This window comes from Xiphophorus hellerii, chromosome 21 (genome assembly GCF_003331165.1).
Source record: "Xiphophorus hellerii strain 12219 chromosome 21, Xiphophorus_hellerii-4.1, whole genome shotgun sequence".
Classification (NCBI taxonomy): Eukaryota; Metazoa; Chordata; class Actinopteri; order Cyprinodontiformes; family Poeciliidae; genus Xiphophorus; species Xiphophorus hellerii.
Genome location: NC_045692.1, coordinates 13,098,319 through 13,225,794, shown reverse-complemented (window position 1 = coordinate 13,225,794; position 127,476 = coordinate 13,098,319). Strand labels below are relative to the sequence as shown.

At 39.3% G+C, this 127,476-nt stretch overlaps 2 protein-coding genes across 6 annotated transcripts; one reads left to right on the top strand and one right to left on the bottom strand.

Moving 5' to 3' along the window:
- The first annotated feature begins 39,185 nt into the window (after window positions 1-39,185).
- sulf1 (sulfatase 1) lies at window positions 39,186-82,307 on the top strand. Of its 5 annotated transcripts, none has more exons than XM_032551041.1 (21): window positions 39,186-39,568; window positions 55,557-55,853; window positions 56,433-56,672; window positions 57,075-57,226; window positions 59,841-60,010; window positions 64,909-65,059; window positions 65,127-65,302; window positions 65,403-65,531; window positions 66,060-66,116; window positions 68,761-68,887; window positions 70,334-70,544; window positions 71,864-72,110; window positions 72,194-72,290; window positions 72,405-72,496; window positions 72,657-72,728; window positions 73,357-73,529; window positions 73,624-73,766; window positions 74,610-74,733; window positions 75,940-75,973; window positions 78,298-78,348; window positions 79,477-79,627. In XM_032551041.1, the coding sequence occupies exons 2-21, from the start codon at window positions 55,679-55,681 to the stop codon at window positions 79,508-79,510; spliced, it is 2,655 nt and encodes an 884-aa protein (XP_032406932.1). In that variant the 5' UTR covers window positions 39,186-39,568; window positions 55,557-55,678; the 3' UTR covers window positions 79,511-79,627. The 5 variants fall into 5 exon arrangements, with proteins under 5 accessions (XP_032406932.1, XP_032406934.1, XP_032406931.1 ...); XM_032551040.1 differs by having other exon boundaries at window positions 39,187-39,568; window positions 55,633-55,853; XM_032551042.1 differs by lacking the exon at window positions 78,298-78,348 and having other exon boundaries at window positions 39,188-39,568; window positions 55,633-55,853.
- Window positions 82,308-82,358: 51 nt separating this feature from the next.
- On the bottom strand, window positions 82,359-121,412 carry slco5a1 (solute carrier organic anion transporter family member 5A1). Its single transcript, XM_032551046.1, has 10 exons — window positions 121,300-121,412; window positions 119,428-120,863; window positions 97,518-97,650; window positions 97,189-97,406; window positions 93,570-93,734; window positions 90,705-90,903; window positions 87,550-87,709; window positions 87,158-87,399; window positions 87,019-87,083; window positions 82,359-85,373 (listed from the first exon to the last, which is right to left on the bottom strand). The coding sequence occupies exons 2-10, from the start codon at window positions 120,431-120,433 to the stop codon at window positions 84,916-84,918; spliced, it is 2,646 nt and encodes an 881-aa protein (XP_032406937.1). The 5' UTR covers window positions 120,434-120,863; window positions 121,300-121,412; the 3' UTR covers window positions 82,359-84,915.
- Between the last annotated feature and the right edge of the window lie 6,064 nt (window positions 121,413-127,476).

Below are 127,476 nucleotides of genomic sequence, written 5' to 3'. Positions count from 1 at the left end.
ATTTTAGCAGAAAAGGCTTTGGACTAAACTGTTACTCGTGTTAGCCACGTTAGCACCAAGTACAGCTAGTCAATCAACCATGGCTGTGTTCGGGGAAGCGCTGATTAATAATCGAGAAATAAATATCAAGCCTGGAAACTTGATATCGTAACGGACTGAATGTTTTGTTTTTAACGTAATCTTTGCTCGTCTTGCGGGGCGCAGGCGGTTGCCACGGTAACAGGTGTGCTTAAGCTACAAAGAGAGTAAAAAGGTAAGAGTGGTTTTGAGTTGATCACCTGTTGGGGTTATTTTACCTTTGTTTACCTTTGCTGTGGCGCATTACAGCCGCTGTAGTTTCTAAACGTTGGACTAATTACCTCGTTTGTGAGTTTACGTCATTCATAACAAACATCAAATAGAACAAATATATTTCATAAAATTTTAACAAACAAATGGCTTCTACCGCGATAATTATGTGAAATTAAATTAATTATATCCCAACTTCAGAAGATTTGCCTTTACCTTTACAGAGCTCTTTGGTTCCTCCTATCAGTCTGTAGCTTCTCATACTGAGGTCATCAAACCAAATTTCAGATCTACCATAACTGACTGACACCTGCTGGCCTCAGGTTTGCAACCAGCTTGTGACTGAGAAACCAGTAACCTCCTCCCAGATGATGACATGAACTTGTTAGTTCCTCTGTCCATTTAGTAGCTGATATATTGTGAAAATCCGCTAGAAATGATGCACTAATCGAGTCATGTTTACGTAGAAACAACGCGCTGCGAGGCTTTGCTTGTGAGACTTCCGGTCACGTGGGTCGGTTGTGGGCGGAGCTTGGTAAGGTCCATTGTGTTTGTTTGCATGCTAACTCTAACCTATTTTGAAGGTAAGCTAATCTACATCATGTTTGTTTTGTGGGTTCTGGCTTCTTCCCACAGTCCAAAAGCACAACTTTTAGGTTAATTGGTCTCTAGATTGCACTTCAGCATGATTGGGTGTATGCATAGCTGTTTGGTTTGTCCTGTGGTGGACTGGCAATCTGGTAGCTTACCTCTCACATAATGAGTGTTGGAGCTAGGCACCAGCCCCCCCAATGATCCTGCAAGGATAAGTGGGTCTACACCAGTGTTCCCCAACCCTGGTCCTCAAGGCACACTGCCCTGCATGTTTTAGGTATTTCCTTGCCTTGTCCAGCTGATTTCAACTGATGACTGATTAACAGGCGTTTGTTGAACTGCAATCAGTTGAATCAGGCACATTAAAGCAGGGAAACCTCTAAAACATGTAGGACAGTGTCCCTTGAGGAGCACGTTTGGGAAACACTGGTCTAGACAATGGATACACAGCTGGATGGATGTTGTTGTTTTCTGAAAATTAAGTTACTTATTGTCTCCAAAATAAAGAAATGTTGTGCTTAAAGCCAGAGATCACTTTTAACTCCTAGCCTTTCTGAAATGAAAACCAATTGTAAGAACATGACCTCTCCTGCTCTTTTTACGTGTGTATTTTATTTGCGCATTTGGAACACGTTAAAAAAACAGATTCATTATTCAACTTCACGCTGATACCTCAGGCAGTTTTTGGCCATCGCTACTCTGAACATTAACCAGAAGATATCCATCATTGTTCTGTGGAGAGTGGAGACTGCTGGGTTTGGACAGAAATCTGGAATGTTGTTGAGGGACATATTGTCTATATTAAACAAGTGCGTGGCTGGTTTGAGCTAAGCTGGTTTCCAAACACTGTAAAAGTTTTTTGTTGTAGCACTTTTGTGCACTTTGACATTAAGGACTTGGTTGACGTGTTTCCTTGATGATCAAGATGCATAAAGGCTAAGTTTCTATGACAAACAACAGGAGGAGGTGACTCATCTGCCTTAAATGTGTTGTTTGATCGAAACAATCACCACCAGAAGCAGAAAATTAATCTCAGAATCGCTGGAAGCTCAGCATTGTGTGGAATTCTGTTCCAGACAAAATCCAGCAGGACTGCCTTGTTGCTGGAACACAAATTCTGTTGTGATCAGTGCCTGATTGCGAGTTTTATTATGTCAGATTCTCCAGCAGAGAGTTGATAGTTCACATCGCTGTAAGGTTAAATTCAGAACTTCATTATGTGAGAACGTGAGTCTGAGCTGTCTTGTCTTGATCCCTCTTCCTTTCACAGAGACTAATTTATGCTTCTGTTGGCTGAATGTGACGCGGTCAGTATTCGAGACGCTTGGAGATCATTTCAAAGGCCGTGCTGTGTGTGTCAGTTTGCACGGAGTAAGGCCTTGTGGGGAGAATCCTAAGCCTGGATCAGGTAGCTCATCCAAACTGTCTGTCTTAGCAAAACGTTATATGCATATTTTGTTCATAATAATTCAAGTATAGTAACCTCATGATGGTTTGAGTGGTTTCGTCATGTGTTGGAAATATTTGAATTTAATTGAGTGGATTTTTCATGAGTCTGGAGTGAAACAAAATATTGTGGCAGGGACACAAAGAACTTGTTAACCTGATCATATTTATACCTATTGTCAAGCTGCTTTGTATTATGAATGTCCCTTTGGGTATTTTGGAACACCTACCCTGCTGTGGTTAACTTTAGGTTTATCTTACAATCCTTTTTTACTTCAAAAGCAGCAACAAGCTGTCTTGCTCTCTTGTGTTTCCATTTACTTTCAAAGTTGCTGGGTAATTTATAAAACCCACAAAACTGTGATTTATGACACATTCTCATGCTGCTTTATTCAGATTGGCTGAAGGCGTTCTTCTTTGTGTTGTCACCAATTTGTCACGCCTTTTGCCACAGGCTGCTGGTGCTTAGCTGGGAAAATAAAGTCGTCTCGAGCGTCTTATTTTGATTTTTAACAATAGTCTCCTAAATGCTTTGGTGTGGTGTATCCTTAGCAGTCAATAATGACGATCTCTTTCAGACATATTGTTCTCTTAATTTCTTTTTAAATTACAATCCAGGTGTTTATTTTTTCCAGTAATTATTTGGTTCTTCCAATCTGACATGATCAAAAACGGCTCTTTCATTTTTCTTTCAATCAAACACACCTTGTATTTCTGTCTTTTTGTTTGAACTGATTCATTTTCTTCTACAGTCAGATTAATTGCATCAAATGTGATGTAACCACACACCTTTTTAAGCGTGTAGTGGGATTTCATTTTTATTGTGGAGCGCATGAGGTGGAAGGAGTTTAATTTCACTCTAACTTAGAGAGTGACCAATTACCTATTTCTATTTTTTTAGATTATGATTTAGGATTTTTTTCTGAATCCATTGACACACTGTATAGCTAACCTGTTGTTTTTTTTTAAATATAGATTTATGTTATATCTTTTGAGGTCTGAGTGAAAATTAGCTCTGTGTAATATTCATAAAGATGAACTCACAAGGGATGTTAAAGCTGGCTTCATGGACTAGATTTTGAGATGTCTGCTTTTAGTCTTACTGCTCTGTAAATATCACTGTTGCCCACAACTTCCTACCATAGCCATTATTCATTTTAGCCACTGGTAAATGTTTTTAAAAAGCTGTAAAATAAGTTGGTCTTCTATTACAACAGCTGATGCAAGTGTAAATAGGTGAACAGCTACTTTTTTCATTTCCCATTGCATTGAAACACATCTTGCTCATTTGAATGGCATGTTCTCTTGTCTTTCTAATGTTGAAAGGCAGTTAATAGAAATTGGTCTCTGTGTCTCACAATACTTTTACCTCAGGGAAACAGGAAGTCAGCGATTACTATTTAAGTTTACATACACAGTTTTAAAAGTTACAGAATACTTCAATTAAAGTTAATTTTGTTTTTCCAAAATTGTGGCACAAGCGATCACCTTAGGATTTCCCAATGTTTTCAGGTTGAGATGAATTCATTTAACATTTTAACTCATTTTTACAATTTTCTATTGGCCTTTTTTTTGGGTAACCATTTTGTTATGAGCTTTCAGTAAGAGAATCCAATTTGGCTAGAAGTTTGGAAAATAAAAACAATAGCAAAAAACAGATATGGTAAGTCAATGTAATATAAAAATTGGAAACTGGAACTGGTAACAAAAATGCATTGAAGGCATTCAATGTTCCTCCATGCTCTTTTTGTAAACTCAAATTTCTTGATTTATTTCTTCTGCTTTTATTAAATTAATTCTGATCCAAAGTATTAACTTAAGCTTACTTGAGCAGTGGTCAGATCTCATTAGGTGCATGTTCCATAAAAAATGAGGCCACACAACTCATAAATTGACTTCAATATTTCACCACTATATGACATCTGGGCCACTTTAGATGAGCACGACTTCAAAACCTGTAACTCTCAGGCTTCTTGGATAAAGGATGGAATTGCAGATTTGATAAACGGTGTGTAAATTACATTTGTTTGTAAAATGTCTTTAAAAATAGTAGATTTAGTACTTTGTCATTTTAGACACAGTTTAAGAGTTTCCAAAATCACTCTGAATTTAAAGTTGTCTAGAGAGCTTAATGGTAATGGTTCCTTTAAGTTTTTGAATTGGAGTGCATTCAGTCAGTGGATTAAAAAACATAAATAAAGATGGTTAAAATCTTGTAATTTAGTATCTCAAAGATGGAACTTGTCAGATCAAGGTGAAAACCACTGCATTAAGCATTATTCAACTTTTGTCTTTTTATTTTAAGACAGGTTTTTATTACTTTTTTATTTCATACCTTCCCAGTACTGGAGAATGATGCGAGCTGATTCCATTCCTTTAAACAAAAAATGATTTAGATGGGGATTTTTGCTCTATGACGACAGGGGCGGAAAACATGTTCTTTTGGTTTTCTGATACGAGATCTTTAACCTTTCCAGCTTTGCAGACCTTTGTCTGAATACAAAGGGTCCAAATTACAGTGAATGCTCTGATTTGGTTTCTGTTGTTTTTTGTTTTTTTATCGGCTCTCCCAGGGACAGCATGCAGGAACAGGGTGGAGTAGGAATGAATGATGACGCTGTTACTGGCCTTATGGGAGGGGAAAGGCTGCCTGATCAGCCCTGTTGTAAAATCTCAACTGGATCTCTTACCGTTGGAGGCTAGATAATGTCTGTAGTGATGCCAGAAGAAAATCTGACAGATTTCAGCTGCTTCACACCTGCTGCCCCTTTTCTCTGTCTTCCTTTCTTCTGTTTTCTCAGACGGTATCATGTCCCTGTAGTTGGCAAATAGTGTGTGAGTAGCCTTTTCTCACAGCCATCCCCAGCTTCAGTCAGTTCCAGTTACGGGCGCCTGGGCTTTGAGGCTATGAAACTGTAAAAAGCGAAGGACAGATTAATTGTCACGGAATGAGTAACATTAGAACTGTTTAGTTCTCCTGCTTTCCGATCACAATGATGATGCCGTTTTCTCCTCATCGGAGCCTCTTGCTGCCAAGACTCTGATGTCAGTTTCCCAGCAATGTGATGCGAATTTGATTTTTGTTCTCCATTTCATAAAACATTTGTGATCGGTAGACTAAACAAGAACACAATGGAACTGTAACACAACACATTTGTTGTTATGGAGATTGTTGTTGTTTGCTTTGGATGTTAGGAGTAAAACAGACAGGACTGACTTGGGGTTTATGGCTGTGACTAATAGGACTCGTTCTGTGTAGCAGCACAGAATAGTTTTCATTTTTGTGGTTTTACAGTTTTGATTCAGAACAAGGAGTAAACTGTGACCTTGCATCTTTACAGATGTTTTTATTTCCTAACCCAGCATTAAAGACGTTAATTTTTTATTATGAGTCTGTACAATATTGGGTTATATTGATCAATACTCTAATGATGGAGAATGCAATTAAACCTTATTTTCCTTGCTAGTCTTAAATTCCCATCATCACAACATGACAATTAAGAACAATAGGATCTAAAGTGGGAACATAAGACAGTCAAATATCTTCCATATGACTAAAGACATAATTGGAAGACTGAATTATTGCGCAGCACCTTAAAATATTGTAGCCTACCGCCTACTACATCAAATAGGTCCTTTTATGATTGCTATATTGTACACATGGATATTGTCAGAATTATGATTCAATATGTCCTGCATCTTTACTCGTTGAAAACATCTTACCTGCAACTGTGGTTGAAGATTTTCCAACCAGAGTGACTTTGAAATGTCATTAAGAACCGTAATGACAGATTCAAACTAAATTCCGGTTTTTAAATATGGTTTTTAAACAGGTGCACTACCTTAAAGTTAGTGGCTTTGGAGTCCAAAAGCCTTCCTGGGAAGATTTAGAGCAGTGGGTGAATAAGGCTTTATGGTCTTGTGAAGTTATCATATTCATAAGTGTGATTTATGTGACAATAAACAGACTGCGTACTGCATGCCTTTACAAGATGCACAGCAGGGAGACGTCACTCTCTAAAGGATGCCATTGGTTGAAGAGCAACAGTAAGATGGATTTATTGGTTAGCACTTTTAACCCTCTTCTTTTAAACAAGAAAGCAAACTAATGAGAATAACCCATTGCCAAGAAGTTTTTGTGTTTCTGTCATGATGATGAGGGTGATAAGTTTTAGATCATAGTTGGATTTGAATGTAGCACACAGCTTCAGTCTTTCAGGCTGAGGTCAAACAATGAGGGGATTTGGGACAGACACCAGCTACTCTGATCAATTTCCATTACTCTGAGATGAGGAATTTGAAATGAAAGATAGACAAAACAGGGGATTAAAATCTTAAGTGGATCTTGCTAACGGCTGCTTTCATTGTTTTAAAATATCCAGTTGTAAGGAAGAGCTTTAATAAAAGGTGAAGTGTACCTTTCCCCCACAAGAGGGCACAAATGATGCAACAGAATGGTTGGCAAGGTTTCCGGTTATCTTTACCAGTGCCCTTCATGTTGCACTAGCTCAAGATGGCATTGTTTACTTGATCTTTATCACTGGCTGAAACAGAAACCGTTAAGGAAATAACTACTGTATCATCAGTAGGGGAAAAAGAGAACAGGGCTCCATATGCATGTCTTTGTTTTGCACATGCTGATATTAACTCAAGACATTGGTCCCTGGATTAGGGGCACCATATTTGCCTGCCTCACCAAACAGGCTCGTAAAGCAGCATTATGAAGCAACCATAATGCAGTCACCTTCTCTTCAGTGCTTGCTGTCAGGCACCCACACGAAAGAGCAGACAGGGTTTGATTTACAGGAACATGTGGTCTGGGCTGCTGTTTGTCCTTGGAGTTGGTGTGCTGTTACAGAGGCTTTGACTGTTGAGAGGGCCCCATATGGTGCAAAAGACATCTAAAGTTTTCACTTGGCTTGCTTTGGAATGATGAGTAGACTGAGTGGATGGGAATCAATTTTCCTCCTCTCCAACTAAAAACAGAACTTTGTTTTTTTTTTGTTGTTTTTTTTAACTTCTGAATCAGTTTTATACAGCAGTGTTTTAATTGTATGTCTTGTAAAACTGATCAGTTCTCTGCTAATTTGATTGTCTCGAAAGGGGCTTGGGGAATCCACTTTGATTAAGAAAAGGTTGTTAAAACTCTTAATCATGCCAGTGCTAAACCGTTTGCCCCATAAACCTAATTGAAACAAAATGTTATACTGGTGCCCTGCAAGCAGACTGGTTGTGAGAACACCACATATCTTAGGGCAGCCCGTCAGCTAGCCCATAATATAGCAAAGTTTGAATTGTCCAATACTCTTTCTGTGGCCGTCGGGGCCAGACTGAGGCGAGGATACAACCCAACAAAAGAAATATTTGTCCAATCTATCCAAGCAAACTCCCCAATTGAGGACTGAACTTTCCCATCACATCACTCTGCCTGTCTGACATGCAATGGAAAGAGTCAAATGGCTTTGAAATGAACAGGAGGGAGGCTGTGCATTTACAAGCAGGTCTGTAATGAACACTGATAAATTGAGCACATGCGCCAATAGACTTTAACTCTGGCAAACATTTACATGTGCAATGTATTTTGGTCTGTCTCATTAGAAAGCTGTTTATTACATGCCAAATTTGACAGCGTTTCAAGGATCCATTTTTCATAATTGAACATTCTTGAACATTCAGATGAACATAATTTAATTAATATTTATATTTAGATCTCAAATGCTTTTGTCTCAGTTCCTCACATGAAAGTATTTCTAATACTTTGTCTGGTCAATGATTACCATATGCAAAGATCCAATGTATCCTCTTGTGTTGACGTTGTAAGCCTTTTCATTTAAACAGAACAGTGTTTGAAGATCTGTGGTCCTTGCAGCTCAGAAATGCTTCTCTTCTCCTGTTTACATCTCCAGGCTTCTTAGCGTCACAAAGAGTCAGGAAGTCTCGATCAGTCCATGAGGGTGCCGGAGTCTGCTGTCACAAACTTTGATTTGTGTGCGTGTTTGCAGTTTGCCAGTGTAAAGTGAAAAAGGGTTGCCAGGGTGGTGAAAGCATGTTGTTTGCTCATGTCCAGACCTGCAGAATGGATGAGGACACAGATGGGATTTCTCTTTCGGTTGACTTTTCTTCAGGCCTAAGCCTTGCTGTGTTTAGAGAGACATGGAAACCTCCGCTAGAATGAGCAGGCATCTTATTGAATGAGGAAAGACTTAAGGCTTTCACCCAAGACGGCATGAATAGGATGTGAGAGACGGGCAGCGCAAGTGGGTGGATGAAGTCGGCCTAAAATGGATGGTCTGTTCTGTCGCTAAGTGTTTTCTGGTTAGTGGACAGTTTTAATGAACATTATTATAGTTATTGAGGGTGGAACCAAGGTCGAGTAGCTGGTATCAAAAGAGACATGTTTTAAACTGTTTAAGGACTGATGAAATCCTTCACCATACAGCTTGAAATCATTTTAATTAGATGATATTCAAAGTCTAAATTGTGGACAACTCTAGGTTGTAGTTCCCATTTTTAAACCTACCATTACTTGCTAAGTCTTTCTAAGAAATAAAATGATAATAAAAGGGTCCTTTTGTAATACATGCCAACATTACATTCAGCATGCGTTTGAAACTGATGTTTTGGACGTTGCATTATGGTCTCAAATGGCAGCGTGGGAATGATTTGGCAAAGGGATGAACTACCCTGTTGCAGTTGCATGTCTGCTGCTATTGACTACAATGGCATTTTTAAAGTTTTACATCAGTCTGTAGTTAGCAATGTAGCGCTTTGACACTATCAGTTCTGCATCTTGTCATTCTGCATGTGTACAAGTTTAAAACATCACTGCATTCATTCAGGATCTCTGAATGCAGAACCAAACAAATTGCTCCAGTAGAATACATGATTACAGCCCTTCTTGGCAATCTTACATGTAAAACATTGGAAGGTCGATAAGAAAAAGCTGGGATTTAAACTCGGGGCCTTAAGACAGCTAATGCACCATAAAACTTCAAAGCCTGGACTTCCAAATCATCTGGGTTTGCTTCTCGCCATGCCCAGTACTACTTTTCTCTGGAGAACTCTTAAGAGATTTGTTAAACAGCAGCACGTTTTCAAAGGGAAACAAAGAGCAGATCAAGCACTGCATCCAAGAATCACAGCATTTGGCTCTAAAACAGTGTGCAAACTTGTTATCACAAGTTAATAACAATATGTTGTAATAGGAATGAAGGTGGCGGAAACACATGTTCCGTGCTGCTCTGCTGATGCCTTTGAGCACATGGTTGTAACACCATACAGAGTAAAGTGCAAATTCTGAGCTTTCAGATTGTGTTAAAAAATAAAGCAGGTTAATGCTTCCAGAAAGCTTCTCCTTCTTTAAAGTACCTGCAGCACATTTGGCTCTTTCAGTCACGCATGAGGTGTTAGTCGCTGGCTTGATGTCTGGCCTTGTGTCTGAGAACAATTTGCTATTTGAAACCCTGCAAGAAGTTAAATGATCCAGACAGCACAGCTCCAAAGGTCTCCACACGCTTCTTTTTACCACAATAAGGTGTTTAGTGGTGAAGAGAGAAATCTGGAAATGTTTTGAAGAGGATATTACCATCTTTATTTCTTTCTCTTCTCAGCCATCTTCAGTTGTTATCAACCATAACTTAAAAGAAATTTGATTTCACAATGATGGATTGAAATTCGTCTCCGTCTCTTTAAGAAGCTCCTGCTCTTTCCAGCACCCCGGCTTCAGCATCACAATAAAGCTTTTCCATGTTGCCGTTTACAACCATTTTTAGGCTCAGCAGTTCCACCGGGTGTTTGCTAATTGCTACTGCCACTAGTCTGGAGGAGCTGCATGGGGCGGCGTGTGGGTGGAATGCTCTGAGGAGGAAGCTCAGCTGTAATGCACCAGTTCAACTCTTTGAAGCTCACCGGAAATTGCCTGCACTGTAAACAACCATCCTCCTCTTTGAAAAGAGAAGTCCTGAGCCGAAGGAGGCAGCTGTTGATGTACAATTCAATATTTGGAAGCGTGGCCAACATGGACTCATGGCTTTATTCACTTGCTCTGCTGCCATTGCTAAAACTACAGACACAATTATAAAACTGCACACAAAATTGACTTCATCATTCACCATGTCTTTCTGTTCGCCGATTGGTCCAGTTGAAATTCTACTGAAAAAAATCCACTGGAATGGGAGAAATCCCAGGCAGAGCACTGATGGGAGATGAGAATCAAGCAGAATTGCACAGGAAGGCAATGGTCAGGCTAGTTTAGAGTTCAGTCAAAACTTTTCTGGTATTTTATCTTTTAAAACACTTAATTACCAACATATGCATTATATGTTCATTAATATATTAATGTGGAGTTTACTTTCTTCTGTTTAATTACAAATGTTTCATTCAGAATTTATAATAAATTAACTTTTATTATTTGCCTGACTGAACTAAAGATGAATTTCAATTAAGGTTATTTCACCAGGAATGATATTTTCCCCCAAATTTCTGAGTATTTCTATTTCTAGTATTTCTTAAAAGACCACTATAGTAGTACTGACATATTCTGTTGCTTGCAGATTGCATGTCTGCCACTCACTCAAGGTTTTCCCCTGCTGTGACGAGCAATGGCATATGTGAATACAGATGTACAAATACTTTTTTTTCTTATTTAAGATGGTGCTACCTAAAAAGTACATTGAACAGCGGAGGTGACAGAGGCTAGACATATGTTGGACCGAGTGGAACAGAGCTTTGATTCAGAAGCCCAGAAGGGCCACATTAACATCAGGTTAAACCAACATTGGGAATGGGAGTGAGCCAAGATCATTACAGCGAGAGCGCGAGTGCTCAGCAGGGTCGGGTTACGCACTATCAGCTTCACCCTGAACATGTCTGTCAGAGGCAGAGAGGGGAAAGAGGAGGAGGAGGAGGAGAAAAACGAAGAAAAGATTGATGAGTGACAGGTTTTGACACACTAGCTTTGCTCAATAGCCCCAATTCAGGTTAGCTCTGTTGGCCGCTTTTGGGTTGCTGTGTAATCAAATGATTAACTAAATGTTTTGATACTTCAATGCTCTTAATTGGAATTTCCAATTAAAAATTAGAATTTCAATTCCACTTCATGGCAAAGCATATTACCATGAAGTGAAGGGTAAAATTAGTATTTTTAATATTTTTTTTATATATTGCACAAGAGAAAATCTGAAGTGAAATGTAATTTAACGCCATCGTTCTATTGTTCAAGTATGGCCAACTTCCCCTTCCATACTAAAGAAAAGCATCCTCACAGCATGATGCTGCCACCATTGTGTTTCACTGGGGGGCTGCGTGTAGAATGATGTACTAGCTTCTTGCAGAACACATGGCATGTTGCTTGTAGACCATAAAGATTATCTTTGCCCTTATCTGACCAGACCACCTTGTTCCTTGTATTTGATGTTTCTCCTATGGCTTGTGGCAAGCACAATTTTTAATTGCTTTACTTTGCCAATATTTTTTTATAACTTAACCCTGCTTTAAACTTACTCCATAACTTTACCTCAGATCTTTTTGCTGTCTTCTTTGGTCTTTATGATGATGTTTGCTCATTAATGTTCTGTAACAAACCTCCAAGATCTTCACAGGACAGCTGTATTTGTACTAAAAATAAATTGCACACAGATGAGTTCTATTTGCTAATTAGGCTGACTTCTGAAAGTAATTTATGGAACTGGATTTTTTGGGGGTATCGGCAAAGAGGGGATGTCACTTTTGTCCGATTTCTATTTTTTTGACAAAAAAAATCGTGCATCTTTTTCCTTCCACTTCAGCATAAAATATTAAAAACATCAATTGTATGGTGGTAACATGACAAAATTGGGAAAAGTTCAAGGGGTATGAGTACTTCTAAGAGGCGCCGCATACAGAATTCAGACAGCTAATGAATGGATGACAGATCTTGTCAGTAATTTGTTACACTGCTCTGTATTTAACATTGTGGTGTCTTTGGCCAGAGTGTGACATCATGCAGGGAGCTGAAAGCGAGCAGTGCCCGGGTCGGGTCAGACCCCAGTGAGACCCACAGCAGAATCATTCCAGTCAGCGGGAGAAAATTTGACTGTTGGGAGTCACAAAAACACGGGTGGAGCAGGAACCTCCACTCTTTTCCGTCCTCCGCTTCCACCAGCTGGCTAACAGATGGAAAGACCTGTAGGCCAAGAAAGCAAACGGGACGATGGAAATGAGGGTGGAAAATCTCACTCACAGATTTGTTAAATGATAAGAAAATTTGGCAGATGTTCCAGTGAGGCGTTGCGGTGCAGTTGCATAGTTTTCCTCACACTGTGTGACAAGTGTGTTTGTGTGGGCAGGGATGACATTTAGCAATAGCCGCCGCCTGTGTTATGCAATGTTAGCGTTTGGAGTGTTTGTTAATTAGGCTCGGAAAATAGAGGATGTCACACAGTGCGGGGGATGGTGATGAGAATGTCAGAGCATCAGGGAGAGTGTGGGCAGATACAAAACATGCGGGGCCAGTGCTCTCCTGAATGCCTGCATGTTTTGCATTTGCCGTGGGTGCACAGCAAAGTTATTTTTGTTCGTTTTTATCTTTTAACAGGTGAAGAGGTTGTTGGATCAGTATTAACTTGGCCTTCTACATTCACGCACATGTTGCTTGCTAATCTTTTAGCCAATGTGAGTTGGTCGATTTGCATATTAGCAAAGTGCAGAAATGTTAAGCTGCATATCCAGGTAGCACTGATGGAAGTAAAGGAACATATCAATTTAAGTGCAGTTTCTTGTTGCGGGTTTAATTTTTTTCAATATCTGGAGAGGTCTTTTAAAGCTGTCATAGGAGCATTGTGAAAACTGAAGAGGCAGTGGTGACCAGTAAATCATAATTAATCTGTTTTTGCACCTCTTCTAAATGTACAAGTCAGAAACGTTAGGAACAGCTGAAGAAACATTGTCTCACTTGTCTCAACAAAGCTGTGCTAAATGACTGTTTTCATCTGCCCTACTTTTCTGTTTAAATAAACCAGCTGCTGCTGATTAAGACGTCTGCCACATTTCTGGCATGTTTGTTTTTGTTTCATGCAAATCTCTTGTATCACTTTTTTTTTTTTTTTTCTTTTCCTACCTGCCATCCAACCGTGCATGATGGCGCTTATCCTGTTCCCTCATGCTGGGCTTATCAGAAGTCCAACCATGTAAGTAGAGATTCAGCATCATTTTTAAGGTTGTAACAAGACATGTTTTTGTTTTAATTTTTGGCTGTTGGGATTTGATACAATAACCTGGAATCACAGGCCATGTTGCACATTTATTTGTGGAATGAAGTATTCAGATTTTTCTGTATGTTTCAGCTCTTAAATTCCTACCTGCTTTATTTTTACTTCTGTTAGATGTTTTGCAACTTCAAAGTAGTGACTGTAGCTCACTAGTAGTTATTAATGAGAACAACATAGTACTCTTGTTCATTATACATATATAATAGCATGTGATGTAGAAGTGCAAATGGAAAACACAACAGGTCTCGTATATAAATATTTGGGGGGCTAATATTTTTCAAACTGCACCCTGAAAACAGATTTCCCAGATAGATGAATCACGAACTATCACAGAAACACATTTGTCTGAGTTTTAAAATAACAAAACATTTCTGACGTACTAAAGACACGTAAACTGGAAAAATACTTAATACAAGTGTGTAATTTTTGTTTCAGTGTAAATGTTGAGTAATTTTGAAACTGGTTCTGCCAATATCTCGTCTCCCTCATTCAAACATAACTTGATCTTGTTGTCAAGCATTCAATGAAATCCAGCTGTCCAGCACAATATTATGCAGAACAAGGACTCAAATAACATCATACAAAATAAAAATCAACATTATGGCTACTAATCACCTTAGAAGAATCTGTTGCATCCAAGAAACCGCAGTCTTGTAACTTATAATAAAATATCACCACAATTTTGGCACTGCCAAACATTATTTTCTCACTGGCTTGGAATAATAATACTCTGTCATAGTTTGTACACAATATCTGAGATCTGATATGCAATATGAGCATTTTGAACAACTTGATTGATAAATCCCAAAATGTGCATTGATTTAAAATGACTGAAGTTGTTTTAAAATGTACAAATTTTTCTGAATTTGTAGAAGTGTTTTTTCTATGTATTTGTGTGTCATTGACAAAAGTGTTGGAAATATTTTCCTCAAGTTGCTGTAGTTTTTGCTACCTGAGAAAGTTGAGATTAAGTGAATCCCATCTCCTTATCAGTACTGATTCTGAGACGTTTGACATCTTAAACCTTTCTTCAGGGTTTTCTTTGTTTCATGAGTTATCCTACTGAGAAACAAAACTATTTTCTGCACTTCTGCTACTTTCAGAACCCCCCCCCCCTTTTAGCAATAACAAAGGTCCTGCTGTTGTCTGCCTTTCGGAAAATTGTCCAAAATTCTAGACATCTCCTTCCCAATCTAAAATACCCCCTTTTTTTAAAAACGGGATTGAATGCAACTCTAGGTCTGAAGAGTCAGACTTTTGAATGTCTTTTTTTTTTTAACTGCTGTCTGGTCTACATAAACTTTGAAAAATGTGGCAAAGCATTTTCGTTGATGTTTTTAATATCTCATTAAAAGACCAGAAACGTTCAGGTGTGCATGTTTTAGCTCTTTGTAAAGTGGGGACGTAAAACTGGAAGGCATCCTGTTGGCCAGACCGACCCGATGATGTGAAGCGTGTACACACTTTTGCTGAATGTCTTATTTGTGTCTTACTTCGTGTATCAGACACCCAAAAACAGACTCTGCACACAGTTGGATTTATGTCTGTCTGAATATTTGGGTTTAAGCTATCCCAAGTGAATGTGCTAAATTTAACTGTTATTTATCCCTAGGGAGTACATATAAACACATATTCACCTACAAAAATGGTCCCTGTTGCTTGCAGTACATGTGTGGCTGGAGGAAAAACAGGACACACATTGTTTATTAAAGGTAAGAGTTACAGTTGTTGGGTGTTGAGTGTTTTACAGGTTGTGTCTGACTTGGATGATCTGTTGAAACAGTGGTTAGAAGTAGTGGCTAGTCCGACTTTTGAAGAAATGTTGAGCTAAATTATGCAAATCTTGTATGATAGAGCGTACCACCATGAGAGCTTGTGATCAAATACTTTTTGTTGGATTAAATGTTTAAAGATTTCTGATGGGTAAATTATTCCTGTACAATATGAAGACATCAAGGCAACATGCATTCCCGGTATGCCAACAATACATTTGGCAAGCTTGGTGATTTTATCAGCAGGTTCTTCATTAACAAAGCAGCTACTGCCAAATTGTTTTTATGTTTATGGAATTAATTCCAGTAAATAAAAAGCAGAAAGATATTGCCACTGTTAAAATGATTTGCTGCCGTCATCTTGAATCACAAAGTTGCAAACTTTGTTTTTTGCATGTCTTGCAATATCAAACAGCCTAAGACTGAATAGATATGAGAACTACACAAACCCAAAGATACTTGCATAAAATTTATCAGAATAAACAAGTTATTTTATCATACAGGAGAGTAGTTGAAAACATGTGGTTTACTTGATGTCATTTAACGGTGCACATGAAAGTAAAACTGCAACTGGCAATCTGTATATGAACTTCATACATTTTGGTAATTCATTCATCTTTGGATTTTGTTTACAAATATTACCTCACTGCATGGCTTGGATATGTTTTGGAAAGAACTTCTAGCACAAAACGATCCTGTAAATCAATTTAAAAATCTATAATTTTTAGCTTTGGACTCGCTACTATAATGTATTTTGACAGAGATACAATAATCAGGTCTTGGTGATGCTTTGTTGAGCACAGTAGATTTTTTTTTGTTTTTTAATGGCACTTTTTATTGTATCAATATTAAAATGAAATTTTACCTGTCTTAACAACTGTTTAGTCAATAATAAAGGGAGTTCTCAAAAACTGGTGGAGGGCTGCATCACTGAGAATTAACAAATATAATAAAATCCTCAAGGTTATGGGGAAAAAGAGCTTTATGAAAATAACCCCCAGCAAAATATGAAGTATTTATAAGATGGAATATTCTTAATAAACATTAGATGAGATACCAAAAGGTTTTTGCGGGTATCCTTTCAAATGTTACCTGAAACAAATCGACTACATCCTGTTCTAGTTGAATTTGCATTAAGTGTTTTTTTTTCCTTGTACCTGACTGTAGCATTGAATTTCAACCAAATAATAAATGGTACTCTGGGTTAAAAAAAAAAAATCAAATATTATATATCATTAATACAATGTTTGATACAACAGACTGGTAGTAGAAATTCCTTTTTATAATTGAATGAATAAGCAGACGCCTGCCATAAGATCAATATATTTTCCTTCAACATTTCAAGACAGCGATGTTCCTAAATGGTTCCTACAGACTTGGCCTGTCTGGTCTTTTCTCCCAGCTGTACTAATCAGGGATCCTTTTGTGTGCTTGTCTGGCTTTTTCACAGCCAGCCTGGAAAGTCTGGTAATTTATGAGTCATTTCCTAAGGAAAACACAAGTCCTCAGTGAGTCCTGATATACGGACACCACTGGGTGGGGCAAATAATGTGTAAAGTATGATTGCTAGGAGGATAGAGGGTGTTAAAAATTGGGTGGTAGAAAAAGGAAATGGGTGATGCCTGACCAAAGAATACAACATGAAAAAAAAAAAAAAATCAATTTTGACTTCAAAAAGCAGATGCATTAGTGTAAAAAAAACATCAGAAGAAGAAGAAAGCTTGAGGCAGGAAAAAAAGAATAAAAGCTAAAGCCATCGTAAAGCACAGTTGAGGTAATCACACTCTTGATTTGCAATAAATGAAACGAGCAAAAATAAAACCTATTAATATTCATCTTTATGGCTCGTTGGCTTTTCATCCAAATGGACCATGGATGGCTACACCAAATTTAATCAAATCTACTCCACAGTTCAAGATATTCTTGTCTAAATCCCAAGTTTAATCCTGTGCCAAACTGTGAGTAGAGCTTTGATTGCCTTTCAACTGTGGTTGTAGTGAGATGGAAAAGCCATTAAACCTAGAAATATTCCTACAGTTCAGATTATTAATAGTCATGCGGAGGGATCTGAAAAATGACTGATCTCCATCCACCTGTTGAAGATAAAACAGGCCTGTTATGAGAGGACACCATGACCTGGGAATGCAACAAGTGGGCTTTTTAAAGTCCTGTAAATATTTTCTTTGCACTGTAAATGGAGAATAAAGCAGTACAGATTTTATGACTTGTTAAATCTTCACAATGAAACTGGCATTCACTGGTAAAAGTTAGTTTAATTCAAAACATATATACTTGCTATTGTGTGAGTTGGCTGAAAAATGACAACAGACAAGCAAAACATTCACTTTCATGCTTAAGAGTTAATTACTATCCCTAGTGCATCAAGCCTGTCCTGCTTTCTCAGGACAGCTTACAAGTGTCACAATAAAACTTAAGATGGACTTGGACTTGTCCAAATCTTTCTTGCTTCAATGTCTGTCTTCTAAGGCCGACAGTTGTTCAGCCTTTTGCATCCAAAGGTAACATAAATAAACATTTCCAAGCGCAGATGCCAGCTTTACTTCTCTGTTCGCCAGGAATTATGCACAGTGTATTTGAGGCTGAGACACATTAACGGTCATGGGTAAAAGAGTCCATATTTCATCATCTTTTATATTGGTTTGTCAACTTAATGTGGTGTTCTTGGTTCCAACCAACTACAGGAACTGCCTGTAATGGTTCCCTGGGTTGTGGTGAATTAGTGGTAGAGTTTTTTTGTCATCTTGTTTGGAAATATTTAAGCTCCACCATCACAGTGGAGCAGTTTTAAAGTTAACTCTTGTTTACGCTGTGGGGTAATTTTGAACTATAACCTAAAATTTTTAATATTTTTGGGACAATATTGTTTTAATAATCTCTTATCATTATTATTATTATTTGTTTGCTCCATTCGGTATTGTTCTTTGTGTATTGGTTTAAATTCTTACTTTAGTGCTAGTTTTCAGCTTTTGGTTTAGTAGATCCCTTTGGATTCAGCTCCTCAGTTTTGTTCTTTGTCTAGCTGTACTGCATTTCAAAGATTTTTTTTATTTTTATTTTTTCTCTCACCCGGTTCTCATGTCACTCAATCACCTCCCCGGTAGTCAAAGCCAGCCAGTTTCTTTACCTCCTCATCTGTTTCTTCCAAGCCCCCGTTTCACTTTGCACATTTATTGCTCATTTCTGATGCTCACCAGTTCCTTACACGCAATTTTTCTTTGTCCTTTTATAAGTTCCTCTGCAAATCTTCACACGCAATTGGAGGCTGTTCTTCTCTTGTCTGCTTTTGGGTCAGACTGCTCAACAAAACATGACAAATGTATGTTGATATAAATTAAAATATTTGCAAACAGCATATCCTCAAACAAGTTAAAAGTACAACAAAGTTCTAAAGACAGTCTTGCATAAAAAGTTATACTTGCAAAAGTTATACTCTCTTTATATGGCAGCTTGTAACTGCTGACATAATGATTTTTATTACAGTTTCCTTTGCAGCAGCCACTTATTTGTATTTCATGCATCAGTCAGTCAGCTACGGGTCAACCAGTTCAACGTCAAAACATCCCAGTTCTGGGGACTGTCTGTACTTATAAGTACAGACTGGGCATGGACGGGTACAAGATTTTTTCTTTATGGCATTTAATAAAAGCACCACTGCATTACTGTATTTTAAAAATATAAAATAAAATGTAATGTCTAATTTATTTTAATTAAAAAAACAAATATTTATTTATATCATTGTTGTTTATAATCTTATTGGGTTTTCCAAGAATTCAAGCAGAATTTAACTAGTGGTTTACAGTTGTGCATTAAGCTGAACATTAGCCCTTTTTTTTATTCTAATAAAAAATAAATAAAAGTAACAAACCGCGATAAGCAGTGCTAATTAGGTAATTGGTGAGGCGCTCAACAATCAACATGTACCCAACTATAGTTTTTAAAGTATAAAGGCATTATATTCGGAGTTATGAGTGGCCTTGATTTACATTTGATAACATTAGAGCTGGTATTTAATTTTTTTCCTAGAGCATAAATACATCCAAGCATCAAAATCTGTCTTCTACCGAAACGATAGTAGGCTTTTATTCTGCTGACTGACTGGCAGTGCACAGTAACAATGCTGCACACAGATGAAGACATCTAAAAAATCTCCACTATCCTTATTAAATTATAAAATTATTATGTTGACACCAGCAGCCAACAGTTGCTTAATATGTATATATTGCCTATTTTCTACCTGTGAAAATGGGCAATGCCACTAACTTTATAAAGATACTGGCATGTTGCTAATATTTGTATGAATAGAGTCACTGATAATGATAGTTTGTATAAATTTGTCATATTTAAGTTGTTGTGTTTAAACAATACTACTCGAAATATCTTTTACTATAGTATTAATCTAGTAATCTCAACCACTCATCCAATTAAAGGGCTAATCTACTAAAAAGACTCATACAGACGGTTCCTTTTGTAAATCCTGTCATGGGCATATTTATATAGCAGAAACCCATCCACCGTTACACATAAGTTTTGGTGATAGTTGTCTGCAATGCATAAATTGTATCTCTTCTATCATGAGTAAATACTGAGCTGGAGTGGATCTGACAGGCAGTGAATCCAGATGTTTCTGCAAGGCTTATTAAACAGTGAGCACATTGTTGAAGAAGCAGTAAATTCTTAAATGGGAAGAAAAGGGAAGATGAATTTTTCAGATGGCAATAGAGTGGTTTTTAGTTAAACACTGCATTTCCGAGAAGCCCTCCTATTGCAGCACTTTGTTCTTTAGTCACAGCTCTGTTTTAAACCTGGAACAACAGGTGTTTTTCATTGACATAATTCTTAACACGGTCTTTTAGTTTACAACCTGCCTGCTACTGTCTTCCTGCTGGGAATTATTGCCTGGGATTTGTGGTTTTCTAGTCTCACCTCCTCACACTGGCCAACTTCGACTGCTTTTATACTGATTTGAAATAGCAAACGCTGTGCATCAGTTTACATGGCACAGGACAATAAAGTTAAGCAGTAGAACTTATCCCATATGCGCCAGTACTGCTTTCCTGACCCTGAAATAAAAGACGATGCCTAAAATGCACTTTTATTCATGTAGAATTGTCTCCAGACCTGTTTGCGGATTTACAGCAAAGTGATGTTCCCAGAGCAAAGTTTGAATTTTCTGTTAAAATATTTTGTTTGGCACATCAGAAATTAACTGATTAGAGATACAAAAGTTGTGTATATTAGGAGTCAGGCAGCCAGCTTGGAGGAAAACATGCAGATGAAGGGTTATTGAGTTTATCATCTAGGAACCTCTCATCACAGATGTTTGCTGTAATGGCACTTGACATCTTCTCAACTCCCCAACAAGTCAAAGACTAAGTCTTTTTCCATTTAGTTAATCCTTTTGTAATTAGTGCTGCTGTCTATAAAGAGTTTTTTGAATTTGAAAGAGTTGCTCAAAGAAATTGAACAGTACTGAAAACAGTTTGAAAACATTTTGTTTACCAGAGCATGCACAGAGCAACTTTATCCTTCTTAGGGATTTAGGTCTCAACTAATATGTTTTTGTACTGCTGTCTCAAAGATCAGTTGCCTGGCAAAATATCATTTTTAACTTTTTTTTTCTTCCTTTTTTGGTAAAGTACAAAATATCTTTGCTTGTTTGAGTTGGACAGAACAATATTAGGAATTAATGTTTGAGATTAATCTGATCATATTATGAATGATCCACCTTTTCTGTCTTATTTTTCTGGCATATTATGAAGATGCTTTCATTACTCTGCATGAGTTGTCTGGGGCAACTCCATGCAAGTCTGTTGTGCACATTTGCAGCAACAAGACTTGTGCCATGTTGCTGAGTTTTAATTTTTACTGTCCCTTAAAGTGTGAATCCATGACCCTATATTCATCTGTCAGCTTGTTGTCCCCTGTGGACACGACTGTAGACTCTAATTATGAATTTTATGGAATACAAATTGAAGACAGCTTTTGTTATATGTTGCCTTACAACCGACTCTGCTTTTTTTTTTTTTTTTAACATGAGAAGCTAAATGATTTAAATAGTCAGCTTTGGCTATTAAATGTCTTCAGCTGAACATTAATGAAGCTCTCTGCATTGGCTTTACAAAAAATTATCAAAACATAAGACATTCCTCTATTTTTATAAATGGTGAAAAATTAGAATATGTGCCCACATTTAAGGATCAAATAAAAAAACAAACAAAAAAACTGATGTGTTTGAATTTAATCGTCAAAAACTTTCTTTGGCACTAAAAGTTTTTGATGAAAGCCAAATGTATCATTATTGCAGTGGGATTACCACAGCCTCAAGGAGAACTGTATTGCAACCTGACAGCTAGCCTGAAATGTTGTCTGCATTCTATTTTAGATTATGTTTTAAACCTTATGTTTTTCTTCCTCTCTGTCTTATTTCTTTTTTTCTTCTGTTTTTTACGTTAAGAACCATAAAGCCTGCACCACCTGGCAAGTTGAGAAACGATAGAAATCAACTTCAGGTGAGATTGGGTGCATTTACATATGTGGTGTTTAAGATGTTCATGAATGAATGATCTTCTTAAGCAAATAAATAAATGCAAATACAAATTCTGGTAAATTTGCTCAAACCTGAGTAATTCTCAAAAACAATTTATTTATAGATGGATTTTAACATTATAAAACATATTCAACAACTACATCTTACATGTCATTCCATTTATGTTTCACTGCATTGTTAGAAGTGGTGGTGTTTGTTCGTAAGCTGTGATTTCATGCACTACCATTAAATTGCAAAAATACTGTTTTGCATTACTACCAATTTTTAGAAACTACAAAAAAATGTCATAAAAATAAAAAATAATTTCTGATTGGATTTTGAGTTTGGTAACATGTGTTCACTGCTTGGAAACTTTGTTATTGAAATAATCTCATTGTTTGATGAAATCATTGATGATGGATAGCTGAAGGTGTTTCAACTCTGAGTGAATGACATAATTTACAACCGGAGTCATTAGTTTTAAAGTCACAGCCTAAACGTGTTGTGCATTGATGGATTATAACTTGAAGTTGGACGTGTTTAAGTTCAGTTGCTAATGTGCAATGATGTCACACAGAACAGCATGGTTCCGTGTAAATCTCTAATGTGGTGAGAACAGGATCTTTGGAGTTTGATTAATGATGTGCAGGAGAAACGAGTAGCAGATGGGATGCTGATTTCTTGTTTTTGGTGAGCTGTTAAACTCACCAGCTGTAAAGTCTGTGCCTATCATAACGTGTGGAGGCTGCGTCTGTCATTAGAAGAGGGAAAAATGGACTGCTATCACTTCTGACTGTCTGGAGGAGACACACAAGCCACCAGATACGTACATGGACTCATCTCCAGAGACCTCAGGGTGAACTGTACTGTGGGCAAAAATATGTTTGTGATTTTTCAAGAGAACTCTGTCAATGCCAGAGCAATTTCATGTCTAATTTTTTAAACTGAGGAGAAATGTTTGGAAAGGCGCTCCGCACCAAATAACGTGGAATCAAAACATGTCTTTATGAATGGGACATGCCATGTGGCCTCATCCCTAATCCATCGTCTACAGACAATGGATTGTCCAAATAATGGGCCTTTTTAGTCATGTTTTTCTTGTCTTTTTAAGAGTAATTGATGTAAATCTATCCATCGGTGTGTGTTGTCTGTCAGGGCAGGGGTCCTGATGATGGCATTAGGAGTCATTCTTTATTTTCCCAGATGGAAACCAGATTCAGCTCTCAGACTAATTAGAAGCACCATCAAAGTGACTTAAAGACGCCTCTTAAGGCTCATTTGGAACCTGAAGAAAGGTTAATCATTTGACCTTTGAGATATGTTAGTGTGGAACCAACTCACTGTAGTAGTTGTAGTAGCATTAAACATGACAAAAGAATGGCAGCGAATAAGATCAAACTACAACACTCATTCTTTCATTTTCCATGGTTTCTGAAGCAAAACTGTTTTGCTAGAACATTTTATTATGGATCAAAGGCCAAATGCATGTTGTCCATGTCGGTTTGGTTAAAAAGAAGTCTGTGAAACCTTGCGTCTTGAGATTATTAAGATGTTTTAGCTGTCCCAGCAGTGAATTGCATGCATTGTCAAGGTTTAGTGGTCCAATGGGAAAATTAAAATGTGGAAATATGCAGTGGGTTGGTAACTGTTTGATGTGATGTATGTAGAGCTGAATCGTTCAACATCATTCCAATGTTGTACAATGTTAGTTTTGTGTTTCTATTTAAATATCACTTTCGTACATATTTAAAGTCTGTGAGTTTATTGGAACGTGACATTTGTCTTCTCTACCCAATTATAAAATTTAATTAATTTGATCAAGATCAAACTTATTCATTCTCCCTTTCTTAAAAAATGGTCATTGGCCTTGCTACATCAGATCTAAAAAAAAATGGTAGCTAAGATAATTGTGCTTTACTACAAATAATAACTTTTCTTTGAATTATCAGATGAAGACAAAGAGACTTAAAGAGTGATGTCTGTGTGTGTGCATATCACGCATCACTGTAAATAAGTAAAAATACTGTTCTGGCTAGGCCTCAATGTTTCTTCTCTCTCAGGCTCAGATATCAGCTCCCATATGGTTCCTTAATCTGCAGGTCCTGCTCAGGTCAGCTCAAGCAGAGCCAGGTAACACGAGCCAAACTCATAACTCAACCATCCTCCGAAGTGCATCCACAGAGACTGAGACGGATGACTTTAATGCATTCGCTTCTTCTGAAAACGAATTCGCTTGGAGCTATTATCGTGGGGTGGCCTATCTGAAAACTATTATCTGCAAGAACAGCTGCTGCGAAGCCAAATCTCTGTGGCAATTGCTTTAGATAAAATACCACCTCACTTAGTGGAAAAGAACTTGAATGTGATGGTGGCCGGCCTTCTTTTTAGGCCTTTGACCATGAGTTTCATAAAACCTTTGACTTGCTTACTTAGCACTCTCCAAGGCAGCTGGACATGGCTCGTCAAAGCAATTTCAAGAAATGAGAGTACTCTCCAGAGGGTTTGATCTTTGGCCAGATAAGGAGCCGTTTCATGAGGCTGCAGTCCTCCCCTCCCCAACTCTTCTAGAACAACCACAGCAGGACCCGAGTGTGATAAAATGCCTCTCTCTTGGAGTTCTCCCATCTTCTCTTGCGTGTGATCTCTAATAATTCCCATGCTTTTATATCAGTTGACATGACAGAGTTTGGATTTGTTACCGCAGCAAAGCTGCAGCTGGAAAGCTTTAGCGGCTTAACCTGAACGGTGAGGATAAGCAATTGACCTACAGTTCCGCCAGAATTAGTCATTTGAGTTACCTGGAATAAAACAACTTTATTTCTGTTGCATCTTTAACTGGTTTAAACTTTTTTTTTTTTACTCTTTGTTTATAATGAATAAAATTTTACCAGATTTTTTTTGTTTTATGGACTAAAATGGTGTGCACTTTTCATTTTTAGCTTTCATATATATGGGGAAAAAATTTATTAATTGACCTGCCAGTTACTGATCAGAGCAGAATAAGTTCGAGGGCAATTTGCAGATTGTAATATCTGATTAAGTGCATCACTAATCATAAAAGTACTCCTTAGAACCACACTTATAAAATTTGCTGCATGATTTGTACACGAGTTCACTGTGTGTACAAGAAACATGTCCTTAACTATTAGATTACTACTTATGGTAATTTGTTGCTCTTGATTTCATGCAGGGATGTCAGGGTAATGGAGCTGTACACAAACACGAACCACACTTTATAGACTTTCATTAAAAGAAAAAAAAGGCGAACTTGCTCTATTTTGTGTTGATCTATCATAATAAAACTCAGTAGAATAAATGCAAGTTTTTGGATTCTAAAGTGACGAGATGTAAGAAAATTAATGGTATAAAAAGGGTGAGACTACTTTTGCAAGGCACTGTTGATGGACTGTTTTTCTCTCAGTGCCCCTCTGAACATCTTAAAATACCTCTTCGAATAAAATTGTTGCATACAGGGTGCACTTTCATCAACACAAAAACCACAAATGCTAGCTCCTGACGTGAGAGCAGGCTCTTGTTCAAAAGACTGCTTCACTTTTTGAAAAAAAATATTTTCAGCATTTTCACAGCTGCTTTTTGAGTTAATGTCTAAATAAGTGGAGGGAACAAGGACCGAAAGTATCGTGAAAGTTATTAAAGTTGATGCTTATAGAAAAGTGCAGAGATTTTCCATTTTTCTACTAACCCTCAAAGGATTCCAGTAATCTTAATGAAACCAATTTTGAAATAAAGACGCCTTTTAGTCCTAGGATGCATGAAGGTAGGAGCATTTAGGATGTAGCCGCCGGGAGGAGACCTGGCCTTTGAAGTAGCCTCTGGTTATTTTTCTGCTTGACAGATCAGAGCAACTGTGCTGAAATCTAAAGGGAAGTACCCTGCCGTCTCAGGTAAATGGTAACTGAGGACAGAACTGTGACACTTGCAAAATGGCTACTGCTGAGTTGGGGCCATCTGGACATTTTGCCCTCCTTCCAAACCCTTCAATTTGTAATGTTTAATAGAGAGAGAGAGAGAGAGGAAGGGGTGCACTTGCAGGAAGATTTGTGCCAGTAGTTTAGTATCAATCATCAAATAATTCTGCTGTACTTCAGAGAATGTGTCACGGTTTGGTGCTGGTAAGGTGTTGACTGAAGCTATACAGTCTTCACCTCTGCCGTAGGAATGTGAGTGTGGAAGAAGTTAAGAGAAGTCTTTGGACTCTGTAAACCCCAAATGGCACCTGGTGGAGTTCATCTTCCCCATGGGAACAGTAGGTAGTGAGGGATGAGACACGGTCAATTTAGCTAAGTGAGATTCACTTCCCCACCATGGGCTGCGTGGGCTCTCTTAAGAAGGGCAATGTGCAGAAGGTGCGGCGGGAAAGGGAGTTGGAGGGGGCATTTGACAGCACTTGCATTTCATTTCTCAATGTCCCCCTGGAGGTTTCAAAACAAGCACTGGGGTTAAAAGAAAATCACTGAGAGCTGTTGGACCACAACTGGTGCTCGGTGAAATCTGCTTCTTATTGGAAGATGTTTTAGGTGTGTGAGAGAGAGCGATGGGTTACCAGGAGGACTGCAAACGATTACGTCCCACTAATATTATAAATGCTGCCAGACAGATGCCTGAAGTGAAAACAAGTTGCAAGTATAACAAGATAAAAAGTCTGTTCCGCATCTACAAAGGGAGATTAAGTATTTTCTGTTTTTTATAGTTGACATTAATGTTTGATCAGCATGTGGCTCGGTTTTCAGGACACTCTGTTATTGGGATCAGCTTTGTCCCTTATAAATGATATTTACCATCTTTGCAATGGTAACCATGCCAGGAGAAATGCGTCACATAACTAACAAAGATTTTGAGCATCCAGTTAAACAGAAGAAAAAAAAATACAATAATTAAATTGTTGTTTAAAATTAGAATCTTGACAGCTATGTTAATGTCAGAAATGTATTTGGTCTTTCTGTACATATACAGATGGAAAACACAAGAGAACACTTTTGAACATTGACAGTAATTGTTCAGAATCAGTCAGTTGATTCTTGTCCTATTGACCTTGATTTTTCAGGTCATTTTTTTCTGAAGATTACACAAATCAAGGCAATTTTTAAATCTACAGCTAGAGGTCCTAATAGATTTCACAGTGGTGGTGGGGAAAAAAGCAAAACATGGAACAAACAAGTGCTGAATTTAACAGCAGTAGGAGTTTAATAAAAATAAAATTTGTTTTTTAATTAGATTGGCCATTCAATTGGTTAGATAGCCTCTGCTGCTCTTCCCAGATATCTCTCGAGCCTCTTAGTGTGCAACAGCAATGTGTGGTTCCACATTATTTCCACATCATGAATATCTAAAGGCTGACAGTCTTGTTAGCAGAAATGTGTACTGTAGAAGTGATCAAAAGTGTGGCAAAAGAAATAAGCGGTAACTGCCAATCAACATTTCTTTGGCATTTTGTTGAAGAGATCCTGGGAACATTTTGAGATCAGTCCCTGAAGGGCAAATCATGGTGAAAATCTCAGAAGGGCAAAATTGAAAAGCTTCAGCCATGCAAAGACAGGAGAGTCAAGCTGCTTTGTAAGGATAACATAAGTCTATTTAGTTTAACTGAACAAAGCTCAAACCTATTCTAGTGAAAAGGCTAGTCTGCTGAGCTAATCATACAAGCTACTTCTAGAGTCAACGCAGCAAAGGACGGTTGTGTTGGAAAGAAAGGGAGGTTCTTAGAGATGGAGGCCAATTTCAAGGCATCAAACTGCAAAGTCAACTTTATTTTATTTTTGATAAATACATCAGACAACATAATTACTTGATTGTGCTGTAAATTGCAACTACAAATAGTGCCCTGAAAAGACATAATACACCCACTCCTTTAAAAGAACTTAATTTTATGTGAGAATGAAGCAATTTGGAGCAAAATGCGCCAAATAACTGAACATTTGAAGAAAGGATTTACCCATTTAAATATGAGCAAATTAAATGTGAATTTGATTAATTATTAAACAAATCAGTCGGTCCCAATGCTTTTTTATGGTTTACGTGTATAATTTATCATTTTGTCCTGTTTATCTTTTGCCAGATTGTTTTTCCGCACCAGCAGTGGACATGATTTAGTGCTATTTCAACACAACAGCTTTCAGCTCAGCTGGATTCAAAGAAACGGGGAGGTATAGAGGAATGAAAAGAACTTAGGCCACAGATAAATCAGCCTTCACACAATTCATCATCTTAGCCTACCTTGAGTTTTTTTTTACTGCCAGACTTCTCATCTCCTAAGGTGATGGCCCAGAACACACTGGCTCGTCATGAGGAGTAATGCGAGGAAATAACTTTCTGAAGTTACAACACCCTCCCCAATTATTTACCCTCACCCCATCCTGTTAAAGGTTATTGAAAGAACCTGTAAAAACATAGTGTAAGAACAGACCTGGTTGCCCTGAAATTTTATGCTTTACTGTAGTTATTATATTACATGCAGTTGATGCAAACTTAATGTTATAGTGTTTTTGCATTTATTTTGGTCGTTATTCTTCTTTTGGTCACATGAGTCTCTTGGGGATGAAATCTAATGAGCCCTAATCAAACACAAGTGAGAAAGTGATTTGTGTAATCTATGAATAAAACTACTTTTGAAGCTGTTAAAGGAAAGTACTCATTTCAATTTCTGTACAATTTCTTCATGTTTTATTTTTACTCAAATAAGATTGACATTACAATAACAAGATGATTTATCTTAAGACTACCGTATATATTAGTCTTTATTTAGGGTATGATGGACAAGTAGATGTTGCCGTATAGTCTGTAAACTTTAGATGTATAATGTAGTTTTTAGTAACTTAAAAAAAAACTTTACCTTCACTCTCATTTGGATCCTGACTAGTTGCTCTGACCGGTCCATCCAACTATATAGTTTCTACAACATTTTTACTGAGTAATGCGATGTCTGCATTCTTTCTATTTGAAAATGACTACATGTAATTTTCAAATGTACTTTTACTGATTGGTTTGTGTCAAAAATGAACAGATTTTTATTTTTTTTTAATTAAACTGTTCCATGTCTATGCAGCTGGCTTTCAATTTTCAAAAGGAAAATTGCCTACATGCATGTTGGAACACAAGCTTTAAGGGATATATTACATATTCAAAATAAAATTTTTCTTAGTCAATGTATGTATTCTTTAGCCTTTTAAAAAATTTTTTATTAAACCTGGTCATGATTTTCGCCCTGTAAGAATGACGTTTTGAAGATAAAACGGTTTTCCTTTTATTCATGCTGTGTTGGAAGACAGATAACAAATCAGCCAAGAGTAAGATGCCTTGTCCTGAAAGTCTTAAAGATAGTTTCCAGCTGCATTGCGCTGCAAAAACTATGATGAAGGTAATGAATGTTTTTGTCAACTTGAGAGGATTTTTACACTAAATTGGCTGCTAACTTAAATAGCTGCTCTTTCATTTTCTCACAATTGTCTGTTTGTTAGGGACTTGGTACCTTTTTGCTTCCCTGCGCTTACACTATTCTTCTTTTTGTGTTTAAGTGTGGGCGAACCTGACTCGACTTTGTTTAAACAGGAAGTAATAAAGTCTCATGCATTTTGCCACATGTCAAGCAAGAAGGAACAAACACAATGCCACAGAGAAAACACTTTGGGGGAAAAAAGACCTGGCTTTAATAGCACTTCTTAAAACAGGTTTTTGCCATGTATTTGTTCAAATAGAGCTGGAGATAACCGATGCCAGGTTAGCAATTATACTAGCTCCTTTTTATTTGCCTCCAACAAAAGGACATCTGGAGAGATAAAGACTCACATTTAATAAACAAACTGCTAATAGCTTTAACTGGTTACCAAAACAAGATATTAAAGCAACTCAAATAAATTCAAGCTGATGTTTTTGCTTAAGTGCTCTTCGTGGATAAGGATGGTTTATAAAAATGACAAAATAAACTACACTATCATTAATTTTCTCTGTTAGAGCAGATTCCTGCCTCCTTTTCTTCATACTAAAGGGAACTCTTGCAGAGATTTAGTGAGACTCTGCATTTTAGGTGTCGTATCCCTTTAATCCTTGACCTCTCACTCCTCACGTATAGGTCAAAGGTCATGTCTGCCACCCAGAACACTCTAGATACAGTGAGGGTACTCGGGGTCAGCGGTAGTGTTTTTTGTTAGATGGAACAGGATGTTTTTCTCAATCTCAATGTGGAACAGTTTGTAATGCTACAAAGCCACTACATTGTTGAGGGATTATCACTCTAATTGTGAGTCTTATTTGTTCTATTTATAGCTGTAAATAGTGGCTTTTCTGCTCCTTTCCAGATGGCTTTCATGACTAGTACTTGCATATCCTGTACAATTGACTCCAAACGTTTGGCTCTCGTGAAACTCGCTCGCCATACGAACACATCTAAGCCAAGTGCTCCATTTGCCTGCTGCGTGCCTGCTAGTAATTTGAAACACAGCGGCCTTGTCAGTCAAATGCAGTGCAAAAGGGCTCACTTTTAGGTGTTTTATGATCTGGGATGAATTTATGATGCCTTAACTAAGGTTGCAAAAACACAGAAGTGAAGGCCCTTTGACTTTGTATTGATCTAGATTTCTCCACTTACAGTGCCAGCTGCAAAGTTTTCCTTTGACTTCTTGGTTATAAACCCTTCAGAATGTGATTTGTATTTGGCTGCTGATGCAAGAAGACCAGCTTAATGTTTGACATGGAACACTATTGTTTAATATCATGATGAAGATGCCAGAAACATGGGGTTCAAACCTGATATGATGTTGAAGGGCATAGAGCATAATTTATGGGTGATTTCTGAGACTTTTTGACTCGCTTGACTATTCAAACTTGGGCTTCATAAGTACGGTTTATTACCCATAATCTATTAACTTTTTCATTGCACAGAATGCAAAGCAGATGGCAAGTGCTAAGCTAGGAAAGGCTCTTGGTAGAGCTGGGTCTTACAGGTTGTTGAAGATAGTGGCATCTCTGTTTTGTGATGTTATTGCAGAGTTGTGGAATGACACATAAAAAAAGTGTGAATTGTTTTGAGGGTTGTTTACTAACTGCCAGCAGATAATCCCTTACCAACTGAGTGACAAAGTCATGACATACAGCATTCAAGTAGAAGGGAACTGTTCTGTCTAGCAAATCTTTAGGCCAACACCAGTGTTTGCTATGTTCCTTCTCCTACAAAACAAGCTTTTTATGGTTTTCTTCCAATAATTGCCTTTTTTCCTTTTCCATAAAAGCAATATTTGTCAAGTTCACAAGTAATAGTTGTCATGCCAACAGACTCTCTCACCTGAGTTGTGGATGTGTGTGGCTATTTCAGATTAACCTCGGGTCTTTCAGCTGCGTCTCAGGATGCCAGTTTAGATGGATGGCTATGTCTTCGCTGGCTTGCTGTTGTGCCATATAATTTGATTTGTACAATTTTCAAACCCTAGTGTTTTGTTTGATGCAACCAAATTCCAATTAAAATACATTGAAGGTTGTAGTTTTAAAAACTGAATCTGTATCGAATTTGCCAGACTATGTAGAGGCTTTTAGATCGCTACCTCCAGTTTTGATTATGTTCAGACTTGACATGGACCTCGTGAAGAATACCTTTCTTTCTGCAATTCTGTCATTTTATGTCTGTGCATATTAGCAATTTTATCACCTCTGCCATTAACACATTGAACAACCCTGTTTCCTTATGGAACACAGCTTGGTGTTTAATGAAGTCTGTGCTTGCAGACACTGGGGCTCTTGACATGGTTACCTGTTCATGCTTTCATGCTCTCCTTTCTTTTTTTGTTTCTTTGTCAGATTTCTGTAGTGTGTGGCATTGTGACTTTTGGGGGTCATTGAATATTGTTTCTGTGGGGAGATTTCTGTCTTCATTGGGTGAAATGTTTTGAGTCATTATCCATCTGAGTGACTGACGATATACATTATGTTTTCTAACAGAGGACTGGATTTTGATTTAAAAATTTAGTTTTTATTTAGAAAAAGAATTCATAATACAATTCAGTCCAAGCTTCTAAGGATGTTTGGAAAAGAAAAAAACAATTTAAATAGCATATCCTCTAGCGCACTTAACACTGGGTATGGCTACCAATTTTAAAGATAGTTAGTGATTTTGTTAATTTTCTTAGCAGTATATCTAATTTGTTTGAATGTACTTTATATTTTTTCCGGTGAGAGTATATGCTGCTGCTAAAAAAGCTGAATTTATTTTCAGACTTTTTTTCCACAGCTTTACCACGGGTGCCAATAAATGAGAATAGCACCGTATGCCGCCGCCTTGTCAAAAGAGGACAAGGCCAGCTAAGCAGCATTGAATAGATCAGAAGGCCCATCACTCCTCTCATGCATATTCAAGCACGTGTACTCTCACTCACACCCTAAGAAAGGCAGTTTGGCTCCTGGTCAGGGGAGCCTTTCTAAAACCCTTAACAAAGAGGTAATTATCTGCCAAACAGTACAGTCACAAAGTGAAGCAAAGGACCCCAGACATGTTTGCAGAGATCTAAGTTTTTTTTGTCTTTTTTTTTTATTTAAAAAAAAAAAAAGAAAAGCTTTGTCTGTATTTTGCTCTCTGCAGCCACTGAGGACCACACAGAAAATAAACGTTAACCTCCTTCTCTATACTGTCTTTTCAGTTTTTCTGACATACTTTCTGACAGTTCCCAAGTACTAAAGGAAGTTATTCTCCTTAAATGGATTATCAGGAGTTTTCTTTAAATGAATGACCACCCACCCACACAACTTCTGGCTATGAATTTGTTTTTGGAATTGGCTCAGGTTGTTTTTTTGGCCAAAAGCTTTGAACCTGGAAACCAGAAGATCACAAATGTTTGTTTGGTCTTTTATTGTGGCTGTTTGCATTGATTGCAACACCAAATACTCGCATTAAATCAAGAAATTTACTCGCAGCGTGTTTTAAGCTTGTATTAGCCCTAACACAAATTAGCTTGCTAGATAATTTTGATGATGACCTGTGGAAGAAAAGAATAGTTTATTTAGAGCCAAGTGGTGCTTGAAAATATAATTTATTAACTATGATTACCTTCACAAAAATATGTTGCAACATGTTTTGTTGCCGTTATCATCTTTGCATCAGAGGAGCTCCAGGTAGGGATGCTGACTAAAGAAATTGTTTGTAGAATCACCACCAAATTTAAGGATAGCAGGTAGTGGGCATGCCGTGGTGGCGTAGTGGTTAGCGCGACCCATGTTTGGAGGCCTTGAGTCCTCGACGCGGCTGTCGCGGGTACGACTCCCGGACCCGACGATATTTGCTGCATGTCTTCCCCCTTTCCTGTCAGCGTACTTTCATATAAGGGACACTAGAGCCCACAAAAAGATCCCCTGGATGGGTACAAAAAAAGAAAAGGAAAAAGGATAGCAGGCAGCAATGAAAGCACAACAAGTGAGTTGATCTTCTAAGTTGATTAAGCTAAAGCATAATGTTGCTACTTGTGCAACATTACTTGTGGTAATGCAGAGTGATTTAAAATTTACAGTAAAGCAAGAATGTGTCACCAGGAGGAGGCCTAGAAGCTGATGTCCAATATATTACAGCAAATTGCAGAAATTTTGATGTTTATTGTTGAACTTCAGTGCAACAAAAACCACAAACTTAAAATATCTGAAGCAGAACATTTTGTCAAATTAAATCTTATGGAGGCCTACAACTTTAAGCCATGTCTATATTGATAGTGAACTTTTTTTACAGTCCCCCAGACTCAAATTGACACATTCCCACACACAAATTAAATATGAAAAACAATTTCTCCTGGTGAATGAAAGCAGGTGTACCTGTCAGACCTCTCTGCTTGGTATAACCTTCAATGCACTGCTTGGCCGAGTTTTATAGACACAATAGTGTCCAAGTGTGCGGAGGCATTACTGGAATTTGCACCTGTTTGAGACCTGACTCCTTTGGTCTTTCCTCTTGAAAGCTGTCCTTCTTGAGTCTTACAGTTGGGGAAAAAAAAAACCTGTTCTCAGAGTGGGGATAAATGAATGTTGACATAAAGCAACAAAAAAACTGATGGTAAAGAGGTTGGTTTATGAGGGAAAGACCCAGGGAAGTAAAATAAGCTTAAATAAAGTTCAAATAAACTCAGTTCAGGGGATTACTGTGCTCTTGAGTTTATTCCTATATAAATGATCAGTGGCGCTGTGTGGCCCTTAATTTGGGTCATGTGGTTGAAACCATTCATATTCCTGATTTTTCTCCAAGTAAGAAGAAACAGGGTCCAGCCACAGATTGAAAGACTTCTCTTCCCACCCGCGTGCGAATCACAAATAACATGCAGGCTCGCTGCTTCCCCCCCCATGTCCAGTAACCCAACAAGTCCCTGTTAAAAAGCCACAGTCACATCCCTGTGTTTCATCTTTCTAGCCATGGAAACAAAGTTTGTATTCTAATGAAGGTGGCCTGTGTGCCAAGTTTGCCATGTGGACATCGGTGCTGCTGCTGCTAAGTTTGTGTAACAGCTGTTATGTATTTATTTATTGAAACTGAGGATTTTTGTAAGGCTGTCTCGATCGGCTACTGACAGCTGAAGGTCTGCCTTCATCATGCCTCTAAGGAGACAACTGAACAGCCAATCTGCTCAACGCAAATCCTCATATTCACTCTCCACAGGCTACCGGCGGCATGCTTTATAGGATTATTTTCAACCAGGCATTTTGGATGTAGTAGTATACATAGCCCCTTCCGACCCATTGAATGCCCCCCTTCTTTTTCTCCTTGTTCCTGCCTTTCACCTTCTCGCCTGAGAGGATTAGAAAGTTAGGCTTCCGGAAGCGGGGCAAAACCCTGTTGAGGATGAGACTTTCACAAGCCTCTCGCAGGAAGGAGCAGGACTCTAACTTTGCAGCAACAATCACTGCTTTTTTTTTCTCCTCATGTCTTCCAGGGTTCAAACTTTTTAGCGGTCAACAAAGTGTTAAACAGTACTAGTGTAAGCAAATACCTTTTGAGCTGATTTTTATTTTATTTTTTTAAGTGCAACTTATTTAAGTTTTCCAGAAACTGCTTGAGGACTTTGATGTAACAACTACTCAGAGAAATTGATTGTATTGTTGAATGCATTATTGTTTAGTAGAGGGGATACTGTTGATTTGTAGCTACAGGTGATTCTTTTTTTTTGTTTTCAAGTGGGAAAGATATTCTGAGAGGTCAAAATCAATTCTTGTTCTGTAGCTACAAGGTACAGCTCCAGATGGGATCATGTCCTATAACAATCGGCCAAGAAAAGCTGCGAAAGCATGAAAAGTTGTTTGTTCCATTGTTAAAGACAGCTGTGAGGGCCCTGAAACAGAATAAAGAACAAGTTTAACAATTTAAAGAGTTTGATGTTGTGATTGTTTGATCACAGCTAGTAAGGGATTCACCAGTACTAAGGGGGTCTTCAGGAAATTAAAGCTCCCATTATTCCCATTATGTTATTGTGTTGGCACCTGGGCAAAGGATGAATGTGACTGAATGAGATAAAGTTTTAGTAATAACAATTTAAAAAATGCAGAAACATATCTAGTTTAATATTTAAAACTGTTCAGGGTTTTCTTTTATGGTGAAGTAAGATGTACATTGATATTTTGGAAACATTGGTATGACTCCCTCCAAAATAGTTGGAGGTCTTGTGTATTTTTACATATTAAAATACATAATAGGTTTTGGTATGTAATTGTGGCTAAAGCTGAAGATGCAAAGTTTATGATTTTTTTATTATTATTATTATTTTTACATACAGTACATGTCCAAACTGTCACTGTCATGACAGTATAGGATGTGACAGAAAAAAACTGAGCTTCTCTGCTATTTCCCAGTGTTCCCAGTGCTAACTGCAGAAATACACGACTCCATATGAAACAGCCAATCAGAGCCAGGTGGAGAGTCTTAGTGGTGAACTGTCTTTTCTGTTGGTCAGTCCAACAAATTTGTAATTTCTGCCAGAGTGTGAGACCGATGCTTGGAGTTTGTAGCGATTTAGTTCACCTTTTAGGATGCAACTTGGGGATCACAAAATATTGCAAATGTATTATCACAACATGTATTATCACCATGCAACATTGTTAACTCTGTCTAGTTAAACAATTCATTACTTATCACAAGCTGTAGTGTCGGAGCTCTTTACTCATGCTATGCAGAGTTAGACTCTGTCACTCACTCATGTTATGGCTGCATCCCGAAAGCCTCCGCTTTGGCAGGCTACACTGGCACAGAGGCTGAATCATAGCTATGACAGCCCCGATGTATCTCATTCAGCCATGGAGAATGGGGCTAGTGAACCGAGGAGCCCCCCAACATCGGCCTCTGCCTGCACCTGCAAGCCCAACCGATGACTGGAGAGCTGGAAGGAGGCAGTTTAGAGGTGGGAGGAGGGGCGGGGGGGTCAGTGAAAGCCTGGGTTCAGCTTAATAATGGAGCACAAGACAAATGAGCTACTATATGAGAGACCCAATCAGAGAAATATAAAATAAGGGGAAATCATTCAGTTTAATGGCAACTTTATGTCAGATGTTAAGATAACCATGTGGTGGGCTTTTGGAAAACTCTTTGAAGTAAGCATGCAGAGAGAAGAGTGAATGGGGGTACTGCTGAACCCCTGCAGGTCATTCAGTCATTTATAAGGTCCAATTTTAAAGGCCTCCTCCTGCTTTTGCCTTTGTGCCCATCGGTGGTTGTGAAAATGGAAAACAAAGATTAAATCAGAAAAAGGATGATATGCCTTTGAATAAATCAAAATGCCAGCAAGCAATAAAATCTTAAAGGCATGAAGGACTTACTTGGATGTTTTCTCTATTGAAACAGAGCCTCGTTTCTTCTTAGTTTGTGTGGATTTAAGATGTTTACAGATGTGCCCCTCTCCCCCAGTGCGCCAGCCACCTTTAATCCAGTAAAGAGAACAGAGATCTTGGTCGCCTCTGGCCGTCCTGCAGGCCCTTTTGGAAACCTCTCGGCCGTGAGAATGGGGCTTGGGGTTGGAGGTGTGGGTTAGGCTGTGTGTAGCCATGCAGGAGGGGCCGAGGGGACGGTCTTTGTGAATTTAGCTAATCTAATTTGAGCACTTTTTTTCTCCCCAAGGGCCTGACTCATTCTCACTGCTGTCTCTGTTTCCAACATCAGTACAAGCTGGTGAAAGTTTCATGTGGTCTTATTTAGTTTAATGTACGCCTAAGGGGAACATAACTTTGAGCATCGACTTTAAAGGACGACTCTATCTTTGTGCTTTTTTTTAGGTCTTATTTTTAAATAAAGCTATAACACTGATCCACATGGATCCTGGGGATATCACTGCATGACATAGGACTTTTTTTGTGACTAAAGAAAAGGTTTAGAGGGTTTTGGGTCTATATATAATTAGGAAAATGGAAAAAAATATTGAAAGTATTTACTAATGACCGTAAATTTATCTGAATCTACTGGTGTTTATTAGAGACATAAAGAGATTGGTTAGTGAGTGGAATCAGTTGAATTTTCAACTTCAGTGTGGAAGTTTTTTATTTTATTTTACTTTGGATGAAGACTGAAAAGATACTTAGTTTGTTATAAAGGAGTAATTTATTGGAGATGGACAAACTGAAATGAAGTATTTTATTTGTTCATTCAGGCTGCTATAATGGAAAGCTGAACTTGTGCTGGTGCTCTATTTAATCTTAAGCCATTTTGTACTTTTGCTGTTTTTGTTGTTTATACTGGTAAAAGTCGGGCATAAAACAAAGCTGTTCTAAATGGACGTTGATTGCCTTGGGAACAGTTGGTTGAACTGGAAACAAAAGAAACCAAAATCATGGGCATGATGTCCGTGAAAATGAAAACATACCACTGCTGAAAATGTGATGAAGATATTACTTTTTTTCTTTAAAAAGAAAAAATAAATCAGGTTTCGATAGGAACAGCTGGAAAATATCCAATCCAGTCAACTCTTTCTTTTGAGTCGTTTTCCTGCCTGCTTGTTCTGCACTGACCAGCAACAGTTTAAGTGTTTATTTCCAAAGCCACTAAAAAGGTGTGTGCAATTTGAGAAAAAGTGAAATGCTTCTGTGGTCGGCATGAATAAAACAAAGCTGTCCTACGTAATATAACTCTGTTCTTGTATTGTTGTGATACTTTTTTGAACATTTGGAAGCGAGAAGAAACTGTCTTTGAACTTCTTTTGAACTGCAAACCCTGAGATCTCTGCCACTGATTAGTCAGTTCTGTATGGGTTGCCAGTAATGCCGAATTTTGTGGTTGTGTTGGGATTTGAGGATGGAGTTGAATACACTAGAATGAAGAAAATGTAAAAAAAAAAAAAATCTCCATTTTATAAAAACTTATAAAAGACTCTCAATTAATACAATTTCTGATTGCTGCTTTTCCAGTATTTCTCAAAAAACAACTTCAAACAGAGATTGTTTTTTATAGAATAGAAAGAAACCCTTTAAAAAGTTGTTTATTTATTTTAGTTTTTAGTTTTTTTGTATTTAACACCTTTGATTAACTCACTGTTGATGATGTTCCTTTTCAAGGGGGAAATTGTCTTATGAGTGCTTGCCTGTGAAGTCACTCCTTAATATCATCAGTTCCTCATAATCCTCCTGTAATGGGTCCTTAAGTGGCACAGTGGTTCTACTAAATGATTAAGGCAACAGCTTTCTCACCTAATTTTTTTCTTTGTCTTTCCACAATGCTGAATTAATGCTGCAGTAATGGTGCTGGAAGTAATTAATCAAACTGTGATTTCTTATCTCTGATAATTTCTCACTCTTACTTTAGCTTAGTAATTTTATTGTCTCCTCCTCTAACCTTCCTTCTAATTCAAGGCAAAAGGTGGTGAGGGGCAGGAATGCAGCCTGGGGACTGTAAGAATTTATCACACTAAGGTGCGAGCGCTCCTGTGCCTGCAGATGTAACAGTTTAGTGCCAACAGCATTCCCACCATGAAGCCAATGGGGGTTTTTATGGCATTTGTAACTTTTATTCTCAGGACCACATACCCTGTGACTGCTGAGAGAGGAGTGGGAGGTGGAAAGGTCAATATACTAGGGGTGAAATAGTTTGTGTGTGTGCCGCACTCTAATATTTTCATCAGAATGACATAGATGAAACAAATAGTTTATCCTTTTCTGCCTCTACTGTTTGAATGTGTCCTCTTTTTTTTTTTTCTCTTGCAACTCCTGCTCCCCTCCCATAGCTCCCGTTTCCACTCCTCTCGCTCTTCCTGTTGGTCTACGTTGCCTCTCGGGTTACGATGACTGGGGGGTTTTCTTGCTCTCAGTTCATAGTGTCCATACAAGGTGGGGGTGGTACTGCGTGTGTGTGAGTGTGTGCGTCTGTCTCTCCCTCTCTGCGCTGTCCCGTGTCCTTGTCCCTGCCTCCTGGCAGTGAGGAGCCACCCAGCAGCCGGATTGTGATTGGGTAGGGGGAGTGGGGCTCTTGACACAAGCGTGGTGCTGACTTCTCCGGGACGTGTTTCAACAGATGGTCGAGGTTAGAGAGTGTCATCACATCGGAGCGAGGATTAGAGGAGAGAGGTTGTCTTCCAGGAGCTGTGTGGTCCCCCCCCCCTCCTCCTCCTTCTACACTTGAAACTCAAAATCCCAGCACCAGGAGACAAACTCCTCCACGAGGAAAGGAAGGTCTGGTGAAGAACGTGAGGATAAAGCTCAGACAGGACTCCTTGCCTACTGCCTACCAGGTACTACACAACTTTCCCACTATTTCTTAATTTAGTTTTTCAGAATTTCTCCCCTCTTCTGTAAAGCATTTGCAGAACATCTGTGACTCAGTTAACAGTCTGACTCTGTAAGAAGAGATATGTAGTGGCAGTGGGCAGCGCTGTTTTCGCAGTCTGTCTGTGTACTGCTTGTACCGCAGCCCTTGTGTGCGTGTGTGTGTGCAAGGTTTTCATAGTTTTCCCCCTGAATGACAGGAATTCCCTCCGTCGCAAATTCCTCTGTCTCAAGGGATTAGAGGGCACCACATTCCATTAATATCATTTTTTCCCCAATGCAAAAGCATTCACCTGTTAAAATTTCAGTTTGCCTAAAGCATAAGGTCTTAAAACTGAATCTTAGCTTCAGTGAATGTAATAAATCTTTTCTCATTAAGAAAACTAGAGACCTCGATGTTTGATTATATTTCCTTAGCTGTAAAATCCATATTTTTATGTAATTGCTCTCTTTACATCATTTCATAACACATTATAAGAGTCAGACAATATGCTATAAGTTTATTTTTGTCAAAATATCATGACATTGTATCACTCAAACAAATAGTGCAAAATAGCATCGGTTTCCCTGCTGAAGCAGATGAGTGTTGTGATGTGATGGAGAGAGAGAGAGAGTAGAAAGAAAACTTTTTTTCTTCCCTGTGTCTTATTGTTATAGCGATTCTGAATAATTATACTTAGAGGCACACCAATCAAGCTGCCAATTCTCTATCGGTTGACTCTGATCAGTTACTGTACAATAATGTATCGGTACTAAAAACATCCAACAACCACGCCAACCAATAGCTTGTACTCTTTGAATAAAATAAAAATCTGTGAAATGTGCATAAATGAGGAAAATCGTGAAATTCCTTCATGTTTTATTGGATTCTGTCAAGAAACCTGCAGTACACTTTTTTTTTTACACACCTCAGTAACATTAGATTTTAGAGCATGCCTGTCCGTCTCCAGTCCTCCATGCTTGGTGTCCTCGCAGTTTTAGATCCGTCTTTACGTCAACAAAACTGATTGAAATGGTCCAACTACCTCCTCGACAAGTTCTGCGTAGGCCTGTTAATGATTCATCATCATTTGAGTCAGATGTGTTGAACTAGGAGAAGTACTGAATCTTGCCAGATATAAACTCTTGATGACTGACTTTCGACACCATTGTATTTGAGAGAAAAAATCCAACTTAAAAGAAAACTGATAACGGATATCAGATGGCAAAACATTGGAGTATTTCTAATTGAATTATTACTGAATTGTGAACCTTTTTCTAATGTCAAAGATGTGCTTAACTCTTTGCACATCTTTGACTAAGACATCTCAGATTATACTGACTATAGTCAGTGTAGTCCCTCAAAAACTTTGGGTGCCACTTCCATATCCCTTCAGTCGGGATAAGTTCTTTAATAAATCTTCTCCCCGAGAGCAATTCTGGCAAATTGTGTCAGCAAAGACTAAATAGATGAGTCGTTGTCTCTGGAGAGACTGTCAAAAGTGCGCAGAGATGCAGCAAGTTGGGGGAATGTACTACTCATGTTGGCTATTTAAGTCAAGTCAAGTGAGAAGAGTGACCTGCCAGTGAAGTGGCAATATGATGTATAATATTTATACCCAGCTCCAGGCACCGTGCGTGAGGTGTTTTGTAAATGGAGATTGTGCAGCTGTGAAAGTCTGAGAGAGGAGAGGGGTGTTGTATGGGTGAAAGCTGCTGTTGTGTGAGATTGTGTGTTTATCTTGGTAAACCAGCCGTAGCTACACTCGCTGCTTGATACTTGGAGAATTTAAAAGTACCCCCATAAGATTGTCAACGTGGGCTACAAGTAGTTCAGTGAATAATAGGTAGGCATATGATTGAGAGGGGAAAAAAATGAATGTTCCCCAAATTAGCTTACAAATTGTGACACATGCTAATAAAGATAACATTTTCTTAAGTGTGGTGCAAGATATGCCAGATTTTTTTTCCTTTTTTTTTAGTAATCTGAGAGGGAATATAAAGGTGTAACTCGTGTCTATTCAGTTCTAAGTTTTAACCTAAGTCTATAATATTAACTTAGACTTATTTTATTGATCAAGTAAAAAAAGTTTCCTGTATCCAATCAGTCAACAGTCCACCAAAGCTCAGAGCATTTATCCCCTGACCTAGATTTACTAAATGGCAAAGTTATGATGTGGCTCCATTCAGAGTCGGTGGCTTGTATTGGGCACAATAACTGTAAAACCGTTGGCCTTCATTTCAATGCTTTGGCACTGTCGGAGCGTGTTACTGAAAGGCAAGTGTAGAAAGTGATGGAGAGCCTTTTTTACCTCAAAATTTCAGTCATGACAGGACTGATCTACAAACCCAACACCTCACTCGAGTTTCACCCGGCAGTGTTTGGATTCAATTTCTGATTAGCCTTCCCAGGGCACAGTGAATCGACTTCGGGGGGGTTTCAAAACACTGAGTTTCCTGCCAGCTCAGAGGAGAGGAGAAGAGTTTAAAGAGTTTTTAGCTTTTCTGTGCTACAAACAAGAGCACAAGCAGCTGCTGCAAATAATTAGATTCTGAGAGGGAAAGGCACTCGCCAAGACAAACGTTGTTCCAGTAGCAGCTTTGCCATCCTTGAGATCTACTTGGGAATCTGTGTGTGTGCATGTATGTGTGTGGGGGGGTGTGCGTGTGAAGGTAATAAGTGGAGTAATTTGTTCTCCTGATAAGGACGCTGAGTGACTGAGTCCAATGGAAGAAGAGTCGGCGGAGTCTGTGGCTTTAAGCGTTTCCACAAACAGAAGGCATGTGGCCTTTAAATGCCAAATGCAGTGAATCAAGATTTCCAAGATGTCAAAAACAAATATTACCGTCTAATGACTCTGAAAAAAATTATTTGTCGTCATCATCAACTGAATTCTAACCTGTTTTTGTTTTAATTCTACATTTTACATCCTACAATCTACCTTTTTAGCAGCAGATTTTACATCTGGCTTCTAAAATTGCTAGGCAATAAAATTAAACACTTTGCAGATGACTTTAGAGTGTTCAAGCAAGAAAAGTTTGGAGAATTTTGGGATGGGAATAAATACACCCAGAAGTGGTCAAATACTTTACATCCATATTTTACCGTTACATATATTTTTTAATTTATTTATTGACTTACTTTTATAAAACAAATCTAACATTTAAATTAAATAGCATTACTGTAAAATTATAGCAAATTACAAATGTATTTCTTTTTAATTCACAGGAATGAACTTTTAATACATTTGTAAAAGAAATAAATGGATGCAGAACTAGAAAAGCATTTCATGTTCAACAGGGTTTAGACCAAAATATATTTAGCTTATGCTAATCTACTGTACCTCAAAGCAAAACCAAATAAACAAAACACATTTGCCTCAAAAGATCTCCGAATAATACTGAGATGAATTCTCCATATTTATGAGAGTTAATTTGGGAGAATTTTGAATTGGAAATAAACAGAACCAGAACCAGAGAAAAATGTTTCATCCAGAGCATTTTCCACAACATGTATTTGATCCCAATATATTTGCCTTTCCAGTTCTGTAAATAACCTACATTTCATCAACCAACGAGCAATATTAAAAGTGTTTATCTTTATTCTTAAGTGAACTCTGGCCTTTAAAGGCATGTCAGTTTTTACCCTCTTAAGCTGTTACATTGACAAATATCACATTTGAATTTGAAAAAAATATATATTAGGCAAGATTCTCTGTTTTACAATAAAGTATAATTTTTAATGAAGTAAAATATAATGGTTTGCAGATTACTTTCTGTGGCTCATAAAAGTCAGGTTCAGCTAATTTTGAAATATAAATAAATGGATTCAGGATAAAGAATAGACGGTTTCATCCAAAGTATTTTCTGCTTTATGTATTTTGCCAAAATACACTAAATCACATGGTGGTAATATACAGTGACAGATATACTGACATCTTGATTTAAAAACTTATTAAATAACAAACACCTCATTATGAACACTTATAAGCATTCATTCTCTTCTGTAATTGAACTCCAACCTTTGACTCATGCCATAATTTAGCTTTTCTATCTGACCGTACTCTGATAGATCTTAGATTTGACTGAGGGGTTTTTTTTTTTAATTGTTTTTTTTTTTGAGAGGGTAAAATTTGGGCAGTTCTGAAATGGAAATAAATGAATCCAGAAATGGAAAAGCATCTTTCATCCTGCACATCATCGGCAACATGTTTAGATGAAAATGCCCTCAATCAGTTGGTGGTAAGGACATTGTGACTAATAATGTGACATCTCTGCTTCAAAGCTTCTCTGAGTAATGCACCTCTCATGATGTAATAAATTACCGCGTAATAGTTTTTTTAATCTTTCAAGAACACTGCAATCCTCTAATTTATTTTTTAAAAATGTTAGGCAAGTTTCTCTGATTTGTGCCTGTTAAGTTGAATGCTTTGCCGATGACTTGTTTCTATTCATGACAATTAAGTTTGGTTACAAGAGCCTCATTTGCAACATGTTTTCAATTAAAATACATTAATTCAGTTAGTGACAATATAGTGATTTAGAAAGATGAGAGAGGTCTGTAATTTTCATTATGGGTACACTTCAACTATGAGAGACAAAATGAAAAACTAAGTCTGGCATATCTCATTATAGGATTGCTAAAGAATTTTATCTAATGATTGCATACAAAGGCATTTATACGCATATGTATTCCTTTTATCAAGGCTACTTGTCACCTTCTCAAACTGGTTCTACTTGGACAGAACTTCTGTATGCAGAACTGGAGGGAACTGGGGGCAACTTTTTTTGATCAAAAAAAGATTAGTTTGTGGTAATACGCTACACCTAATAATTAGGCACATTAGCTTTAAAAGCTAAGCTTGTGTGTGCTCTCCTGTGTGCCATAATGTTAAAAGATTTCCTCAACCACTCTCTCTTCTGCCACTTATTTATCTCTTCAGCGTAATGATAGTGTTCCTCGCCTTAGTCTGATTGCATGGTGGCAGTGGCGTAGATTGCACCAACCTATCACAGCAAATGACCAGTATTTGAACAGCATGCTTCTATTCATGTGGGATCAAGAAAGACTGTGTTTAGATGAGTCAGACACTTTCTCAGTTTCCTTGTTGATCTTACTGATCAAACATTTCTTGAGAGTTTCAGCCACGAAGCTGCCTCCAAACTCAAATTGTCCTTGACTTTTGAGGGTGATAGCCAAGCCATGCATACGTATCTGGATGTGCGCAGACGCACAGTTGGGGTTTTTGAGGTATTTGGAAGCTCACAGTAATACCCCAGTGTGTTTGTTCAGCCTGTCATTTGAGCGAGAAAGGTCAGGGCAAGCAAACATTGCATCTAGCTCATCTTTGGAGAGAATCCTACTCCTCCAAACCTTGATCCAACTCTGAGCACTTTGTTAAAGAGTTTCAACCACATATTTATAGTGGCTTAGCTTCTAGCTTTGTCATAACTGTCAGTTGTACACAGAAAGAACCCTGAGCTGTCTTTAAATGAGTCAGAGACATTTTGTTTATGGGTGGACTACTTTTTGTGATGTTATAATCAGTAATGTTTGAGTGTAAGAGGAAGGATTTGCCTGGAGAAGGAGAAAGCCGGGTTAGGAGGGTGAAGTGGAGCAGGGACGAGATAAAGAAGAGAACAAGAGTAAATAGAGGGAGGTGTGAAGGAGTGATAAAGAGGTGAAGAAGGATAAGGGGAGAAAAAATGGTCATCTCAGGTGAGCCATGTGCCCACGCCCACAATTCCTTAGAACTAAAACAGAAAGGGTGGAAATCTTTTTTGCACACACGCATATAAAGAGAAACTTAGAAAAAGCCATGTATACGCAGACTCTTTGTACAAGCTTGCCCCCTTGGTCTTCCACCTCCCAGAGTGCTGGACTGTCCTTGTTTCCTCATGTCTCTTGTTCAATAATCCCCTCCCCAGGGAGAGGCAATCTGTTTTAGATTTGAAAGCGAAAGGAACCTGGCCTGTATCACGTACAATTAAATACCCGTCAGAATCCGTCGGCGTGAGATTGGAGCGAGAAGTGCTGCCGCGGGGTTTTGTGGGGGTAGCTGGGTTGTCCCCTTTCATCCACCGCTTTTCCAGGAGAGAGATAATGGGGTGGGGATTGTAGGATGGATGAGAAAGGGTAGAGGGGGGGGCAGTAAAGAAGCGATGAATGTTTCCTCACCCCTCCATACTCCACAACCTGACTAATAGAAGCCAGCGTGTGTTTGTTTCAGCTCCCCTGCTCCCTTTCTTTCATTCTCCCCCTGGAGCGAGCAAACACATTCAACCTCAGCCAGCACTTTCACTCCTGTCCTAAGTGTGTGTACATGTACAACTGCTCAAAAGTGTGGACTTGACCATGTGCTTCGTTTAGCCTCTGGTCCTGTTTGCTCTCACTTGATCAACCAGAATTCGCCATGTGGACGTAGAGCCGCTACATTCTGAAAAGCGGCTTTGTTTACAGTGAGCAAGAGTAGCATTTCAGTACACACATTATCTTTACTTTTCTCAAGTTGCCCGTGGCAACCTAAGTTGGCATTGACCGGTGTCTCTTTAACATGCCGGTACAGTGTATTAACTACATTTCTTTAACAATGGTTTAAATTAAAAACATTTTCATACTTAAGCTTTCGATTTGATGTTGTTTAGACTAACCAGGCTTCCTGCCGATGCAGTTCTTTGGACTTAATGTTGTGCTGAGAGGTGAAATTTATCCTGAGTGGTATGAAGTTAATTGAATTACAAATTATGTTACTGCGTGCTTCAGAAAACCACACACAAAGCCAGAGGCAAAGAAAAGCTAAGCTCCTGGTGTACAAATTACAGGCTCTGTGTCTGTCTGTGCTCAGGTCTGACAGATAATTCTTGCTGCCTGTTTGAGTGACTGCTGCAGCAGACTCGCAGTTCATAATATCCAAATTTAGTCATACATATGTGCCCCAGGGCATTGACGGCAGGGAACAGCATTGTGGCACAGGTGCAATCAAACAAATATAAATTTTTATGAGCGGTATCACATTTGCATGACACAGTCTCGGAGAAGTTTATTAATGGCGTCCAGGGTCACGTAGAGCTAGGTTCTCATGGTCTGTTAGCCCATGGTTCCTGTAGAATAAGTCCGCACATGCTCCAGATTTTAGGGGTGTTCAGTTTCATGTGCCAGCAGCAGTTCTACACTAATCAGCAGCTTTCTGACTGAAGGTCTGTGGATGTGGAATGAGTGCGCCTGCTTAAAAAAATGCTTATTAAATCTAAAGTGACATGTGATGTTCATCTGCAGTATTGTGCTTCATGACACAATTTTGACTACTACAACAATAATGTCCTTCCGCTTGTTGTTATGGTCATTGCTGATAAACATCTTATAACCTTAGTCAAATTTTCAAGGGATGTTTATTTGTAATAATATACCATGTCATTCTTCTCTTTTATATAGTTATGGTGAGAGAGCAACAAAGTGATGTTAACTGATTAATTACTAATGCTGTCTGCTCAGGTAATTAGCCTCCAATTGACTGGTAAACAGACATGCCACCCTAGTTTTGAATCAGCATTAACTTCAGAGGACAGGATGGAGTTTCATTAATTTCCATGCTATAAGTTTCTGTATTTTTCACTATTTGAAAAATTATAAATGGGCTCATTTCGTTTTCGTTTAAGCCAGTGTTAGTGCTGAAGCCTTCGTTCAGCTAGCTAAATAAAGATTTAAAGCATCATGTGGGGCAGAGGCGATACTCTATAATAAATACAGCCAGTGCAAACTCGGGTTACTCTGGGGGTGTCACTAGAATCGAATTAGGACTTTGAAACCCAGGTTAACAGTGGGACAGGAAATTCTTGATTCAAAAACTGTCAATTTTTTAAACTATAGAGTAAATATATACTGTATTTGCAATGACCCATACCTTTGAAGTTATCATTAAGCATGGATAAAAATTTGTTAATATTGAATTTTAGTACATACCTGCTGTATACTTGACTCTTAAAGTGATTACTTTAAATGTTGGTTTGGATCACTTGTGTTCACTATAAGGTATGTGGCTGTTTTCTTTGTCTGTTGGGTGCAAGCTCTTAAACAATGTTGTACAAGTTAAAAGAAGTGCCTATAGTTGTACAACTGATGTCAGAATGCTGTGAACTGAAAACATCCCTCAAACTTGGTGAACTGACTTGGTTTCTTTATTCTTAACAATTACCTCAGTGGAAACCCATTGAAGCAATTTGCTTTAGCTTTCTATTGTGGTGCAGAGAGTGATTTATTTGGGGTGTGTTTGATGTGTCAAACAGACAAGAAAGCCACCCATGAGTACATTCTGCTTGGTCTTTCTTCATTTGCTCAGACTGATGGGACTTTTGAAAGAAATCGGAACTTCAGCAAAGTTTATAGAGGCATACAATTAGATTCTATGAGTTTAACCTGTGGTCTGTTTCTTCTTAACATGTTGGCTTTCTTTCAGCTTGTCATATAACTGTGGTTAATCACCTCATTAACTACAGTTGCATTTGTCTTATCAAAAGAAGAGTTTCCCTTTTGTTGTTTCTCTTCCTTGTCCTCTTTTTGTCCCCTTCTAGAATTTTAAACTTGCATTTCCTCTTATAACCTTTACTTTAAGAGCAAGCTGTGTTGGTATTGCCCTTAGCTTTTTGTAATTCCAGATGGCTAGGATCTTGAGCTCCACATTTTTGCGGAAAAGTAAAAGCCTCTTATATTCACTGTCATTCATTTGCACTGCTGACTTTGATTTTGACCTTAAATTTCAAGTTTTTCATCAAACCTTTGAACGGAATGGGTGTATTTGAGTGATTCCAGCTTTACTTAATGACACTAAGCACAGTCATTCATTCTTCCCAGCATCGTCTTATTGCTTAGACGGATAGAACTAAACAAAGCTTGTGCCTGGTTCAGTTTAAACACACACCACCTACAAATCCAGAGCACACACCCACACACAAATAAATAAAACTCCTTTTCATTTCTGTGAGGACTTGTGTTTTTTAATCATTTCCTTCTTATAGTACCTAAAATCTCTTATGATTTCAAAACAAGCCCCCCATTGCTGTATAAGATATCACCACTTTGAAGCATTTTAAACTAGGATTCATTTAATTATACATAAAGATGCAGTCATGATGTTGATGGGGAAGCCTGGCAGCTTTGGCACTACAAAGGGTTTCTTCCTGGGACTGAAAGAAACAAGAGGGCTTAGACTAATGGCTGTGAATGCACTCGCTACAGGTTCATATTTCACTGAATTGAGGCCATTCTACTTCATTAAAGTGGCCTCCATCGTACCACAAACCCACCGCACACCAGTCAGTGGGAAGCTCCAAGATTTAAATTCTATAGCTTTACATTGTTAGGACGTTGCCTGTCAAAGTAAAGAGTTGTGTAGCTATAAAGTTGCTGGAACAGGGGAGGAGGGATATCTTGTACTTCATTTACCGACTGGAATTTAGTCATAAATCTTGAATAGGTTTTGGTCAAACAAATCAGTAGAGTTAAGAGTCTGAAAACAGCAAGTTTTTTTTTTTCTCCCCAGTACCTTCATGCAGCCAAATGAGTGCAGAGAGACAGAGCCTCCGTTCAGTCAGTCGTTCGTGTGGCTAACAGACAGGTTTTGGTGGGTACAATGTGCTACCCTTGGCTTGCTGGGCACAGCGGGTCCTGACACAGGCCCTCCTCAGTGTAAAATGCCCCCATGAGCCCTCATGGCAGCAGACCAGCTGAATTCCATCATATTAGAGAAACATTTGGACAAACCTCTATATTAATTTAATGCTTAATTTTTCTTCTTGGAGAAGGAGCTCTCAAGCTGGACTAAAATCTTGGAAGTTTGATGCAAACATAAAAATGTTCCTCAGTTTTATTTAACCTGCAGCATTTCTGAGGTCCATCTGTGTCTCTATTGCTACTGCATATTACTCTTTTCTGCTTTCCTCCACTCTAGTATGATGTGCTGAATGACCTGTATTGTTACTAGTTCCACAGCTTATTGCCGAACAGTAGAATTTAAACGATGCCATTAGATTTGCATTCTCCTCCTTTTGACCAGTGAGTGGATGAGGCAAGCAGAGTTAACAAGAATAAATGGAAATCTGAGATGCTTTTAACTTACTTACTTTACCACTAAATAAAGTCTTTTTCCTTTACTTAATATCAAAGTCTGTCCCAAAAAAATGTGCACTTATAAAACACTAGCAGACGATTTCCAAAACCCCCTTTTTTTTGTAGAGCTTTGGCCCGATGATGATCTTTTTTGGAAATGTCTCTTAACTATAAATAAACAAGATTAAAAGTGGGGTTTTTTTCAGCCTTCCTGCTTTAAATGGTTTAGAATTATTTATATTAGAAATAGTGGTGACTCCACAATGCAAGTGAGCTGTAATATATATTTTTTATATTTCGAAACAAGGATGCAATGATTGCTAATTTAGCATTTTATTCAGGCTTTCACATCTTATATTAGTGATCAGCTAATATTTGAGCAGATGGCTTTACTAAAACAGCTCTCTCTGTATATTAGAGTATGTTGAGCCTTATCTTAATTGAGAATTTCAAAAGGGCTTTGCCACATAGAGCTTCCAAAAATAATAAAACACAACAGTTTAGGTGTAATTATTTTAGCCTTCCTGTTATCAGCCAAAATTATGCTCTCTCACAGCCTGGATGAACTGCAGACATGTCTTGACATTTTAAATACCTTTAAATACCTTTTGTCAAATAGCTCTCTAAATATTTACTGAATGCAACTTAAATTTTAACACTACACCGTTGCTAAAAATATCAAACTTTGAGCTTTCATACCACAAATTTAACTTCAACACCGAAGAGTGTCGTCACTGCCATATGACTGCACCAGGCCTGAGGTGTTCACTTATCAGAATAGATAGTTTTTGAGTTTCTGACCACCTGGTCACATGTTAAAATTTTACCAAGTCAAGTTAATAGCTAATTGTTAATACTTTCCCATTTGATTTATAGCTCCACTTCTTATCAACACACACAGGCTGTAGAATTGAAACTGTGCTGATATATGTGTTTTCCTCTTTTTTGGCAATAATTAGAATGGTTAAAAAGACTTGAGCATGGGCAGGGAATGCTTTAAAGTAGCCTATCAAAGGCCTACTAACCAGTAATTTCTATAAAAGAATGGTTTACTGTATAAGACGATCTGTTTTGAGTTTGACCTGCATCTTATTTTCAGAACCTGAACTTCTAAAAGTTCAAAACTCTTCATTTGAGCCCAATCCTGCTCTGTGGACAGATATATTATGCATTGATGGATGGACCTTTTTCATGTCTGTTGTTTTGTGCTTTCATGCTTTTATGTTTCTTCTGCTGTTTTTCAGTGACAGCTGATAAATGTACATCCTGTCACGGCTGTCTGGATAGAACCTAAGCCAGACATCACCTGTTTGTCATTTCTGGAAGGAAAATACAGACCAATCCCACACGGACCTTTTACAGGATGCCATACCTCTGTATTGAACCTCTTCCATTCATTTTTCCCTTTTGACCCCTGTGTGTGGCTAGCCTCTGGTTGCTGAGGTTAGGTTAAACAAACCACCATCAAAGCCGTATCACCGCTGGGGTCGGAAGAGGGTCAGGGCGCAGTGGAGTGTGTGGTTTGAGGCCCTGACTGGAGGGTACAACCAGACAAGTATGGCTGCCCAACATGGTTAAATAAGCCACAGCTTTATTATGTTCATCTATATGCGAGAGAAAGTGAAGCTGTCTGCCTGTTAGCAGCAAATTACTGAGCAGAACTTCAGATTCCTCTAACAAAATTATCTGAGCGCTATTTTCCCTAAGGAAAGTAGGAAAACTCCTGCTATCATGAGGTTGAGATGTGCTAAAACTCTGAGTGATGATAGTCATTAATCTGAAAATTGCACATATTTTAAGCATATGGCAGCTGTGTGCCTGAAAACAAGTGGCCTTGTTGTTTCACTCCTTTGAACCCCCCTTACTACTGGGTTTGTTCTGTTCGTCTTTAAGTTCTAGTCACGCAGAGTACTGTACGGACCAAATTTAAAGGGTCTTTACAGCTAATCCTTCAAAACAAAGGGGAAGCAGAAACAATGTGCTCCCTAGTCCTCTAGTGCTGTCCAGAAATTAAGACTCCTTGTCTGTTTAGTCCTAGATGATGAAAACTCATGACTGATTCAAAATAAAAATTGGGATTTTACTTTTGTTTTAGTGGTTTAGCAACATAAAATACACCATAGATTTAAGAAAGATGCAAGCAACAGAATTAAGCAAAATAAAAGCTGCCTGGAGTTTGCATGTTCTCCCTGTGAATGCTTGGGTTCTCTCTGGGTACTCTGGGTTCATCCCACAGTCAACAAATATGAATGCCAGATTGATTGGTCTCTCTAAATTCTGTTTAAGTATTGGTGTGTGCTTGCATGGTTGTTTGTCCTGTCTGTCTCTGTGTTACCCTGCGATGGACTGGCGACCTATCCAGGGTGTACCCCGCCTCTCGTGCATTGACCGCTGGAGATGGGCTCCTCGCCTCAGTTGTGTGATACACCGACACTGAAGTTGTTGATGAATTTTTGTGACTTGTGCATTGCAGAATCAGGTGCATTTGCTGCAATGCACCTTTATACCGTTGTAATATTTGCAATAAATTATTTGGCTGAACTGTTTGTCATTAGCCTGTTTGCTACGGCACTGTTCTTGACAGTTGTGGGAGATGACATGGTTGGTTTCCAGGTTCTGACAAGACATGTAGTTTGTACTTCAAAATGGAAAGTAAAAATAATCCTAGACTGATTGCATATCCCATTAACATAAGAGATAGGTTCTAAGTTGAAGCCTTCACATTAGGATAGATAACTGTGAGGCAGCCATTTGGTACCCGTAACTTGATTTGTCTGTGTGAACTTGATTGACATTTGAATCTCAGTCCGTTCAAACACTGCAGATATTGACCTCATCCACTCTACAATATTTGAATCAGACATTTTGTGAGTGGTAAGGATGCACCATTGATGGAATTCACTGGTATCTAAAACTGAATTGGTGTTGGGTGAGAAGATTACATTGGCAAACTGACTGCCTTACAGCTGATATCCAATCTTCCACAGCTTGACCAAAATAGAGCCTTAAGTTTTCTCCAGAGATGAGTTGTGTCCTTTGTTTCTGGGAAGCTTTCCTGCATAATGTGGGAGGACTTGGACCCAAACGGCAAGGGATATTGTTTTTGTGGGAGAAAAGCCGGTGTCTGGGTATCATTTTAGTGCCTGCATATGTTTGTGGAGCAGTTTGTGTAAGGTCCTGTTCGCTCCACCACCCTGCACTTTGGGGGGGTAGTGTTTGGCCAAATGGCACCAATGTTTGTACAGAGCTGTCACGATAACTGGCTCGCTCAGACGCAGCTCATCTGAAACAGAAATCAGAACAGTATAGCACTGTTTGAACTCCGCTTATCATGTCTAAGATCTGACTGGAGAAGTGAAAGATAAACACCACAATTTTAAGGTTACTGAAAATAACTTTTCTCACTTAAGTTTTTTTTTGATGACATGATATGTCATGATTTTGGGAGGAACATCTGTTGATACATCACTTAGCAAAGGGTGTTTTTAACCTGTCAGATCAGCCATTACTGTGCTTCACTGTCTTATCTTATCCTTAATTTCTTTTATTGATTCCTAGGAGCCAGACTGTTGAAATCTTTCCTGTAAATTCTAGGATTGCCAATATTTCTTCACTATATACATTTCTTTTGCTTTTCACCCTTTTTCAGTCCAATACTTGTTAATTTTCATGTTTCACTGGTCTGTTTTGATTAAGTTATTACTTGTAGTCGCACCCATTTTTTTGTTTTTTGGCTAATTTTTCTTTCATCTGAAAATGGTACTTTTATCTGCTGAGCAACAGCTCAGTCTGTTTTCCACTTGGCCCAGGTAAGACATTTTTGGTGTTTCTGATTCAAAACGGCTTAACACAAGGAATGTGACAGTTGTCCATGGAGACGTCTGTGTATGGCAGCTTTTGAAGACTCCAGCTGGAGTTCACACTTCATGATCTCACTTAAAACCCCTGAATGGGCATTGCTTCACAATCCCATGAAGGCTGCAGTATCCCTGTTGCTTGTGGAACTTTTCTGCCACACTATTTCCTTCCACTCAACTTTTTGTTATCAATCCTTCATCCAGTACTTTAAACAGTCAACTCTTTAGCAGTGATCCTTTGTAGCTTATAAGATTATCTTGTAATACTACAATTTTCAGGTAAATTGCATTTTGGATTTCTTCTATCTGTATCCCCTCTCCCTCCTCCTTGAGCCATTATTGCCTCCTGAAGACATGCACCGCTCCCGACCGAAAACAACCAATCCGAGCCAGGAGGAGGGTCTTAACACTGTCACTCAACCTCATTTAATTTTTGCTAAACATGCTAATGGTGGAGAAACAACTTACTGTTACAGGATAACCGTTAATTCACCGTCATCGGTGGCTATGCTGACTCGCTTGAGCATTCACAACAAGATCCGCCGATGGGGGGGAAAACCTGTAGTGGTAGCAGAAAGCAATGGGGGTTTGGGGAGGGACAGGGATGAGCGGTGCCACCCGAGATTGTGACTTACAGGGCTAAGACCTACCTGTGAGCTCTGATTGGTTGTTTCTAACTAGCAGTGGGAGAACATAGAGAAGCTAAAAAATTTCTCACACCATACTGTCAGGACATGGAGACAGCTTCAACGAAAACATAAAGAAAAATATTTTATTTAGAAGTTACATACTGCAGCTTTAAAGGCCTAAGTAATTGACATGTTGCCTCCATTTTTATCTGGAGTATCTTTTGGTATCTCATTAATGATATTTATAATTTGGATGGAGTGATTTTGGGAAATAAAGGTAAGGACGGAGGCTCCCTGGGCAGACCCAGGTGTCGCAGACCTTCCATTTGTTTCCAGTCTGTTAACTCAAAATGGGAAGCAGCATGGCGCCACTCAGCAGGACTGCTATCCATAAGGCATTTTTCATCAGCATTAATGGAGTACTCATTATCATAGGGCAATGGTTCATTTCACAGCCACAAGCTATACAGCTCTCAGATGTATTACTGCCACTGAAAGCTACCTGCTAATTGGCATAATCTGAATGTGTCTATATTTACAATACATTTTTCTAATTAAGCATTAATTTACATTTTTATACATTTATTTAAATTTTTGATTGAAATTGAAGATTACCGTCCTGATAATCTTAGCTACACATAATTGTTATTGGTCAAGCATGAGTTTTTTTTTTGAGAACCAATCACCAGCATGTTTTGATGACTGAGTGGTCATCTGTGATTAGCAACAAAGCCACTGGAGTTAATGTGGTGGAACCATTTACTCCGCCTCCTGCACCAAAACTCCCTCCCCCATCCAGAAGTCTGTCATGCATGACTCACCAGGATAGGTGGTGGTGGTGGTAGAAGTGGCGGTGGTTGGAGAGTTGGGAGTTGTGGGGGGCGGTGAGGCTGACTGTTGAGTGACAGGTGGAAAGTGGGCCCTGATTGGCTCCAATTGAAGAGCAGTTGTGGGTGTTTGAGTTTGGGCAGCCAATTGCATAGTTTCGGCACATTTAGCTGAACAACAGCTCTGCAGTCGGGATAAAGAGTTTCCATGTGTGAGGTTGCCTAAAGAGGAAGAAAACGTTCCAGAATTTTTCTTTTTTAGAAAAAGAGAAGTTGTACTCAGTCTTTGGTGGGCCTTGTTTGCCTGAAACTTCACCCCCAAAATGTAACTGAGGTCAATTTGTTGATGTGGTTACTTGAAATGTTTAAGTATTTTTTAGACCTTTAAGAGCTATTATCAAGGAATTGGTCGTTGTTTCTTTGTTTATGGCTTATCTATTACATAGAGTTGACTTGTAAAAGTGTTTAACACTGTCCACCTTTTTCTAATTACTTTAAAATTAATCATGTTATGTCATTCATCCTTGTTTTAACATGTTTTTCGTTCTGTCTTCTCTCAGTCAACTAGGCCCTTAACATCTACCAAGATGTAGGCAAATGCCCTCACCCATCCTCTCCTCCCTCCCATCTCTCCAGTGATCATCCCATCAAGTTCTCTAGCTGTCTGGTTCTCTTGGACAGCATGCTAATTCACTGGCTCTCCTGGCTGGTCCTGCTGTCTGTGGACTGGACTCCAGGCAGCCAAGCCTTTACCACCACCAGGGCTCAGGGGCTTAGGGGTCGCATCCAGCGGGACCGCCGAAATATCCGGCCCAACATCATCCTCATCATGACCGATGACCAGGATGTAGAGTTGGGTAAGAAATACTGGCAAGCTTACCCCTCCACATTTATTTGCTAATATACAAAATTTATCACTGTATTTGATCTTAATTGCTTTCTTTGTTTTTCTGGCTATTTGCCTTCAGATTTATATGGTCTCCTTCTTTACATTAAATATTAAACACAGACCATAAACCAGTAGGGAATGACCATCTGGTTTTTCAGCTGCTGCATTTCAATTAGGTTTAGTCTGAGAAAACTGAGCCAGAAAGGATTACCTACACAGTACCTATAAAATATTTAAAAAATTCATCCTTTTGAATGATTGAGCCTTTTTATTGCTCTGACAAATCAAAGAGTTTTGCTTCTTTGACCAATTTACAAAAGAGTCCCATTTAATCTCAAAGTAAAATCTGATTTCAACAAAATAAGTACAACTGATTAAAAATATAAATATCATTTTTATGCTCCTGACTTGAAGGGGCATGAACAGCCCTTTTCATGTCCAGCCACAAAGAATACTTTTAGAGGATTATACAGTATCTATAAAAAGTAAATTGAACTCCAAGTATAAATAAATGAGAAATAAAAGTAACCTTGCTTTTTCCTCTAAGGATCTCTGCAGGTGATGAATAAAACCAGAAAGATAATGGAAGACGGTGGCACAAGTTTTATCAATGCCTTTGTCACCACACCGATGTGCTGCCCGTCACGGTCATCCATGCTGACGGGAAAGTACGTCCACAACCACAACACCTACACCAACAATGAGAACTGTTCCTCCCCGTCTTGGCAAGCGCAGCATGAGCCACGCTCCTTTGCGGTCTACCTCAATAACACAGGTTACAGGACAGGTTGGTGCACTTACCATTCTAATCTCCCAGACTATCGTAGCCAAGTTGAGTAGTCTGATTTTATTTTTTTATTTTACTTTTTTTTCATTTATTTTTTTAATACTGACAGAGTAAATTTCTGCTGCATGACATAGGCCGCGGATGACATAAAATAACAGTACTAGCTAGGTTTGGTCTTTGAATCCAATTATTCGAAAAGACCTTGAATGGGATTTGATACTTTGGATCGGATCAGAACACATTAAGGTTTCGAGAGGAAAAGAGACAAACCTCATGTCAGGCATCCACGCAGATGGAGACACAGAAAACCCATAAAGAACTACAAAGAAACTGAAAACATGCACTCATCGTTAAACACTGTATTTAAAGCAACTCTCTTCTCTGTGCTCCCCATCTCTGCAGCCTTTTTCGGCAAATACCTCAACGAGTACAATGGCAGCTACATTCCGCCTGGGTGGCGTGAATGGGTCGGATTGATCAAAAATTCCCGCTTCTATAATTACACTGTCTGTCGGAACGGATTCAAGGAGAAACATGGCGCTGACTATGCCAAGGTATTTGTTCTCATTATCTCACACCAATTTCTTTTCACTTTATGACTTAAAATAAAGGCTTTGCTTGACAAATGTTAGGTTGGAATCTCTTATAAACACAGAGAAGCCCCCCACCTAATATTGTGTCATTTTTCAGACTGAAGGGAATTCTGTATCGTGAATTATAGGGAATGAGCTGGGATGAGGTGGTGTCTCCTCTTTTTGTGGTATGCCTTTAGATGCACCTACCCTTAACAGCTAGACGGTGTAAAATAGATGCAGCTTTATGGGAAGACAAAGTTGCTTGCAATAAACACCTCTTTGGTTAGTGGTTGTTTCATCTATTTTGTTTGCCTCTTTTTCTGTTTTTCCTATGTCATGCTGTGTTTTGCAAAATGACTTTGCAGGAAAATACCACAGTAAAATTTCAACTTGCAGTGTCTGGTTCACAAGATGAACTGTGGTTGCACTGCAAACAGCCTCCTGCAATAATCCCCCCATCCCTCAAATGTTTTAGGAGCTTTCAGTTTGTTTTCACAGAGCCATGCCAGTATCTCTTCGGGTTGTACAGTTATGGATAAACAAAAAAAAAGATGAGCAAGTAAGTGTTTGAGCTTCCGTTCCTCTGCCAACTTTGGATTGAGGTGTAAGGCAGAGACTGATGTGTTTACATGACATTTACATGGTGATCAAATTGTGGTTTAGAACCAAATAGACTTCATATTTGCAATTTACTGCTCACACCCACCACCTGGCAATGCTGCTCTTTTCAGAGCACTGAGGGAGTCCACAGAGGATGTCTTGGCTGCAGTGTGACTTGCTGCGTGTTCATCCTGAGCAGTTTAAATCAGTTAGACCCCATCTGAGTTTCTGTCTGTAGGAAAAAGAGTTCATTCAAGTTGACACTGTTCTGGTGGGAATGTTTTCTTTGTCCATGTTGCCTGTGGACTTCTTTTATTCAGATTCCATGACACTAGAACAACAGCCATAAAAATGGGGAAGTCTTTCAATCCAGATGTGGCACACTGATGTCATGAAAGCTTGCACAAGTCTTGCTCCGAACCCTTCCTGCGCAAATCTTGTAAATTCGATGCAGTAACGCCGTCCTACATCGATCGTCTTTTCTGACAAAGGAGTAGCGCTAACAAATTCTTACTATTTGACTGCCAGCTCCAAATGTGAAGAGGGATAATCACCACCCGTGTGACTTTTTTATAGCTCTTGGCCAGGCATTCCCCATGACACTTTCACTTCCTGTTGACCTGCCAGAGCCCTTTAGCACCAGGGGCTCAGATTTTAGTTGCTGGCAGCGCTGCCGGGCATGGCAGTGCTTTTGCCATGTGCACGTAATCCTCATCCTCTACGGCCATGTGTACCTGCCAAGTTTTTAAAACTGGACTGACTATAAAAAAAAAAGGTAATATTAAAGAAAAGATGAATCAGCCAAACCCACTTCTGACATTTCTGGGAAATCTCCCTTAGTGTTTGTTCTTAGCCGTGGAGTCCCTTCCATTTGTTTGGTGTCGGGCAACAACAACAGCAGCAGCAGCATGACAAGACTACAGATAGGACTGTTAGTTGGCTATTGGAAACTGTGCTAATCCTATTTTTATTTTAGCTGAGGGTGTTGCTGACAGTGAAGGTAAAAATAAGACCGGACGCCACCCTGACTGGAATAAAGGTTTTTGTAAAATGGCACGGCTTTGACATGCTTGCTGTGACAATTTCACATTTCACATTGTGAAGAGGGCGTGAGCTCTTCAGTTAGTTTCACTTTTTTAGCTGGGCTCCATCTTTACAATTACCAATTTCTGAAAAAAATCACAATTTCGGGAAGGAAATGATTTGTCACGTTAAGCACATCTCATTGGAATAGGTAGGTTTTCCTATGCAGTCTTGAAAATAACAGAAAATCTATCTGTCCATCCACTCATCCTTGCTTGTAGTTTTTGCAGAGACCATATAAAAAGTTTGACTGCTGTAGTAATATTTCCCATAATTCATTGTATTTGCAAAAGTATTACATTTTGACATGAAAAATATACTGAAACCCTGATTATGGGTTATTTATTTTAGATTTCTGTCTCAGGTTTTGTGCTCCAATGATTATCAAAGGTAATCATTTAGAAGCAGGAAGACGTACACTGGGCAGGCCAGAAACAACTCAAGTGGCAGAAACAGAATGAAAAGTCCAGAGTGGAGTAGAGGGTGGGAGCTGTCAAAGCAGCATACCATTTGAAAGCACCAAGCTTTGCTCACCATCAAGTGGTGTCACATTTGATAGTGCAGAGATTCACTGATGAGGCAGCAGCCAATATATAGTGTACACATGCTTGCACAGACTCCAGCTCACACACTCACTCATTTACACACACACAGGCAAGCTGCCAGCTGTTGACTCGACAGATTGGTGCTGTACTGCACTCAATGGCCCCACTTCATATCCCTACTGGCTCCTCTTAATTTATTTGAAAATGACTGGACCAGGAAAAGCAACATGTCATAGTGATTGGACTGCAAATGAGATTTATAAAAGCTCGTGCTGTTTAGGATTTTTCCTTCAATCCCCCATTTGTTTTCTAAATGATGCTTTTCTAGCTTAGGAATTTTACTCATTTTGCTCCTCTTTTTGAAGGATTATTTCACAGATCTGATCACCAATGACAGCCTCAGCTTCTTCCGAATGTCCAAGAAGATATACCCTCACCGTCCTGTGATGATGGTCATTAGCCACGCCGCCCCTCATGGACCAGAAGACTCGGCCCCACAGTATGCTGAACACTTCCCCAATGCTTCACAGCATATGTAAGTAAGACTGACTCAAATAAACTGTTCCCCAATTAGTTACAACAGAATGGCTTTGAGGAACACCACTTATCATTTCACTATGCAATGATTTGCCACCTACAGTATTTGTTGTTGCATTTTCTTGTTTGGTACTTAAGTTCACAATAAACCACACTTCTTTTTGTCAGATAGCTGTGTTTGCTTTATTGCCAATTTTCAGGTTCAACTTCTTCTTCAGAACAGTGCTGCCTACACAAAACAACTCGCTCTCATTGCCCCCAGTTTCTTCATACCCATTATACACAGGGTATAAAGAAACTGCTGCTTTTGTCAAAGTATAAAATCTCCAAGGCGACCTCGGATGTTATTTGTACACCCTCTGATAAATTCAAGCTCTTTAAGCCCTTGCCCACACAAACAGACAATCTGCAGTACAATCTAATGCTTTGGCACCTTTTGTCTGCTGGCAAAAAAAACAACTAACTTTCCAAAGTGGAGGTTTCTTTTTTTTAAGAATACTGTTTTCAACAAAGGACTTTGCAAATGGAGATTTTGATAAATGACTCCATGACCTATATACACACTATTGTTTTGTCCGCATGAAGTCACAACATTGGTTAATCATTTTTACCATTTTTGTTTTGCTATGTCTGTCACACTTTCTCCTGACCATGTTGCTCTTAAACTTTCAACATAAGCAGAAAAAGTTAATGACACAAAAGAAAATAATTAACAGTATCTGGAATACACAGGAGTTTTAACTGTTTCGAAGGGATTTTTAAAAGGTATCTGCCTTCAGGCTCAACTGCTCTGTCCTTTTCACAATTCAATATTTCTTCAATTTGATCCCCCAACACTTAAAACTAATTCTAACATCACAGCTGAAACCAAAAGACGGATTATCAGAGAGTTCCCAAAGGCTTAACTGTGTCACAGCTCCATTTAAGGTCATAAAATAAAAACTGTCATCTTAAAAAAAAATTTAAAAACAAATTGAAGAGAGGATAAATTACTTTATCTCTATACATACTACATGATGCTATTTCTGTGTTAAAATTCTGCATCCCTGATCTCACAAAGAAGTTATAAAAGGAGAATAAACTCTGCATAAAAATATGAGACAATTGATGAAATTTGAAAAATAAACCTATATATAATTGGCACAAAAACTAAGGACATTTGTGTGTGGTTGATTATTTCCTTGTTGTAATGATTTTTTTTATGCAGTTGAATATAAATATCCCTTTAAATTATGCCGCATGGGTTTTGAAAAGGCATTTGTGGTTTGAGCAGCAGAGTTGAGTATATGGCTTGAGTCCATACAAACTTGCCAAATCCTCTCTTTAAATTCTACTGCTGATTCTTGTTAAGTGTCCTTTATTAGATTTTGGGATTATAGTTTGAAGGGAAAAAAATAATAATTTTGACAGTTTAATAAATTATCCATTCAGCAATCTGGGGTCTCAGTAGTCTATGGGTGGACTGTATACAATCACAACAGTCTGGTACCTTCTCCTTATTCTGGTCAGCAGTTTACTCATGGTACCTTATTTCTCAAAACCAGCATTTCCCACCAGTGTGGTTGTTTTGTTACTGAGATCTGAACAGGACACTCAAACTGCTGTCATTGGAATGGCTTGCCATGGTCACAGTGTTTTCTTTTTATTTATAGGTGCTGTGGTATGAACATTGCTGCAATTTTTTTAATCTTATGCATTTAGATGTTTTTTTTTTCCAAGAAAAAAAAACAGATAAAAAAAGCTATCATTATGTGGGTGGTAAGAATTTTCTAGCAATGTTTCCTCAGACATAAATGGGATTCCATGAGGTTTGACCCAACATGCTTCGCTAATTGGATCTCAGCATTTTCTCTAACACTTAATGGGTTTTTTTTTTTTAAATAAAATGAGGTGCGTCAAGCATGATGACGGTAGGCAGGTTCTCAATCTACCAGGGATGACAGGTTTCTTTGAAGCTCCAACAAGTGAAGATGGGGAAAGCATGAGCTCAAAATGATTTATCGTTTGAGAACACCGGGGGTGCATACCAGTGGAGCGGATCATATCACAATTTATCATAACGCCATGCTTATACCAAGCGAGCAGCTCATCCCTTTAGACTAGGCAATGAATTCTGTCCCAGTGGCCCTGTGGCCTACTTTCTCATGGTGGGCCCTCTGAATTTCCAACAGAATACTACCATTTCCTGTCCTTTGTGCTCTGTGTGACTTACTCTCACTTTCTGTCTTCCCACATTACTCACATTTGCTTGTCTCGCCATTGCTATATCGCTTTCCGTTGCTCTATTTACCTCTCCCTCCATATTTCCATCCTCTGTTATCTCGTTGTCTACCCCCCCGGCTTCCTGTTCACTTTTATCCCTAAAGAACTTCCTGACCTTGTCCATATCAATCAGGCGTTTCTCCCCGTGGCTCCTGGGATGCGAGGAATGCATTGTGTGCTTTGGAACACCCTTTGTGACAATATTAATTTATTTTTAGCTGCTGCCTCAGTGCGACGGGGGTGGAGCTCGGGGGCCATGGGTGACTGGAAGGGTTGCCCCAGTGATTGTGTTTAGGTGTTGTGTATGCGGTGAGGTTACTATGGAGACCACAGGTGGTTTGCATGGGTGGGTGTTTGTTTGTTCATTTATCTATTTTTTTTTGCTTTCATCAAATGAGGCAAATCATTTTTTCCACTCTTGGAAATTCTCTTGAACAAAAAGACAAATTTTTGACACTGTTCCAGTTCGGTTTGCCTGTAAGGCAGCATCCCCGCGATCAATGCAGAAATATTGAATGTTTGCAGCACAAGCATGATGCAGCCAACATGTTTTCTGGCAGGGTTGGGAACAGACTGCGTGGCAGTGAAGGAGGAGCTGCCTTGTAAATCAAACAAGCGTCTGTACTTCTGACAGCTGCAATAGCAGTGGAGGGTTCTGTGTTAATGTTATTAACATTCCTCACTTAAGGTGTTTTCACCTAGCTCTTTAGATGTAGCCAGGTTGAGACCCATTTAAGTACTAGACTTGTAATGCGGTTGCTGAATTGCATGTCTTGTGATAGCAGGGAGGGAAGGACAGTAATTCTAATCGCATATGAACAAATTGCCTCACTAAGAAGCCACCAACCTTTATGTGTGTTTGAGTTTGTTTTAAAACACAAATAAACCTACAGGGCCTTACAAAAGTATTTATACCACTTTATTGGATTTCATTGGGATTTTTGCGTTATTGACAAATTACAGTATATCATTTGCTTGATTGACAAATAATATATTGGTTTCAAAATGTTCTCTTTGTATAACCACCTCTTAAAAACAGATGCTTTTTCCTTTCCTTCTTTTTGAAAATAGATCAATCTCACTCAGATTTAGAATGAAATTATAGGTAACCGTTAATTTTCAAATCTTGCCATAGATTCTCACTTGGTTTTTGAATCTTGACTTTGACTAGACTATTTTAAGACATGTCGATGCTTCAATATGAAATATTCCATTGTAGTTCTGCCAGGGATTTCCTGCCAGAAGGGTAACTTGGACCACTTTCACAAGCCTTCTGAGGCCTCCATTCATCCTACCAGATCCGACCAGCTGTTGAAGAACGCCATCTCCGCAGCATAATAGTGCCACCACCATGTTTCACTTTGGTCATGGTGTGTTCACAGTGATGCGACTTCTGAAGGTCACTTGTTAGGGCATGATTTTATGTAGCGATACAATGGTAAAGGGAACTGAATGCAAAGTGATGTTGCACTTCCCCGATTAATATTTTAAAAGAAATTTGAATGTCATTTCCTTTCCATTACAAAGTTATGCGGTAGTTTGTGTCACCTAAACTCCTAATAAAACCTCTGCAAATATTTGATTGTAACATATCAAAACGTGAAAAATCTAAAAGGGTATGAATACTTTTGCAAGCCGCTGTACGTATGTTCTTTGGTGGCAGGTGTGACCTCTCCTACAGGCCAACTTCATCCCACTGACCTCTGCATTCCTGTTCCCTGGTGCTCAGGGCCCTATACCTTGGTGGCCGATTGCCCAGAGACAAGCCTCTTTGTGGGGCTTATTATACTGCCTGCTAAGTGGGTGAAGAGTTCACCCTTCTTACAAAGCAGGCCTAAGGAGAAGAGGACAGAAGGCAGCTCAGTCAGTGAAAGCATAGGGGCTCTCATAGCAGAGCTTTATTATCAGAGTTTTGATATTCAGAACTATTTCAGAGAGGAAGTTACACTTTGACAGGAGGAGTTAATTCAACACTCCTGATTGTTTTCTAGAGCTTTTTATGCAACTGCCTGCATGTCCTGTTCTAGAAACCTTGCAGGCACAGTGCTGCACTGTGTCCTCCATCCCTCTTCTTAATTTTATACTCAATCCCACAAACAGATTTGCAGCTTTTCTGTAATAAATATGAGTTATTCTCCCTCTTCTGTTTATCCCATCCCGTTACGCACTGCCCCTTCAAATGACCGTGACTTATTGAGTTCTTGCTCCAGAACTTGTTGCAAACTTGACTTTGGGGCCTATTATTTTCATAAGCATGTGCCAGCCCTCAAATGACCCATCTGTGCCAAAAGCGCAGTCAAGCAAGGAGACTCTCGTCTGTGTGAGAGAGGAGAGATGTTCGGAGAGGGGTGTGGAAAAACAGCGAAGGCGCTGGCTGCAGAAGTGCGAAGACATTTCTGTCAACAAACAGCGTGGCAACCGATGCGTGTCAAACACAGTGGACGACTGTGGCACCTGTTGCTGAACAGGAGTTTGTAAAAAGTAGCAGACAGGTGTTTTTTGGCTTTGCTAAATGTCCTCTTGCAAGTTGCAAGTTGCTCAGACAGTTATTCATATTTGAATGCAAGATAATAGTTGGGAATTTTATATAGAATTTTTTTTTTAACCATGTTCTTCTTCTGTGTGTCCTTGAAGTACCCCGAGCTATAACTACGCCCCAAACATGGACAAGCATTGGATCATGCAGTACACGGGCCCCATGAAGCCAATCCACATGGAGTTCACCAACTTCCTGCATCGGAAAAGGCTGCAGACCCTTCTATCTGTGGATGAGTCTGTGCAGAAGGTGAGTGTAATTCTTAAAATGTTTAGCAAAGTGAACAGTGCTTTCTCTTACCGTGCTGTACTTGCAGGTTTATGACATGCTGGAGGAAACTGGCGAGCTAGACAACACCTATATCATCTATACAGCTGACCATGGCTACCACATTGGTCAGTTTGGGTTAGTCAAGGGAAAGTCAATGCCGTATGATTTTGATATCCGGGTGCCGTTCTTCTTGAGGGGACCAAATGTGGATCCAGGGGCAGTGTGAGTACTGATTGGCCCACATTATTTCTATTTTGTTCTATTTTTGGTTCAGAAATTGTTGCTTTAATATTGGGACCTCTGTGTGCATGTGCTTCTTCAGAAACCCCCATTTGGTGCTGAACATCGACCTAGCTCCCACAATTCTTCACATTGCCGGACTCGACACCCCCCCAGATATGGATGGAAAGTCCATCCTTAAGTTGCTGGAACAGGAGCGGACTGGCAACAGGTCTGTATAGCTAATGTCATGCCTTTATAGGCATTTTGAACAATAACTGTACAGTTTGTGTGATCCATGCAGCTATGCTCTTCATCGGTCATTACCAACAAAATGTAAATTTCCACAACACGAGTGATTACATTAACTCCAGCTAAGCACACAGCCAGTAATTTGGAGGATTTTTTTTTCCTTTTAGGCTGTGGGATTTTGGCTGCAAGTTGCTGTGGTCCCACTTTATTAAGGTTTCTTCAGAATTTGTTTGCAAGCTCAATCATGTGTTTCTCCACAAAAACCACTGTACTAACAGCGCACAGTGAGAGTGCAAAATATCTGTCTGCTACAAAGCATCTATTGTTGACATAAATGCACTAAAATGCTTCCAGAGACTCAGAAAAACTGAAGAGCAAAAGACTGTTAACTCCCAAAAGACTGTTGTGATCAGCTTCCATAATCTTGGCAAGCTTCGTCTGAAGGCTGCCGCAGATAAAATGTTTCCAAAAAGCAGTCCATAAACTTTGTCCGGTTTTGTTTTCACAGATTCAAACCCAACCGGAAACCCAAAGTCTGGAGAGATACATTCCTGGTGGAGCGAGGGTAAGCTGGGGTCCACACCACAGGCACATCGTATGTCACATAAAACTAACAACGTGTTTAAATAAAAGGGCTCAATGGATGTTCCCTGTTCATGCTATACATCTGCCTCGTTCTGCTACTTATCTCTCAGCCATTTCCTGACCGCAATCGGTTTGGATTTTTCAGTCTCCTCAAAGCTGTTACCTTCCCGAGTTGCAGGCTGAAGCCATTTCTGGTCAATCATGACGGTTCGTGCAGAGGGTGCTGACACTTATGAGTAAAGGACATTAAATTGTTTTCACGAACAATACCATACTCTGCAAAAGTTAACATAACCCTTGAACTATTTTGCCTTTCCTCATGTTACAACTACAGAATATAATTTTTTTGACCAACACAAAGTAGTACTTAATTGTGTGGGAAGAGGAAAATGATCCATTCTTTGCCTTCCCTGTCCATCACTGAGTCAATGCTTTGTGGATTCACCTTTTACTCCAGTTACAGCCGACCGTTTTCTTGGGATTTTTCTACCAGGTTTGTACATCTGGAAGTGGACATTTTTGGCCAGGTACTTTCCCATTGTTGTTCTGATTGTCTTGTTGAAACGTAAACCTTTAGCCCAGTCAAAAGTCTTTTGCAGCCTCCAGCAAGTTTTCCATTTAAAACAAAAGAGTTCATAGAGAATTATGCTGCCACCACTATATTTTTCACCCTGGGGATACTATATTCTGGGTGATTTCCAGAGGTAGTTTTCTATCACACATGCTGTTTAGCCTGTGGTTCAGGAAGTTTAAATTTGGACTCATCTGACAAGAGTACCTTCCTTTACCTGTGCATGGCATGCCCTGCATTGCTTGCAACAAATTTGAAACATGACTTTGTAAGGCTTTGTATGCAGTAGCTCTGCCACAAAGCTCTGTTAGTTCTTTATTTAGCATCTCTTCTGAAATGACTGAATATAATATCTTTTGTTTCGTCTGATGGATGCACTGACGGGACAAAGATAATCTCATCGAGCTAGTCTTTGCAAGATTTGGGTGGCTAAAAGAATTGGTGGAATAAACAAGTTGAAGCCAGATTATACGAAGAGCTTTTGAAATCTCATTTATAATATTCTGCACACCTTCTGGAGCATTTTCCTTCTTGTGCTTGTCCGTAAAAATTATATTTTGCCTCAAATTGCTATTTTTGGGCTCTACTCTTCCAGTAAAATGACGTCTTGCCCGCATTTGCAAAAATCTACTCAAGCGTATCGGTAAATCTTCAGTTGTGTTGACACACATTGAGACCGCGTACAACGCAGCAGTGACCTTTAGCGTTTTTTTTTTCTGTTTTTTTTTAAGCTGTTCCATTAATCCCCACTGTTTGCAAAGTCTGTCTGCTGGAACACTTGTAGCTAAAGGCTGAGATTAACCTCACTTGATAGCAGTGCGCTCACAGAAGCTGATGTGTTCTGTGAGGCTGTGCTCATGTGACATGCTCTGTGATTCGACACCCTCAGATGACCTTACAGTACTACCACAGACAGCTGGAGCTGACGGTGTTTTTCAAAAATCTCATCATCTGCATAATGCAGTCATCAGGGAGTGACATCAACAACTGTTTGCTCTCTAATCATCCCAGACTGAAGTCAGGAGACGAAAGCCAAGCTTGTGTGGGAAAGTTGGCTATTCTTTCCCTTGGGTGTTGCGAGAGATGGATGAGAAACTGGTCGTAGTGTTTTTGGAAACGGGTTGTTGTCATTGCTGTCATTCTGTCATAGTGCTAAGAACACTTTGGCAGAAAGTGGGGGATAAGAAAAATCTGGGATTGAGGCTAAACTTTATGCTGAACTGATGTGAAACAGTCTGGATTTAGGTAGATGTAATCCCCAAGTCTAGACGGTCAGGCACAAAGAGACAAAACATATTACCAATTCTCCAGCCAACTCTATGAAATCACTGAGTGGAGAGAAGCAAGACTCTTTAGATGAAAAGCCTTTTTGTAGGATATTGAACCCCTCAATTTAATCAGTTGCCTCACAGTTGATGCTTTTATTAATATTTGAAAAGTCTGGAAAAGACTCACTTTGTCTTTGATTTGCCACATTGTGACTTTAACTTGTTTTTGACTCAAATATTTCATCTAAACTTTTTTTTACTTGGACAAATGAATGTCATTGGCATTTAATTCAGTCATTTCATAAATAGTCATTCAAAACGCTGTTCCCTCATTTTTTTTATGGCTGTACAGTTTTTATGTAATAGTGTTTTACACTTGTTCCCTATGGCTTTAAAACTAGGTGGGCTTTCAATGCCAAACACAGCATTGAAACCGGTAATTAGCTTTTATAGACTGAAGGTGTCAAAAGAACAAGATGTCTGTATTCAGTGGAGTGTAATTCTGAGTTGATTTAACGAGTCACAGTTATAGGTATTTAAAAAACAGCAGATCTGAGTTGGTCTGTTTATCTGTGGAACACACAGATAAAAAAGAATCCTCAAAACAACTAATTGTTTTCTTACCAGCATGTCCAGATTTGGAAACTGATGGAAGATGTAATTTGAACCTGAACATAAGGTGAAATTTTGAAATGAAAAATGTGCAGAGACCCTGTGCAAACTATGCACAGACCATACATAGTTTGCATGGTCTGTGCTCTTCACTATTTTTTTTTCTCCTGCAGTAAGATCCTGAGGAAGAAGGATGACTCTATGAGCACTCAGCAGACCAACAGTCTTCCAAAGTACAAGAAGGTCAGAGAAACATGCCAGCTGGCAGAACTCCAGACACCTTGCGAGCAGCCAGGACAGGTAAAGCAAAGACAGTAATGTATCTAGAAGTTGCTGGAAGCAGTCTGTAGTTGACAGATTCCAAACTCCCCTGTTGTCCAGCAAAGATGTTTTCTTGGACTTTAGATGGTCTTCATATTGCCTGGTGGGGGATATCTGTGGACCACTCTTGAAGCAGCATTTACAAGTGCATCACTTGCTTTATAATTGGTCTCTTTTGCTCTGTTTTGCGGTCCATTAATTTGTGGGTACTTGCTTTTCATCTTGCGGCCATTAATTTTCTGGCAGACCAAACAGCCAGATGGTACAGTAAGTGGCCCTGGAGCAGACAGGCCAGAGAAATACAAATCGTTACAAATTTCAGGTAGTGTTAAAAGGACGGGCAGACTTTCTGAGGGTCTAACTAATTCAATCCAGATCCACTTTATGACCACATAAATGTGTGTATGTAGCAATCACTTAATAAAGGCAGCGACGGAGCAGCTTCGGCTAAACTCAGGAGTGTGTGGGTGCAGCATTTCAGCTGTATGTAATAAAGCCTTTTTAATCTTCCCGTGCATTGTCGGGGGTTCATGGCAAGTTTGAGTCACTTCGCTTCTTTGCCCTTCGTGTTTCAGGTTGCATTATCATTCTTTCTATTCCAAACAAAATAAAACCGGGAAGCATCCTGTGGAGTAAATCTTAAATTGCAAACCCAGATGGCTGTAAAATAACATCCACTAGAAGCCCAACACTCCCAACTGCAAGTCTGCTGGCAAATCAGGCTGTCTCTAACTGCTCCCATCCTTCTTTGTTTCTCATCATCTTCTACTGTCCTGCTACACATGCATACCTTGCATTGAGTCTTCACAGTGGCTGCACTCAGAGGGGCAGATAAAGAAAGACGGATTGTTTTCATCCTCTGGCTACATTGCATGCCTCTCCCTTGCATCTTTTCTGATTCTGACATGACCGTTCCACTGCTGCCCCGTAAGCTCCTCCAGAAGAAACCCGATCTGTCGTACAAGTCTTTGTTTGTACCCTTGTTCCCACACTAAGCACCGGTCTTCTGTGCTGCGCTCTGCAGACGTCTGGGTCCGGTTTTATCCAGGGCCTAATCAGTCTCCAAAGCTTTATTTCCTACTGGAATGCCTTTTAAGAAAGGTGCAGATGATGTAGACAAATGTGTGGGAGTTTATTTACATAATTGCGTTGGTGACGCACAGACACGGCTGGTGCGAGAGTGATTGGGGTTTCCTCTTTGTTTTACAGACACCAAATGAGCCTAATTCATCTCATGCGGTGGTTTTTTGGTTTATTTTTGCTACAGCACTAGGATGCCAATCTCATCCACAAACTTGAGACTTGAAATGCCGGGGGAAACGAACCTCTAAAATCATTCCAGATTGTTTAAAAATCTGAAATTGCTAAACAAAAATAGCTATACAAATTGTTCTCAATGTCCCTTTCTGCTTTGGGTGTTGGCAGAAATGGCACTGTGTGGAGGAGATCACAGGGAAGTGGAGGATCCAGAAATGTAAAGGTGGCTCTAAGGAAGGGTCCAGGAAGAGGGTTCGCAGCCTAAGACCCCCCAGCAGTTATGACAACAGAGAGAAAGTGTGTGACTGTGAGGACCCTTTGTACAAACCAACCAGAGCCGATCGGCGTTCCCAAAGACGGTTCTCCTCAGGAGGACAGCGTGAGTACCACATACCAGTTATCTAATGTAAATAAATCAAAAAGACATTATGTTAACAATAAAGAACCAGGTGTATCTACTTAAGGTACTTTATTGACTTGTTTTGGTTTAGAGATATATCTTGTTTTGTTACACTGTAAATTCCAGAACTTGATTTTTTTTTTATTGAACTGATTATTTATGCTCTAAAATGAGTCAGTGCTTGGAAGAAACAAGCATCCAGTAACAGTTCTGGTTTGCATTTTGAATTTCAGAAATATGCTGCCCTCTTGTGGTGTTTGACCAAAATAAGGCTACAACTAATAACACATTTTCAGACCAAATAAATCTATCATTAATTTTCCAACTGGTCACTGATTATTTTAATCCATCTCTGCCCCCTGCTGGCACCCTCACCGTTCTCGGTGTCAGTATGTGTTTTATGACACTATGTGTGCAGGCCTCTACATTATCATTTCCATTCTCATAGTAAAACAATGACTTATTAAACAGAATTTGAGAAATACTTTTCGTCTCTTCTTTGCCCAGCTCCAACTAAAAATCTAAGGAGTCAGGCCTAATCTGGATTATTGTTCCTCCAACTATAGACACGGATCACACATTTTTAGAAACTTTTTTTCCTTATTGACAGAAAAGGAGAATTTCTGTTCTTTATTTAGCATGTAGTATACTTTAAATTAAAGTACAGAAGCTGATGAAAAACTGAAACTCACATACTTACAATATATAGTGTTCTCACATACAGAATAAAAGATTTCACAGATCACAAACTTTGTTTTAAAGAGTATATGTTCAGTGTATTGAGTTAAGGTTTCACTTGTTTAGGTGTTTTATGTTTCTAGATAGATTACTCCATATTTGCATAAAGGTGTCAAAATGATCTTTTCTCCGTGTAAAGAGAATAAAGTAAATAATGTTCCAACAGCTTCCAGCACTGAGATGGTTCCAAGCAATTAACCAACAATCAAATTTGCCATCAACAATTTGTTTTCATCAATTACGTAAAGTACTTCTATTCTTTTACATAGTCTTGAATCATCATTCTTTTCCCTGGAGCTTAAATTCTTCCAGTAAATTCATTGACTGTATCTCAATCGTTCTGCCTGTCTCAGGGGACGTTGGGTGACAGGAGTTTTACACCTATCACAGGACAAAGCTTTTGAGAAAAATTAATAGCCACAAAATATTGTTTTAATATTAATTGATCTAGATGGATATATGGATGCATTGATGGATGGCTAGAAAATGAACAAGCCCCTTCAAAAAACTGATCTGATCTGAAAACAACTGCGCAACTCTAATTTCTTGGCGGCTTTCAGGCTATCGCCCTCGTTTTGTACACACCCGGCCTGCTCGATCGCTGTCTGTGGAATTTGAGGGCCAGATATACGACGTCGACCTGCAAGCAGATGACCAGTCTGGCATCCGCCGCCGCGGCATCTCAAAGCGACACTACAACTCAGAGGACCCAGAATACGATTTGGGGTCTGATGACGGGTCAGAGGAAATGCTGGCGGACGATACCAACGCAGTGGGATACCTAAACTCTGTGAAAGTTACTCACAAGTAAGCCTATTGCTGAGGTATTTGACATTGACTGCTTTTTCAGTTTTCAGGGTAGTTTATGCATTTTCTTGAACATTTTGTAGGTGCTACATCCTGATGAATGACAGCATTCACTGCGAGAGAGAAATTTACCAATCTTCTAAAGCCTGGAAAGATCATAAGAGCTATGTTGATCAGGAGGTAAGCTGTCTGATTGCATGTTTTGTTTGTTTTATTCCTGAAATTGCAAGTCACTGACTTAAATGATAGGAAATATAAAACTTAAAACTCCTGGCTACATATTTTCTCACCCAGATTGAAGCCCTTCAAGACAAAATTAAGAACCTTCGAGAAGTCAGAGGCCATCTGAAAAGGACGCGACCAGGCGATTGTGACTGTGGAAAGAGGTTTGTCGTTTATGTTTATTACTTTAAAGTAATTCTTCATCTAATTATATTACTGTAAAAACTCTAAGTTATTGATGGATTCATGTAGTTGTCATGTTTATTACCACTTGAGTGCTCTTTTACTCCCATTGTTACTCTTTTCCTCTGTTTGTAAATCCAGCTATTTTAACAAAGGCCTCAGAAACAAGGGAGAGAGACTGAAGGGCAGGAATGATCAGCTCCATCCATTCAAGTGAGTTTCTGTTATTGTTTTGGTGATTATTAAAGAAACAGAAACAAACTTGCTTAACCAGGTTGTAGATCACTTCACCCAGTGTGTGTTCATGTTTGTTGCCCTTTAGGGACTCTCCAGTTTCTGAACCATCATGCCATCCATTAAGTTGTTTAAAAGTTTGATTCCTGAATTGAGTTTAAATGACAAAGCACATGTTTTTGCTGTGAATTGCTATGTGTGTGTGTGTGTGTGTGTGCCTGGAAGTGATTGCGTTGCATGGAAGAATTAAATGATTCAACAGAGGAGAAATCAGAACGTCCATCAAACACAGTGATCAACTTCCACCGTGAAACTCTGGGATTGTGATTATGCCGATATAAAGCAGCTGTTTCCAGCAGTGTCTGTTTTGTGTGAGGGAGGGAGGACGAGAAGGCTGTGGATAGGATGTCATCCTGGGCAGAACTGGTCAAACTGAGAGCCTAACCATAAGCGTAAACAGGCTGTCCTACCCCAGCACGTGTGGTGCCTTCTGGAAGTCCCCTCTGCGTCTCCCATCGCTGTGGTTACTGGCACCAGAAAGGGAAGGCGCTAAAGTCACGATTGCGTCACTGTTTTAAAAAAATCGTGTCTTGTTGCTGTTCAACAGGGAGACCACACACGACATCGAAGGGAAGACCCAGCTGTATAATGAGATCCGGCGCAGGAAGAAGGAAAGGAAGGAGAAGAAGCGGCAGAGGAAGGGAGACGACTGCAGCCTGCCAGGCCTCACTTGCTTTACACATAACAACGACCACTGGCAGACCGCTCCCTTCTGGACATGTATGTGTATAAAACCACAAGTATGACTTTAACCCGTTCCACACCTGGCCTTTTACATGCTCTGGTATTTATGATGGTGTCAATTACCTTGCAGTGGGTGCATTCTGTGCTTGCACCAGCTCCAACAACAACACCTACTGGTGCCTGAGAACCATCAATGAGACCCATAACACACTCTTCTGTGAGTTTTCCACCGGCTTCCTGGAATACTTTGATCTCAACAGTGACCCGTACCAGGTGCGTGAAGATCTGTCTGTATTCATCTTACTGTGTGTTTGTTGCTGTTGTGACTACACAAGAATTTTCAAATAGTATTGCACAATCACCGTCTTATTTTAACCTTTTCTTTTGGGGGGGGTGGGCTAAATCTACCACAAAGTCTGTTTAACTTTTGAAACGGTTCACAGTCCATCATGTTGAGAAGCAGTTTTTTTTTTGTTCCGTACGTCTGACCATGTCTTTTTGTGCCAGGGATACAACTGAAGACATTCCTTGCTTTTTGAAGCAGTTAAACGCAGAGAAAAATAGTTAACAAAGTTAATAACTTAATAATCAAGAGCTCAAGTATTTTCACACTAATATTTTTGATCAAAAACGGAAGCAAAACACCGAATCACAAAAATCACATGGCAAGAAAAATTTCAATGTGGAAGTGGCTATTCAGAGTATTAACTCATCTGATGAAAAGTTTAACCATATCAAGAGTTTGGTGTTTGAAGTTGAACAAAGTTTAGGTAGAAAAGAAATACAATAATGAACTCCAAGTTATCCACCTTTGAGGCATCAGCTTAACTACCATTGAACCACAAGACATAAAACTGACAAGATGTGCATGACACCCGTAATTGGTTATTGTCAGCTCCTTTTCTGAACCATCTTTGCAGGTTCCTGTCTTTTCTGACACAGTTATATTATTCTGAAGGTCTAGTCACCAGGTCATTGTCATTACTGTTTTTAACATTTCAAGGCAATTAAGTTTTGAGAATTTGACTGGTCATTTTCTAACAAGTTCCAGAAAAAGCCTACATGGGCTTGTAGACAAAATGTAAATATCTTTATATGTTTAAACTGTATTTGCAGCTGACAAACGCAGTTTACGCTGTGGATCGGGACGTCCTGAACTCACTCCACGCACAGCTCATGGAGATGAGGAGTTGTCAAGGGTACAAGCAGTGTAATCCTCGACCTAAAGGCTCGGATACAGGTAAGAACACTGCTGTCTGTTTGGTTCATGTCACATTGTCATTGGGTGCATACAGACTTTTGAATAAGGTGTTGTACTGGTAGCTGTTACCTCACCAGTAATGACAGATATGATTTAGATTTAGTTTGGCAGTTGTTACGCAATGCTGCATTTGTTGATGGTTGTTTTTAGAGGTTTTCCTCTTGTGTTGTGGATCTGTTTTAGTTTGGATGATGTGTGTTTGCACATCCATGCATGTTGCATGTGTTTGAAAATAATCTACTCCTTATCAGGAGGTAAAGTTAGAAGTGAAGGTTTTTTTTTCTTTTTTAAAGATTTGTGTTTTAATATTTAAGTCCCTATTACACACATACACTCTTGACTTCTCTTTCAGCTCTGGATTTTTCCTGCTGGTTTTTCTGGGGGGGGGGGTTCCCTCGAGGATATGAAGTTATAGCCTGTCAATAGTCTAAAGATGCGTTACAGTTGTCCACTCTGGCTGTCTTCTTCTTTTCCTGATTCTGAGTGTATAAGAAAACTGTCATTGGCGTAACTGACACCTTAGTGGTGGAGGTGGCTACTACGTAATGTCACAATGACGTAAACCTGCAGTGTTTGTGTGTGGCACGAACTGCCTGTGATGTTTATGACCTGAGGGTAAAACCTTCTCATCTGTAATTAGCAGCTGCGAAATGCAGGCACGGCGCAGCCAAGCTGTGCTCCAAAAACTCATTTCACTGCTGGCATGGCGGACTCGTGAAAAGCATGACTACACGTGTCGCAAATATCTTGAGGGCTCTTACTTCAACTGCCTGCCATTCCTAGAATCAAGCGCCTCTTCTGTTAACCAGGAAAGTGACTGGTAAAGTAACTATTCTACACATCTGCGGAGGTTTTTTGCTCATGAAATAGGTGATTAAAACTTGGTTGCAAGAGTAAATTAATGTAGAAAACTCACTCTTCTGTATTTTATCTAAAAGAAGAAAATTGCTTCATTCTCCACCCTTCAAATCCAGTTTATCCTAAATCAATTTCTATCTTCCTTCCATGTTTTCCGTCTTTCATATCCAATTCTCTTTCTCTCCTTAATTTTCCAGTGTTTGCGTTTCTCTATAGCATTTAGCAGCGGTGCATGAAGAAAGCCTCAGTGTGACTGATTTGTTTCCCTCCTACATCCCTTTGAATCAAGGCATTAACAATCGATTACTGTTATTTTTTTCCAATCAGGAGGTAAAGATGGAGGAAGCTATGAGCCACACAGGTACCCAACAAGTTTTGTTCCTCTTCAGTGGCTTTTTTTCCCCCCCCTTTAACATCTGCATGGGTCGAATTTGCCTCATTCCCACTAATACATCCATCCATGGGGTGCTGATGTTTCATCCGTGGCTGCATGCTGGGAACATGCTAACAAATCTCAACAGAACTTTTTTTTTTTTCCCTCCCTCTGCACACAGACTTTCTTCACTTTCATTTGCTGCAAATAAGTGCAGCCACTTGGAACTTGCAAGATCATCTCTGCCCCGTATCTTTACACATTTCCTTCCATGTATAAAATATAGGGGGTTTTTTTCCACAGCAAAGCATGACCATATGAAAATAAAAATCCAAAGCTGTAGAGTGCATGTCACCAAGTCATCTAGTCACACATCGTTACATTAAGAGTTAGGAACAGGTTGACACTTTGGGAGGATTAATGCAACTTTTCTCTTTGTCTTACACAAAGAGGATGGACTTTTCATCACCAGAAAGTCGGGCCCAAAGTGTGAAACTACTCCTCTAACATTTCATGTAATACCACCTGTAGCCACATAAGCAAAACATCATCCCATTCTTTGCAGGTGTAAAATCTAGAGATGCACTGAGAAATGATCGAAGCAGAAACGGACAATTTTCGATTTGATTTCCCAGACAAAATTTAGTCAACTTCCAAACACCAAATGGACCCGACGTAAACTGTACTAAGTCAAGTTCAGAAGAGTCTTCTATGTTGAGTCTTCTGAACGAATGAAGACTATTGAAAGAGAAGAAGACTCATAGTTGGATCTTTTCCATGATATGTCTATGGTCCATTCAGGCTGAGAGAGGGAGCACACAAGACCCCGTTTATTGCTGAATAACTTCCACTTTCTCTTCCATTCAAAACATCTGCTCTGCTATCCTCTTCATTAAATCAAGCTGCTACAGAAACTGTCATGGTCACAGGTGTATGCAGGTTGGACTGCTTTTACAAAATAAATCACTCTTGGGAGATTGGTGAATTCTAGTCTGGTACCGAAATTGGATGCCACCTGTGCAATAAGTGGGAGGTCATGGGAATAGTGGTAGCCGAGCCCCAAAGGACAAGGCCAGCTGACATTGATGGTCTCTCTTGAAATTGAGACCTTGGGTCTTAATGAGACAGCCTGTATAAATAAGAGTTAAGAAAAGAAAAACAACATCAACGAATGCTGAGGTGCAGAGGTAGTCAACATTCTGCAAGATGAATAGCTGTAAACTTCAGACAAACTAGATTAGAGCAGTTCATAGAGATCTTCTTAGAAACAAAGGTCTCTTAATGCCTTAACATATGAAGACATTTTGTTCTGGGACCAGTGTGGAAACGGTACTTTCCATGTTTCAACTTGATGTCACAACAAGGTACATAAGGACATGGACGAGACTGTGGAATAGCTGGACAGAGTCCTGAACTTAAACCAATAGAACAACTTTGGGATGAATTGGAGCAGAGAATAGGATGCAGGTCTTATTGTCAAACATCAGTGTCTGATCTCACAAAGGCACTTCTAGAAGGATTTTCAAACATTCTCATACACAATCCTGCACTTCATAGAAAGCCTTCTCAGAAGAGTGAAATTAAATATATGACGCAGTTATTACAGCTTTATGTGTTAAGGCAAACGAGACAATACTTTTGGCAATATAAGGTGTACACTCAACTTACTAATCAATAATATTGAAAGATTTTGGTTCTAATTAAATAATATTCATAATTTTGTCAAATCTGGTTTGTAATGCTACAAGTCACCTTTCAAATTAATGGACATTTTTGACATGTTGACAGCCATCTGGAAATCTTAGTTTATGTCAGAATCTCCTTTCTATAGAAAATACTGACACAGACTGCAGCTTCTGCAAGGATGACAGGAATTATGCATATTCCTAAAAGAAAATGCTAAATCCAGTGTAAAATATAAAGTTTGTAATCCTATTTCATATGTTTAGAAATGGCAGGGTTAGGGTGTTGGGGTTAGAGGGTTTGGTTAGGGTTAAGCCTAATGCTCTGTTTTGTAGCAACCTCTGTCATCCCTGATCCTAATACAAATTGTGATCTCTCATATACATTTTTGAATGTTGCTCTTATTTTAAATTTTAAGAGAAATCCGATATGGCAAGAAAATCATGACCAACAGCATGGTGAAAGCTTTATAAAACAGGAGCCGGGAAATCGGACATACAATTCTGCTCAGTGCATCTCCAGGAACATCACAACCAAACCAGCAGTAATTCATGTTCACTCATAGCCATATGCCAGATGTAGAATTGAAACTTTCTTGCATTGTGACCCCTCTGACACCTGCTTACCAGGCGACAGCAGCATCGAAAGTGGTCAAAGAGGAGGCCGAGCCTTTCCTTTCCGTGAGTCCCTCAGTTTATGTCCAACCATCTCGTCCTGCACTATACGGGAAAGCCACTTAAACAGAGATGCCAATCCTAAGGGGCACTGATACTGATTTTCCTTTTTCACATATCTATTTGCAGCTATTGTGTGCTTTTGCAGCAAATTTCTTTTGTCTTTTTTTCCTTCCTGGCTTTATATTTTTACTTTGTCTCTTTTTTTTTCGGAACGTCATTCAGCAGCTTATTTTCCTGTTTTCTTTTTCACGGGTTATTTTATTCCAGGTATCTTTGCTTTGTATCTCACTTTAATGCAGGCCTGTCTTTAATATGCCATAATATTCAGTGCCTTGCATTTGCAAAAGGTATTCATGCCTCTTGGACTTTGTCACTTTTTCTCATTTTACAACCTCAAACTTCAATGTGTTTTTCTGGGATTTTATGTGGCAGACTTGAACAAAGATGCATATACAGGAGAAGTAAGTAGATGAAATGTTTTTGTTTTTTTCGCCATTTTCTCAAATAAAAATAAACAAACATGATGTGTATTTGAGTAAGTATTTACTCTGATGGGGCCATTTTAACTCATGATTATGTTTTGATCCAAAACCTCCACTGTATCTCTGATTTGTACTGTATGTTTAGGGTTTTTCTTACACAGGGGCTCTAAAGGTTTTTATTTGTAATAACTATTGAAAACCATTTAACATTTTCCTTGCATGCCACAAATGTGGTGCTTTGTGTGATCTGCCACATCAAATCCCCAAAAAATACTTTTTTTTTTTTTGGTTGTAGCATGAAAAACTGAATGAGTTGGAGTTGTGCATTTTTCATGAAGCACTGTATTTACTGCGGGGCTTTAGAGTCTTAGTCTGTGATGAATGATTAAATGTCTCTTTGGATTCCTTAAAAGAGCAGAATGCTTTCCTTGTTTGTGGCTTGAGCTCAGTGTGTGTGTGGCATCTTGATCCTGTGCTGCTTTGAAGTGAGCTTGTTGCTTGGTGCCACAAACCCTCTGCCTCTGCTGCTGTAGTCAGAACCAGAAGCCGGGCATGACTGCATGCTGTCTGAATGAACTCGAAGCATCGCAACTCCTCATTTCTATTCCGAACCCCTAAAAATCTTCTTTTTTCTTTTTTGTTTCGGCAGCACACAGCCAGTATGGGAAGGACGACAGGGTTAAGCTGCCCAACCTGACAGATGAGGAGGTGAACTGGCAGGAATTGGAGGATTTGTATAGCATAAACGAAAGCCTGTATGAATGTAGGCCTGACTACAGACCCAGCCCAGACAACTGGGCCAATTTCCAGAAGGATGTTGATAAAATGTTTGCACTGCGACGTGTTTTAAACCCATTCAACCGAACTCAAAAGCTCGACGACTCCACCCTGCCAGAGCTGGGCTCTGGGGCCGGGGGTGGAAGCCTCGAGGAGGCCAGCGGAGACGAGCCGGCCTCCGCCAGTGACGTCTGGCCGGTCTTGGCTTCAGAGACTCGACTCGCCACCCCCGATCCCAGCAGAAAGCCACCAGCACCTTCAAAGCCAGAACAGAAACTGGGATCTGTTGTAAACGACCTTCCTGATAGCCTTGAGAACGGACTCAAGGAGTCCGTTTTGTCACAGTCGAGTCCGCACAGGCCCAAGGTCATCCCGAGCGACGTGTGGGCGCGGCAGCTGGAGGAGCTGGAGGACGAAATATTTAGCGGGAACGGGCCGACTGAGATGGAGGCTCGACACGATGGCCTCATGCGCACGCACAACAGCCTGCGTGCCCAGTTAGACCCCAACCAGCTGGTCCCGGGCTCCAGCCTGGACCCTGAAGACGAGGAGGACATTTTCCAGGCTCAAGGCTATCTCCCTCTCTCCCCGCAGACTCTGAGGCCAAAAGTGCAGAGCATCACCACAAAAAGCCCAGCCATCACCTCCCCCACACAGACTAGCAGCACTCAGACTGTCGGGGTGGTCCTAAAAGCCCCACCCCAGGCCCCACTGCCCCTGAGCTTGGACTACGAGGGAAGCGGCTCGGTGACTGAGCCCTCCATGAAGACCCTCTGAGGCAGATGGGTGGCCCAGTAAACCTGCCGGAGATCCGCTAAAGACACTAGTTAGAAGATGATCTGTGCAGGACGAACAGTCAAGTCAGATTTATATGACAAGTCATAAAGTTATTTTTTTTTACTGGTGCCAACATTTATTAGGTAACAGTGTTACTAATAAATGCGTGTATAAAAAAAAAAAGTATATATATAAATATATAAAAGCCTTAATGCAGCCAAACTGCAGTTGCTATTAAAGATGATCATTTCCATAAAGAGGCTGAATATTGTTTATGAATATTTAATGTTCTGTAGAAACAGTGGGTGGTGAAATCATCTCAGCAGCTGAATAGGTGATTACACAGTCACTCTGTGGTCTTCTGCCCAATCACAGGACCCTCGGAGAACTTCACCGCATCAACACACAAATGTGTTTCCATTACGACCACAGAGCTCATAAATTACAACGAAATTGGACAACAGAAACAAAAGGCGGAGTGTGGATTTGTTAGCATTTTCCTTCAATGTATCAGTAATTTAGATCGGACAATCATGAAAGCATTTACTTTAGACTGTTATGTAGCACCAGTTAATCAGTCACAGTCAAATGTACAGACAAAAACAGCAAAACGCTGCCGTTTCTGATGTCACTAAATAATTACTACTGTGGAGGATGACCAAGGTCTCTGATCATCCAGAGTTATGGCACTCCCCACATTTACAGGCACCCCGGTGTGAATGGTTTTAAAAAAAACTAAGCAAACTTTAAAATATATTATTCAATTGCAGTAGCATAATCAAACATTAGAAAAATCTAACGTTTAACTATCTGGGTGTTATCTATTAATTTAACATCTATAATGATCCACTTTTTGTTAGAAGCCTCTAAATTTATATTTAAAATGCCAGATTTCCACACAATGCAGTGCCCTCTAACTAGGTTACCAGGACCTTTTAGGAAAAACAAACGCAGTGTAGGATCTGTGATGCTGCAGGTTTAACAGTGGTCATGCTCTTCCACATATTTATCCTCCATGTGCAAACGACGACAAACCTCGACAAACCTTGTTGAAAAGATCGGTCATAGTCTCGTCACACACAAATCCACACAGTGCCAGTTGTTGAAATCATAGTTGCATTTGGGAAAATATGTGTCTGTTTGTAATGATTATTGAGAAAATGTTTCTTCCTGGTACGCTTCTTAAAAAAGGGATCTAAAAGATGCCTCTCATGGTTGTTATGAAGGAACCTAAGAGATCAAGTTTGTTATGGTGTTCCTCCTGGGCTTTGGATTTTTTTACCTTTATTACCATCTGTTAGACCATCTTGTCTCAGCACGCCTTCATTGTCACTTTTCTGTTTTTTTTCCATATTTCTAAATTGTAGCTCTTAGTATGACAAAGACTGAGAAGTTGCTCTTTTTTTCGAGCAATTGCCTGACTTACAATTCTTTATTTGGAATATTTTCTTAATTTGTGGCTTAGTGAAACGGTTGTTATGCCATATCTTTAAGAAAAGTTTAAAAATTCGTATGTGTAAATTAAAAAAGTCACTTTGTAGAATTTCATTACTTTTAATTTTTTCACATTGGATAGATGGACTCAAATTAAAGGTTAGGATTTTCTACTTTTTTTTTTCTATGTAAAATTATGCAACTGCAATAATAAAAAAAACAAATTCTTTTTACGCATCTTCACCAGGGATGATGCATGTTGAGGTGGCATGCAAATGGGAACATTTAAACTGTGCTATTTTTTTTTTAACTGAGCTCTTTTTATATGACAGTATATTTTGATCTAAAGCAATGGTCAACCAGTTGAATAATGTCCGAGATGTATTTAGCTTTAATCTTATTCCACAAAAAGTCTCATTCTGCCTTCTTGACAACCAACTGTGGTTTCAGGAAAGCCATGATGCTGTTGCTGAAATAAACTGTTGACTTGAAGCTCTGCCTCATTTTCCTATCAACTGCATGTTGTAATAACTCCACACAAACTGATGTTTTCGTTTTCAGGTTTAATGACTATAATCAAGTATTGAAGGTATTTGTAAACCAAGCGTTCACAAACATCAATTATATTTCTGCTGCTGAGGAGCCAAGAGCAACGTTCAGAATACAGCTTCAGGTTTTTGTCCAGAAAAAAAACAAAACAAAAATCAACCTGCGGTCCAAACGCTGAAGAGGGAGACGATGCATTAAAGCCAAACTCCAGGGTCGGCATGAAGCCCTGTTGTGCAGGTAGTCCAGAAGTTTGTACAGAGAGCAGCACACTGAAGTTCAAGGTGGTATGTGGATGTCAGACATCAGTGCAAACGTTGTGTTGCCATCACTGCAGGATGTTCTGCTCTTCTTCGTTGCTGAAATCTGGTGAACTCTGTTTCTACTGCACAATCAGATCTTACTTTACTCTGGGAGAAAAATAAATTAAATGAGGTCAAATTTGGATGAGGACAGAAGAGTGGAAAATCTCTCCTGACAGAGGTGGGACAGTCTTTTCTGATCACTGACAACTATAAAACTGAGCTAATAGTTGTGTTTTTTTTTTTTTGTTTTTTTATTACAGTTTAGTTTTTTTGGCTTTGTCTAACTTTGAAGTACAGTCATGGATCAGTCCATTGATACATTTCTAGCTATAAATGAGCTCTATAATAGATATTGTTTGCTTCCATTATTTACACAATGACCATGTATGGATACCTTCAAAAATTGAGCCACAATAATACAAACATAAGCCTTCAACCAGATCATTTGCTCCAGACGAATACTCAATTTGTTTCAGAGAACAAAACATATTTAGAAAAATTATGTAAAAATTTTTTTAAAGCAAAATTAAGTCTGACTTTTCAAGTAATATAATTCACTTTTTGGATTGACTGGATAGACCCAAAATAGAATCGCTGCTGCCTCTTTGCTTTTTTTCTAGTTTTAAGAACAAATAAACTAGATAGTTAAATGGATCATGAACTGAGTTTTAAAGTTATTCCTTTTCAGACCCGTGTGGGGTTAATGTATTTTATTTGAATTTTATGTAACAGACCAACACAAAGGAACAAATAGTTGCAAAACATAAGGAAAATAATATATGCATTTCAGAAAAAAAAAAAGGTAAAAATTATCGCCCGTTCTTATTCTACTGTTTAGGATGATCCATCAACTAACAGTTCACTAATGTTTCCAAACAAATCTCTTCACAGATGAGCTTGCTTTTCACTGTTATGTAGACTATTTGCTTTTATGGTTTTTGGAGGCAATGGATTGAGCTCTTTTTATTTTGGGTTATCAGAGTAAAGGGGTCTGAAGATATATGTAAAAAAAAATAAAAAATAAAACCTATTTTCCTTTCACTTCGCAATTATGTATTCCTTTGTGTTGCTTGATTAAATAAAGCACAACAACAAAGTTTATATTTATAACCCTATAATGTTCGGTAGCTAGAAGTAAACTAGCAGAATCAGACAAACATTAAAAAAAATAATACTTTTCCTGCAAATAAAAGAACTGATCACCTAGTAGTCTTCAAATAAAAGTTTAGCAAAACTGGACAGTTCACTTTAGAGAAATTTTTTAATTTAACAACTTTTTGGAACCATGATTTCTCAAACACAGAAGATCTGAAACCGTCGACATTCACAGGCTCCTCACAAGAAATGGTTTTGTCCACTAGATGGCACCAAACAACAGAAGATTGACTCCCTCTCCAGATAGTTTGAGTCATGCTCTGCTGCAATAAATCTTTAAAAGTCTAGACAGCTAAATAACAACTATGTACATCTGATGGTCGCTGGAATGGAGGAGCTTTTATAAATACAAGGCCAAATATGACACTTTTTCCAAACCTGCATTCACATATTTAGGATTTACAGTAGCTTCAGCACATTGTGAGAAATCTATTGTGTAGTTTAGTTATTTTGCTTGGATAGTATAATTTAGTGACGTTCTATTGGTGCTTTTCTGCTTTAAGCTACATGGTTAAGTTGGTGAAGGCGATCTTGGATTCTTCTGAGGCTAACATTAACCCTGACAGCCAGACCTGCTTACTGGACTGGCCGTGACGGCCTGAGAGGCACTGTTAAGAGAAAACGAAACTGAAATAATCTGAGAAACTTGTGAACAAAAATACAAAATCTAATTCTGTCATATCTGAAGATGTGTGAGCCACCATGACAAGACAGAGGCTCAAATCTCAAAGAAGCTGGAAAAAAACCCCACATGGTGTGTGGGTGGTGAAGGATTGAGAGGAAAGGAGCAGTATGTCGATTTTTGCATAGTACAGTGTCTGTTGTGCTTTAGACGCAGTGTTGATGACTCTTCTGCCGTACAGAGGTTATAATGCCCTGTCTGTTAACAGTAGCACCAGTTTAATGTTCTTACATTGTCTATCCAGTGTGGCTGCAGCTGATGATATGCTCAGTTTCTCTCATGAATTGATGACCAGCCCTTTAGGTACGGTGGGCGCACTTGTCGGTCCTGTGTAAAGCAGACGCCGTGTTGTGCAGAAACAACAAAACAGGAAGGCACATGTCACGACGAACAACCCCCTCGCCCCCCTCAATCAGACGTGGGCGGAGCCTCTGTGGTGGTGCGGCAGCGAGACGGGAGGAGGTATTGCTTTGAGGCCGTTGCCAGGGCAGCTCAGGCTGCTATGGCCGCGGTCGAGCAGCATCGCCACCGGCACGTCGGGCCGGGGCGGGATGAACACGGGGCAGGAGCGCGTGCGGGCGTGGCTCTTCCGGCCGCCGGCGTGGCACACGAGCTCACTGACCGTGCCCAGAGGAGGCAGGTGTTGGCGCCAGCGCTCGGCCTGCGCCTCCTTGTGCTTGATCGAGTACCAGGTGAGGAAGATGAAGACGAAGCCGACAAACTTGAGGCTGGCAGCCAGGCCGAAGTACACAAAGCGGAATGAGGTAACGTCGTACTCCCAGCAGGAGCCGTGTACGCCGCAGTCCTGCTGCCACAGCATGCAGGTGGTGTCGATCACGGCGCCAAAGTAGATGGGTGTGGGGATATAGGCTGAGGAAGGAGAGAGACTTGAGTTGTTGAAAGTTTCATACCACAAATTAATTAAAATTGCACTTTAGTCTGAAACATGTTTTGGTAACCCTTTCTTTTACAGTCCCAAATTTAAAATGTAATTATCAAGTAAGTACCTAGTAAGTTACAGTGTTTTACTATGTAATTAAAAGCAATTTTAGAGAGCAATTACCAACAAATTATTGCTAAACAGTATAAATTACCCAATATGTACCAACGACTTATGCAATTAATTACCAAGTAAGTTAGCACCCACTAGTAGTACATTGTATTACTGCATAATTATGTCTACATTTAGAGCGTAATTATAATCAAATTACTGTTTAACAGTGCCTAAGTTACAAAACATTTACCAGCGGCTTATGCAGTATTAAGTAAGATGAACATTGAGCTTTTTGGCAGCAAACACTCCAGGTGGGTTTGTGTTGAGGCAAAGGACAAATATTTGGAAAAGTTAGTCTTTAAAATACCAGGTGATTTTAAAGAAAATCTGGTGGATTCTGCCAATAGAATGGGTTATTATAGGGTCTTACAGTTGGGAAATGATTTACTACATATGGCCAAATCAACACAGATGTGGTTCATCAAATGAAATTAAGCTTTTCTGGTGGCAATCTCAGACCTAAATCCTGCAGAAAAGCTGTATGGTGAGCTGAAGCAGAAAAAAAGAATGATCCAGATTTTGCAAAGCTGAATAATTACAGTACGCTTCAACCTCAAAAACTGATTTTGTTCAACATTTTTTATACTCAAAGGTTGGATTTATCTAAAGGTTTTTGTGAATTGATGTTGTTGTAATTTGTCACATCACTTTAATATCTAGGTAAATAACTGAGTGGCACAGGTCGATGAAAAAATAAAGTAATCTTCTAAAGATTTTGTGCCAGAATACGTTACTGTTAACTACATTAATAAGTTTATTATTATTATTATTATTATTAAAAAACCTTCACAGCCATAGATTATGACTTTCAAAAGCTCAGTTTCCAAAATTATATTCTGTTCCTGCAGCAATGCAGCGTATGATCACAGAAATCAAAATCCTTTGATTTAATTAAATAGTTAAATCAAACCATAACTGGTAACGATTGCACAACCAAACGGTTCTCCCTTTTCACCCGTTGATCCACTTTAAATGAAACGAGGCCAGGGAAACCACAAGGTGGCAGCAGAGAGGGAATGCAGTTGTGACGTGTGGGCACAGGTATGATCACAGAAATCAAAATCCCCCTCCGGTCACCAGTGTTCATATTGTGCAGAGGTTTATGAGACATGATGTGGCAGCTTTATGTTCACATGGCGATACAAAGCTGATCAGAGACATGCTGCAGCAGAACTCCCTCGCCCTGAGGGCTTGTCTACATCTAACAGCGCAAAGGGTCACAGAGGTTTGGTACGGAGCTGCATTCCTGCTCTCCAACACTGCAGGCTGTCAAACCGGCTATAGAATAAAATTATGCTGCATAATGATTTTTACTACCTCCTGTACAGAAGCTCAGTGGGTTGTTTTCAGCTTAATTATTTTAATCGATTTCCCTAAAAGACACATTTGGAGTGTACTAACGCAAAGCACTTTTAATTTTTCCTTAAAGTTAATGTATAACAGGAAGCATTGTGTACATACCGAGAGTCCGGAGCAAAACAAACTGCATCCCGAGAGCAAAAGGCCTTTCCTGTTCATCAACAGACCTGCAGGAAATACAGGAGGCAGACGTGAAGACAGGAAGACAGCAAAACGACTGTCGCCAGAGACGGCATCGCACCTGAGGGTTACAATGATGGCTGAGGGCTGGGCGCACGCCGTGATGAGCGTGACAATGAAGAGGAAGATGAGGAACGGGATGAGTGTGTTGCAGGTCCGGTCGCACTTCCCCGACACGGCGTAACCGTTCTCGTTCAGGTACGTCTTGACGATGACCAGCTGGAGCTGGTTGACCTGGCCGCCGGAGGACGGAGTAATGACCTGGCGGCTCTGAACGCAGCCGCAGTCTGTGTAGTTCCTGATCTGTGGTCAGAAAATGGGATCCTTTTATAATGAGGACTAAAATATTAAGGGTTACAGTACAGAATGGTGCCGAATAAACATCACTTTTTATTAGACATTATGTAAAGTCACAAGAGTTCCAAAAGGAATGTAAAGATAGGAAGGTCTCACCCCAGTGCTGTCATTGCCCACGGTGCTGCATCCAGCCAGGCAGGGGTTGAAGTAGGTGATGCCGTCAGAGCCGCAAACCGGAGCGTACTCGTGGATCCTGCAGCCGCAGTTAACATTGCAGCTGCCTGTCAGGTTCCTGTGGGTCATGGTCAGGGTCGGACTGAAATGAGACAAACAAAAACAAGGACAAATCAAGACTGGTCATTAGAAAACATTAATGGTATTCCTCCTCCGCAAAACATGGCTGGCACATGCTTTGATACAGGTTCGTACTTGTATTTTAGCACACAGGACATTTTACTGTCCCATTTTCTGGTTGGTCAGTTCACTGAGAACCAAAACCCTAAAGATAATTGGGCGACTATTTCTTTAACCTAAACTAAGCTCCAAAAGGAGAGGCTGACAACAACACTCTTCAGCGTGGATGATGAAGAGAGTGAGAGAGAATAAGATTTTCAACAGAGAACAGGAAGGCTGGACGTATTTTAGCTAAGTCGCTGTGTCAAACCCTTTTGAGTATGTCATTGAGCACGCAGGATTAGCAAGTAATCCAAATCCCCCCTTTCCAAGCTTGTTACATGGTTGAAGAGCAGAGGGGAGGGGTGGAGGATGCGACATGTATTGTCCAGCTCGCTGGGCAGTGTGGGAACAGTGTCTCTAAAGCAGGACGTTGGTTTAGTCTAAACCAGACGCAGTGAAGCGAGGATCGGGTTTTCTCTGGTAAGCTTCCTACTGAGCAATGCGGAACAGGCCAGGACAGATCCTACAAACACAACCGCTGACGGAAAAAATGAATCAAAAAAGTGAAATCACAAACATTTCTAAACTCATTACATAAAATGTCAATACTTCTGGCCTTTTATATTATGCTAACATAAAGACATTCACAATATTAGAATCATTGACAGCATTTCAGAGAAAGGTGCTTTGCTACAAAAACAATTGCACAATCTTTCGTCAATTCTCAAAGGAGCAGAGAAACGTGCACGTATCTAATAATTCATTTAAGTATAGTTTTAAAAAAACCTAATTATGTAGAATCAGCCAAAATATTAACTAATAAAGCATCTTAAAATGAGACACCGTGATAAGTATTTAACAAAAGCAATAAAAAAAATGATTATAAATTAATTATGTGACTGTAATAAAATGTAACTAACCAAAAAAAAACAACACGTAAAACCTCTAAAAGAAAATAAAAATGTCTTAATTAACTGTAACACATTTCTTGAATCAACTAAACAATTGAGCAAAAATTTAAAAGTATATATATATAAAATATCACCTTAGCAAAAGAAAAAGTAAACATTTCATAGCCAGAAAACATAAAAGCAATAAAGTGAAAAAGTAACAAAAAAGTAATTATATTACTGTAATAATTTACAAATGTACATTTAGAGATGAGAAGCCAGTTCCTTGGATTAACACAATAGACAGTATTGTGAAGAGCATCTTGCAAAAAAAGAAAGAAAAATTTTTTAAAAAAATATCACACATGTAACAACTTATTATGCAGTTGAGCAAAAGTAATCGTCTACAAACTGCTTAAACTAATCAAGTAAAAAAGTACTATGGTAAGAAAAACTGATCCAGATAAGATGTAAGGAAATTAAAAACACTTGTTAGAAAGTTTTTATACACACAACAGGAAACCACGAGAGCGGCCGTCTTTATCAGTGAAGGGAGAAAAGACTTCATCGAGCGGGAACGGGTCTACCTGCACCAAATGTCTCATAAACAGAGATTTAGTCTGCTGCAGTTTTTAATAAAGTGTAATTCAAATACATAATCATGTCCCACCGCGGTGAACGCTATACAGCTCAGTGAAAACAACTGCTTAAGAACGTTATGTAACCTTACATGCCTGCTGGCCCTGTCATTTCTCATCAGCCTGTTGGTGAAGCAGAGTCATGTCTGGACTAGGAAGTTTGCTGAAATATTCCTCCCATCTGTGCTGCTCACGACTACTGACCAGCGCTGTGAATAATGAGGCACTCTGACAGCTCTGTGGGCCCTCTGTAAACATGAGCTCACACAAGAAACAGCAACCTTATTAACTTATCAGTTATGGGATTTGAACAGACACAAAGGTTATTAAAGTCTCTTTGAATAACTTACTTTTAATAAAGGGGAGAATTTCACAGAGGCTTGGCTGACTTAGCCATGCTTCTGTAACAAACTGCTTCTCGTGCAGACTGGAGCTTTCTTTCTCGAAAATATTGGTATCAGCACCTTTTGAAAGCTTCAGAATCTCCTTTAAATATTTCAAAAATCAAATGTTTAGAAACTATGAGAACACAAATTATTCACTCAAACAAAGATTGCAAAGATAATCTTTGCATTATCTTGCAAAGATAATGCAAGATCTCTGCATGTTTAATCTCACCACAAGCTCCATATATCTCTCTTAACTTGCCCCTTGCTTAGTATGATTATATTAGTATGGGAAGCGACTGATAAAGGTCCAGAAAATGAATTTTAATATGGTTAAAATCAGATGAAAGTACATCTGTATTTATAGTAAAAATGTAATATTATTTCAAGGTCAGCAGGTGAAAGGTGGCCCCATGTTTCCGTCGGCTACGGGGTCTGGCACGTCGCATGGCTGCCCACAAGCTCCGCCGCCGACAGCGCTTTCAGAAATAGAGGTGGCAAAGTGATTCATCAGGTCACGAGAGCAGATGCAAGTGTTGCTAATTATTCCATCACACTGCAACACAATGCCATAACGCATGAGGATGATGGAAAGGTGGCAGCATCACAAGCCCACACCAGCTTCTGATTCATCACTCTGATAACATGATTCACACTGTTTATTTCACACAGAATCTGAAGCTATGAACCCTGATTGCGCTGCAGCAAGTGCACCTTTACTGCGTGTTTAGGTGTGAACATACAGCATACTGCTAAAGCGTTGATACCCCATCAAACTTTTCCCAAGGTGTCTGCCTATTTTTCAGGCAGAAATATCAGACTTCAAAAATTCCTTATTCTTCAACTTCATTATTAAATACAAAATACAAAACTTCATGGCAGATATTGTTTTGAACAAGGAGGTACACAAAATATAAAAAAGCTGAAAGGGCTATGAATGCTTTTTTCTGCAAGGCAATGCAGATGGCTACTAGTTTTAGGAATCATGAATGTTTTCTCACCCGGTTGTGTAGGGGATGTTGATGCCTCCTAGATTGATGCTCTCACAGCCGACGATGAAAAGCGTCGAAAAGCAGAGCAGGGACACTCCGCTACAGATCATGGCCAGCTTTGCCGACTCCCTCGCGCCGAGCTTCAGCTTCTTGATGATGTAGCCCCCGAGGACGATGCCCACACCGGCGCTGGGCACGATGATCAAACCTGCCAGACGACAGAGAGCGGACATAACCCGTGAGATGGTGGGAAGGGTTGCAGACACCAACCCCGGATGTGTTAGCACCGGAATAATTACTGTGAAGCACAGCCACATAAGTGCTTGTTATTAACAACGCTTTAAATAGGATGCACTCCTAGGAATACAATGTGAGCTTTTCAAGTCTATAAAAAAAAACAAACAGTGGTGTTTTGTTGCTGAATGTGTGCTGGATTCAGAAATGTCAGCCTCTATTAAGCTATGAATGACCAGAAGCAGCATTACTGGAACACTGCAGGCCGTCAGCGAGTCATTTCAGGACGTGACACGTGCGTCAAATCCGTTAGAGCCAGGCACACTGACAGCATGAGAAAACAAAATACTACTAGGGAGATGTAGAGAGCATTAAGTGTCATCATACAGAATTTCCAGGCCTGACAGCATCTCTGATGTGAGGCCGAAAGGCTTTCACAGCGGGGAGACAAAGACTGGGTCAGTAAGAAGAGGAGAAAGAGGGCGGCTCTCAGAGAGAATATCAAAATAGTCATTATAAAAGTACAAAGAAATGTCATCTGCTTCCTCCTTGTATCAGTGTGTGCTAGGACAAGAGACAAAGACAGAGCACGCTCAGTGACAGTCAGCCAACAGATTGAAGGCTTATCATCATTTAAGTGCATGTTTCTGTGCTAAAACCATCTGTTTTCTGCAAGATTATACATTTCACACTGCAAAGACTACACACACGCGCACACAAGCTGTGCAATGTGGTATTACATACTGCATGTGCAACTTAACCATCGTATCTGGATTAAAAGATTGGCTGACATTAAAGGGACAGAACCTTTTTTTGTGTGCAAGAGATTGCATTACAGATATACAGCAGCTGAGGTGAAAATGTTCTGCAGGCTACAGATCTACTTACTGTAGCTACAGTCCCGTGAAAAATACTTTCCATGATTTAACATTAGAAGCAAATAGTGTTTTCCATGAGGCCAGGTTGGTTGAATGAAAACAGCATTTGAAAACTCATTTTTGTGTCTCCTCAGCTTGTCTTTGTCTGTTATCAAAATTTGTTTGATGTTCTGAAACAAATCTGCGTGACAAGAAGTGCTGAAAGAAAATATATCCATAAGGGGGAAATGTGGCCACACTGCAATGACGCTCGTCAAACGGGAACGACAGACTCAGCAAGGAGGTAATTTATTGAACTCAATAGTATTCAGTTTTGATGGATTTGGTGTTGGATTGTATTTTTCAATTTTGCTTGATGTCCCATTTTTCAGATTTATGAGAACCCGTTTCTATAACTTCCAAGTCAGAGCACAGATCCCTTCTTTTTACGGCAAAAAGCAGGGCTGAGAGACGACGATAAGAAAATATTTGTTTTCCGACCTCATCTTTGAATTCCGCATCACCCAACAAAATATAACTGATGACCAAAAGCTTATAGAGAAATCTCATCCAGCTTTCATGCTAGAGGCTGATATAACATCTGTTTGGTTAAACTTTTTAATGCAATATATTTTTTTAAAAATGTAAAGGTAACTGCTTACACTGCTTATTTGTTCTGTCCTTACAAAGAGTCTCATATTGGAATGCAATTTTTGGTTGGTTGATTTAATTAATTAAATCTGGACTCCTATAACCATAACAATCTGGAGGCTGATTTGTGACAAAATGGCACCAACATAACATCAGATCAAACATCATAACAAGACAACATGTTTGTTTTTCAGTTCATAAACAATAAAACATATTAATCCCTGATTTATCTGATAATATTTGACTTTCAACTCTCAAAATGTCAAACTTAAATTTGGATAATACACTACAGTAACACTGATTCAGATTTGACAAAATGACATCAAACCCAAACCTTGCTAACGATATGAGAAATCATCTTGTGAAACATGCTCTTGTTTTTAGCTCATATTTTATTAGCTAATTTAATTGAGTCCAAATTCTTAATTATTAGTATTGTTGCTGTGTTTGTAATATTTTTGGTTTGTTTTATCAAAACAGGTCTCTCTTGTAAATGAGATCTTGAATCTCTATGAGGCAACCGGTATAAATAAAGGTCAAATAAATTTTTTTTAAAAAGCATTAAAAACCAATTTCCATCATCAGAGAGTTTTTACACCTGGGACTCAACGGAAGCACAGGACACCCATCAGCAGAAGTGCCCTCTTCTGTCTCCTCATGTCCAACCATCATCACATTCAAGCAGCTTGGCAGCATTTGGGTAGCCATGGCAACTGCACCACCCAATTGCCCTTACCCTGCGTATCCTGGCAACAGTCAGATGGAATGAGGTATTGTGTGTATTTCTCTTATGTTTGTTAAAGAAGCCATATGTCAACCACCATACACTGTGTGCCTGGATAAACACAAACACAGTAACTAACTGTTTCTGCTTTTAAGCTATAATTATGTTTCCAATCGTTGCCTCCTGTAATAATCCTGCTACCAGATAAGTTGCATGTTAGCAATGCCAGCTCGGCTGGGGGATTACACCAGTTTCTGTTCTTCTCCACACCACATACCGGATGGTGTACACAAACTGAAAGCAGAGCAAAACATGGAGTGTGGTCTTGACTTTTTGATATATTCTAATAAGATCTCACAATAAAAAAAAACAAAAACAAAAAGCAACTGAAATGGCAAGCTAGCATACCTGTGTAGATACTGGCTTTGGAGGCAGGAATGCCAAACTGTGACTCGATAAATTTGGGAATGAAGGTGATGAAGGCCGTGACGATGGCACACTCAGCGGTGTAGGACAGGCTGACGAACAGAAACGTCATGTTGCTGAGGATCCTCAGAGCGGCTTTGGGAAGGTCTGGGGGTGATATGCAAGAAAGACTGCATCGTTAGTGTCAGACTGCAATTAAGCCCATTCAGCAAGTTTTCCCCCAAACCATTAAAAACAACTTGATAAGCAAAATGCTGGAAAGGTTACAAATATAGGGGAAAAAAACACTAAGTTTACAACTTAAACAACACTTGTACAATCAAAACTTACTGAAATAACAGGGAAGTATTAACACATAAAAGTTTTTGAAACAACTTGTGCTTTTTCTCTCATTCAAAAGACGTATTCAGCCATGTCTCATTAAATTAAATAAGCACCTTGTTTCATGGATGACTACAGAAGGATAAACAGGACTTGAACACATAAATTCCCAATGACTTCTGTGTAGAAAAAACAACTTGAAGATTAAGTCATGAATCGGTCACATTAAAAGCAACAAAGCCAGCTAGGGGGAAAAAAAGTCACAAAATGAGAGGCGGATTAAATGTCTTTCATTAAAGGTTGTTAGGAAAGCTGACCAGTTGAACAGCATGACATGATGCCTTGATTTGGGATTTAACCAGCCCAGCTCTAATTCAGCAGGACTCATGGTGGGTGGGGAGAATATTAGAACCATGCGTCCGTGATCCCAGATCAAAAGTAAGAATAAAATAGTGATGCTAATTATGTCATTCCTGTGAGCCAGGACGTAATCCTGTCTGGAGTTGGGGACAGATGGCCTCGTCCTGCTGGGGTCCACAGCAGCTGTTCCTTAATCAGACAGATCACTTGCTTGCATTAGATGGCAAATCGCTTTTTTGTTGACTTTTGTTGGATTGCTCACTCTGTGAGCTTTTCTATCTGAATCGGTGGTTTCTAATGCAACTTTAAGCAGCCATTATTGCATATTATTACTATAACAAACAGTCAACCTTTCTTGTGAATGCTCTTTTTACCCTGCTGTTAAACACCACATTGTGATACTTATTACAAACAGCCTCCTGCTGTCTTTCAATCATGCCTTGAGTAATAAAAACAGCTTTAAGCCGATTTGATCTCACTGGCTTTTAATTGTTTGTGATTTCAATATTTTCACTAATCTTCCTATTGTTTTTTTATGCCTTTGTGTTTTCCATTAACATTTTGAGAAGTTTATGATACAATGCTTAAATAATAATTTTACAGAATAAGACTCAGTCACAGCATAGTTGCAAAACTCATTTAGAAATTTAGATAAAAAATTGCAATTATCAGCATCACCAAAGTGCTGACTTAAATTTGCTTTATGATAGAGGAGGTGGAGGATAAAATTCATGGAGACTAGGTCATGGATGAAGCTGACTATATTAAAAGGTGGCAATTTTAATTTATGACCTTGCTCAAGTGCAACACCAAAACAATTTATTCTGAACACATGGGGTCACATGGGACACACACAGCCCTGTTGGAACCAAACAGAAATTATATCCAGGTTATGCAAAACTAAAAGTAGTATCTTCAAACCGGAGAAACATTGGGAGCCATATTGCATGGTTCCACTAAGAGGCGGAATGATCTTCATAGCAACTGTAAAAAGAAAGACCATTAAGATAAATTCTCCCAAACGCAGAAAAGCTAATTACAACATTCATAGCAATTTTTGTCATTAAAAATTAAAAGCCATTAATAGATTGTTGAGTTGCCGAGGGTTAGGGTTAGACTCTGCAACAACACAAACAGAGGGTGACAGGAACCCAGAGATTCCTGCTATTTTTATGAAGACAAGTCATCCTTATCATTAATGATTTATTTTTATGTCTCTTATCTGACTTATTGTAGGCGTTTGTGTCTTATTGGCTACGTTTTATTTTATAACCTTGTGCAACACTTTGGTCCCTTTGGGTGTGTAAAGTGCTCTGTGAATAAACATTGATTGATTGATTTATTGAAGCCCAACAACTTTGCTTATTAGGCCGTAAATATGTGACAGTTAGTTTAGCTTCAAGATGAACTCCTATTCCTTTGAAACATTCAACAGCAAAGATCAATTTGATCTTGAATATGAGTTTTCGTACTGAAGCAAGTCACACAACAAATAGTGGAATGGGCCAAGATACCAGCTGAAATCTGTGTATGTGCATTCCTGAACAAATCTGTGACATAGCTAATCACTTAGTGAAACGTAAATATGATACACTGTGTCAGTAGCCATTTTTGCAATGCCTCCCAATCTTTCAGGGGAAAATTGCTTTCTCATAGCAATGGATCAAGGTCTGGAACATTCCATGATCCAAATTTTGTCCCTCTGATGTGCATTATGGGAAAACATTGAGCGTTAGCATTTTTTTCAGTGTTTGCTTGTGATGTGAAGGGCAAAGAAAAAAGGGGGGTGCAGCATACCTTTCATATAAAACGCTGAATTTGTGCAACAGACAAACAAGCACACCTCGACAGAAGGACACGTACTGTACTAAAATACATTCGGGATCTACGCAGCGAAGCTCCTGAGTCTGCGAAACTGGCCCCAGTTTGCACAGCAGTCCCAAACATCCTGCTGAGACAAATAAAACCAAGCTGAGGGAGCAGCGATCCGGAAGAACTGCAGCTCATTCCTGGCCTGCGCTGGATGCATCACCGAGACAAAGCGCTGTTTTGACTGCCCCAGCTGTGCACATAAGCATTAATTTGAGAGTGAGCAACCATGCTAAGTACATGTTTGAGTTTGCACAGAATTGGAGTGAGTGATGGCAAACACCAGCGGTGTATTTTAGCTGAGCTACACCAAAGCCTATGCAGTGCAGAGTGTGATGTCCCCTGGGAGCTCATTTAAAAGCGAAACAGAACAAGAGCAAAAAAAAAGAGACAGGAGGGAATCTGGGAAACACTACAGCAGGACGAAGTTCATCCGGGGAAAACCGGGTGTTTCCTGGCTCAGCGAGGACATATAAAATTTCTACGTTTCCAACAAAATCCAATGTTTACCACCACTGCACATCCATCAATACGATATTTACAGGAGATCTCAATAAAGCTTCCATTATTGGATAAGATGTCTAAGCCTCAACACTGATTGGATTAAAGCCTGTTCGCACATCAATATCTCACAGTTCATTTTACGGCACTTAGATGTCAAAACTATTACATACTTCAATGTATTTCATTGGGATTTTATGTGATGGAATAGTGTAATGTACAATTGAGAGGTGGAAGGAAAATGATGAATGGTTTTCTTGTTATAAAAAAATCTGAAAGATACAGCATGCATCTCTACTCCTCCCCTGTGGATAATTTTTTTTTTTTTTTCCAACTACAATTTCAGTCTTGAGTTCTCTCTCTACCAGCTTTTGAGACCGATAACGTCATTAATTGTTCTCTGAAAAAAAAATGAAGCCTAGTTAGACTGGACATTTGTAGCAGAGCTCTGCTAGGAGCACTGCTACAAATGAGTTATTGTTTTTTAGCTAAACTCTGCAAGATTATTCCAGCACTCAAAAACCTCAAGGTGAAATCATCCCTCCCTCACCTTTGATGTCTTTTCCAAATCCCATAGAGGAGGACACATTTTGGTCTTTGCTACTAGACTTTTCCTTCTTCACATCATCATCACTGGACACATCACCCAACGAACTCATCTTTTTCTTCTTCTTTCTCTTGTGGCGTGGAGGCAGCTTTTTGGGGAAGGCAAACATGGGGAAAATGACAAGAAGCATGGCAATGGAACACAGGAGGAATCCACTCCACCTTTAAAAAAAATAAAGACAAGATGGATTCAAAAGGGTGAAATATTTTACATTATAGTATGTGTGTCAATATTGAGATGGAGATAGCATAGAGGTGCAAGTGCATGTTTACCAGTTGCCAACGAAGCGAGGGTCATTCTGGTCAATGTTCACCACAGTTTTGGGGTCGACGTAGAAGCCGATTAGGACGCCTCCCAGCAGGTAGCCGGCAGCAGGTCCCAGGGCTCCCATAACATACATGATAGCTAAAAGAGACACATATGAAACCAGTTAGAAACAACCATAAAACCAGGACACATCAGTAAACTAGACATAACAATTTCCTGGTTGTGCTAACACTGTGATCTGAGGTATGGAAGTTATAACAGGTTTATAAAGCTTAAATGTTACTCAATTTCATTACAAGTGGGATAAACAGCTGCTTTGAATGAAAGCAAAAGAAAAAAAAAACAGTAACTTCAAGATTTTTCCTGTAATATTTTGTATGGACAAAGCTGTCAGGTATTCCCAAAAAAAGAAACTTGGTGATAAAGTGCATGTCTATATTTTGAAAAGGGCAAAGACAACGTGAAATCTTGAGAGGCTGTCATTTCTCTTTAGTTGGGTTTGATATTTTTCTCTGTCCTATTATCTGCAGCGGGTTTTTTTTTTATATGGGCAAAATGTCTCCTCACCCAGGGCGCTATGGCCTGAGAGTGCTCCAAGACCACTGGGGAAAGAAAATCGTCATCCCATTTGCACTCCAAGCAAGATTTCTGCTCATTTGTACATCCACAGTGCTAATGTTAACAAAAGATGGTCATAAACAGCTGGCTAAGCAATTTGAATCCTTTATCTGCTTGTTTATTTTTATGAAGTCTGCACTATAATTAGTTATTTTTCAAAATATACATAAGTTCCTTGAAAACAACAATCCCGGTTTTTCCACCAAACGCAGATGGACAATTTTCAATGTTTATGTTTTTTTTTATTTAATCAGGACACGTTTATATTAAGACAAGCATAAAATGCAGTAATATTCGAGCCACAGTTGCACTTAAATAGTATTTCTTTAAGATTCTAATAAGTTAGTGCTGAACATCATAGCTTCTTTGTATAACAATCTCTGTGTGTGACTATGGGTACTTTTGTTTAAAACTACCGTTTGAGTATATTTAAAAGCAGATTTGAGTAAAGTAGTCTACTGTACTGTAGTACTGTATAATAAATTCTTCAAAATGTAAAAAAAAGCACACAAAAAATAGATTATTAAAACTTTTGCAAGCACCCCTAGGGTTTGGATTTTCCTGCCATTGCAATTGAAACCTGATCTTAAATTTCTTAGTTTATTCATAAAACAATTTATTTATTTTTATAAAGTCAGAAATTTAAACAAAGATGATAACAGAATCTTTGCTGCCACTGAATCTGACTGGTGAATTTAAACTAAAGAACTTCTAAGTTTTGAAACCCAAATTACTGCCACAATTAAGACAGCTACAATTTTTTCTCATTGATGCTTTAATAACACTCTGTTCCATGTGTCTGTTTAAGTCGAACCTCTGGAGAGTTGTTCATTAACTCTGATTTATCATCCGCCTTATTCTGAGAACCTGTTCTGGGAGTGAAGGGAACGCTCCATCACCTCCAAAGGTCATTTTTCACAGCTTGCGTGTGCGACAACTGACCCGGAGGCTTGAGAGATCTCATGTCAACCTGGAGCGGCATACCTGCGGAAACCGCAGTGCAATTATGGAGTGAAACATTAACCCTCTGGAGGTGTTGGACCCTCAGCGAGGTGAGCCAAATCCTTTGTCATGTGCCAAAGTCGGAGGGAAAACTCATTAAATTTAGATAACCTTAGTTGGGCAGGTGGAAAAATCTCCTGCAGACATCCAGTGGAGAAGGAGGGAGGGTGGGGACATCAAAGTTGTATTCCAGTGGGAATCTGAAGGCAAACCTTCTATAATTACACCAGGAACATGGCAGGACGTAGGGAATGCGTGTGGCTGAGGGGAATGGATTAGCACTTTTTGATTATGGTTTGTGTGCACATATGCTGTTAAATACTGCAGTCTCACCCACACACAAAACACAGTAGATATATTTTCCACTTTAGAAAATAGCTGCAAAACCACAGGCTTCTGCCACTTGCCTCCCACAGTCACACATACAACCCCAACAAAATGCTGCTGTTCTTGTGTGAAAAGGTTGGTTTCTAAGATGGAAGCATTAAAACTCCAAACAGCATGCTTCGGCACGTGTCCGGGTGCCAGTGGTTGTGTCCAAACCAGCACTTAAATGCCTAATCTCTCCTGAGACAAAAAAGAACCCATCCTCTCAGACGGATTACATAAGGAGTGCAGGCGTACACACATGCATCCTCTCCTTCTCCAACAAGTAAGTTTGCTGAAGCTTGAAATAGAAACTCTCTGCTGCCATCCGAATGCTTCTACCGTCATATCTTTAACCTAACACAGGTTACTAGCCTCTCTTCTTCTGTAGGTGTAACCATCTAAAAGAAAAAATGCATTATCCTATTTTGCAGAAAGCTTAAATAAAGCACAAATCTTTATCAGATCTAATCAAATCACTTCCCCATAACGGTAGAAAACAGACAAACACACATGGGTCTAAACAACAGAACCCAACAATGGGTAACAAAAAAGAACAAATATGTGCAAATGATGCAATTTATAACATTAAATATTTCCTTTGACTGAAGTCTTTTCTTCAAGTCTCTAAAAAAAATTAAAAAATAACAGCAGGCTCCCCATCCCTCTTTCTTTTCTTTTCTTTTCTCACTTATCTCATATCTTTTTCAACTCTTTTCATGGTGCCGTTTCTCATATCCTGCTGCCTAGAGACTCAATTCACTGCAGCAGTGAAAGCCCTCACACAGTAACAGGATATTACCTCCCAGAGACAATAAACAATAAATTAAAGCTGCCAAGGACAACAATAGGTCGGCTCTTATCACCTCAATCTTTGAAATTAGAAATGAGCTCCACAAAACTTAAACCAGTGAATCAAGCTTTGACGGATCGTTACAAATTAAACCTTATTGAAGAGCGGACATATAGCAGATGACTGAGCTTTAGTGCTTAATTTAAATGTGATGGTAGATAAGAGAGTAAGTGTAATTTTAACTGAATTAAATGTTTTGACTTCTAAGTATTAAAATTAGATTGAGGCGGTATGATAAAAGCGCTAAATTATCAAAGTTTCGCAACATTTTATTTATGCAAAAATATCTGCATACCTACTAAATTAAGTAGTAGTTTTCATGTACTCATTGCACATAATGTTAATATTGTCAGAGCTCTCTGTTATGGTAGTTAGCCTGTATTTGGCTTCTTAGCTGAAATGCTGCTCATAGCTAGCCAAATATTAGTGCCGCCTTAGAAGAAACATTTGAAATGCAAGTTAAAGAAGGTTTTAAAACCATTTTCAGCTTATTTTGTAAACTTGAAACACTTAATTAGTGAATGCACTATATGCAACCCGCTACCTGCAAGAGGTAGAGCAACAATCTTTGCCAATGTCAGCTTTTCCTGCAGGCAATATGGCTCTCTACCCAGGGCAGCAAAGCCGTGGTGATATCACAGATGCTAAACTTTCTCTTACTTTTATCATGTTTAGACACTAAGTAGGCTTCATATGTTGTATACAGTGTAAGAAGTAAAAATATTTCAGCAGACTGCATTAAAGTCAGTTGTAGTGACACCAAGTTGATATCAGACTCAATGTTTATTTGACCTTAATTCAAATTCAAATAAAATTTTCTGAGGAATCTGGATTGCATTTAGTCATCTTTAGATAAAAATCTAAAAGAGTTAGAAAGGTCAAATTTTAACTAAGCTTAGATTCTTGTTACGTTTTAAAACATATTTGCTAAAGGAAAATGAGAGTCAACTAATTCTTCTCCATAGCTAATTTATTAAAACAATCGGGACTGATCAAAAACAGGTCACATAAGGGCTCAATTTCAGCACATCTCGCAGTGAGAACATGTTTTTACAATGATGTGTCAACAAAACCAGAAGAATTAGTTCATGTGATGACAATTTATTCCTGTCCCAATGTGATAATTATTGACGTGTTATGATTGTCTGGACACTGTTCTGGACAATCTGTTTCTCATGCTTTCTGGTACATATGCCTTAAGTGTGTGAGTAGATAAGGAGGCAAGAGTGTGTGTTATCAGCTGAATGTGCTTCGCCTTGAACCTGCTTGCTTAATTTATCAAAAACACTGAGTCACAGCAGATTCCCCACACACTCTTGTCCCATAAAAACTGGCACTCATGAAAAGGACTGATACCCTTCTTACGTGCATCTAGATCCCACACTAAAATTGCATATTTTTCCCCAATCTCAGTATTCTTTAAAACCCATTTTGAGATTTATGAAAGCTTTATTGTATCTGAGATAAAGAAAGAAGAGCTTTAAGACTTAAAAAAGGAGGTTACCTTAGGTTGAGAAAAGTATTCAAATCATGCCACTTAAACTGGTGAAACCTGTACTTAGACTATGTTGATTATAGATTCTTGGGGTAGAAAAACTCACCCAGGGTGCCAATCATTCATGACCTGCCAAACTTCCTGCCAAAGTCATAAGACACAATTTAAAAGGAAACAATAATTCCAGACTTTTTCATTTCACTCATTCACCGTTTAATATTTTGTACCTAAATTTCCAGGTACAAAAGAAGCTGCCTGCAACCCACATCAGTTCACAACCTGCCTGAGAACATCTTGTTGAGCTGGTGAAAGCTGACCTGATCGCAGCCAAATTATTCTCTTTTGCTCTTTTGAGTTTTCATCCTCTCATGAAATGAGCTGAATTTGTCAGTCTTTTGAAAATGTCAGTCAAGGTCCATTGACCAACGTTTTTGATGTGTATTGGTGAATTTGAAGATGTTAATCGAAATTTTATGTTTGTTACTCGTTTCTCAATTGAAGGTGTGGTGTATTTTAATTACTTTTTATTTTTGCGCTTTTAGGATGTAAAGCATTTTGAACTCCCTTATTGCTGAACTGTGCTATACAAATAAACTCAACTGATTGAATTCAGCTCTGGATGGGAATAAAGCCGCAACCTGTGCGGCTGTCTCTTGCACTAAACCAGACTGAATTTCAAACTAAATAAAACAAAGTGACAGATTGAGATGAACGTTTTTACAGCAGAGGCCAGCCCTTAGATACATCCTTTGCTAAAAAAGCCATAAAACAACTTCCATTCTGCACATTCTGGCCTGAGTCAGACACACCAGGTGCATCAGCACTGTCGGTTGCCAAGCAGAGGTTAAGCACAACGTATGGCCCTTTGGTTGCCCTCCAAACTCCCTCCCGCCAGAGATGGCAATATTTTATGCCCTTCGGCATGATTGCATAACTCCATCTTGCCGTTCCATCCATCATGTTAACAACGTTCTGCCCCACTGGAGGACAAAAGGGGGGTCATAAACTGTGCCTTAAGCCCTGCTCTGTCCTGCCCGCCTGGCACCGAGGGAGAATAGTTTGGGGATCATTGGGGTTGGGTTTGGAGAGCTGCGTTCGGGCCTGAAGGGGTGGCCAGCTACAGAGCCACCGGATTGAGGAATATGCTGGCACAGCAGCAGCATGCGCTCCATCGCACACAAAAATCTGACACACATGGCTGTGGGTGGGGAGACGTCACAGGGCAGCAGGGGGTGCATGCCAATGAAAAAACCCATGGCGCCCACAGTCTTGCTTACAATTACACAAAAGACCTTCTGAAGGACAAAACGTTATAGACTTTTTATGGTTTTCTACACGTTTGGAGGTAATGAATCTTTCATTCAAAGAGCACTAAATCATTATTGTAGGCGATATGGGAAAGTGATTCCTTCCCAACAATGCTCTGTGCATTAGTGATTTATTTAAATGTGAAGAAAGTCATTTTAGTGATAATAAGAAGCAGAAGAGAATATTTTCAGACCAAAATACACATGAAGGATGAACATATAGTGTCTGATACTTCACTCATACAAAAGGGGAGGGTGTGTGACAATGTTCAGAATGAAAGAGGAACATGCTTGCAGGGTGCTACAGTGAACTGCTCGGCCCAATTTCCAGTGTGATGATTAATATACCAATGTGAGGCTGGAAAAGATAACGACATTTAAAACAAGATGCCATGAAGCGAGAAAAGCTAAAGAAACGAGAAACTGGTGTGATGAAACGAACATCTGAAAACAGAAACAGAGGCAGAGCTGCAGTCTGTAGTGACTGATCCTGCTGTGTAACTGAGTGATAAAGCTTGCTCAGCAGCATCCCTCTTATATCTAACCTTCAGGGACCAGCGCTGCTCTGTTGTCTCTGCTTCGCCTCCTCCGCACTCTGAAAGAGCTCTGCTTCGACGAGCAGCACTGACTCACTCTGAGCTTGTCTGAATGAATGACAGCAACAGCAGGAGTGAAAAAAAGAAAAGAACACACTGAAAGAATTGGCACAGCCGTCTTGCAGGAGAAGAGCTACTAACGCTTTGCTACTGATATTCTGACTGGGTTTTGTAGTTATCAATATGCCCATCGGATCCATGAATTTAAAGCTGCATTACAATGAAAAAGTCACCATCAGTCCCCCCGCCTAACCATTTGGGTGACTTCTTCTCACCAATCAACATAGAATTAATAAAGAAAGCAGCTAGTACAAAGATTATGTGACCTTGTAAAATTTGTTGTGCTATTGTGTGATGAAACAACACAATGGAGCACAAGATTGAGGGGGGGAAGTAAAATAATACACGGGTCAGTCACAGGTTGGATAAAAAGTGCCAGGACAGCAATTTTTAAGTCTTGCCACAGATACTTAGTTGGATTTGGTCAAGTCAAGTCTATTAATATAACTCATTTCAGCAACAAGGCAGGTCACAGTTCTCTACATGATAACACATACAGTAAGTTTACTGATAAGGTGACTTCTAAAGACAGGTTGTTGGATGGGACTTTATTTGGTGGTATCGAAGTAAAGTAGGCTTAGCATAAATGCTTATCATATTTGACAGATATATGTTGATTGAAAACTTAGCATTTTGCTTCCACTTCACAATTAGTCACATTTTATTAAGATTTGTGGATGAAATGTAAGAAAGTGTGAAAAAGCTCAAAGATAAAATACCCTGGTAGGCACTGTATGGTAAATTATTATTTTTAACATCTCTTCTGTTGTCAGCCTTCAATATGTGCACCAGAGGCTTGATACTGGCTCCGTAATTTGTTTCCTGTCTTTGGTTGCAGACTTTGTTTTAATGAATTATGCACCACTCCACCTCCTTATTAACCCACAAAGCCTCGGCAGCCTTTAAGCAAACCTTGGGGATGGAAGGTAGGCAGCAATGCAGTGACCTCAGACTTATCGTCAGGGAATTACAAAGAAGCTGTCTAATTTCTAAAAGATGCAATAACGTTGTCTCCAAAGAATTACACAAGAGCCATGACACTATGGTGTACATTATGTATTACCTATTCATTCTCCTTTTGAGATATTATTCCATTTTCACATCAGAAACAAACCCTGAATAAGCTGTTCTGCTTTATGCAACAACATCAGTTGTATGAAACGTGGCAGCACAAATTTAGGACTCTGATTTGCTGCACTGGAGAATTCAGCCCAATGCCAGAGGCTCTTTGCAGAGCATGGCCGCAGGTGACAGCTGTATGATAGATGATCCATGCGGCTACTGGTGTTGGAAAGAGAGCAAGAGTCCTCAGTGTATCCCTGTGTTCTAGGCATAGCTGCAGTCATGTGACCTCCCTTTACCTCACCATGCATATGAGGCAAGACAAAAAAGAAAGACTATGAAAAGGGGGAATGACAGCATTGTCATGACAAATTGCTGACATGGCAGTGTCTTCTTACAAGTCCTAACCTTATTCTTTAACTCAGAGGGCATGCATGGGGACTGTGGCCTCTCACATGCTAACAGAAAAGGTACGACAGCAAAAAACATTAATCTGGTTCAGATTACTCTTCGATACACAGCAGCAAACATCTTCAAACAAATTTGCTGTACTGACGGTCCTCTTAACATGCAAAACTTTATGACCAGAAATGTAAATTAACCATTCCCAATTGTCCAAAGGTTAATGGGGAAAAGGGTCTATGTACATGGGGGAAAAGTGAATCATATGGAAGTTATGAGACAGAATAAAGTATAACAGGGATACAAAAAACAGGCCAGAGAAAAGCTAAAGATCCAGAAGGTTACAGCGGCTCTGCAGATGAGTGAGAAAACAATTAGAAAGAAGAATAAACTCAGCTTCTATCAAGTCAAGCAACACAATTCAACACCAAGCTCAGTAAATTAAACTGACTTGGACATTAAGTTACAAACAGCGCACCACACAAACAGTTTGCTCTCTAGATAGAGAATGAATAGATAAATTCTATGCAGTTGCTGATAGCTCTGAAACTAAAATGTATGAACCTGGTGAAGACTATGGGAAAATTGAGTTTTCTTGGGCCATACTAGCAGATGATTAGCTGAAACAACTATCTAATTAGTGATAGAGTAATGGTAGCACATCAATTATGATGCGTACTGAATCGTCAATAAGTCCCATCAAAACAGGGATAAATGCTAAGTTCATCAAGTTCTTCAAGAAACTTCTCTTGAGTTCTCTGAATGAAGACTGTGGCTGTGTTTGTTAGTTTTAAAGTTAAGAACTAAAGACAAAACTAAGTGCATTTCAGAACATCATAGTATATTGTTTTTTTAACAAGGTTAATGCCATATATTAGAAACATGTTCTGCTGGCGAAATGCAGAAGAGACAGCAGCATTGGACTCTGACTATATCTGAAAATGTTCAATCTTAAAGAATGGTTGATATTATGCATCAGAATGCCATTAATCAATTTAAGATGTTTTATGAATCCATTTTTCCTCCTGTGTGTTAGAGTATTTTAAAGACCTTAAATAGTAGAAAATCGTTAAAAGAAAAGAGACATATGCAATGGCCACTTTGTTAGGTACACCTGCTAAATTGCTTGTTAATACAAATGGTGAAGGAAAGAGACTTAAGTGACTGAATTGTTGGAAAACAAATGACCATTGTGTAAATACTACTGCCGATTTTACTGTTGATGCTGATCATGTCCTCTCCTTTATGACCACAGCATACCCATTTCCTAATGGCTACTTCCAGCAGGAGAATGCATCATGCCACAAAGCTTACATCATCTCCAACTGGTTACAAGTTCATTATACTCCAAATGGCCTCCACAGTGAATAGATCTCAACCCATCTGACCTCCTTTTGAACGTGGTGGAACAGGCCATGACGCTTTTGTAGAAAATGAGTGATGGTAGCACATCAATTATGATCAAGGGCTCTAAGGAATGCATCCAACACAGGATTATATCTGTACAACAGAGAAATAATGAATTTCTGAAGGAAGAAGAGGGTACAACCTAGAAACTACTAGAAAAAATAGAATATTTAATTTGATTTCTTGGGACCAACCCAAAACAACCAGTTGTTGTCTCAAGACACACAGTGGAGTTCAGATCCCAAGTTTAAGAGACAATCCATGTACATTTGTGAACCACAGAAACCATTGAACAAGCAGGCAAGTACCCAAATAGTACTGACATAAATTTCAGGTCACATCTTATGGGAATGCACTAAGACAGGCATGTCCAAAGTCCGGCCCGGGGGCCAATCATGGCCCGCGGTCAGATTTCATACGGCCCGCAGCTTCAGTCTTATAATGTATTATTTATGGCCCGCCTGCACTGTCAAACAGAATAAATAAATCATAAAACTTGAAACTGTAATTCCTCCTTTCACCAAATGGTGGCAGTACCACTTTAATACTATCAGTCTCTGCCTCCGTGCAGCAAACCCCTCTCCACTCATTTCTGCCATGGCCACTGCAAAGAAAACAAGTTAACAGTGAGGGCCGCCGCTTTCAAGAGAGATGGGAATTACAATACTTCTTCACTGAAAATCAAGGCAATTGTGCTTGTCTAATTTGTGAGACGGTTGCCTTGTTTAAGGATTTCAACGTAAAGAGACACTACCAGACTAAACATGCTAACACATACAACAAGCTAACAGGGAGTGACCGTGCTGAAAAACTGAAGCAGCTCCAACCTGCACTGGCATCACAACAGCAATTCTTCACGCAGGCCTGAGTCAAAAGAAAATACCACCAAAGCAAGCTACGAAGTGGCCATGTTAATAGCTAAACATGGCAAACCTTTTACTGAAGATACTTTTATCAAAGACTGTGTTATGAAAATGGTGGAGAACATTTGCCCTGAGAAGAAGCAAGAATTTGCGAATGTTTGCCTGGCACGTAACAGTGTGGCACGGAGAGTTGAGGACATGAAATTGAGTATTTTGAACGATAACATCTGTCACTATCAACAGTGAAGAGCCAAAAGAACATTTATGCACTTGGATTTATGGCACTTATTTTTATTAAACTCTTGAGTAAGATTTGGTTATTACTGTTGATGTTATGAACCTGTAGATGTGACACAAACTATTACTTTCTGAAAGATGTTGTAAATGACAAGAGCAAAATTAACTTGTTTTAAGATTTAATAATAACAGACAACTTTGCATTACTTATAACTCCTGTTTAAAATGTTCTTGAGGCAAAGATATTTTTAAACTCATGTAAATTTAAGGTATTTCATACAGTTTGTTCAATGTTATCTGACTCTCCAGATATGAAAGAATTGCAGAATTTGTGTTTTTAGAGTTGTTCTCATCTGCCTGAGTGGCTTATATTTGGTTTTTTTGTCATTTGAAAGATAAAGATAATTGTGACAATGAAAATAGTTTTATAACAGAGTGTATTTGCATGAAACTTTTGTAGTTAAAAAATGTCCGAACAAACTATTGGCCCCCGGGCATTTTCACTTGATCAAATCTGGCCCTCTTTGCAAAAAGTTTGGACACCCCTGCACTAAGACGATGAAGGTTTTAGTGGATAATGCAGAGGAAAACCCCATCATCCTGTTAGAACAGATGGGTGCAAACCCAGACCATTGCTCGATCGGGCCTTGTTAGCACTGCTTGAAAGAGGCTTTCAGATCAAACATTCTGGCATCACTGAGTGACTTTCTAGCCCTTTACCTTTAGGTTTTACAGTATAAACTACCTTAACAACTACTTTTTAGACTCCAATTCTATTCAAACCAGAAAAGGAATTAGACCAGAGGACACTTACTTATACTTATCTACCAACCCTGAATAGGAGTATCTAGTTTATTTACTTTGGATCAACATTATTAGCTTTTTCTTCTTTTGTTCTTTCCTTTGGTTTGTTATTTTGTTTGTATTTCCTTTTAAATCATGCTAAGCACTTTGTATTGCCTTGTGGCTGAAGATGTGCTATATAAATAAAATTGCCTTTACATTTAAACCTCTGAGACAAAGCATGGTTAATAATAAGGGACATAAGAACTTGATCAGCATCTGAAAACTGCCTTCCACAACCCAACATTTCTCACAACCCACTTCTAAACTAAAATAATCACATCAGTGACTCTTTCTTCAAATGGCTTTGGATTAACATTTATTTACTGTGTGGAACCAAACGCTCTCACTGCATAACAGTTCAAATCTTTGTCACAGCGGATAAAACCATCCAAACAGTACACTGCATTCATTTTTCATGCAGACTAAGATACTCTCCATGCAGGGGTTCCCCACACACACTTTGCTAAATCAAATATTTAGGAAAAAAAAGAAGTGAACGAAGGGGTTTTCTCTATATTTAGCTTCTCCCCAGTTGCTTTCAACAGCCTGAGGTAACAGTCAGCCGGTGAAGCAGCACCAACACCACAAGCAATGCACTTTTCCTTCTTCACTGATTTCAGATCCAAGAGAATATGCTGTGCATGGCAAATAACTGTTAAAACCAGTGAATCAGCTGCTCCACAAAGAAAAAGGTGTAGCCTGGAAGTACACTCCTGAGGGACCCGTACAACCTACACTTTTCCTTTAGTGTGCATTAGAAAGGTCATATATCAAAAACTTAATCAACATTTTTTCAGATTCTATTGCTGTTGTAAGCCTTCTGGGGCTGCACTGACAGCAGAAGATGGCAAATCTGCTGCTGTCAGAAATCTGATCAGGCAGAATTTATTTAAGGAGCCAAAGGCTGTGAGACCATCAACAAAGGAAAAACACTCCAAATCAACCAGAAACATGAGAGATGAAGAGAAACCCAGTTTGTGTAACAATGCATATCAGGTCAGAGCGTAGCTGTCCCCTCTCCTGTGCTCCATGGATACACGTGACAGGACCACTGAGTACTCAGCTAATAAAGACAAAATCGGGATATTGGACTGACTTTTAGAACAGGAGTTTGCAACTCCTATAGTGCTACGGTCCTGCAACTTTTGGATGGCTCCTTGCTCCATCACACCTGAATCAAATTGATCAGGCCTTAGCCAAACTTGCTGATGTGGCAGTGAATTCATTCAGCCTTTTGATTAGAGCTGCAGATCCCTGGTTTAGAACAAGATCCTTTGAATTAGGTGTTTCGCTTTACTGTTGTTACCTGATGTGCACCAACTTAAGTACCCACTAGTCTTGTTAAAGTAAACTTGTACTCTTTTAACAACAAACTGGGCAAACACCATGCATGCAGAAGATAGTCCGCTCAATTAACCAGGTAATAACTTCTTACCAATGTAGCCTAAAAAAATGCTTTTTGGGCAAAATGCACATTTACTTGAAATTTTGCAATTTTGCATTTTGTAAGTTTTAAAGTCTGTATTTTTGCTTCAGTTCATGTATCAGCGCCCAAATAAATCACCAGGTTTTTATACCTGACATAAGTGTTTTAGCAGCAGTGGTACTAAAAATTGCTCTTCTGCTCTGAATTAAAGCCAATTACATCAAGTTGGATTTATCTGTAAATATTACTAGAAATTATTATCTTTCTTGTCATGGCAACCCACTATCATTCTTTTCAGAAAATATATTTCCTGTCATATACACTATATTCCAACAAATTGTGGTTTCTGGTTGTGCAGACCAGCTGACGCCTATTAAATAATGAGAGATTATGATCCTTGATCAAAAACAAAATAACTGAGTGACCTCCTACCGTCAAATAATATTTGTAGTTGCATAACCATATTTTTTTTTACAGCATACCACGTACAGAACGTTCCCAAGAGGAGCATCAGCTTAAGCTTGGCCAGTATGAAATATTTCATGGCAGATGGCTCATTTTCTTACACTAAAAGGCCATGTAGGAAATGAGCAAAGGAGCACAAGACCACCAGCGCCAAACAAAGCCATGACAGAGCTGAAAAATCTGTTGTATACAAATATCTGGCCCATGTACTTTGTGTTTTGTGATGCACACAATAATTTTTTTTTTAATCTATGCAGTTACTGAGTTTTTAGAAGTATATACAGTTGAGACAGTTAAAATTTTAATTACCACCCTCAGCCTTGGAGATAACATTGCTGGATGAAGGCCTGTTGTAAGCAAACGCATGAAAAGGTGAAAATTATTTGCAATGTTCGAGTAGTCTCTACAACTGTACATTTTTTTTCAGCTTTTCTTTTCCCTGAAAGAAAAACCAATTCTCCACATTTCTATATGCTTCAATACTGGAGCGTCTTTCAACGGCGGAGCACTGAAGAAATGTTTTTCTTCCTTTGTGATTCTTCTGCTTCAAATTGCTGCACATCCTAACAGCTCTTAGAAGCCTTTCACTCACTGCCACATTTAGCAAATCCCTTTATTTAATTTAACTAATCCATCATCTTTAGTGGGTTTGCACGTAATCCAACTTTCTTTTCAACAAACATGATTTCTGTGCTAAACTAAATGTTTCTTGTTCAAATATCTATTTGAGCCTTCTTTTTGCCGTGAAAAAGATTATATATGTGAGTAAGTAAAGCACAGACTAAGACTTAAATGCAGAAACTGAGCTTTACTTTCCACCAGTCACATTCTTAAAGAGCTGTCAAGTCAAAAAGCCATTCCAGCTGAAGATTAGTCATCAAATTTGTGGGATTAAAGATACGATAAGTTGTTTTTTTTTAAAAAGAGCCTTTTTTAAGAGAACTGACCTCTACATTGTGGAGGAAAAGTTTCTGATTATAACAGAAGTGTGTTTGATGATAGCTTTGGGTTTAATTTTATTCCTCCTTTTACCAAAACGTGCCCACTAAACAAGTTCTGCACTGATATCCAGAGAGCCTGTTTCTATTCTTTGGGGTTTTCTGTGAATATTTAATGTTCCAGCATTGGAGAGGGTGGAGGAGAAGCGTTCCGCTGATGAGTGGCCATGAATCAGGCATTTGGACCGGGGGTAGAGCCACATTATTGTCGGGGGGCTGCGAGTGTGAATCCATTCGAGCAGCTTGGGTTTTAGTTTGCCATAAGCTTGCACCTGCAGCTTTTCAGACTCTCAATGCCAGACATGGCACAGCAATATGGTTCTTGGTGCTGAAGCTGTGTCCTTTCAGCTTCAGCCAGGAATGTACCATCCAATTTCACTCCACCAAGACTGCACTTTACTGCTTAAGAGGGAAAATGACCCAGAAACAGCGCTGATCTCACACCTGGTAAAGTTCAAATTAAATGGTTTTAAACAGGGATTAGGTTTTGTACTTAGGATATTTATTACTCCAAGAGCATAAATAAGCTTTTGTTATGAGGCACCATCATATGTAGTTCTTTGCACAAAAACAACCTATAACAAAAAAATATTTTCCAACATAGAGACTTTTTTTAGGAGATTGAGCAGTGGGGAAAAAAAAATAAAACATCTTGCTTTCACAAAACGGCAAAACAATGTGTAGCATTATATATTTCGATTGATTTGCTTTTTGAGGACAGAAACTCGTGCAGTTACCATTTCATTATATTATATCTAAAAGTTGAACTTCACAACATGTTTTTTGTATTGCAATATATTATTGGCCAAACATCAAACATGAATAGGAAGAATGTTGAACAGTATCTTACCCAAGAAGACACAAGCTGGAAATTGAGACTGTAAACCTTCCCAAAGACATTACATAACCTACTGTCAAACTACATCCCATTATATGCAAAAACATTGCTTTTGCCATCACAATTTCTTTAAATCAGCCAAACAGAAAAAGGTTGACATGCCTGGTGCTTTGCAGCTTAGGTACGTCATACACATGGATGCACAACTCTTCCTGTCAAATGAATGATTGAAACTACAGTTGACGACTCACATCTCATCTGCCATGTCTATGCAAGCACAGATGTTCAAACAATGTGGCGCAGTTGCAGGAAAACCAGAAGTATATCAGGAAACATTGAGCACATCTACAAGCCAAGGACAACGCACACACTTTAAAACCTAACCAAACCCAAAGCGCAGGTGCACTTCTGCATCTCCGGAACAACAAACCCAGCTGTTCCTTTTTCCCCTCTCATTCACGCCCACTTCTACTGGCTCACAACAACTCTATACTTGTATAAATACTAAGAACAAAAGTGCAGTATGCATAATTATTTAAAATAGTCAATTAATGCACCATTCATTTTCTTAATTGTGGACACTTCACAAAAATCAAAGTTAGAATCTTACTAAAAATCAAAGGTTAGATAATTCAGAATAAGCTTGAAGCTTAGTGAACAGCACAGAGTCGACCCTCATCCCCATCTCTGCACATTTAAGGTTACATTTCCATCTTGACTCACAATGCATAATTTCCTTCCAACTTCAATGAATGTGAATGTGTGCATGCAAGGGCAAAACAATGCTCCCCCCCTGGGTTAGGTCAGAAATGTTTACAGCCATCCATCTCAGCCAAAGAGAGGCCCATCGTGTTCAGGAAGTTCAGTGCAGAGTGCTATGTCCTGGAAGCAAGGCAGAAAAACTCAGGGACAGAGAAAGTTAACATCTATATGGTACAATGACTACAAATTACACCAAATGTGTCACCAAATTCTTAAGATTTACATAAAATTCATGAACATCTTTCTTTCCGGCAGTTTTCCTCTAGTCACAGGTCATCACAGCATCGCAGAGGTCAAGGAGAACAATAGCCAGACTGTTCCTGAGCAGGCTTAATGCTTCCTCCTACTCTGCCTCCCGGTCTCTTACAGAAAAATAACTCCCCTACTACTGGCCTAAAGGTTGGATCAGCATGAAAATAGACTTTAAAAGGGCTGAGAAGATGCGAAAGTAGACATGACGAGAGTGTAAAAGGAAAGGCAAGATGTCCAAGTTGATTCTCTTTGGCATGTTGGACAGTAAGCGCCAACACAGATAGATATGTTGAACACCAAAGCAGCTTAGTCAGCACAATAGCAGAAGCCTGATATTCATCACAGAACACACTGATCCCACAGCAAAAGACAAACAAGAAGTAATTAAAGACAGAAATTCATTTCTTAACAGAAAAGGGCGGCTGAGTTGTGCTACGGAGGCTAATGAGAGTAATGGAGGTTAAAGGACTTGAAATCTCTACAGCTAGAAAAATAAAAGTATTCCTTTGTCATTTCTTAATTGACTGAGTCTAATCAAACTTGTGTTCATTCCTCTTGGAAAACAGTTGGAGTACGTGGAGATCTAGGAAATATTAAGTAAGAAAAACTTTTATCAGAGAGCAGAAATGATTGGAAATCTACAATATTTCTTCGAAAATCTATTTTAAATATTTGCATAAATATAGAATCATGTCTATATCATAAACAACAAAGCCTCTTTCAGCAAGTAGCATAATGATCCCAAAATCATGAAAGGGTAAAAAAGGACAGAAATAATAATTCTGGGGTATTTTATGTTCAACAATTTATACTGAAGGCACCAAAAAGCAGTGATAAAATATTGCCTAAAAAGGTTTCAATTAAAGTGTTCCAGGATACTTAGAGAAAGGCTTTTTTGATCAAACCAAAGTTTTATGATAAATTAGTTTAATTGCAGAGCTGTTCAATTAAGTTATTTTCTATATCAACAAAAAGCTTTTTTAGAGTGATTGGAATAAATATCGATTATCTGACCTTTATTCAGCCAAGTAAGTTTTTGCAATTAAAATTAAACTTCAAACACATTTTAACTGCCAAATCAAAGATTTGATAAGACGAGAAGGAGAGTCTGCTTCCTTCTCGTTTACCAGGAACAAAGTCTTTCCTGTCATAAAAAGCCTTTCATATATTTTCCTGAAGAACCTTCCTTTGCTGTCAAAACAACTCAATTACAGTACCAACTGTTATTTAATACCGATGTAAAAACTAATTTACAGTTATGGCTGAGACTCTGCTTTTATAGACCCAAACACACCCCCACACCCAACTGTTCCTTCTCTCCTCGAATATCTCCCTCTCCCTCCCGCAGGGACACGTTTTAAAAGCACATGCTGTCACTGGTGGTGCAGGATCAGCCTCACAGAGGTCAGCGGTTCACGCAGGGAGTCATAGTAATCGTACAGTAGTGGCTAAAGCTGTTTGAGCAGCACGCGGCTAGAAAAGGTCGTCTGCTGCTGAGTAACCCTGACTGTGCTCTGGGAAAGGGAGCAGTGATATTCAAGCCGCATGTGAGGAGAAGCCAGAGGGACAGTGATGAAGCGGGGCCGGCTCGTCATCTATAAGCATGCCAGCGTTTTGATGGGGCCATACCTTAAATTCGAGACTGAAACACGATCTTTCATCTGGATGGGACAGACAGGGGGCAGTAGAGACGAGTCCTCCAGGGACATGTCTGTGTGTGTGCACATTCTGCATTTGCTTTGGCTGCAGCAAAACAGGACAGCACACACAGTTTGATGAGATTGACTCACGCCAGGGCAATGACAAACACAGAGGTTCAACTACAAACTAGCACTCAAGTGGTGTTTGTTCCTTCAATCTGCAGGAGAACCCGCCGCACACACTTTCAGGGGAACTTAGTGAGAGCAAATGTTCTTTCTAAATTTGTCCACATAAAACACACCCCCTGTGTCCATGCGAGCATGTCTGGCTGCACACAGAACTGCTCTTCAGAAAACTCTCGGCGGAAGTCAAATATGTCCTCATAAACCGGTGCCCACCTTTTTTTTTTTTTTATCTCTTTCCTTGCAGCTTCAACAAGCCTGCTGTGTTAAATGCTGGCTCTACCCTTGTCCCTTCAGGAGCGCCTAATAGACATTAATAATGCAGAAAAAACCAATCACACACACTTGCATTTTAGTTTTCTGCACTGCATGCTTGTTAAAGCAGAGGCAAGAGGGATCCATTAAATTTGCCCTGCAGAAAGAAGGACATGCGGCGCTGCCTGCAAAGGAATTGCGAGGCTTAGACAGCGAAAGGTTACAAAAAAGAAACATAGTGCATCAAATGATGCAAGACTGGAATTTACGCAGACCCTGGTGCAACTTCTTATGAATTTTCATGCAAACACAAGGCGGGAATCACATGGACCCAATCACTAATGTCATTCAATACCGAGAAGTTTGTCAGCATCATTTGGTTGTAAATCTCAACCTCCTATTATATCCTCAGGTCACTGGCTCTGTCTGGAGGATGGAATAAATCAGGGACTGGACAACAAGAAGTATGTTTATTGATCGGTAAGATCTTGGAGACGTGCGGTCGACGCAGGAAGAGAGAACGAACAAGCTGACACAGCAGTAAACGAACAAAAGCGATTAAAGTTTGTCCTCCTTTTATGGCACTGTTAATCAGCTGACCTGATGCAAACTTTAGATAAAATACAGTGGCTATGGCACAGTGCCTCACAAAAGTATTCATACCCCTTGAACTTTTTCCACATATTGCCACGTTATACTCAAACTTTAGTGTGTTACTTGGTTTTTACGTGACTGACCAATGCAAATTAAAGCACAATTGTCAAGGAAAATAATATATGGTTTAAGATTGTTTAAATAAAAATAAAAGTCTGGTGTGCATCTGTGTTCAAATCACTACAATGTAGCTTGTAAACACTTATATGTGTAGAGTTGTTGTCCTAGTGGGAGATGAACATCCACACCACTCAAGTGTTTTAAACAAACAAAGCAATGTGTCAAAAGACTTCTTCCACATCTGTTAGCATGAAATGTCCAAAGTTTGGGATAATGTTTTATAACGCAAATCGGCCTCCACAGAAAAGCTGATGTCGACTTGGTTGCACTGGATTTTATTTATATGTATCAGGATAAAAAGGGTCTAAACATGCAGCCCACACTTTTCAGATTTTTATTTGCTTGAATTTCATTCCACTTCACAATAATGCTCTACTCTGCTCTAACACATTAGGGTTTGTGGTGTTAATGTAACAATATGTGATGAAGTTAAATCATATTGAATATGTTTGTTGCTACAGCAAAGTGGGTCAGGGGGTTTTGTGTCTCTCCAATGACACAAGAAGTACCCCCTCACTGTAAACCGCATTGTCCCAGAAAAGCGAGCTGCTCCTCCCCTTTGGGTTGCTGCTTTGGGTTGCTTTACATTCATAAGATGTGAGGAAATATCTCCTACAGCGATGGGTAACCTATATCCGGATATAATGAATTTGGAGATATATGGAAATTGGTAAGTGCAAGCACAGATTCAGCTTCATTCAAGCATGAACTGACTCAAAATACAACTAAAAAAAGAGGTAAAAATAGCAAAAGAGAGCAAATAACACAACTAACATCTAGTTACCATGGTTATCTGAGTGGCTGCAACACAAACCAAGGACGTTTTCCTTCACCTATCTACTCCCTCTCTGCCATGTGAGAACAAATCTTTGTTTTCCCCAAACACTGCTTTACTGGAAGGAAGTGGATGATCCCCCTACGAGTCCTCTGACATAGCCACCAAGGTCATGAGTGCAGCTTCGCAGGGAAATCTGGGCAACAGTATATCTGTAAGCATTGATGCATTACCTCTGGACCACCTTACTAAAGTGAGAGCAGGAAAAGAAAGTGCCGAAGGATCTTTTCTCCCTTGTTTTCAGTGTCTGGTTCAACAGCTCTGCTGCACTGGCTCCCCTTGACGCATGGATCAGATCAATGCTGGGTCTCAAAGGTAGGCAACGAATATGCTCCATGAGGCGTGCGATACCTCAGTGAGTGCCAAGTCCCAACACTGTGGTCAATGTTGCGCAACTGTTTTAATGCCTTTTTGTCTAGCAGAGTTCAACTAAAAGCCTAAAAAAAAGTCTGAAAGATAGCAGAATAAAATGTCTGTATTTGCTTTAAGTCTAACATTTATTACCTTTGTCAACATGTGGATCTTTCTCTCCTGTTGTATTTTACATTTTGTATTACAACTGACCTAATAATACCATGCCTTGCATAATCATTCAACAAAGCATGAAACGTTTTGCTTTTTGTCAGGTAACAATTACAATTTTCAAGGCATTCCGTCTCCCTGGGTTAATACTGCCACCCTTACTGCAGCAAGCCTCTTAGGTTTTTTCACATAATCATACATTTTCAAATTTTGACAAAGATTATAAAAGGACTTAAATCCAGTCATTGACTAACACATGAGTATGCTTTGAACTTGTTTGAAGGTGAACATCTGTTCCAGTCTAAAGTTTTCTTCCAGGATTAGCCTGCCTTTACTTACATCCATCTTCCCACAGACTATGACGAGTTTCCATTTTTCAGTTTCAGGAAAGCTTCCCTGCAGAATGATTGCATAACCGCCATGTTTCAATGTGTTTGGTGTGCTCAAAGTAATGTGTAGTTTTAGGTTTTCTCCACATAAGAACAATAAGAAGTAAAAAGCATCTACTATTGTCACCCCTTTGTGTTGATACATCACATAAAATCTTAACATACAATTTCTCGCTGTAACGGGACAAAATGCGGACATTTAGGGGCAATGCAATACTTCTTTTGGCCACAATACAGCTGGAGCCATGTTAAAATGACAATGATATTGACCTCTTTATTTGTGGCTTTTTTGTGGCTTTTTGTGAGAACCTGTACACAATGTGTGAGTTCTCCAAATCCCAACAATGCAACAACAAAAACCCAGACAGATACAAGTTGAGATTACTTCTGCAGTCAGGATCTTCTCCATGAACTATGAGAGGAATGTGACAAGCAGCGCAGCAATCTTAATTTAATAAGGTCACGAAAGTTCCAGCATACCAAATAAATATATGGATACTATGTAATGAAATGCCTGAATGGCTTAGGGATGAGCGATCATGGACAAAGAGAAAACAACCTGCTACCATGGAAAACACAGCAGTATCCTGTCAGTTCTTGTTAGACAGGAGAGCAACTTTCATTCCAGTCGACAGACTCACCTAAGATCACATCTGTATTATGCACAAATACTCAGAAGAAGATGTGAGTGGCCCTTTGTCCATAAGCAACTTACTTTTGCATTTTGTTCATGTCTATCATACGTTTACCTCTGGCCTGCAGTATTTTTGTCCACCTCAGGGCTATGCAGAGGTCGAATGCCACTCAGATTAAATCAGAAGGACAAAAGCTTTGCATTGGCATGCAAGCTTATATCGCCCTGATCAACATGATGGTTATAAGCTGCCTTCTAAATCTAATCAAAAATATAATCAAATCCATTTTGATGGCAATGAAATCAGCTTGGTTGATTATCAAGAACTCGGCATGCTTCCAGTCACATACCAGTCACAGGTTGTGCCGTCAACTCGGGACTGGTGAGATTACTCAAGGAACATTTGCTTATTCATTACAAATACATTACAGGGTTGCTAAACCATTTTTTTCTTGTCAAAATTCCAAAAATTTCCACACTCAATTTTCCAGAGTTTATGGTAAATGTTTACCTTTCAGTATGATTGTACTTCATAAATAATTTTACCTACAGTCATGATTTAAAGATGACTGGCCAAACAGTTGGACATTACACAAAGACAATAAGGTTTAAAGCTTAGTCTATTTCTTTAAACACTATTTGTTTTCCATTATTATGCAGCCCTGAAAAACCCCTAAGCTTCATACTTTTCGAGATAGAGAAGGATCCTTGAAATGGACCACCCAACTCTGCTACAACATCTTAAAAACCAAGTAAATTAGACAGACCAGAGCTTTTCTGTCTGGTTGCAATGATTTCACATGTGCCATCAAATCCAGCTTCTCTTACCCAGGTACAAAGAAGCGTTTTCTTTCTTCACGTTGTCGTCCAGGTAGGTGGGCCCCAGGGTGTAGATTGGTGTTGACCCCATGCCAATGAGTATCTGAGCACAAATGAAAAGCGCCACATAGAGGTTGTGCTCATTGCCCTCCTGATCTCGGGGGCAAGACGCCACTTCCATCTCCCGCCTGCTGCCGTTCTCGTTTTGGCAGAGACCTTCGTGGCCCGCTGACGAGTTCATCTCCTGGATCTGGTATGGTGGGGAGATGAAATGCGGCAGGGAGAACAACGCTGCCCCCACGGCTATCACGACACCGCCAACGGCCAGCCAGCGCGGCCTCTGACCCCTGCCGCCAAAGTAAGAGATGAAGACAACCACCAGCAGGCTGCCGATGTCAAAGCAGCTGACCAACAGGCCGGACTCAGAGCTGCGTAGGCTGTAGCGCTTCTCAATGGTGGTGATGACACTGCTCAGGTAGCCCGAAACCATCAGGGACTGAATGAAGGTCAGGTAGCACATGCAGAACAAGAAGCAACGCGAGTCGCTCAGGATAACCCGCACACACTTTCTGGCCGGGATCTGAATAAACCGGCTCAGAGAGAAACCAAGTTTTCTGCCTCTGAAGCCAGCGGGCCTGTGACCCTCCACCGGCATGGAGCTGCTCAGCCCGACCATGCTGGACATTGAGGGGGAGAAGTCCGTCCATGAGGAGGGGGATTCCGCCTGGCTGGATTCTGGGGTCTTGAGCTGGAGGGCCCGGCTGTCCTCCACGGCCACGCAGGAACAAGTTGTACCAACCTGCTGAGGGTGTGCAGAGGGGCCAACACCATGCTCGCATGGTCCATTCAGGATGGGTAAACTTTTGGACTTGAAGCAGTTTTCGGCAGAGACGTACTGGTCCTGAAGCTCACGGATCTCCATGGACTCGGACAGATCGCTCCCCGTCTCGTCGTGGTCTGATGAAGTCATGGTGCAGCTGGAGTTGAATCCTTGTGTCCGTGGTAACGGGTCCATCAGTAGCCAGTGCACACAGCGATATTGTAGATGTGGTGCAGGTTGCTGAGGTGGACAGAAGACTTTCTGGCCAATAGGACTGAGACAGACTCAATACCTCTGTTTATATTCATGGTTGAGTCCACATTTCTTATCCCAACAGAGAAGCCTTTCTAGAAGTAAAACTTTGGGACTTGGACATGCTTGGACATCTTTAACAGTTGTGCTTTCTTGATTGATGACAATAGAGCAACACCTTTTTTCTATTTTTGTTGTTGTTTTTTTTTACAAGTTGAGATTTTCTAGAGACCGTTTTGTCAGCATTTGATTCAAACTGAACATGTTACCAGTAAGAAAACGATGATGTCACATGTTGATATTGACTTTATGGCTCTTTGTTAGACAGCAGCCTGGCTTAAATATTTTCTTTGTCACATAGCTGTGCAGCATCCTGGGGAATAAAAAAAAAAAACACAGTCAATATGAAGATTTCTGACGACGGTATGTTTAAAAATCTGTAAAAAAATAAAATACTTTGATGTATCGTGTTGCTGTTTTTACTGGGTGTCGAAACGGGATTAATATCGCTATACAATTTCATAAAAATATGTCCTTAAAAATGTAAACGAATAAAATTCTAAATAAAAAAAACCAAAACAAGTTCTCTGCCATCGTGTTACGTTAATACATTTTAATTGTCTTATTTAATAACAAAATGTAAAAAAATAAACGGAGAACAAAAGACCACGCTCTCCACGAACATCTCAGACACCACTTTGAGAATAAAATCAACACAAATTCAACCCGAGCCTTATTAACGACACATTTGCAACCTTAAAACCCGCGTCGAAATAACTGACGGTGTGACTGAAGGTTGTTATACTCACAGCGGACCGAGAGGAGAGAGGTAGCCTGTTGTTCTCCGCTCAGCAGCCACTCACTGAATGAAAGCTGCTTGATGCGGATAGCGGCTGCTGCTGCTGCCGGGGAGGAGGAGGCGATGGTTCGAGGACTGTCGGAAATTCTAAAGATCTGTCTTTCAAGAGTAATTTAGAGCAGGTAAAGCACTCTAAACTTTGTATTACGTGACAAAAGTAGCTGACAATAGAAGGTAATTTATTGACTGTGTAATTTTTACGATAATAAAAACAAAAAGCTGTTTTCGAGACATTCAGTCTCACCTTTAAAATGTATGCGTCTTTAAAAATATATGAATGAAGAACACTCTGTGATTTTGAACAGATTAAGGAATATGACAGCACAGCAGTCTCCTCAGTCGTTTTACTTAAACTTTACTTAAAGAATTTGCCAAAAGCTACTATTTCCCCCCCAAAAACATTCATATTTACAACTTCGAGACAAAAACCCAAATATGGATTTGTTCCTTACCAGTTAGCCGGCTTATCAGTCGGATCAAATGAATGACAAGCGTTTCTGACGCGAGGAGGGGTAACCCTAAAGCAACCAAACACTGGAATTCAATCAGGTTTTTAATTGATAACAATAAAATTATTCAATGGAGAGCCTGGCATTCAATTAAATTCAATGCCTATATTTGATATTTGAATGTGGCTCACTCCTCTGGGTAGCATATGGCTTTGGGAGAGTTGCAACCACAAAAATTAACTGCAATATCACTTTAAGATTCAGCTCTACTGTAAAGACCCACAGTCTGAAACATTTCTGAATTAAGCATGTACTGTACAGGAAACCTTATAGAGTTTGCGTTCACAACTACTCACATGATTTTACACAATCATGTGCAGATGACCTTTTATGACTGTTCTAATTGAACTAGAGCAAAACCACAAACTGAACTTTTTGTGTCTTTCTTTCTTTAATGTCTGTCTTCTTGCCACTCGTCCATCAAGGCTAGATTTGCAAAGTGTCTCAATAGTTGTCCAAGATCACTTATTTAAACTTTGTTTTCTTTTGCTGAGTGTTATTATGTCTATTGATCCATCTGTGACACTTGTTAAAATGTTGTTTATCTTCTATTACTAAATTATGTTCTCTCTCCCTTATTAATTTTGTTGTTTTTAAATGTTTGAGCCTTTTGGATGTGCTATCTGCTGCTGTCCTTTCTTAAGTGAAACTTCATAATTCAGATAATTAATAAACTTCGTCTCAGTTAACGATGCCTTTTAATCTTCAAAGCAACAATGGTATGGTAACAGAGAGCAGACACCTATCGCTTCTGTATTTTATTTATTTATTTATTTATTAATTTATTTATTTATTTGTGTAATTAATTAATGTGCAAACCCCGCTTATTTCGGTGCTCCGCCAAGTACGCCGGTGTGTAAATGGTGGAGAGCCCGCAAAACATAAAGGCGTCTTGATCCTGTTGTTTACGCCACAAAAGTCAAGTCGGAACATATATCTCCGTGAGCAACTTTTTCTGTTCTTCCCATTTGATTAAATCTGAAGCAGAGTGAAGTAATACACGCGCTCGAGGGATTTATAACAGAAATAAAAAAAATAAACATAAAGAAAAAAACGGAGTCCTTAATAAATGCGTCTCCGCAGTTTATTAATCTAAACTAGGCTGAGGTTACTCTAAAACTCGGCCTGCATGGACGAGCATGCTTGTCGGCACATATGGTGGGCCTCTTTCGTCATGTGGACAGCTGGGACCCTTGCTGACATAGCAGCGGCCGGTCAGTGGTCCCAGGCAGCCTCACGCGGACAATAGCGATCTGTGTCCGGCTGTGTCTGACGTCACAAACACAGACCGATACCACTCTGTGGCTAAAACTGGATCAGAACAGATGATATTCCTGCTGACACAGCTAAAATGTTTTTGAAGATATTAATCTTTTGCACACTTCTCGATATTTGTAACTCGTGAACACGTGTTTTGTGTCGCTGCAGATGAGAATTTAATGATTCTGAGATCCTGAGGATATTATACTTATCTCTGATCATTTCTCCCGCCGATCTGTCGGTCAATTAAATAGATAAATGGTTTCCTCTGAGGACATTGAATTATTAATTTCCTGAATCACCGGCTGTGTTATCGGTCACTTCTTCTCATTCTGCTCCTCTTTCGTTCCTGTAGCTATAAACTGCACTTACAGGATTTCTGGGAATGTTTCTACCAGCTATCTATACTGAATTCTTCAGCAATCTTCTTTGCGAAGTAGTTCAAGATGGGATTGGCAGCAGTGTTAATTGTCCCTTAAATATTGTACTTTTAGGTGAAAAGCTCACGTTTGGTCTTATCTCATGAGAGAACAATGAAACGCGTGGTTCATAAAACACACTTTAAAAATAAAAGGAAGTTAACAGAAATATGTTAAAACGACTAAAACTTTTACATCAACTTCACAATTACTGTGCTTGTTACTTTGTCTTGTTCTCACATACAATCACAATGAAATAATATATGGTTCTAATAAAAAGTAACATTTGAGGGGATAACATTTCAGGGCATTCCCACACAAACACCTAATTTTTCAAAAAATCTTTTTACAAGCCATTTTGTGTTTCGTTCCACTCAGTAGTGGGGAAACAATGAAAAACGTCTCGATCCATCTCAAGGCTTTTGAAACTTTCGCTCATCTGGTCATTATCAGGCCATCAGCACAAAATGGACTCATGTTTACCACAACCCCCAAAGGAGGCATTTCAGCATCCAGAGGCATGAGCAGTTTGTTTGCAGCTTCTAACACCGCATCACTGCTGTGGTGATGTTGTTGCAACACAAATGGGATAATGGTGCAACTAAGGCAACATTTATTCTACTGTAGGTCTCCCTTGCTCCTCCGATCCTCATACACACAACGTTGGGGTTTCTAATCTAGTTTCTAATTCTAAATTCTTGCTATATCTCTAAATACTTGCACAATGCAGTTAGTGTCAGAACAGATGACCTTTATAAAGCCGATTGAGAAAAGGATGATTAAATTATTCTGCTTTTAGAATTGTTAATGTGACACTTGTGTAATTTGGAAGATTTCTAATTTTGTTCTAATTACTGTTTTAATGACATTAGACCTTGTAGTTCTGTAGCTTTTGAGGGTCCATAAACCTCTGATTCCTCATCCTGCAGCAGATTTTATTTTTGAGAATTAAATGCCACTGATTCGGAGAGAAAAACCTTGAGACATTTAGCTGACTTGTGGCCTTTCTGAAAAGCTCTGGGAGCATATGGAGAGCTCACAGATGGCATGTGGGGATTTTTTAAAAGGTGAATGTGTCCATGTCTTCTCAGAAATTATTCTGATGTGGGAGGGAAATGCCAACAACTGAAACATTTCTAATAGTTCTTACAAAACATTTCATTAAGTCAACGTGTTAAACTCCTGTTAAACTGTAATTTCCTTGTCATTTCTGTATTATTTCTACAGATGTAAAATTCAAAAAACCTTTCAGAGAGGCAGTAAAACATTTTGTACCATTCACCAGAGTCGGAAGCAAACATACCCATATTGCTTGCCTGGTTGATGCAGAAATTGTTTTCTGTTGAACTGGGTACAATGAGGGTTTTATGATCCAGGCTTGTCATTGAAGTACAACCAGGTGCGAGAAATAGAACTGTAACATGAGCTGCTGCCGCGGGGATGTATGAGATGTATGTGAGCATTGACACAAGTACAACACCGACCTCTAGTGTTTAAGATCATGCAATAACAATCTGCTAAATGAACAGCAGTTATCTGATGTGACCAGTTGATGGCGCTCCGTGCCAACAATGATAAGGACTGATACCGCAGGCATTATGACTCTGTACATCAACGCTTGACAGATTAATTACTCACAAACTGAAATTTTTAACCCTTTACTCTGTTTATTATACTTTTCCATTTACAGCCACTGAAAATACAATATTTAAAATTAGAATATTACAACAGAGCAATAACAAAACATCAATGCAAAATGTAGGTTTGATTAAAAGTATATTTCATAATAATTATTGTTGCAACACCTTAAGATATTTGTCAGTAAGTTAAAGTTTAAAACCAGCTCTCTAAATGGACAATGACCGTAGATCAGCGAACTAGTTATAACATGGCTTGAAGTGTCAGACTTTTCCGAGGTACAGCTGCGTGAAGTTTATGAACTCTAATAATACATCCTATAAAATGGTGGATGTGAAGAAGCTAGTAAAATGAGAAACCTTAGCACAGGAACATACCATCTACAATGCCTCAACACTGTTGATGCTAAATACATAAATTGACTTTGTTTCTGGCAGAGCTAGAGAACACTGATGAGCTAAATCTGACCTGCAGATTGATATACAGCTTCAGCTAGAAGCCCGCTGGAGGAAACAGCACCAAAGGTGTGAGATTGTGGATTGTTAATATCTGTCATGCTTGTTGTATTGAGCCGATGTAAACATTTTCATTTTGAGTTTATTTAAAAAGCTAAAGTCGACTTAAACACATGATACATCTGACTAGCTGTCCTTCAACCAGCACTCTGAGGATCTATTTAATTTCCAAAAATCCCTCAATGATATGGCAACTGAAGGAAGATTCACTGATGATGTTTTGGAGAGGCTATGTCAAAGTGCTGAGCTTAACCTCATAGAAAACCTGTGAGCAGAAACTGTGTCTGAGTAAGGCAGCCTACAGACCAGGTTCAGTCACATTAATTCTGTTTGGAGAAATGTACCAAATTATTGAGCAAACTATTGTGGAAGATTATATGAGAACATTTGATTCAAGAGACAAAATTGTCATTTTCATGATGGGCTGGCACTCAATACATCTAGCAACCTTGAAATGTCTCTCTCCTCTGTCCTACACCTTTCCTGTTAGCCATCATAGCATGATCGACATTACAGGAATCATTAATGAAGCTTTGTGTCTGTGCTCACCATGTCTGACGTTTGTGGAGCTGAAGGAAATAAAACAGAAACTCACACAGACATGTATGTTGGTGAAAGTCCCATCCCCCATCATCCATAGCTCAGCCTGATTCCTGTAGACTCTGTAGCCTTGACCATTATATCCATCCCTTATAGAATACGGGAACATATAAACATGACAGATATTGAGGCGTTTGCATCTGTAACTGGAAGTCCAGAGTGATGACGATGACGCTTCTTCCTAGACATCCGTCCACTCCTCTGGGCCCTTTATTTTAAGAAATCACTTGCTGTGGTATTTTATTGAAAATGTGCAGAAATAAGAAATAATTGCATGGCTTCATCAGCTAATGGCTTTACAACAGCACTTAGAGATATAGGACTCTATGCTTGAGCTACAACCCTCGGTAGTACTGTTTTCTCACAATCTGTTTACAGAAGAGGAAACCTTTTAAAATCAGCCGTCCTCTTTGTGTCTCCCTCCTAAGTGAACATTCTGGCGCTGCCTCCCTGATCTGTAGCTGGTGCTACACCCTTTATTAGTTTAACCATTCAGAGGGGCTTGCAACTGGAAACTTTGCCGCTGACGCATATGAATGAAACAAGTGAATCAGGACAGTAAGGTGGTGTAGTAATTGTGAGGAAAACGAGGCGAGGGACCCAAAATAAAGACCCCTGGTAAAGTGCAAGTCTGTAGAAGACCCCTTGGTGTGCAGAGCAATCTTAGCAGATTGGTTCCCATGCTTATGCTAAAAACATCACTCCCCCCTTCTTCTTCCTTCCTTCTTTCTCCTCTGGGCCCTCGGGTCACCCAGTGAGCATGCTCATGCACAGGTCTCTCCATGACAAAGGCAGACTGAATGTCCCTTTCCTAATAAATCATGGGGACATTAACAAATATGTGCCTTGTGAAGAAAAGAGCCCAACAGCTCCCTTCCCCATGGGGATCTTATCTCTAATAGCATACAGCTTTGATTAGGAGGGACAATAACATGGTAATGGCTGAATGTTCTCCCCTGTGGTCTGGATATGTCAGAATAAATTAATCAGTTTTTATTTATCTGAAAATGATTTGAATATAAATGTTTGAAGTGAGGAAACACCAGAGCCCAAAATGTTAACTTAAAATGAACCTGGGAGTTTGGGGACATTGTTCAATTTTAACAGATGGCTCAAGTTTTCTGAAGGGAAGATGAAAAGTTGTGAGCTGTTAATATATTACACTCTTGGTGTTCTCATCAAGTAT

Bases quoted from the DNA above. Each gene is read 5' to 3' on its own strand.
- sulf1 (XM_032551045.1), top strand. From the start codon at position 55,679: ATGCTAATTCACTGGCTCTCCTGGCTGGTCCTGCTGTCTGTGGACTGG. The intron at 68,888-70,333 runs GTAAAGCAAAGA...GGGTGTTGGCAG, and splicing joins CTTGCGAGCAGCCAGGACAG to AAATGGCACTGTGTGGAGGA. The intron at 73,767-74,609 runs GTGCGTGAAGAT...CTGTATTTGCAG, and splicing joins TCAACAGTGACCCGTACCAG to CTGACAAACGCAGTTTACGC.
- slco5a1 (XM_032551046.1), bottom strand. From the start codon at position 120,433: ATGGACCCGTTACCACGGACACAAGGATTCAACTCCAGCTGCACCATG. The intron at 97,407-97,517 runs GTAAACATGCAC...TTTTTTTTAAAG, and splicing joins CCTCGCTTCGTTGGCAACTG to GTGGAGTGGATTCCTCCTGT. The intron at 85,374-87,018 runs GTATGTACACAA...CTCCTTCCTCAG, and splicing joins TGTTTTGCTCCGGACTCTCG to CCTATATCCCCACACCCATC.